This window comes from Mus caroli, unplaced genomic scaffold, assembly GCF_978045245.1.
Source record: "Mus caroli unplaced genomic scaffold, Mus_caroli_1 scaffold_7, whole genome shotgun sequence".
NCBI lineage: Eukaryota > Metazoa > Chordata > Mammalia > Rodentia > Muridae > Mus > Mus caroli.
In genome coordinates this window covers 24,061,969-24,202,092 of record NW_028227262.1, presented here as the reverse complement: position 1 = coordinate 24,202,092, position 140,124 = coordinate 24,061,969, and the positions used below count along the sequence as shown (strand labels likewise).

The window sequence follows — 140,124 nt, the reverse complement described above, 5'->3', positions numbered from 1 at the left end:
GAGATTTACAACTCATCAGGCTACCCTAACGGAGTGGGTCAATAGTGGGCTGGACCACACCCACTTAAGTTCTCCACTTAAACCTTGATCTCACTCTAGGATCTCAAAGATGAACTGGGGACACTGGGGACAGGGATGGCCACTGGATCTTTGTCCCTCTTCCCAAAGTGGCTGCTCTTTTCTAGTATTTAGCTCAAGTTTGAGGAGCACAGCTGCAGAGCCTGGCTTGCCCGGGCAGAGATTGGGCTGCTAAGTCCAATGGCAGTAGTAGAAGCACAGAGTAACCTGCCCCCCTCCCCCCCAGCGCCTCTGTTGTACTGTGCCCTGCCTCAACCTTGGGTGCCCGGGCACAGCTGGCATGCTGCTCAGGGTAGCCAGAATGAAGTCCATAAGGGTGGTCCTCAAGCCGTGTTTTCCTTTGCCAGACCGGGGAAAAATAGTGGGGGCTGGGACAAATGCTGTGGGTTCCTGTGTCCTGTGTACCTGGGTGCCACTGGCATATTGCTGAGAGTGGGGAACAGAGATCCAGGGTCCATGCTTCCTCTCAGGGCTTCCGCGCGCCTGGCAAGGAGGAGAAGGTAGAGCCCAGGCCAGGAATAACCGGTCTGATTCAAAGTGAGTGCCAAGAGTTAGAAGGGGCTGAAGAGAGAAGGTGTTTATCGGCAGTTTAGGTGGAGCTCTTGAAGATGAAGACCTTCCCCAAGGCGATCCTTAATGAAGAGATGATCCTTGCTCATACTGTTTTATTTGATGGTGGATGTGAATGCGTACACTTTATTCGGGGTGAACCAGGAATTTAAATATCTTTTGTGAGGAATGTCCAGGAAAGGAAGCCCATTGGCTGAGGGCTCTGGGCTAGACACTTCATTAGCATGGAGAAGAACTCCAGGTGTTTAGGCTACAAGCCCCAGTGCCCATGGTCCTCAGTGGGTGTCGCAGTAACTTGTTCCAGAGCAGGTCGAGGCAGGCAGGTATTGGCTCCTCTCCTGTCAGCACCCTGGTGCTCAGGAATCTCGATTCTGAGATTCCTAGGGTTTTAGCTCATTCAGTCTTACCAGTTCTCATGCCCGTCTGATAATGCTGGCCCCCATACCCTACACTCCCCCTTTAAAGATTTATTTTTATGTCTATGAGCATTTTGCCTGTGTGTATGTCTGTACTCCATGTGCATGCGATGCCCACAGTGTTAGAAGAGGACATCAGAGCCTCTGGAACTAGAGTTTCAGGTGACTGTTGAATGAAAAAAAGAAATAAAAAGGAAAGGACCTGACTGTTCCTGGATATGGAGGAGAAGGGTTATTACAGATACGTGGGAGAGCATAGCCAGAGGCAGGCATCTGGAAGAGTCCAGAGTAACCATGACAGAACCATGTAGGGAGAAGCAGACGGAAAGGGAGAGAGGGGAACCAGGTACAGCAGCCAGGAGGCCAAAGGTACAAAAGGGGGCGGGTAACCAAAATGTCTGGATTTTACAGGGAAGAGCCTCTTGGGGAAGGGCAGCCCAGTCCCTGTGCTAGAGAGTTCAGGGTAGGGGGTGGTGTATGACACCCATGTCCTGTAACAGCTAGGAACTGAGGGATGCTGGGAGAATATGGATGTCAGGTCTGCTTTGATCTCTTAAAATAGGCATCTCAGCCACTTGTCCTGGGTTTAAAAGTTAACAGTTGTTAGCTGCTGTGTGGATGCTGGGAGCCAAACCTGGGTCCTCTGCAAAAGCAGGAAGTGTTTATAACCAAGTCTCTCCAGTCCCAGAAAATAGATTCAGGTAAAAAGGGGAAAGGCCACCTGTGGTGGTTTGAATACACTTGGCCCAGGGAGTGGCACTATTTGGAGGCGTGGCCTTGTTGGAGCAAGTGTGCTTGTGGGAGTAGGTGTGGCCTTGTTGGAGGAAGTGTGTCACTGTGGGGTGCACAATGAGACCCTCCTCCTAACCTTGTGGGAGCCAGTCTGCTCCTAGAGATGTAGATGTAGAACTCTCAGCAACTCCTGCACCATGCCTGTATAGATACTGCCATGTTCCCACCTTGATAATGGACTGAACCTCTGAACCTGTAAGCCAGCCCCAAGTAAGTGTTGTCCTTTAGAAGAGCCGCTTAGTCATGGAGTCTGCTCACAGCAGTAAAACCCTGAGACAGAAGACAATCAACCCATATTCCATTTCCCAGAATGCTTAATACAGAACACGTTCTTTACAATTTTGGGCTTTTCAGTCACTATGCTGTCACCTACTGTGGTGGTTTGGTCTGTTGCTCTGTATTGTAATGCTAAATTCTGTACCTGAAGGTCAGGGCCTAAGAGTGAAGTCTAGTTTGCAGGCTTTTGTTGTGCAAACCTTGCTCCTTAATTTAAAACTACTGGTTAAATAACATTGGCAGTACCAATTACTGGAGGGATTAGAGGTGGGTGGGTTTTTGAGTTAGCTAGTTGGAGGTGAAACCAGAAGTGGGGAGAGAGGATGACAAGGGAGAGAGGGAAGGGAAGGCACTATGAAGGGAGATGAACCATGGGCATGTGGCCACCAAAGGTTTGGGGCACACTGGGAGGCGGCCAGGCCAGGGTTAGAAAGTAGACTAGGGGTGACCCCCCCAATAATTGTCAAAGCCAAATAAAACAGCCATGGTCTGAGTGTCACTTATTGGTAAGCCAGTCAGCGATAATCTATGTTTCTACTACACCAACTTTCAGATTAAAGAGAGAGAGAGCTGGGCGATGGTGGCGCATGCCTTTAATCCCAGCACTTGGGAGGCAGAGGCAGGCGGATTTATGAGTTCGAGGCCAGCCTGGTCTACAGAGTGAGTTTCAGGACAGCCAGGCTACACAGAGAAACCCTGTCTCAAAATAAAAAATAAAAAAAAAAAAAAAAAGAGAGAGAGAGAGAAAGGACTGGACAGGGCTGTCCATCCATCTCTGGAGGAACACTAGAGGGCTGCAGGTTAACCCTTCTGTGAGCAGGGACTCACCCTGCTGCCCCTCCCAGGATGGCCCATTTCCTCCTCCTCTGCTCTCTCCTATTGCAGTCTCCCCTTTGCTTAAAAGCCATATCCTTTGTTGGGTTTTGTTTTGTTTTTTTGACCTCAGGCAAGATGTGGCTTCCTGGGCAACCATTTTTTTTAGCTCTTTCACATAGGCCTTCTTATAACCTTACACACTTAGCACCAGTGGAAGACAAGTCCTGTCTTGCTCACTTTTCACACTCAGTCACCTTGGCTCACCCCAGATGGTGGCCCAGCCTTTCCCTCTTCTCCAGAGCCCTGCAGTTATAAGCCTTCAGTTCCAGGTTATCATTAGTCTGGGCAAAAGTGCTTCCTTCTCAGGACTCCACAGCTTAGACCTGAAAGCCACCGAGGGTGGAAAACACACTCTAGAGATTCTAGCATGTTTAGTGTGTGTATGTGCACAAGTGAGTACCATGTGCATGTGAGTGTACCGAAGTCATAGGACTCTTTTTTTTTTTTTTTAATTAGAGACAGGGTTTCTCTGTGTAGTTCCAGCTGTCCTGGAACCTGCCTCTGCCTTCCCAGTGCTGGAATTAAAAGGTGTGCACTACCACCATTTGGATTACGTAGGAACTTGGTTGCTGGTGGTCCATAGAAATACCGCCTCCAGTTAGCACTTTTCATCGTGGCTGCCTATGCTTCCTGCTTTCTCCTACCCTCCTGAAAAGAGATTGGGTGGCCCAGTGGTGGAAATGATGGGCTATACTGAATGTGGCTTCACCTTGCTGGTGTCATCTTTCTGTTCTTGCTATGAAGGTGGGGACTATATTAGTGGACACTAACCCTTGGCCAGTGACCTGGTAGGCTCCTCAGTCCAGTCGCCCATGAAGTGATTCCTGATGACCAGCACTGAGTCTAGAAGCCAAGGCTGTGGGCCACACTTGAGCCTCAAGAGAACCATGACCTTACCAAACACCTTTTCTTTTACGGTACTGGAGATCAAACCCAGATCAGGCATCTATTCCACTGAGTTACACTCAAGCCTGCTGGCTCACAACTCAATTGCAGCCTTGTGAGAAACACTGAAGTGAGAAGTCTTACCATACAACCAGCGACAATATGCCGAGGAATTCTGTTTTGAGACAAGGGGTTGCTACGCAGACCTGGGTAGCCTGGTACCATGTAGCCCAGGCTAGCCTCAAACTTGTAGCAATTCTGCCTCAGCATCTAAATGCAGGGATTGCAGGCACACAGCACCATGCCTACTGAAAATGCTGCCGTAAGCTTCTTACAGTTCAGGCTGGTCTCCCCCACAGGGTGACAGAGTGCTTCATGTCACCGTACACTCCACTCTACCAACCTGTTAGACTACTCACCCAAGTGGAGAAAAATCTCCCTCCCACTTAGGAGTTTGTTGCCTTTTAATGTATGGATTTCATTGGATTTTCTTGAGTTGTTATTGTGGACAAGTGTGCGTCTCTGTTCAAGTAAATGCAGGTGCCAATCTTTAAACCCTCATGGAGTTGAAGTTACAGGCAGTTGTAAGCCATGTATGGTGGGAGTTGGGACTCCACCTTGGGTCCTTTGCAAGAGTAGTATGCACTCTTAAACACTGAGCCAGGTCTCCCATCTCTGGAATTTCTGATCTCTAACAGAATTTTATAAATACCACATAGGAAGTTCCAGGTCAGTTTCTGCTATATGGCAAGATCCTGTTTCAAAAGACAAAAGGAAAAATTCTATAAAACACCAACTGTAGGTATGTACGGTGGCGACCCACGCCTATATAGGTCCCAGCACTTGGAGACAGAAGACAGTCCGGAAATTCTTCTCTAACCAAAGCAAACTAAACAGACTGAGCAGAGGATGGGTGGGGAGCAATTTCCATCATACAGTGAAACCAAAAACCCAGATAAAAAACCTATGGAAACCCAGTACTTTGTAAGGTAATTTCTTTTTTTTTTTGGTTTTTCGAGACAGGGTTTCTCTGTGTAGCCTTGGCTGTCCTGGCACTCACCTTGTAGACCAGGCTGACCTCGAACTCAGAAATCCGCCTGCCTCTGCCTCCGGAGTGCTGGGATTAAAGGTGTGCGCCACTACGCCCGGCTTGTGTAAGGTAATTTCTATTTTTAAAATTTCAAGGTTTTCTAGGGAGGCTCTGGAGAGTCTGCAGTTAGGAGCACTTCCTGCTCTTGCAGAGAACCCAAGTTCTGTCCCTGGCACCCACTTGGTGGCTCAGAACTCTGTAACTCCAGGTCCTAGTATCTGAGGCTCTTTTGGCCTCTGCTGGCACCACTCTGGCACACATATGTTGCACAGATACAAGCAAGCAAACACACACATTAAATTAAAACTTTAGGGCTGGAGAGATGGCTCAGTTAAAAGTGCCAACTGCTCTTCTGAAGGTCATGACTTCAAACCCCAGCGACCACACGGTGGCTCACAACCACCCATAACGAGCTCTGATGCCCTCTTGTGCTGTGTCTGAAGACAGCTGCAGTGTGCTTACATGTAAATAAAGATTTTTTTTTTTTTTTTTTAGCCAGACATGGTAGCTCACACCTTTAATCCCAGGACCAGGGAGGCAGAGGCAGGCAGATCTCTATGAGTTCGAGGCCAGCCTGGTCTACAGAGCAAGTTCCAGAACAGCCAGGGCTACACAGAGAAACCCTGTCTTGAAAAACCAAAACCAAAACAGAAACAAAAACCAACTCTGCACTCACTTCTTCCCCAGCAATCATCCTCCCTTCCCCTATGTCCCGGAAGCAGGAGGCCTCCTGGAGCATAAAACCCACACTGCACTCTGTTGTGAGGGATAGGTATCAACAGTCCCCCTCTTCCTTAGGAATAAAGCCAGGCAGTTCAAACCCAGCGTGGATTTTAGAGCTGTTAACTGTAGGCTGGTCTGGAACCAACCTACAAGAAAAGGAGATTAACTAGATTAAAAGGGATCTGAGGAGTAGCTCCAAACATCAGAAACTGGCATCTCCTACACACAGGAGCGTCGATTTCAGCGGCAAGAGAATCAACTAGTTCATTTCAGAAAGCTAAGAACCAAGTTTGGCGGTGCACACCTGTGATCCCAGTGCCCTGCTGGAGGTGAGATGGTATCCTGAATCCAAGGCCATCCTGAAATACAAGACTGTCTCAGAACTACAGGAACCCCAAACACACACACCAAACCACCACCAGGACTTTGCCCCTACTTTCTGGTCCAATGACAGCAAGCTTTGGAAGCAGTTAAGCGTAATTTGTCTCTAACCAGGCATGGTGGTTACAGGTCTTTAATCCTAGCACTCTCGAGCAGAGGTAGGTAAATCTCTTGAGTTGAGCCAGTCTGGTCTACAGAGTGCATTTCAAGAGAGCCAGGGCTATAGAAAGACCATGTCTTGAAGGAAGGAAGGAAGGAAGGAAGGAAGGAAGGAAGGAAGGAAGGAAGGAAGGAAGGAAGGAAGGAAGGAAAGTAGAAAGGAATTTGTCCTGAATCCCCAGCTAGAGAACAGCCCAGGCCCAGTCAACACTAGACCCACTATGCTCTCAGACAGCACTTCACACTTGAGTGAGGGTTCAATTGCGCTTCAAGTTAGAACTTCCCGCCTCTAGGGGCAAGCAGCACTCTAGGCCAATCTCCTGGCATACATACTTCTTGGAAACTCTTTTAATTTGGACAAAAGGGACAGAGACCAACAAATCTAATCGTTTTATGTGCTTTCAATGTTAAAAGTCAAGTTCACTACCAACACCTCCCTTGTGATTCTCTGAGGTGACAGGAAGCAGACTACACTGCAGGTCCTTGGGCAGGACAGTCAGTGATGGTGTCTGCATCTCCATTGTTAGGACATGGCGGTGTTCAGCAGGTGCCCGTGACTGCTGACCATGGGCTGAGGGATGGAGCAATCTGTCCAGGGTCTAGGCCTCCTAGCTGCTAGGCCCAGAGTCTGCAAAGTATCTGGTTCTTTTCACTTGGCACTTGGCTTTACAGTGGACTGGGGATTAATCTTCTCCCTGTTGACAAACATCAAAGACAGAAGAGGCCCAGTTCCTGGCATTTTTGTACATAGATTTCTCATAGATTTATTTCTGTGTCATGTGTCAATATATATAGACCTATTCATATATATTTTTTATTTTTAATATACAATCTATATTTCCTTCCCCACCAGAACCACAGGAGGAGATATAAATCCTTCCAGGATTTCCATTGGGCTTCCTAAGATGATGAGCTAACAAAGAACCATTTCTTAACATCTCAAAAATAGCTGTTCTCAGGCTCTGGGGTCACTGAAGCAGCAGTATCCCCAGGCCCAAGGAGATGAGAGAGAACAAGAAACAATTGTAGTGTGATGGGGTTCTGGGAGGAAAATGTCCAGCGACTCCCAGGGTAGCAGACTGGCTCCAGAACTCTAAGGCTGGGATGAAGGTGGAGACCCCCTTCCCCATGGCTTTTCAGATGCAGCCCACTAGGCAAGGGGAGGAGGAGGAGGAACTGCAGATTAGGCATGCAGGGGTAGGTGTGGGTGGTGAAGAGCCAGCACCCTCCATAGGACTGTCAACCTGCTCAATGACAGGGATAATGGGCAGACACAGTGCGGAAGAACGATGAGAGCAAGCGTGCCAGGGAAGAGCATGGAACACATAAGAGATACCAACAGAACATGACCTGCACTGGCCTCCTCCCTACAGAGTGTGTGGCTTATGCTTGGGGGTGGAGGAGATGAAAAGTAATGAGCTAGCATTATCAGCTGGCCAGGGGCACAGGAAGGCTCTGAGGACTCCTAAGGGGTAGGCAGGTAGGCAGCTGGGACCCCACATTCCCAGGGAAGAAACAAGTCCTTTCAGTTCGACTTGGACCAAATCTTGGCGCTCCCTCGGAGTCTGGCAAGGGGAAGAGAGAGAGAGGGGATGCAAGGGGTCCCCTAATTCCTAGAGGACACCCCCACTCCCGACCCCATGCAAATGACTAAAGCAGTGGAGCAGCCAGGTCCCTAAGGTAAAAGTGGGGTACCCAGAGACAAGTGGCTCCCGCATGGGCTCACCCCTTGCCCTTGGAGGCTTTCTTGCTGGGCTGGCGCTGGTTGGTGCCAGAAGCTGGTTCTCTCAGCTCTGTCAGGTGTTGCTCAGGATCCTGGGAGGTGGCTGCAGCAGCGGCTGCTGTCGTAACTTTAATGGTTTTCTTAAGGTTGGCAACCTATCAGGATGAAAGAAATGAGGGATAGCCAAAGGAGGTTCTGGAACCAGACGGGCCCCGATGATTTTATCAGTTGGCCTCAGCCCCATCGAAGCTCGAGTACCCAGGCTGGGGAGCTGCAGTCCATCCCGTCTGCTCACCTCACTCTCGATCTGCTGCTTCAGGCCCAGCTGCTGCTCCTTGTGCTGGTTGGCACGGCTGACCTGCTCTTCGATGCCCGACAGCACAACCTCACAGCCCACGCACCTGTGGGAAGCAGGGCAGATGAGAAGTCAGCAGGAGGTGGCAGTCATCACAGCCTCATAAAAACAAAACAAACAAAAGCAAAAGTCTTAAAAGCTAGCCCCAGGCTGGACTGGAAACCCTCGCCTGAGTTGGCAACTCTCGGCAGGGCACCTGGGAACCAGCTACAACAGGATTCTTTTTTTTGTTTGTTTTGTTTTTGAGACAGGGTTTCTCTGTATAGCCCTGGCTGTCCTGGAACTCACTTTGTAGACCAGGCTGACCTCGAACTCAGAAATCTGTCTGCCTCTGTCTCCCGAGTGCTGGGATTAAAGGCATGCGCCACCACGCCCGGCTAAGACCCCCGAGTTTGATCCCAGCTTCCACATCAGGTGGCTCAGAACCAGCAGCTGCAGGGATCTGCCCCCTCTGGCCCTGTGAGCAGCTGCACTCACACTTACCTGCAACCCCTCTACCTCTCTATCACACACACATAACTAAAAATAAATCAAAATAACAAGATGAAAGCAGGAACCAGAAAACAAAACGGGAGTCAGGCATGGTGGGTACAGCAGCACACACCTGTAAGCTTAGAACCAGGAAGCAGAGGCAAGATTTCCAATTCAAGGCCAGCTTGGGGTACAGAGTGAGATCACAATGAAGTTACACAGGGATACAAAGAAGAGACCCATCGAGGCCCCTGGTGTTATGTGCAGTTGTCCTAAACTCAGCGTATGACAATGACAAGCCTTCTGCTAGTCAAAAGCACAACTCCCATTCCTTTGCCCAGTTCCTGCCCAACAACCCTGACTCTGCACCCAGGGCCCCCTTAGAGCCTCTGTTCCCTCAGAAACCCTGGGGAGAAAGCACTCTCCTAGGCTCGCCCTCCCCAGCCGGTCCCTGCTCTCCTGCTTGTATAAGGGAGGGTCAAGGCCTGACAAGTAAGTTCTCACCACTCTTGCAGGGTCTGGGCGATGGCACTGAGGTCCTGGCGCTGGATGTCCCGCCCAATGCTGTAATCAACCTCTAGCCGCTGATTGCGCTGGTCCAGAGAGCCACGAAGGACATCAGCATACACAGCCTCAATCACAAGGTCTTCCAGCTGGCGAACGTTTCGAAGGGCAAGGGCCTCCAGCAACACTGCATATGGGATACACTGGGTCCAGAGGTTAGACCAGAATTTATGGGGTTCAAAAGCAGAGGAGGATTTCCCAGAATCCTCTTCCAGTTTTTCCCCAATGTCCAGGCCCACATCCCTCCACTCCTATGTGTAAACCATTTTCTGGAAAATGTTGGTTCTAAAGCAAAACCCTACTACGGCCTCAGAAACATCATCAGAAAAGAATAATCTTTCCTTCCTTTTCTTTCATGGTGTTCTGACATAGGGTCTCACTCTATAGCCCAGGCTGGCTTGGAACTCATTATGTAGTCCAGGCTAGACTTGACTTCACATTAATCCTTTTGCTTCAGACTCCCAAGCGCTGGGCTGACATGAGACACGGCACCAGACTCAAAAAGGACAATCCAAAAACATGTGATAGATGCTCTCCTATGCCCACCTCCCACTATGTAGTGAAAGAACGAGTGTGACATCTTCCTGGTGCCCTTTCTTTGGCTGTAGCTAAGGAAACTGTTTTTGATCAGCTTGACATCAGAGGGTAGATAGGAGGGGTCTGGAGTTTCTGTTTAACATGTTGACTTAGCCATGTTACAAACTGGAATGACCTTAGGGAAGAATCTACAACGACAAGCCTAATTCCAGCAAAAATCACCAGGACTCAATTCTAGTTAACAACTGGGAGAATGTGATATAAAAAGACTGTGCTCACAGGGGCACACAGGTACTGTAGGTCACACACATCTTACTACAGCAAGTAGAGAAGGACCCCAGTTCTAGCTCTGATGCTCTGTTGGCCTGGAACTCCATCTGATGAAAGAGACGGCCAGCCTTCTAGTGGCTATTTTTACCCCAATCACAAAAGACGATGACTTAGAACTTTAGTTCAAACTGGGAGACTCCTAAGTGACTGCAGAAATGGAGTTTCAGTTCAGACCCAGACAGGGAAGGCCAATGGCTCTCCTTAGACTCCCTGGACTCACAACAGGTCGTCTCTGGCTTTGGACTGGCAGCTGGCAAGGCTGTCACTTACCTTGACTTTGGCAGCCAGAGTGACAACTGACAGATGTCGAAGCTTATTCTTCTGTGCGTCAGTCAGTGGGGGGAGATTCCTGGCTTCAGCTAGAGACAGGGACAGAAGCCCGGGAATCTTGTTTTTAGCAGTTTCCTACAAGTTTTCTGCACCAATTATGGTCTAACACTGCAGAGGTTCACTTATGGCATCGTAGTAGGGATTTCTTCCAAGTCTCTCCAGAACCACCCTTCTCCTGTCTCCACAGCTCTGGCCCCTATTTACCTAAGTAGTCCGCATAGGTCCCATAGGCAAACACTGTGAGCAGCCGGAAGGTGGAGGCAAAGTCGCTTTCTGCCAGCTGCAAAAATGTGAGGGAGGAAGTGACAAGAAGACCCTGATCTCACCCCATCCTTCCCAACAGTACCTATCCTGGTCCTGGTCCCTCAGCTGCTCATCTCTACCTCTGCACTAAGCAGCTAATTCCTACTCTCAGAGCTTAAAACTTTTAGTGTTTAGACTATTACAGGTGCACATGCATACGCCAGACATTGTAAACTGTGTGGCCCCCAGAGGGTATAGTTCCTGGCTACTGCTTCGGAATATCCTCATAGTGAGGGCTTACTTCATCCACAGCATCTCCCTTCCTGTCACCCCCACTTATCCTGGCATGCCATCATTGTAGGTTCTCACCTAACAATCTTTTAACTTGTTAAAAGGCATTAGACCCAGCAGAGCTGCAGCCCTCACAGTAAATAACTGATAAATGGCTGACTTGCTGATATATATTTTCATCTACTTATCTGATCTCTTTCACTGGCATCTACTTCATCCTAAGGATATACTTCAGTTTACTGTAGATAAAATCAGCAACAAAAGCCAGTGTTTTGTGATATAGCAGTCAAAGTAACATTCTATCCGGATTCAACCAAACGTCTTCCAATGCTTGGCTCAGTTTAGCCACACACTTCGGTCAGCCTCTTGTGACAGGCTGGTGTCGCAAGAGTGGCAATCCACCTGCTTTTGGCTTTCTAAGTTCTTGACGCAGCCATTTGTGTGAGTGGTTCTCATTACTGTGTTCATAGCGGTTTGCTACTGTCTTAGGGCAGAAGACAGCATCTTCATTTTCTACCTTAAATGAATCAGAATGTGTGACACTTTGGGCGTGGGGTGGGGCACCATGGCATAATTCAATATGCTCATTCTTTCTGGTTTCAGGGGACTTTAGACTTCCCCACAATGTTACTTCTGTAACTGTGAGGGGAACTGTGTGCTTTTTTAGGCTTTTCCTCATTGCAGTTCTGAGAACTGAACCTATACTGAGTCTTGCAAACTACAGACAAGGGCTCTTTCACTGAGAAGACCCCTACTCCTCTTTGAGATGGAGTCTAAGTTGCCCAGGCTGGTCTAAAAGTTGTGGTCCCCTATCTCAGCATCCCAAGTTCTGAAATGGAAGCCAAGGCCTCACAAACGCTAGGCAACTACTCTATCAGCAGTTAGATTCTCTCCACCATTTTAAAGAGAAAACTGAGGGTTTTCTGATCCAGGTGACACGACTTATTTTGTTTTTAAGACAGGGTTTCTCTGTGTAGCCCTGGCTGTCCTGGAACTCAATCTGTTGACCAGGCTGGCCTCGAACTCAGAGATCCACCTGTTTCTACCTCCCAAGTGTTAGTGACAGGATTAAGAGTTATCACTAGGCAGGCATGGTAGCACAAGTCTTTAATCCCAGCACTCGAGAGGAAGAGGCAGAGGATCCCCGAGTTGAAGGCCAGCCTGGTCTACAGAGAGTTCCAGAACACAGGATTATAGTACAGAGAGAAACCGTGTCCTGAAAAAAAAAAAAAAAAAACAACAACACAAAAAGATATCATACTGGTGGACAAGCTGGAGTTTATGAATGGTATTCTTAATGACTTGTTCTTTTGCTTCAAAATTAAAAATTTGTGCTTGCTTCAGCAACACATATACTAAAACTGGAACGATCCCGAGAAGATTAGCATGGCCCCTGAGCAAAGACGACACTCCAATTTGTAAAGCGTTCCATATTTTTAAATAACAACAAAAAAAAAAAATTAAAAAAAACCAAAAACGTATGTATGAGGCATAGGCAGGGATTTCCCACACAATCGAGGCCACCCCAGACCACAGTTACTAGTTTAGGGCAGCCAGGACTACACAGTGAAATCCTGACTCAAAGTGTGGGTACAGAGGGAGGGAGCACTAAGTTTACAGACCCCTTAGCTGTAAGATAATGAAGACCTTTATTTGATTGCTTATTTTTCCATGTTGAGAGCTAATTATCGGTACCCCGATCACCTGAGTGGTTACTGGGTACAAAAAACGAGCCCAGCACTCTCAGTTAACTTTGGTCCCAACGTTCTTTGGGGACTACCCAGGCAAGCAACACACCTCTCTAACATTTGGCATATCCAGCAGTTCCCCAAACACGTAGACACCAGGGGCCTCCAGCACCTGGTGGATGAGTGTGGCCAGTGCCGCCCCCTTAGCCGACTTGGCAAGGAGCAGAAACTGCTCTTGGTTCTGCCCTGTCACCTTCACCTCCGCACTCATGGCTGCGCCGAGGTGCGGGGCTCTGGCCTCAAGATTTCTGGAGCTGCAAGGAAAGAGGAACGTGAAACTAAAGGTTCCTGGACCCTGCGAGGGTGGTCAGCTCGAAGGGACGGGAGCTGAACGCTCAAGAGGGACCCCCGCCACTTCTGCAGTGAGCAAGCGGGGTCCTGAGGTCTAAAAGGCAACTTGAGGACTTCTCCAAGCCAGCCCCATCCTGGCTGCCACGCCCACCCGCTCCGCCATCCCCGGCCCAGTCCCAAGCCCCACCACGTGCACCCCATTGAGTTCCTAGACTGATGAACCAGAGAGGGGAGAGATAGCACATGGTGTCTACCCGACGACGACGAATCCCCACTTCGGGACGCGAGTCGTGCACGTGGCCGCCCCCACGTGACCTCACCTCCTCGCGCCTCACTCGCGGCTCCACCCCCTCCCTTAAAGAGGCAGCCCCCGGGCCCGCGGGGGTCTGCGCCCAAGGCCAGGTCGTACCCCCGGACCGACTGCGACCGACGGCTACCTGGAAGCCTCGTCTCCCAGCGCACGGGGCGGGGCGGCCGCTCCGTCACCTCCGGCAGCGGCTCCCAAGCCTTTCCTGCCACCTCCCCGCAAGGCCACTCTAGCCGCTCGCTTCTATGGCCAGCTTCCGGCCGTACTTCCGCTCTCGGGAGGCGGGTTCCGGGCGGCTCCGGCCTGCTTCCGTTTCCGGACCGCGGGAGGCGCGAGAGCGGCGCCCATCTTCCGCTCTGTCCGTTCAGCTTTTGTGGGTGCGAGAGCGGTAGATGCAGGGTGCGGAGAGGACCTCGGCTCTGCGGAGGTCCGGGGAAGACGACCCTCCCGGGAGCTGCAGGACAGAGCAGGAGGGCGGCCCCGAGTTCCTGCGGCGACGTGAGCGTTAGCAGAAGGCGAGAATTCGCAGAAAGAAAAAATAAGGGAGAAAGAAGAGAAACGTGGCTATAATATAAGTAGTTCAACCACTTATCCACTCATGTTTTTAAAGAGCAGAAGAAAAGTTTAAAGGGTAAGGGGGCAGGAAGTGGTAACACATGCCTCCCGCCCGGCGTATTGGAGGTAGAGGTAGGGGAGGGTCAGGAGTTCAAAACCAGCCTCAGCTCCATCGCAGATTCCAAGCCAGTCTGGGCTTGGTCAGCCAGAACCGGTCTCAATAAGAAAGAAAACAAACCACCGAGTGATTAAGGGGGAAAGGGAAGTGTATTGGTTAGGCTTTTGAGGTTTTCTTCCCGTAGAAATTTCAGATCACATGACCAGACTTTTGACCATGGTTACTACAAATAAATATTGAGTTATTTTTTAAGTCCTTGGATCTCAAATTAACAAGGAGAAAAGTGTAAGTGGAACCAAGGCAGATGAGGAAATTTAAAAGTTAAAGGATTCAGCCGGGCACTTGTAATCCCAGCATCCAGGAGGCTGAGGCAGGAGGATTGCTATATTGTTGGGAGGTTATCCTGGACTACAGTGTGAGAGACCCTATCTCAGAAATATCATGATGGTACACACTTTTAATTAGGTGGATTTCTGAGTTGGATCATCCGCCCATCCGCCACTAAATAGTGAGACCAGGTCTCAAAATGAAACAAAACAAAAATCCTTACAGAAACCATATAAGGGGGAAATTAAGGTAAAGCCAGGTTTACTGTTAGATGATCTGTAATCCTATCACTCAGTAGGCTGAGGCAGGAGAATTGGACCTTCAAGAGCTGAGTTCTGGAACTAATCTGTGGGACAAAGGAATATAGATAGGGTCCAAATGTCTGATTCCATCTCTTCCTTCGAGGGATGGTGGTGCATGCTGTGGTCTAGCACTTGGGAGGCTAAGTCAGGAGTATCTTAGGCCCAAAGGCCATGTGAGCGGCATAGTTCCAGGCTGAGAGTGGGAGAGAGAGAGAAGAGTTAGAAAAGAAGGCAACGGGCTGGAGAGATGGCTCAGCAGTTAAGAACACTGGATGCTCTTTCAGAGGTCCTGAGTTCAAATCCCAGCACCTACATGGTGGCTCACAATCATCTCTAATGAGATCTGGTGTCCCCTGCAGGCATGCATATAGGCAGAACACTACACATAATAAATAAATCATTTGCTTTCTGTCGCCATGTGAAAACACTGGCCAAAGCCAAGGCTTTCACGTCCTGATCACAGTTCATCCTGGTGGGAAGTCAGGGCAGGAACTGGGCAGAGCATGAGAGATGCGATGACTGACTTGCTCTCTAGGGCTCACACTAAACACCTTACACCTCCAGGACTACTTGCCTGGCAGTGGTATCACCCACAATGCGCTGAGCCTCCCACACCAATCATTAATCAAGAAAATAACTACAGGGCTGCGGAGGTGACTCAGCATTTAAGAACATTTGTTGCTCTTGCAAAGGACCTGGTTCGATTCCCAGCTCCCACAGTAATCTATAGCTCTAGTTTCAGGTCATTGAATGAGTTATTAGGCACCAGCGATGCACGTGGTGCAGTGCGTACATGCAGGCAAAACACTCAAAAACACAAATAGTATTTAGAAAAGAAAATAAGTCCATAGATTTACCTACAAGCAATATAATGGGCTCATTTTCTCAACTGAAGTTCCCCCTTTGAGACGATTCTAGCCTTTGTCAACTTGACCAGACATTTTTTTTCTTTTTTTTTTTTTTTTGAGATGGGATCTCACTATATAGCTATATATCTTGGACTGTCCTGGAACTCACCAAAGTCCGCCTACCTCAGCCTTCCAGGTGTTGGGATTAAAGTTGTGCAACACCACACCTGAGTATAAACAAGATTTTTAAACACTATTGATAGCTCACAGAGAGAAGCAGTAAGATCAACCAGAGACTATTACAAGTGTTCAGGTGAGCAATGAAGTTGACTTGGACCAAGCAGAAACAGTGGAAATGAGTTGTCGGACTTGAGTGAACATTATTTGCAAGTGGATTAGATGCAAGGCATGAAAGGAAGAGTTTTAAGAGTGACATCATAGGGGTTGGAGAGATGGTTCAGTGGCTACAAGCACTGGCTGTTCTTACAGAGGTCCTGGCTTCTGTTGCCAACACCCACAAAATGGCTCAACTGTCAAACTCCAATTCCAGAGGGTTCTGATGCCCTCTTCTGGCCTCCACGGGCACTGCATGTGATGTACACATACCTGAAAAGAAAAAAATATATATATACACTTTATTAGTTTGTTTTTTATTACAGGGTTTCTCAACTGTTTTAAGACAGGTTTCCAGGTGGCTGTCCCTGAATTCAATCTGTAGACCAGGCTGGCCTGGAACGGACATAGATAAGCCTGTTTCTGCCTCTTGTGCTGAGACTAAATCTGTGTACTACCACACCCAACTTAAAGTCTTAAAAAGAAAATGACGGGGCTGGTGAGATGGCTCAGTGGGTAAGAGCACCCGATTGCTCTTCCGAAGGTCAGGAGTTCAAATCCCAGCAACCACATGGTGGCTCACAACCATCTGTAACGAGATCTGGCGCCCTCTTCTGGAGTGTCTGAGGACAGCTACAGTGTACTTACATATAATAAATAAATAAATCTTAAAAAAAAAAAAAAAAAGAAAATGACAAGCTGTGTATGGTGGCACATGCATTTAATCCCAGTATCAAGGGAGGCAGAGGCAGGAGGATCTCTGTGAGTTCAGTGCCAACCGAGTCTACAGAGTGAGTTACAGGACAGTGAGAGCTACACAGAAACCATCTGTTGGGGGGGCGGGGTGGGGGAAAGGAAGGAAGGAGGAAAGAAAATGATATTACAGCCAGGAGTGGTAGCATATGAGGGTCACATGTTTAAGGCTAGCCTGGGCTACATAAGAAGATCCTTCCTTGGGAAAAAAATTGAGCAAACAAAAATAACTTGAAGTTGTACAAAGCTCTTAAAGTGTACATCACAGGCTGGAAAGGTGGCTCAGCCATTAAAGGCTAGTCTGGTAACTAAAAAGGCAGAGTGCCAGTCATTTCAATTTCACATACATTTCCAGAAAGTTCGAAAAGAAAGAATGTTTATGAGGCCAGAACTGTTTTTTGATAAAATCAGTCAAAGACAAAATGAGATTGGAAACTATAGGTCAGCATCACAAACTGACACTGAAATCATCAGCAAAATATTTGCAAACCAAATCCCAAAGTGTGGGAAACTGACTATATCAGGACTCTCTTGAAGTCAGACATGATGGCTCAGGTCTGTCATGTCAACATTTAAGATGTCAGAGCAGGATGATGGTTCTAAGTGCAAGCCCAGGGTAGGTTACAGCATGAGATGCAGTCTCAAACCCAAAGAAACAGAGAAGGCCAGATGTGTGGTTACACTCCCGTTTATATGTGTGTGGGCACATAGGTACTGCAATGCATGTGTACAGGTTAGATGACAACTTCAGTAGTTGGTTCTCTCCTTCCACCGTTTATGTCCTGGGTACTAGACTCATGTCATCAGGCCTTTACCCACTGAGCCTTCTCACTGATTCCCAAGATGTTCCCAAAGAGGACCAAGATGTGAACAGTAGCTTTATCAGATACCAAGACATGCACTGTGACTCACACAAGACCATAGATACAGCTCTGTGCTATAGACCACATGCTTAACATAGGTCAGACCCTAGATTCAGTCTCCAGTACAGTAAGAAGGCATAGTATTGATATGCATATAGACAGATGGGCCACTAGACCATAATAGCCCAGAAACAGACTCACACACATAAACAACTTGATTTGTGACTGCACCTTGGAGCAGGAAAGAAAGCATATACATTTCGCTGACTCTGAGATCTGGATATATATGAAGAAGGGGATAAAACTGATTCTTTACTGCTGGCCCTGGGGTCTGAGTGCCGAACGAATGGGGTGGTCTACAATCTGGTGCTGCAGACAACCTTATTTCAGATTCAGTATATTTATATACATGAATGTAATGAAGCAATTATCCAGGAAAAGTTGTTTGAGTTCAGAAAAACATGGTCAGACAAACATGTAAATAAACACCAGTGAGCACACGCAAAATATTAACAGCACAGCCCTTTCCCAGAGCTTTCTCAGGACAGACCAACTTAAACACAATTGCCAGTCACATACTATAGACGATGTCTGGGAAAGCATGAAAGTGAGGCAGGGGGCCATGTCCAGATGCAGGGAACACTAAGAACTCACTCGGCAAGTCTTCACCAGACTGAGTGCTGCAGCTGTACTCTAAAGTGAATCTGAGGTACAAGATAGTTGGCCTTTTCCCCTGGTGCCTCTTCTCACAGCTCCCCAAGGTGTGGTTCAGCATGGTCATTCCTGTGACTGCTCTGATATCAGAACTACAGAGTAAACGGACAAGGCTCGGGAGCAGATTACCTAGAAGAATATACCCACGAATTCAAGACCACGGAGACATTATTTATTTCTGGTTTGAGGCAAGTCATCTCTACAGTCCTACCTTACCTCTCTCGATCTCTTCCTCTGTGTTTGGGTTTTAGTCCGGGATATAAACTAGGGGAGAAGTACTTAATACTCATTCTAACTGTAAGATGAAAAAAATTGATACATTTGGCCACAGTTGTTCTTCAAAAGCCAGGCCACCAGAAAGGGATATGGGTCAGTTGTAAGAGTGCTTGCCTAATAGTTACCAAGCCCAGCAGCACCTAAACCCAGTCTGATGGTACATGCTATAAACCCGGCACTCAGACTAAGTGGGTCGTAGGAGACTAAGGTAAAAGTCCCCAGATACAAAGGTCTGAGTGTCACCTGGATGTCTAGTGTGTGAGGCCAGCTGGGCTATATTCGAGCCTATCTAAGAAAGACCACCAATGTGAAAAATCGGGGGCTAGGGAGATGCTGGCCCCGAGGGTAAAGTGCTTTCCATACAAACATGAAGACCTCTACTGACTGTGTCAATTCCATGTAAACCAACGCTGGGCACAGTAGCATATAAAGGAATCCCAGCTCTAGAGATCTGGAGGGAGACAGGAGGATCCCTGGAGCACACCAGCCAGTTAGGGATAGTAGAACTGGCAGGCCTCAAGCCGATGAGAGAGCCCATCTCAAATCAAAGTGGTAGCCCCTGAGGGATGGCACCTAGTGTTGTTTTCTGGCAGCCATAGATGCTTACGAGAGAGAGAGAGAGAGAGAGAGAGAGAGAGAGAGAGAGAGAGAGAGAGAGGTGGGAACACACGTGGGTAACAAATTATGTGGCCAGGGTGTGAGAGGCCCTAGGTCAAATCCCCAGTATAACTAACACACACACACACACACACAGAGAGAGAGAGAGAGAGAGGTGGGAACACACGTGGGTAACAAATTATGTGGCCAGGGTGTGAGAGGCCCTAGGTCAAATCCCCAGTATAACTAACACACACACACACACACAGAGAGAGAGAGAGAGAGAGAGAGAATGCTTCAATATAAATATGCTTATTTAAAAGATGTGTCCAAGATGCATAGAGAACTACACAGATAAAAGAAAAAGCTAGGCCGGGCGTGGTGGCGCACGCCTTTAATCCCAGCACTTGGGAGGCAGAGGCAGGCGGATTTCTGAGTTCGAGGCCAGCCTGGTCTACAGAGTGAGTTCCAGGACAGCCAGGACTACACAGAGAAACCCTGTCTCGAAAAACCAAAAAAAAAAAAAGAAAAAAAAAAAAAAAAAGAAAAAGCTATAAACCTTGACAAAGTTATGAATGTGAACTAAAGGTTTGAACCAGCACTTCACAAAAGAAACCTGCAAGGTCAACAAACAGAAGGAAGCTGCCCCAGCTTCATTAGTAGTGATGGAAATGCAACTTAGAGGCACAGTGAGCATCACTGTCCATCACTGAGCTGCTAAATTAAAGCCCATACTACCAGATGCTGATAGAGGTGCAGACAAAGAAACTCTCCTGCACAGACAGTGGAGAGTGCTACAGATTAAACATTGTGTTGTTATGTACACTGGTCTTAGTTCCATAGCCCAGATTGGCCTCAAACTTAGCTGTTTCCTCAGAGAATTGGAATACAGGAGTATACCACCATGTCTGGGTACTTAAGCCACTTTGGAAAAAACAGTTTAGCATTATCTAATAAAGTGGGATAATTTAACTCCCCAGATACAGAAAATACATATATTTTTACGTATATTATCTTCAAAATTAAACTATATTGTTAAGGAATACATATCCATTCATAGAAAATATTTTAAAAAAATAAGGGGGCTGGGCAGGGGTGATGCAGGCCTTTATTCAAAGCACTCAAGAGGCAGAGGCAATAGGATCTCTGTAAGTTCAGGGCCAGCCTGGTCTACAGATTGGGTTCCAGGACAGCCAGGGCTAAACAGAGAAACCCTTTCTTAAAAAAACCAAAAAAGATAGCCGGGCATGGTGGCGCACACCTTTAATCCCAACACTCAGGAGGCAGAGGCAGGAGGATTTCTGAGTTCGAGGCCAGCCTGGTCTACGAAGTGAGTGCCAGGACAGCCAGGGCTACACAGAGAAACCCTGTCTCGAAAAACAAAAACAAACAAACAAAAAAACCCAAAACAAAAACAAAAAGAGGAGGAAGAGGAAGAAGAAGAAGAAGGGGAGAGGGAAGGAGAAGGGAGGGAGAGGGGGAGGATATAGTTCATTAGAGTAAGTGCCTAAAATTACGTGTTTGAGGCACGGCATGGTGTAAACTGAACATTAAAAGATTGATTGATTGATTTTATGTTTATGAGCACACTGTCGCTTTCTTCAGACACACCAGAGGGCATCACAAGATCCCATTACAGATGGTTGTAAGTCACCATGTGGTTGCTGGGAATTGAACTCAGGACCACCATAAGTAATTTTTATAAAAACCATTACACTACCTCTCACTAGTGAGCAATGAGTAGCATATAATTGGGCAGGGACACACTGTCTTTTGAACTACATGAAAAGCTATTTTATATGGTGATTACACAATGCAGATGCCGTTACTCAGCTTATAACTATTCCCTCGGTAAGTACTCATTACATTTTATGTTTTGGTACCTTTACATTTATGTTTATTACATTTCAAGATAAGAAAGGCTTTAAATGGCATTTAATTCAGGGCTGGAAAGGCACCTCAGCTGTTAAGAACCCTGATTGCTCTTCAGGAGGACCAGAGTTTGGTTTCAGGCACCTACGTCAGTGGGCTCACAACAGCCAGCCCCAAGGGATCCAGTACCCTCTTCCGACTTTTGCAGGCACCTGTACACACACTGCAAACATAAACTCATGCAGGCACACACATACACCCTAAATAAAAAATAAATATATGCTGGGAGTGGTGGTGCATGCCTTTAATCCCAGCACTCGGGAGGCAGAGGCAGGCAGATTTCTGAGTTCGAGGCCAGCCTGGTCTACACAGTGAGTTCCAGGACAACCAGGACTGTACAGAGAAACCCTGTCTCAAAAAACCAAAAATCAATCAATCAATCAATAAATAGATAAACAAAAATCTTTGAAAAGGAGGAAGAGATAAGACTTGAAAACAAAAGCAGTCTCTCCTCTCTCTCTCTCTCTCTCTCTCTCTCTCTCTCTCTCTCTAAGATTTATTTATTTAATTTATATGAGTACACTGTAGCTGTCTTCAGACACACCAGAAGAGGGCATGGGATCCCATTACAGATGGTTGTGAGCCACCATGTGGTTGCTGGGAATTGAACTCAGAATCTCTGGAAGAGCTGTCAGTGTTCTTAACTGCTGAGCCATCTCTCCAGCTCTAGAGTCGTTCTTAATTTGTAGAAGCTATATTTATTTGTTCATTTGATTTTTTTTTTTTTTTCTGAGATAGGGTTTCGTGTGGTCTGGCCTAGCCTTGAGCGTTTAATGCACTGATGATGACCTAGAGTCCTTCATCCTCCTGCTTCTCCCTTCCAAGTCTGAGATCATAGACATTTGCCACTGGGCCTGCCTGGCCTATGTAAACGGTATTTTTGTTGCAGGGTATTTGATCACACTGTGAAACCCGAGATTGTGTTATTTACTGGACAAACCTGGTTTTAGTTGTGGTGTGGCTCAGTCTTAGCACACCTTTAATCCAAGAGCTTTCTGCTTGAATATTGTAAACAGGATTAAATAAAGTCAGTCTTAGATCAAGAGGTGGAGCAAGCAACCAGTAGACAGGAAGTGAACATAGGATTATTAAGGAAAAAAAAAAGAAACCATAGAGAGTAAGAGGAAGTCAGGAGGATGGATAGAGAGTTACACAGGAAGTAGGGAGGGACACTCAGTTTGGAGGAGGTTTTGGAGATGGCATGAGAGAGGGCCATTCCTTTTGGAATGACAGCAGAGGAGGAAGGTCAGCTGAGTGTTTTCTCTGCTTCTCTGAGATAGCCGGCTTTCACCCCAGCATCTGGCTCCCCAGTCTTCATTGATAAAACCAAATGAGATTTTTGTTTAAAAAAATAATGTTTTGTTTAACAGGATTTCACTAGATAGCCTTGGCTGGTTTGCGGCCAGTCACAGCACTGCACATCTTTAACCCCAGCACTCAGGAGGCAGAGGCAGGAGGATCTCTACCTCTGAGTTTGAGGTCAACCCGGTGTAAATAGTAAGTTCCATGCCAACCAGGGGTGTTTAGTGAGGATATGTCTTCTTAAAAGAAAAGATGGCTTATTCCTTTATTTTCGTGGTGCTGGGGATTGAATCCGGTGCATCCTGCTACAAATACCATTTCCACTCAGAACATTTTCGAAGTAGTTTCTCTAAAAACAGGGCGAACAAGCAGCTTGTCCCCACTGCTATTCAATGTTGTACTAAAGATCCTGGCCCACACAGTTAAAGGAAACTGAAGGACATAGCATTGGAAAGGAAAACGCAAACTACTGTCTTTTGTTGATGGCATGAATTCTTTTGTGGAAAATGCAAAAAAAGAAAATGTATAGAAAGGGGCTGGAGAGATGGCTCGGTGGTGGTTAAGAGCACTGACTGCTGTTCCAAAGGTCCTGAGTTCAAATCCCAGCAACCACATGGTGGCTCACAACCATCTGTAATGAGATCTGATGCCCTCTTGTGGTGCGTCTGAAGACAGTTCCAGTGTTCTTAGATACAATAATAAATCTTTTAAAAAATGTATAGAAAAATTATTAGACAGAGTTTGTCAGGGTTGTTGGCTCTAAACTCTTATTGCAAAGCAACTGTATTGGCAAAACCAACCAAACAAAACCATTGAAAATGCAATCTGGAAAAAAAATCACAACACAATCAAAATAGGACTCAATGGTAAATAAAGCAGAAGATGTACCCTATCCATATGAAAAAACATACTTCTCCGAAAGACACCTAAGGAGACGCTAAAAAGCGACGGGAGAGAGGCATGGCTCGGCCTGTAAGAGTGCTTCCTGCCCTTGCACAGTTTGGTTCCCAGCATCCACATAGAGTGGCTCACAGCTACCTGTAACTATGGCTCCAGGGGCTTTGATGCCCCTTTCTAGACTCCACAGCCACTCCCAAATGTGTGGGCACACAGGAGCATAAATGTCAATAAATAAATGGTAACAAAACTAAGAAGGCCTGAATAAAAGGGGAGGTAGTCCAAGTCCTTATGAGGAAATTTCAGTACTGAAAGGAAGTTGTTAGGGGACTGGGAACATGGCTCAGTTAGGAGAGTGCTGACTCAGCATACATGCGGCCCTGGGTTTATCCCCAGCATTGAACAGAACCGAGCACATTGCCCAATGCTGTAATCCCAGCTCTCAGTGATCCCAGCAGGAAGATCAGAGGCTTGGGGTCATCCTCAGCTGCAGAGTGAACTCTTGGAGTATTTGAGACCCTGTGTCAAGAAGCAAGCAAAAAGAGACTGGGCAAATGGCTCAACTAGGTTAGCAAAGTGTTTGCCATGCAACTGTGAGGGCCTGAGCTGGGTTGTTCATCACCCAGGTGAAGTAGCCTAGTAAGGAGGTGCACACCTTGTGCTGCCTTGCTGGAGAGGCAGAGACAGTATGCCTGGGATTCGCTGGCCAGCTACTGATCCCAATCAGTGAGCTCCTCATCTTCACAAACTAAGATGGCAGCTTAGCGGTGGTGGTGCACTCCTTTGATCCCAGTGCTTGGGAGGCAGAGGCAGGTGGATCTCTGCGAGTTTGAGGCCAGCCTGGTCTACAGAGTGAGTTCCAGAACAGTCAAGGCTACACAAGAAACCATGCCTCAAAGAACCAACACACACACACACACACACACTCACACACACACCTAAAGTGGCTGGGCATGGTGGTGGATGGTGGTAGACATGTTTAATCCTAGTACCTGGGAGACAGAGACTAGATGGTCTCTGAGTTCAAGGCTAGCTTGGTCTACCTAGTGAGAACTCCAGTTTCATGAAATAACATGGGTGGATCCTGAAAATGATATATTAAGTGAAAACAAACCAGCTGGAAGACCACATGAGCTGTTTTATTTACAGACCTCACGTACCAATAAGTAAAAACAGACAACGTATTTACACTTGTATCCTTTTGCAGAAAGGTGTGAGCTGAGTATGGTAGTGCCTGCTTATGTTCCTGGTACTTGGGAGGTGGGGGAAAGAGGATCAGGTGTTGAAGTAGCAAGTTAGAGACCAGCCTGGGCTACATAAGATCCCATCTCAACTAGAAAACAAGACCTATTTATACCTAACATATATAATTGCATCTTGTATATTGACATTATGTGTGTGTTGAAACAGGGTCTCTCTATGTAACCCTGGCTGTCCTGGAGCTCTCTGTATAGACCAGGGTGGCGTTGAACTCAAAGAGATCTTTCTGCCTCTACTTTCTGAGTACTGGGGTGAAATGCATGGGCCAACAGCTGTGTAGTGACTTTTATACATATGTAATTTCAAGTATATATGGTGAGCAGGGCATGGTGGAGCATGCCTTGGAAAGCAGTGGCAGGTAGATCTCTGTGAATTGGAGACCAGCCTGGTCTACTGGACTCTAGAGGACAATGGCACTCACTTTTGCACATACACACATACCCCTTCCTACACACGTATATACATAATTAAAAACACACACACATACATCTTAGACTGGTAAATATCATAGGGCCAGATGGTGGGATGGTAGTTGGACTGGAAATGAAGTCATGGTTTAATGGGCTCAGGGTTTCAGTTTTACAAAATGAAGTTAAGCTGTACATTTATAATGCTAACACTCAAGAAATTGAGTCAGAGGAGTTACAGAGACAAAGTTTGGAGCTGAGACAAAAGGATGGACCATCTACAGACTGCCATATCCAGGGATCCATCCCATAATTAGCCTCCAAACAATGACATCATTGCATACACTAGCAAGCGTTTGCTGAAAGGACCCTGATATAGCTGTCTCTTGTGAGACTATGCTGGGGTCTAGCAAACACATAAGTGGATGCTCACAGTCAGCTATTGGATGGATCACAGGGCCCCCAATGGAGGAGCTAGAGAAAGTATCCAAGGAGCTAAAGAGATCTGCAACCCTGAAGGTGCAACAACATTATGAACTAACCAGTACTCCGGAGCTCTTGACTCTAGCTACATATGTATCAAAAGATGGCCTAGTAGGCCATCACTGGAAAGAGAGGCCCATTGGACATGCAAACTTTATATGCCCCAGTTCAGGGGAATGCCAGGGCCAAAAAGTGGGAATGGGTGGGTAGGGGAGTGGGGGGGAGGGTATGGGGGACTTTTGGGATAGCATTGGAAATGTAATTGAGGAAAATACGTAATAAAAAAATATTAAAAAAAAAAAAAAGGAGAGTACCCACTGCCAAAAAAAAAAAAAAAAAAAAAAAAAAGAAAAAAGAAAAAGAAAAGAAAAGAAATTGAGTCAAAAGATTAAGACTTCAAGGCTGGGGCTGAAGAGTTGGCTTGGCAGTTTAGAGAGAGTACTTGCTGCTATGGCAGAGCATCTAGGTTTGGTTCCCAATAACCGACATAGTGACTCCCCACCTTCTATAACCCCCATCCCAGAGGATTTGGTACCCACTGCCTACTGCAGGTATCAAACATGCATGATGCTTATATAGACATGCAGGCAAAACTCATTAAATGCATATTTTTAAAAAAGAATTTAAGGCCAAATTGGGTATTTATTATTTATTTGAGCTGTATGAGTGTTTTGTCTGCATGTATGTCTGTGTACCATGTGTGTGCCTGATGCCTAAGTAGGCCAGAAGTGTTACGCCCTGGGACTGGAGTTATGTAAGCTGCCATGTGTATGTTGGGAAGTCATCTTTAGTCCTCTGAAAGAGTAAGGAGTAATCCCTGTTTTAGTTTTCTGAAACAGGGTTTCTTTGTGTCGAAACAGGGTTTCTTGGCTGTCTTGAAACTCTCTCTGTAGACCAGGCTGACCTCAAACTCAGAGCTCTGACTGGTTCTGCCTCCCAAGTGCTGGGCTTCCCCCAAAGTAACTAGTAATCTTCATCACTGACCTTATTTTCTAGCTTTTATTTATTTGTTTTTGTTTTTGTGTTTGTTTTTTGAGACAGGGTTTCTCTGTGTAGCCCTGGCTGTCCTGGAACTCACTCTGTAGACCAGGCTGGCCTTGAATTCAGAAATCCACCTGCCTCTGCCTCCCAAGTGCTGGGATTAAAGGCTCGTGACACCACTGCTTGGCCATTTTCTAGCTTCTTTATATTTCTTTTTTTTTTTTTAAAGATTTATTTATTTATTTATTTATTATATGTAAGTACACCGTAGCTGTCTTCAGACACTCCAGAAGAGGGAGCCAGATCTCATTACAGATGGTTGTGAGCCACCATGTGGTTACTGGGATTTGAACTCCAGACCTTTGGAAGAGCAGTCGAGTGCTCTTACCCACTGAGCCATCTCACCAGCCCTTTCTTTTTTTTTAATATAATGATTAAATTTATTTTTGTAAAAAAACAATAGAGACAACTTACACCATAAGACTTATTTCTCAAGTTGGGTATGGTACAGAATTTCTTCCATGGATTGTCAAGATTAATATACTAACAATGGCCATCTTGCTGAAAGCAATATACAGATCCAATGCAATCCCCATCAAAATTTCAAATCAATTCTTCATAGCGTTAGAAAGTGCAATTCTCAAATTCATCTGGAATAACCAAAAACCCAGGATAGCAAAAACTATTCTCAACAATAAAAGAACTTCTAGGGGAATCAGCATCCCAAATTTCAAGCTGTACTACAGAGCTATAGTGATAAAAACTGCATGGTACTGGTACAGTGACAGACAGCTAGATCAAAGGAATAGAATTGAAGACCCAGAAATGAATCCAAACACCTACAGTCACTTGATCTTTGACAAAGGAGCTAAAACCATCCAGTGGTAAAAGGACAGCATTTTCAACAAATGGTGCTGGTTCAACTGGCGGTCAAGATGTGGAAGAATACAAGTTGATCCATTCTTATCTCCCCGTACAAAGCTCATGTCCAAGTGGATCAAGGACCTCCACATAAATCCAGATACAAGATAAAGTATTGACAAATGGGACCTCATAAAATTGCAAAGCTTCTGTAAGGCAAAGGATACTGTCAATAGAACAAAACAGCAACCAACAGATTGGGAAAAGATCTTTACCAATCTTACATCTGATAGAGGGGTAATAACCAATATAAACAGAATCTCAAGAAGTTAGACTGAAAAAAAAAAAAAAAAGCCAGGCATGGTGGTGCAGGCCTTTAATCCCAGCACTCCGGAGGCAGAGGCAGGAGGACTTCTGAGTTCGAGGCCAGCCTGGTCTACAGAGTGAGTTCCAGGACAGCCAGGGCTATACAGAGAAATCCTGTCTCAAAACCAAAAAAAAAAAAAAAAGAAGAAGAAGAAGAAGAAGAAGAAGAAGAAGAAGAAGAAGAAGAAGTTAGACTGCAGAGTACCAAATAATCCTATTTTAAAAATGGGGAATAGAGCTAAACAGAGAATTCTCAACTGAGGAAATTCAAAGGGCTCAGAAATACCTAAAGAAATTTTCAAATACTTAGTCAGCAGGGAAATGCAAATCAAAATGACCCTGACATTCCACCTCACACCAGTCAGAATGGCTAAGATGAAAAACCTAGGAGGCTGGAGAGATGGCTCAGCAGTTAGGATCACTGACTGCTCTTACAGAGGTCCTGAGTTCAATTCCCAGCAACCACATGGTGGACCACAACCAACTGTAATGGGAAAAATACCCAGAGTGTACTCATATAAATATAATCTTACAAAAAAAATAAAAAAAGAGCAGGGCAGTGGTGGTTCACTCCTTTAATCTGAGCACTTGGGATGCAGAGGCAGGCAGATTTCTGAGTTCTAGGCCAACCTGTTCTACAGAGTGAGTTCCAGGACAGCCAGGGCTACACAGAGAAGCCCTGTCTAGGAAAACCAAAAAAACAACCAAACAAAAAAAAAAAAAACAAAAAAGAAAAATAAAAACTCATGTTACAGTGTATGTTAGAGAGGATGTGGAGAAAGAGGAACAAACTCTTCCATTGCTTTTGGGATTGCAATCTGGTAAAAACACTCCGGAAATCAATCTCGTGTATCCTCAGAAAATTGGGCATAGTATTACCTGAGGACCCAGCTATACTATATACCCAGAAGATGCTCCAACATGTAATAAGGACACATCCTCCACTATGCTCATAGCAGCCATATTTATAATAGCCAGAAGCTGGAAGCAACCCAGATGTCCCTCAACAGAGGGATGGATACATAGTATGTGGTATATTTACACAATGGAGTACTACTCAGTCATTAAAAACAATGAATTCATGAAATTTTCAGGCAAGTGGATGGAACTTGAGAATATCTTCCTGAGTGAGGTGACTCAGTCACAAAGGCACAAACATGGTATGTACTCACTGATAAGTGGATAATAGCCGAAAAGTTCAGAATATCAAGATTCAATTCACAGACCATATGAAGCCTAAGAAGAAGGAAGACCAAACTGTGGATGCTTCAGTGCTTTTTAAAAGGCTGAACAAAGATGATGGATGGTGGCGGTGGTGGCAGCGGGCTCCTAGAGAAAGCTAACCCCCTCATCTATGAGCGTTCCGGGGAGTGGCCAGTGATGGTGGGTGAGAAAGATGAGGAAGTGCCTGACAGCATCGACGCCCGGGAGATCTTCCATCTTATCCGCTCCATTAATGACCCTGATCATCCACTGACACTACTAGAGGTTGTTGATCAGTGTCTGTCGGCCCGCTCGTGAGCCTGGCATTGGACCCCCAGCCTGCACTCTGGTTGTCCTGGCCTCAGCTCCACCAAGGGCTCGTGGCTTTGTTTTCTTGAATCACTGACAAGGAGAAAAGGAGGAAATATGGAGAGGAAATCTTTATATTTCATTTTAATTATTTTTTGAGACAGGGTCTGTCTTAGTCAGGGTTTCTATTCCTGCACAAACATCATGACCAAGAAGCAAGTTGGGGAGGAAAGGGTTTATTCGGCTTACACTTCCATACTGCTGTTCATCACCAAAGGAAGTCAGGACTGGAACTCAAGCAGGTCAGAAAGCAGGAGCTGATGCAGAGGCCATGGAGGGATGTTCTTTACTGGCTTGCCTCCCCTGGCTTGCTCAGCCTACTCTCTTATAGAACCCAAGACTACCAGCCCAGGGATGGTCCCACCCACAAGGGGCCTTTCCCCCTTGATCACTAATTGAGAAAATGCCTTACAGTTGTATATCATGGAGGCATTTCCTCAACTGAAGCTCCTTTCTCTGTGATAACTCCAGCTGTGTCAAGTTGACACAAAAATAGCCAGTACAATTGACCCCTTGTCAACTTGACACACAAACACATCACTAGTAAGCCTCAACCCTTACATTCTTATTCATCCCCAAGATCTAAATAACTTTAAAAGTCCCACAGTCTTTACATATTCTTAAAATTTGAATCTCTTTAAAATATCCATCTCTTTTAAAATCCAAAGTCTTTTTACAATTAAAAGTCTCTTAACTGTGGGCTCCACTAAAACAGTTTCTTCCTTCAAGAGGGAAAATATCAGGGCACAGTCACAATCAAAGCAAAAATCAATCTCCAACCGTCCAACGTCTGGGATCCAACTCACGATCTTCTGGGCTCCTCCAAGGGCTTGGGTCACTTCTCCAGCCATACCCTTTGTAGCACACACATCATCCTCTGGGCTCCAGATGCCTGTACTCCACTGCTGCTGCTGCTCTTGGTGGTCATCTCATGGTACTGGCATCTCCAAAACACTGCATGACCCCTTCAGTCCTGGGCCTTCAATTACAACTGAGGCTGCACCTTCACCAATGGCCTTCCATGGCCTCTCACAGTGCTTAGCCTCAGCTGCTCTGCATGTCCCCTTCATGCCTTCAAAACCAGTACCACCTGGGTGACCCTTACACATTACCAAGTCCCACTGCAGAAGGAGTACAACCTTGCCTATCTCTGGAACACAGCCTCTTTGTGCTTTCAGAAAACACTTCCCAGAAGATGTCACCTCAACGATGCTGGTCTCTTCTTAATCACCGCTAATTTCTTAGCTCCAGCTAACCAGCATCAATAGTCCCAGTAATGCAAAGTTTTTGCTTTAGTAGTTCTGGTATCTTGTTAATCACAGCTGATTCTTCAGCCCCAGCTAACCAGAACTACAAAATCTTCACAATAAAAACAGCAATGGCCCTGAAGAGAGTCTTTAATTTTCCCTCTGAAATTTCACAAACCAGGCCTCCATCTTCTGCACTGTTCTCAGCATTATCTTCCAAGCTCCTACACAACATCTGACAGAGCTCTTAACAACAAATGGGTCTTCAAGCCCAAAGTTCCAAAGTCCTTCCACAGTCCTCCCAAAACATGGTCAGGTTGTCACAGGAATACCCCACTCTGCTGGTACCAATTTGTCTTAGTCAGGGTTTCTATTCCTGCACAAACATCATGACCAAGAAGCAAGTTGGGGAGGAAAGGGTTTATTCGGCTTACACTTCCATACTGCTGTTCATCACCAAAGGAAGTCAGGACTGGAACTCAAGCAGGTCAGAAAGCAGGAGCTGATGCAGAGGCCATGGAGGGATGTTCTTTACTGGCTTGCCTCCCCTGGCTTGCTCAGCCTACTCTCTTATAGAACCCAAGACTACCAGCCCAGGGATGGTCCCACCCACAAGGGGCCTTTCCCCCTTGATCACTAATTGAGAAAATGCCTTACAGTTGTATCTCATGGAGGCATTTCCTCAACTGAAGCTCCTTTCTCTGTGATAACTCCAGCTGTGTCAAGTTGACACAAAAATAGCCAGTACAGGGTCTTGCCTTGTAGCTGAGGGTGGCCTTGAACTCTTGGCAATCTTGCCTCAGACTCCTGAGTGCTCAGAACCACACTTGGCTCCAGCAGTTCTGTATACTGAGGCCCTGTACTAGAAACAAACGAGCAAGCGAAGAGTTATGGAGATGACAGAGAGGGATGGCATTCCATCAGGAATGCATTTCTCACTGTTCATTTTGGGATCTCACGTATCCAAGAACGGCCTTGAAAAAAAATTTTTTTTTAAACTTCTGTTTTTTTCTTTTTTTTTTTTTTTTTTTTTTTTAAAGATTTATTTATTTATTATATGTAAGTACACTGTAGCTGTCTTCAGTCACTCCAGAAGAGGGAGTCAGATCTTGTTACGGATGGTTGTGAGCCACCATGTGGTTGCTGGGATTTGAACTCCTGACCTTCTGAAGAGCAGTCGGGTGCTCTTACCCACTGAGCCATCTCACCAGCCCGAAAAATTTTTTCTCTGTGTGTACGTTCTTGTTTGCATGCATATATGGGTAGACATGTTCATGTTTGTATGTGCACATGGAGTCCAGAGGTCAATGTGGGTGACTTCCTCAATTGCTCTCTATCTTGTTTCTTGAGACAGAGTTTCTCATGGAACCTGGAGCAGGATCCAGAGATTCCCCCAGTCTCTGCCTCTGCAACTGGCTTTCTATGTCATTGCTGGGAACTGAACTCGACCCTCGTGCATCTACCGGAAACCTTGTACTACCTCTAGTCCTGGCCTTGAACCTCTGATTCTCCTGCCTCCATCTCCTGAATACCAAGAGTAGAGGTGTGTGCTGCTAAGCCCAATTTATGAGGTGCTGGAGATTGAATTCAGGGTCTCATACACTCCAAGAGCTCTACCAACTGAACTATATCCCTAACCCATGAATGTATTTAATACCACGGAACTGTAGACTTAAATCAGATGGTAAATTTTATGTCCTGTGAATTTTGTTGCATAAAACTTTTCCGATGTATGCATAAGATAAGGTTAAAGAAAAAAAACATGAGGCAGCTATAGAAACGCTAAATATTAAAAATAATGACTTCAACTATTTTGTCCTTGTCTTAGGGTTAGGGTGAGTTTGTGGAGGCCATTCCTATTCAAACCACCACAGTCCTGTTTAACTAGAAATAAGTGTGGAGATGCTCTGCCCCATCCCCTTTTTTGAGACAAGGTTTCTCTGTGTATCCTGGCTGTCCTAGAACTTGCTCTGTAAACCAGGCTGGCCTTGAACTCACAAAGGTCCTCCTGCCTCTGCCTCCCAAGTGCTGGGATTAAAGAGATTTGATACGACTACCAGCTCCAGGCATACAATTTAAAATAATAAACACAAATATTTTTTAAGAAAAGAATGTTTAAAAAGGGACAAGTAGCTAGTCAGAAATAGTAGCCGAAGCCAAACAACAGAGATGGAAATAATACTGGAAAGCGATGAGGAAAAAAATTGTATTTAGAACCTAGAAACTAAATGACTTCCTGGGGGAATGAGCGCTGACACAGATAGAGACATCTGATGGGAGACAGGGACCGGCAATGAGACCTCAGAGGATGGGGTGCAAGCAACCAGAGAGGCAGAATGTCAAACACACCCTCATCTGGTAAAAAGCTGATATGGTGGCTTAATCCCTGCACGTGGCAGGCAGAAGCAGGCAGATCTGTGAGTTCAAGGCCAGCCTGGTCTACAAAGAAAGTTCCAGGAAATCCTGTCTTGAAAAACCAAAAGCGCTCTTCCGTTGCTGGTGGGATTGCAAGCTGGTACAACTACTCTGGAAATCAGTTTGGCGGTTCTTCAGAAAATTGCACATAGTACTACCTGAGGACCCAGCAATACTACTCCTGGGCATATACCCAGAAGATGCTCCAACATGTAATAAGGACACATGCTCCACTATGTTCATAGCAGCCTTACTTAAAATAGCCAGAAGCTGGAAAGAACCCAGATGTCCTTCAACAGAGGAATGGATACAGAAAATGTGGTACATTTACACAATGGAGTACTACTCAGCTATTAAAAATGATGAATTCAGACGGATTTCTGAGTTTGAGGCCAGCCTGGTCTACAAAGTGAGTTTCAGGATAGCCAGGGCTATACAGAAAAACCCTGTCTCGAAAAAACAAAACAAACAAAACAAAAAATAAAAATAAAAATGATGAATTCATGAAGTTCTTAGGTAAATGGACGGAACTAGAAAATATCCTGAGTGAGGTAACCCAGTCACAAAAGAACACACATGATATGCACTCTCACTGATAAGTGGATATTAGCCCAGAAACTTAGAATGCCCAAGATACAATTCACAAGCCACATGAAACTCAAGAAGGAAGACCAAAGTGTGGAAGCTTCAGTCCTTCTTAGAATTTAACAAACTACTCACAGGAGAAAATATGGAGATAAAGTGTAGAGCAGAGACTGAAGGAAAGGCCATCCAGAGACTGTCTCACGTGGGGATTCATCCCATATACAGTTATCAAACCTAGACACTATTGTGGATGCCAAGAAGTGCATCTGACAGGAGCCTGATATGGCTGTCTCCTGAGAGGCTCTGCCAGAGCCTTACAAATACAGAGGCAGATGCTCACAGTCAACCACTGGACTGAGCACAGGGTCCCTAATAGAGAGGAGTTAGAGAAAGGACTGAAGGAGTTTAAGGGGTTTGCAACCCCATAGGAAGAATAACAATATCAACCAACCAGATCCCCCAGAACTCTCAGGGACTAAACTACCAACCAAAGAGTACACATGGAGGGACTCATGGCTCCATCTGCATATGTAGCAGAGGATGGCCTTATCATGCATCAATGGGAGGAGAGGTCCTTGGCCCTATGAAGGCTCAATAGATGCCCCAGTGTAGGGGAATCAAGGGCGGGGAGGTGGGAGTGGGTGGGTGGGTGGAGGAACACCCTCATAGAAGCAGGGAGAGGGAGGATGGGATAGGCGGTTCCTGGGAGGGGGGAAACCAGGAAAGGGGATAACATTTGAAATACAAGTAAAGAATATATCCAATAAAAAAATAAAAAATAAATAAAAAGACACACAGAGAGAGAAAGGGATAGAGGGAGGGAGGGAGAGAGAGAAAGAGAAAGGAAGGAAGGAAGGAAGGAAGGAAGGAAGGAAGGAAGGAAGGAAGAAAGAAAGAAAGAAAGAAAGAAAGAAAGAAAGAAAGAAAGAAAGAAAGAAAGAAAGAAAGAAAAGAAAGAAAGGAAGAAAGGAAGGGAGGAAGGAAGGAAGGAAGGAAGGAAGGAAGGAAGGAAAGAAGGAAGGAAGGAAGTTGGTCCAAAACCATGAGCTGGAGAGATGGTTCTGGGGTTAGGAGCACTGGATGCTCTTCCAGAGGTCCTGAGTTCTAATGCCAGGAACCACATGGTGGCTCACAACCATCTGTAAGGAGATCTGGTGCTTTCTTCTGACCTGCAGGCATACATGCAGCAGAATACTCATACACTAAGTAAATAATAAAAAATAAATAAAAGAAACCAAACCAACACCACCACCAACAAGTCAGGTAAAGAAATCACCCTGCTGACTGACCTTTAGGTATGGAAACATAGGGATATTAGGCAGTGTTCACACAGAAGATTTCAGGCAGTGATTTAGGGTAGAAGCCTCACTGAGAATGGATTCAAGAGATATTAAGAGGGCATGCATGCATCAGAATTCTATGCCTGTGTAAAAAGACCAGTGATTTCTGTTCATCAATATAGGAAGATCTCAAAGACCCACAGCAAAGTAAAAAAGGAGCAATAAAGGCTGGAGCGAAGGATGGCTCAGGTGTAAGATTACTGGCTTCTCTTCCCCTGGGCCTAGATCCATTCCCAGAACCCGTGTAGTAGCTCAAAACTGTAACAGTTCTTATAACTGAAGTTACAAATGGTTCTGTGCCACCACATGAGCACTGGGAAGCAAACCCAGGTCCTCTGCAAAAGTACTGGGTGTTCTTTACCACTGAGCCATCTCTCCAGCCCCTGGGAGGGGTGGGGATTTTAGAGCGCTAGTGCTATTGCTTTATATACTGAGAACCTTTGAAGGAATACACTGAGGTCAGGGATAGCAGTCGAAGGACATTGGACAGAATGAAAATGAGAACCTCTGGATTTGCTTTGGGCATGTGCTGTGTTACCAATTCGAAAGAGTCAATTAGCCGGGCGTGGTGGCGCACGCCTTTAATCCCAGCACTCGGGAGGCAGAGGCAGGCGGATTTCTGAGTTCGAGGCCAGCCTGGTCTACAAAGTGAGCTCCAGGACAGCCAGAGCTATAAAGAGAAACCCTGTCTCGAAAAACCAAAAAAAAAAAAAAAAAAAAAAAAAAGAGTCAATTACAAAAGGTAAAAAAAAAACCAAACAAACAAACAAAAAAACCTTTCTAAGAGAAACTTTAAGACATCGGAAAGGAAATTGAGGAGGACACTGGACAATGAAAACTTCCACGCTCCTGGATTGGCAGGTTAGCAATACTACCCAAGGCAGCCTACAGATTTAATGCCATCCTCATCACAATTCCAGAGACAGTCTTCACAGAATTTGAAACAAACAAACAAACAAAACAAAACAAAAACCCTATGATTCTCATGGAAATTCAAAAGACTATGGCTAGCCAAAGCAATTCTAAGTAGAACAGTCAGAGGTATTACCTTACCTGACTTCAAACTACAGCACAGCCATAGTGACAAAGACAGCATGGTACGGGAAAGAAGTAAACACATAGGACAGTGGGACACCTGTAAACCTGTACAGCTATGGAAACCCAATTCTTTTTTTTTTTTAAATATCTATCTATCTATCTATCTATCTATCTATCTATCTATCTATTTATGTGAGTACACTGTAGCTGTACAGATGGTCGTGAGCCTTCATGTGGGTGTTGGGAATTGAATTTTTTAGGACCTCTGCTTGCCCCTGTCAATCCTGCTTGCCAGTCAGCCCCGCTTGCTCAGTTCCTGCTTGCTCTGGCCCAAAAGATTCATTTATTATTATACATAAGTACACTGTAGCTGGCTTCAGACACACCAGAAAAGGGCCTTAGTTATTATTGTGGGTGGTTGTGAGCCACAATGTGATTGCTGGGATTTAAACTCAGCACCTTTGGAAGAACAGTCAGTGCTTTTACCCACTGAGCCATCTTGCCAGCCCGGCCTAATTCTTTTTTTTTTTTTTTTTTTTTTAGATTTATTTATTATATGTAAGTACACTGTAGCTGTCTTCAGACACACCAGAAGAGGGCGTCAGATCTCGTTACGGATGGTTGTGAGCCACCATGTGGTTGCTGGGATTTGAACCAGGGACCTTTGGAATAGCAGTCAGTGCTCTTAATCACTGAGCCATCTCTCCAGTCCCCTAATTCTTTTTAAGACAGGGTTTATTTGTGTAATCTTAGCTGTCCTGGAACTTTCTCTGTAGACCAGGTTGTCCTGGAACACAGAGATGCCACTGCCTCGGCTTCCTAAATGCTAGAATTAAAAGTGTGTGCCACTGCCCATTCCCCGCCCCCCTTTCCCTTTTTTTTTTTTGTTTTTTTTTTTTTTTTTTTTGTTTTTTGAGACAGGGTTTCTCTTTATAGCTCTGGCTGTCCTGGAGCTCACTTTGTAGACCAGGCTGGCCTTGAACTCAGAAATCCGCTTGCCTCTGCCTCCCGAGTGCTGGGATTAAAGGCGTGCACCACCACGCCCGGCCCCCCCTTTCCCTTTTTACAAAAGTTTTGAAAATATACACTGGCTGGGGTTGGAGAGACCCACATGGTGGTTCACAGCCATCTGTAATGGGATCCAATTCCCTCTTCTGGTGTGTCTAACAGCTGAAGTGTACATATACATAAAATAAATAAATCTTTTTCTAGACATTATTTTTTAAAGATTTATTTATGTATTTATTTTTATGTGAGTACACTGTAGCTGTCTTCTCTTTCTTTCTTTGTTTCTTTGTTTCTTTGTTTCTTTGTTTCTTTGTTTCTTTGTTTCTTTCTTTCTTTGTTTCTTTCTTTCTTTCTTTCTTTCTTCCCTTCTTTCTTAGTACACTGTAGCTGTTTTCAAACACACCAGAAGAGGCATCAGGTCCCATTACATATGGTCTCCTGGAAGAGCAGTCAGTGCTCTTAACCACTGAGCCATCTCTCCAGCCCTGGGTTCTTGCCTCTTACTATGAGGCACAAAATGAACTCAAACCGTATCGGTGACCTTAATCTGAACCTGAAGCACTGACACCACTAGGAAAGCACCGGACAAACACTTCAGGACACAGACAGGCACAGGCAGGCACAGACAGGCACAGGCAGGCACAGGCAGGCACAGGCAGGCACGGACAGGCATAGGCAGGCAGGGACAGGCACAGGCAGGCACGGACAGGCACAGGCAGGCACGGACAGGCATAGGCAGGCAGGGACAGGCACAGGCAGGCACGGACAGGCACGGACAGGCACCGGCAGGCACAGGCAGGCACAGGCAGGCACAGACAGGCACAGGCAGGCACAGGCAGGCACAGACAGGCACAGGCAGGAGATTGTCAAGTAGGATCCTAGTGACACAGGAAATAGCCCCAGGAACTAAGAAATGAGATTCCATAAAACTTAAAGGCTTCTGTACAGCAAAACAAATTATTAACAAATAAGTAGTCAATAGCATCAGAGAAAAATCTTTGTCAGCTCTATCTTAAACGAGGCCTCTAGAATATTTAAATAACTGTAAATATTAAGCGCACACAAACAAACCTGCCCTCCTCAGTGGGTCAATGAACTGACTAGAAGCTTGTCACAGAAGGACAAGGGGAGGCCTGAGAGATGGCTCTTGCACTTGTTCTTCCAGAGGGCCCAGGTTGGATTCCCAGAACTCTAATAGTGGCTCACAACCAACTGCAACTCCAGTTCCAGAGGATTCGAGTCCTCTTCTGGCCTCTGCAGGCACCAGAATACACAGACATACATGCAGGCAAATCGCCCACTAGAAGAAATGAGTTTTTTAAAAATGTATTCCTCTTTCACACAATACATCCCGATTCCAGTTTCCCTTCCTTCCACTCTTCCCACTTCCCCTCTCCCCCAGATCTACCCCTCTTTCATTTCCCTTCAGAAAAGAGCAGCCCTCTTGGGGAGAGCAATTGAACATGGTACAAGATGCAATAAGACAAGGCACAAACCCTCATATGAAGGCTGGGTGAGGTAACCCAGCAGGAGGAAAGGGTCCAAAGAGCAGGCAACAGAGTCAGAGACACCCATTACTCCCACTGTTAGGAGTTCCACAAAACCACCAAGCTAACAACCATAGCATACATGTACAGTCTTAACATAGACCCATGCAAGGCTCCAAGACTGCCGTTTGCTTCAGCCTTTGTGAGCTCTTATGAGCCCCCACTTAGTTGATTCTGTGGGCTGTGTTCTTATGATGTCCTTGTCCCCTCTGGACTTTACAGTTATCCCTCTGACTCCTCTTCAGGGATCCCCGAGCTCCAAGGGAAGGATCCAATGGAGACCTTCGATTTGGGCTCTCTCTCCACCTCATGTTTGCCTGTGGGTCTCTGTGTCTGTCCCATCAGCTGCCGGGGGGAGCCTCTGTTATGAAGGCTGGGCTAGGCACTGATCTACAGGTAGACCAGAATATCATTAGCAACCATTTTATTGATTTTGAGAAAAACGTTTTTTTAAATAAAAAAAGATGTCTACTTGGCCGATAAATATCTTTAAGGTATCCAAGGGTCTGAGGAGATGGCTCAGTGGCTAAGAGTGCTTGTTCTGAAACTGCGAGGACCTAAAATACAGTCCCCAGCATCCGCATAGAAAGTTAGGCATGACTGTGTATGCTTGCAAGTCTGGGCACCGGTTGGGGCAGGGAGAGAGAAGCAGAACTTGCTGCTTAGCCAGCCTAGCTGAAGTGGCAAGCTGTCTCAATGAGGCGAGCATGGACAGAGGAAGCCATCAAATCACAGGCTTTGGCCTTCACATGTGTGTGTGTCGGCACCTGCAGATGCATGTACATATACGGTACAAGCATACAGCGGTGACATAGCTCAGTGGCTAAAGGTGCTCGCTGCCAAGCCTGAATGAAGAGCTGAACTCAATCCCTGTCTCCCATGAGATCCCATCTCCTGTCAAAATGGCTTCTATCTAGAAAGCCAAGAGCACAAATGTTGGCATTAACATGTGGCAAAAGGAAGTCTTATCCACTGCGGGTAGGAACATAAACTAGAGTGGTCACCGTATGAATCAACGTGGAGGCTTCTCAAAACAATACACCTGGAACTACTACATGGTCCAGCCACAATATCCTGGGCACATATATACTCAGAGGGTTCTGCATCCTGCCACAGAGACGCATGCTCACTCATGTCTGTTACTGCTCTCTTCATGATATCAAGAAAGCGGAGTCAGCCTAGATGTCTATTAACAGACGAGTGGGCTGGGAAATGTTGCCCATAGAAACAATGCAACTTCATTGTGCCGCAAAGGAAGACGAAGTATGAAGTCTGCAGGGTAATCACTGGAAGTTGAAAATATTATATTAATTAAGATAACCGTGGCTCAGAAAGCTAGACACTGCGTGTTCTCTCTCTCTCAGATGGGGATCCTAGCTGCTAATTGTTAAATAAACGCATGCCGTGGGAGTGAATGTGGGTAAATGCTAGGAAACCAGAAACGGTTCATAAAACAGGGAAAAAAAAGAGGCCTTAATCGAGGAGTGGGGGGAGAACAACAGAACACATGAGGTAGGAAAGCAGGAGGGGGCAGAATGGTAGAGAGGGGCAAGAAGGGGTGGGCAGATGGGAGCAGAATGCACCATAATGAAGTACATGTGAAGATACACAAAGGAACCTGCTGTTCTGTGAACTGATTTTCACAGAGAATATGAATTACAGAATGGAGGTGGGGGCTCTTGCCTGCAATGCCAGAGTTTGTAAGACAGAGGCAGGAATATCAGTGCAAACTAGAGGCCAGTCTCATCTCCATGAGGAGTTCCAGGACAGCCTAGGGCTCTATAGTGAGAGAGACTATCTTAAAAACAACAGATAGTGAAGTACAAATGGAAACCCTTTAGATTTGCATTTGTAGAAGAGAAGGAGAAGGGGGGAGGGGAACAGCGGAGGAGATGAGTGGAGGTCTTCTTTGAAGAAAGTGGGAAGTAGAGAGAGGCAGCCAAGGAGAATTGCAATTAAGAAAGTTCAACAAGCTTGCACACAGCTAGAGTCAACCAAGCAGAGAGAGGGACAGGAAGGCTTCCGGACAGGAGGGGACAGTGTCTGTAGTGACAACTTTGGGGTCCACCAGAAGATGGTGCAGGAAGATGGGGGTGGTAAGAACTCTCTGCCTGCTCCTGTTTTATTAATAGAGCAGCACAACCATCAGTTGAGACAGACAGACAGACAGGGCATTTGAGGAAAGGAAGAAGCCTAGAAATATGGAGCCAGCTGGGTGGTACAGTGAGTATCGCACTTGCTACCAAGTCTGATGGCCTGAGTTCAATCCCTGGGAGCCACATGATAGAGAGACACTGCTTCAGTAAGCTGTCCTCTGACCTCCAAACATGCACTGGGGTACAAGGACTGACACACACACACATACACACACATAGACACACACAGACACACACAGACATTTAAAGGAAAACATAGAAATCTGCCAGACCTATAGGAGGACTGCAAATTCAAAGCCAGCCTGGGCTACAAACAGACAGAGATTCACCCAGACACATACCGGGAGCACTCTCTGAGTACAGCAATAGTAATAAAGATCCCAGAGCCTTGCACATGCTAAGCACGTGCTCCACCAGTGACTCACGCCTCGAGCGTATCACCACATGATGGCTCACTGTCTCCCTTACTAAACTGTAAGTCACGAGGATTGCGGTGACTTTGTTTTTGTTCTTCACTGTATGCCCTGGTCCAGCGCCCTACCCAGCTTGTAGTTAATGTTCGAAAACTATTTGCTGAGGTCTGGGTGTGGTGCTGCATTGCCGTAATCTCCAACACTTAAGGAAATAAAGACAGGAGGTCAGGGGTTCAAGGTTACCCTCAGCTACATAGTGAATTCAAGGCCAGGCCAGACCTTATGAGACTCTGTCTCACATAAATAAACATTTGGTGAAAGGAATAAAGAACAGTAAAAATAATTGATCATGATGCAAAGCTTCACATTCAAGGCACTGTTTTTCATTTGATCAATGCGGTCCTCGCGAGGTTACAATGAGTCCACTGGAGCTTATCCAGGCTCCCTGGGAGCCTAGGCAGTGGTGGGAGTTGTCCAAGCTTCCCTGCAATGCCGGACAGCTGTGCTTTCCTATGAAATGCACTGTCTTTCTCCTGCCACTGGGAGACACTGGGAGGGAGGGCATCTCACTGACTTGGAGTGAAAGGCTGTCAGGGACAGGCAAGAAGGAGAGTAGCTTAGCTAGCGGCTGCCCGGCCGCTGGAGAGCCGGGAGTCATGAGGATGCTAAGGGGCAGGAGGAGGAAGATGGATGGCCAGGAGGGTTGTGTCTGAGGGCAGAGTGAAGAGATGAGGGAATGCAAGAATGCAAGCAGAGAGGGAAAGCAGGGGACACAAGGGAGAGAATGAACGGCGTCCAGAGTGGGCGGGGGACAGATCCCAGACCTTGTTCACCAAGCAATGAGGATGGAGTTTTTACCATGTGACAGAGCTGTAGTCAGGATGTCGGGCGAAGACAGCATGCGAGATGTTTTCTCTCAGTGTTTGGAGGAAGACGATAAATAGCAAACAGATACAAAACCATGCCAGAGGGCGATAGTGGAGAAAAGACAAGGAAACACGGATGAAATGGAGACCCCTTTAGATTTTGGTCAGAGAGCAGAAGGTCAAGAAAGAGCCAGCCAGGTAAAAACAGAGAAGCATGGGACGGAGAGGGATCTGAGAGTGGCTGTGGATGCTCTGGGATGACAGGGAGTCTGCTTTGGCAGAAGCACTGTTATGAAGGGGGCACACACTGGTATCTTTTCCATTGTACTTATTTAGGGTGTGCACGTGCATGTGCTCTCATATGGCGGTCAGAGGACAACGTTGTAGGAAGGAGTTGGTTCTCTCCCCGCACCCTGCGGGTCTTAAGTATCCAAGGTAGCTTGTCACGTTTGATGGCCTGCTGAGCTATCTCACTGACCCTTGAATATTTTGAAAGGGGAGAGCATGCTATGGTTTAGCTTTCAAAATGTTACCGGTAATTGTAAAGAGTATTTTGTAAAAGATGAGGACCGAAATGAAGGAGCTCCTAAGAGGATACTGCAATTCCAGATACAGGATGACTGCGTGGATCCGGCCTCGAACAATAAAGGTGAAGGGGGTAGAATCTGCGCATGCTCTGAAAGTGTGGGCTTTAGCACCTGCTGGAGATGCAGGTATAGGGAAGGAACCGGAAATCAAAACACCTTTAGCCTGAACAACAAGGAGTTGTCATGTCCTAGGATGAAGAGCTCGGGACACAAGAGGGTTGGGGGTGGGATGGTTCAAGCCATCTGCTTGAGTCACGTTAGGTTTGCCTGGCTATTAGACATCGGACGGAGTGGATATGTCAAGTGGGCGGTTGGACAAATGAGTCTGGCACTCATTTGTAAATTTAGGACTCACTGACATTTACAGAGTGTTTAAGCCCTGGGACTGGATGAGATCACTGGACAAAGAACGTGGAAAGAAAAGAAGGCCAAGGACTAAGCCCTAGGAGCGCCAACATGTCGAGGTCAGAACTGAGGAAGACAGTAAAGAACAGCCAGGGGGGTTGGAGGGAAAACAGGAAAGTGTGGTTTCCTAGAAGTTTGGGGCGCAGGGTTGGGGGGGGGTCATGCAGGGAGAAGGGTTAGGTATGAATGGGTAGGGTCAAAGGAATTTTTAAAAAGATTTATTTATTTATTATATGTAAGTACACTGTAGCTGTCTTTAGACACTCCAGAAGAGGGTATCAGATCTCATTACTGATGGTTGTGAGCCACCATGTGGGTGCTGGGATTTGAACTCAGGACCTTTGGAAGAGTAGTCAGTGCTGTTAACCGCTAAGCCATCTCACCAGCCCCAGAATTCTTTTTATTACATCTATTTAGTGTATGTGTCACACCACTTGTTCAGGGGTCTGGTGACAACTTTCCTTCCACCATGTGGGTCCTGGGGATAGAACCCAGGTAGTCAGGCTTGGTGGCAAGCACCTTTGTCCCCTGAGCCATCTCCACGGCCCAGGTCAAGGGAGTTTTAAGAGATTAGAAAAGGGCTCTCAGAAGCCTGAATCTAAGTAAGCCCGTGTAGACCATTTGGGAACAGACAAGGAGAAACTTCTAGAGGGAACAGCAGGGTGCAAAGCCCGGAGGCAGGCTTCTAGGGCCTCTGGTCTAGGAACATTCCCCAACTGCACTAGGGCTGTGCCTGTGCCGAGGAAATCCTTAGGAAAGAAAGCTGGAGATACCCAGAGGCGGGAATCTACGGGGCCTCCTTGTGAGCCATAGTGAGTGTTGGATATTCTGAGTCTCGGGAAAAGCTAAGTATAGCAAACGAGTCTTGAACCATTTAAGGACTGTTTGGGTTGCTTCAGGGAGAATGAATTATAAGAAGGATCTTAGTGAAATGAGGGATTAATCTGCTGGGGGCACTCCAATTTGCGTATGCAGTCTTCTCTCCCACCCCTCTTTGGTCCTCTCACCCACGGTCTTGAGCTGCCTTTCCACCTTTGCCAGAGTTGGGGACTCAAATGTATGGATGACTCAGAATCTCAGACTGCTTGGGGGTTAAAAAATCATGAGGTCTATGAAGCTGCGTTTAGGTAGAGAGGAAGCTTACCATCACAACCCAAAGGAGGTTGCGTCCCCCCCAACCCCCTCCATCCCTGCTCCTCTTCCCAACCTTGCACCTGGGACAAAAGCTGAGCTCGCAGCGTGGCAAACGAAGGGTTAAGTCGTGCGTGGCCTACAGACGTGAGAAGGAGAGGCGGAGACCAAGTGGTCCAAGTCGCCCGCCGAACCCAGCCGAGCCCGGCCGAGCCCAGCCGAGCCCAGCCGAAGCGAGCGTCTCCCGCCGCCGCCGCCGCCGCCGCCGCCGCCCCGCGCCCCGGGCGCCCGCCCCCCTCCGGCTCCAGCTCCTCGCTGCCAGCCAAACCTGCCGACCATGCCCGGCGCCCCACCCGTTTCTGCGACCCCCCAGCCCCGCGCAGCTCCGAGCGCCTGCAGTCGTCGCGCCGCCACACCAAGCATGCAGGTGAGCGAGGGGGACCCAAAGCCCCTACCCGTAGGGAGCAGGCTCTGCTCTCCTCAGTGCCAGCTCCGCGCCCTTCGCCCCCCTCCCCTCCTGGCGCGGTCTCCAGCCGTCTCCAGTCTCCCAGAGCTCCTTTCCACAGTGCCCTCCATCCCTCCGCTGTCCTGACTCCATCCTACCCTCTTGGTGCAGCAGTCAACGTCTCCGCGTCTGCCTCCATCCCGCCTTTAGCTCATCCTGCAGCTTCGGGCATCCTCCTGCCTCAGGTCCCCTTTCCGCTCTGGGTGCTCCCTCCAAATCCCTTGGCCGATCGTTTCCTCATTTTTCCCGGTTCGCACCGCTTTCCAACCCTATCCAGGGAGCGCAGGCCTGTGGGATTGGCGGGATTGGGGGGCTCTGCTAGAGATGGGGCCCGGTTCCCCCACCCCACCCCCAGTTCGTCTTCTGCGCACAACAGGTCGGTGAGGAGCGCGAAGGGGGTGGGGTGGCGCACCAGCTTGGGGACTGCGGACTTCCTGGAGGGGGTGACAAAGGGGTACGGGGTGTGTGAAGGGGCTGGAGTTGACATTGGTGGTGGTGGGTTGTAGCCGACGAAGGGGCAGGTATGCCCTGGAGTAGCGGGCCACTGGTGTCGCTGAGTCCTTATCCGCTCCACTGGTTCGGCTACCATTTCTTTCCTCCCGTTTCTAACCTCCTCCCACTGAGCCCCCGGTCTCTTTCCTTTCCCTTCTCTTTCACCTGGCCTCCAGCTCTGTCTCCATATCTCTTTCAATTTCAAGAAACAATTCCTAACTCCTCCATCTTTGCTGTTCTGTCCACCCCCCCCCCCCCACCTCTGGTCCCCGTCCCTTCCTTTTTTGATTTTGCCTTCAACACCGTGTTCCAATCTGTCTCAATGACTCTCTCCCCGTCTCTGATCTCCACCTTCCTTTTCTCTTCCACTCTCTTTGCTTCTGCCCTGACCAGACCCCTCCATCCTCCTGCCTGATGCCTGTTCTCTTTTCCCTCCCTGCCGTCTTCTCTCTTCAGCATCCTTGGCCAACCTCCTGTAGCCCCTCTTCCCTCCCCATCTCCTCCCTTTCCAGTTGCTGTCTGTCCGTCTTCTCACTCTTGACCAACCTTTTCCCTCGCAGCCTTTCACCTCTCGCACCCCCTCCCCTCCCTAGCTTATTCCCTGGGGTATTCAACATGCAGACGGAGACTAGGAATCCAGAAGACACAGGGTGTCACATGTTTCTTCTCTCTGAAGATCCCAGCCCCTCAGGCCTCACCACCCTCAGTTTGGAGACTGCACTTCCTTTCAGAACCAACCATCTAGATTCTCCTAGGACTTTTCCCCCGGAGCAGCCACAGTTGAGGGGGTGGCTTCCTTTGAGCTCCACCCTCTTTCAGAATGCACCTATGCATTTGGGTGGTTAAGCATCAAGAGCAAACCCCAAAGCCTGTCCTGTAGCTTTCCTCCCACCGACTGTTTTCTCCCGTTTGTCTGAAAAGGCAGCTAGGCAGCTAGCTTCCAGGCTCCATCATAAAAGAAGTGCCTGGCGCTTCAAGAGGTGACCGAGCTTCTAGCATCCCCCCCAACACTCACTAAGATTGACTTCCCTTCCCTCCCCCACTCAAAAACTCCCTCCCTAGCGGTAGGTGCTCAGGGAATCACAAGGTTCTTGGCTCTAAATTAAGATCCAAGAAGCCTGGAGCTGTGGGCAGAGGAAGTGAGAACGAAGGAAGCCAAAGAGGCAAGGGTAGACAGACACTGGGGCCAGGAGGGAATGGGCCCCATCTGGGATGTTGGAGGTGGGGCAGGGGGCTAGTTTAGGGAGTTTTCCCCTAAAAGTATGCCGGGAAACACTGGCTTCTGGGAAGCAGAAGCATGGTGGGTAACTGTGCAGCCCGGGTGGGGCAGGAAGGAGCAGGACTGGTGGATGGATGAGATGGGGGAGTTCACAGGCCAGATTAGGGTGTGACACCCTCATTTTTCCCTCCAGTAAAGGCCAAAAATCTGGGTCACAGCTGAGGAAGATCTCAGATCCAGAGTGCAGAATGTGGTAAGTTTGGCCCAGCAGAGGGAGCTTGGAGACCACTTTCCCTGGGGGATTAGGCTCTTTCCTGCCTAGGCCAACTTGGGGCCTATTAAGGACTGGCCCCTTGGGAAGAGACAAAATGGGGCCAGGGTCTTCCTAACACACCTGCTCAAGCAGAGAAACCTGGAGGGAGGTACCCAAGACTCCTGGTGCAAACCTACCCTTTTCTACATGAGCCCATCGCCTGGGTCTCACTTGTTTTTTCTCCCTTCCTATAGGTCTGCTCAACTGCTGTCCCAACTCCTCCCTCTCTGGCCACTGCTGTTGCTATCCATTTTACCACCTGCTCAGGGCTCCTCCCATCGATCCCCACCAGCCCCAGCCCGCCCCCCCTGCGTCCGCGGTGGGCCCTCAGCCCCTCGCCATGTGTGTGTTTGGGAGCGGGCGCCTCCACCAAGCCGATCCCCACGGGTCCCAAGATCACGTCGGCAGGTTGTGCCAGGCACTGCCCCACCTGCTACCCCATCAGGCTTTGAAGAGGGGCCTCCCTCATCTCAGTACCCTTGGGCTATAGTGTGGGGTCCCACAGTATCTCGGGAGGATGGAGGGGACCCCAACTCGGTCAATCCTGGATTTCTGCCCCTGGACTATGGTTTTGCAGCCCCACATGGGCTGGCTACTCCGCACCCTAACTCAGACTCCATGCGGGATGACGGAGACGGGCTCATCCTTGGGGAAACACCTGCTACCTTGAGGCCCTTCCTGTTTGGAGGGCGTGGAGAAGGTGAGTGAGCAAGGCTGGTAGGGATGTGAGGGATTGGGGGGGGGGGGCTTGAAGACTATGATCTGCCGAAATTATCTGTGTCTCCAGCAAATGTGCCAGGTTTGGCACAGGCTGGCAAAGGATGTAGAGGTGGAGCTGCTGTGTGCACTCTGAAGGGGTTCAGGTCCACTGCTGAAAACAGATGTTGAGACACTTGGGGATGAGTCAACATTAATAAACACCCTAAAAGAAGCGAGAGCAGCATGTGTTTAGGAATGTAGAGAAGTGAGAGACTGTTTTACCCTGGGGATCAGGGCAGATCCAACAATTGACGTGTGAGCTAGATCTTAAAAAACAGAATGGGGGCTGGTGAGATGGCTCAGTGGTTAAGAGCACTGACTGCTCTTCCTGAGTTCAAATCCCAGCAACCACATGGTGGCTCACAACCATCTGTAACGAGATCTGATGCCCTCTTCTGGAGTATCTGAAGACAGCTACAGTGTACTTACATATAATAAAATAAATAAATCTTTAAAACACAAAAACAAAAACAAAAAACCCAGAATGGGTATTCCAGGCAGGGGGAAGCCATGGAGGAAGGTCACTCACTACCAGGGAATGTGTTAGCACATATTGTGCTGGACACTAGCGGAGGGAAGGTAATCTGATACCTCTACCCCATTTCTATACAGGAAGATAGTTCTGTCTGACCTTGGAGCCTCATCCTCACCACATGTATGTGTAAGATTTGGTACATGTAATGTTCGGGAAAGTAGAGGAGCTGACAGCTCAGGATAAAGCTGATTATAGGAGAGGAGGGAGAGCCCAGAGGAGACAGGCAGTGTGGAGTCCAACGGCAACACTCAGCCACACCCACTTTGAACCTGCCCCAGGCCTCCCAACAACCTTCTTCCCTCTCCATCAGGTGTGGACCCTCAGCTTTACGTCACGATCACCATATCCATCATCATCGTTCTTGTGGCTACCGGCATCATCTTCAAGTTCTGGTAAGCTGGGAGATGCCTGATGGCGTGGAAGGCTAGGCACAGGGCAAGACCAAGGACAAGTTTCTCAGGAGTAGGAAATGATGAAGGGGAGAGCTTGAGGAAAGCTAACTGGAGTGGAGGAAGACTCGGGGAAATCAGTTCACGTTCTTCCAGAAAACATACAAGGGCAGTGGGAGGGAAGGGAGGACTTCATCTAAACTGAGGACTCTGGTGGGCAGCTCTCTACAACACAGGAAACTGAACCTGCTGCAGCACCTTTTCTCGGGGCTTCTGTCCAGGAGGAAGAAAACTGGGAGCTTTCTTTGAACACATGTAATAGTGGGTCACACAGTCCTTCACACTTTACTGAGAGAATCGTTAGATTCAGGTGCCCAAGTCATTAACGGACTTTGAACTTGAACTAACTCTGCCCGGTCCCTGCAGAGGAGAGCAAGGCTCCTCTGGACATCAGCGTGGCAGGGGCAGTTTTAAGGGGCTTTGTATTGGTGGGGAGGAGTCATTAAGCTTGTGGCTCTCCAAAAATGATCTAGAGGAAAGGAGAAGGAATAGTCTGACGGTCTCAGAAGCCAGTTTCCTTGCTGTGGAGAAGTTGGGGGTGTTTGGGGAAGGAGAAGCTGGGTTAACCAGGGATGCTGAACCGAGAGAGTACTCGAGTTTGTGAGAAGACTCTTTCCTTATGATGCACAAGCTGGGACCGTAGCCAGAAGCGGCGCAGGCCCTCAGGGCAGCAAGGTGCCCTGAGGCAGGAGGAGAGCCAGCAGCCACTGACAGACCTGTCTCCTGCTGGAGTCACTGTGCTGGGGGCTTTTGGGGACTCGCCTACCCCCACCCCCGACCATGAGGAACCCCGAGGGGGACCCCGGCCTGGGATGCCCCAGCCTAAGGGGGCTCCAGCCTTCCAGTTGAACCGGTGAGGGCAATGGGATGGGAGGGGCTGATGGGATGGGAGGGTGAGGAGGGAATCTCTAGACCTTCAGTTATCTTTCCTGGGTGGGTGGTCTTCCCTAATGCAGTACATGACACCCTTCCTGATCTAGTTCCTGGGCCTCCCAAGGGGGCTGGTCAGATCCTCTCAAGGGGAATGGGGCGCCCTGCACTCCTAGGTTCTCTGTTCTATCCTCCTACCACCCTTAATTCCAGCTCTGCCCTCTTAACCCTGACTTCTCCTGCAGCTTCAGCCTACTCCTTGGTTCCTGACTATGCATTTTCCCTCTTCCTCTCAGGATTCCCCTGGTGAATCTGTGATGCCCCCCATGTTGGGGTGCTGCCAAGCAGGAGGCCAAGTGGCCAGCATAGCCACCATCCACTGAGGGTGGGGCAACCATGGGGAATTGGGGCCATGGTGGGGGGCTCCTAGCTCCTGTCCTTGCACACAACCTGGGACACTCACTAATCCCATGGGCAAGCCCAAGCGTTTGTCCTCCAGTGACTGGGGTCTCCCATTCCCACCCTTGCACATTCACATGAAAGCCTTGCACACTCACCCACACCCTCACAGGCCATAGCACAGTCACGCTCTCCACGCTGCTCCTCTGCCGTGTCCCCATTCACGTCTGCTCAGCTGGCTCCTAGCTCTCTCCCTCATGTTGCCTATGTCCTGCCCCCTTTACATTCCCTGTGCCCATCTCAGACTGGGCACGAGCATTTCTGGCTCCAATATATGGCATTGTGTGCCCACTCTGCCTCATCAGCACCCACTGGTCTAGCTTCTGTGGCCCTTGCATGCTGCCCTAGAGGTGGGTGGGAGGTGAGCTAGGGGCTCCTTGTACCATTTGTCATGGCCTCATTCACATCTGTGTCTTTCCATCCCATTCCAAGGATGCTGGTATTACTGAGGGCTCCCCCACAGGAATGGGGGTAGTGAGGCCCAGTTGTTAAACTCTGTCATCAGAAGTCTGGGTTTGGGGAGTCTCCTGCTGCACTACATGAGAAGGGACTCCCATGTCCTCCCTTCCCTCCCAAGTCCCTTGTTTTGTCGGTCCTGGCTGTCTGTGTGTATGTGTCTGTATGGAATTCGGAGCCCCCTCAACAGGTCCTCCATCTCCCACCCTCCCCTAAGGCCTCCCTTAATGTACCTAGGCTGCCAGGAACTGAAGCCAGCTGGTTCAAGGCCATTGGGAGCTCTGCCTCCATATCCACCCTTCTCTCCCTGAGTCCCCTCACATCCCCTCCTCCCCTCTTCCTTTTCCGTTCTTCAGATTCTTCCCTGTTTCTCGCTCATCTCTCCAGCTCCCTTCTCCCTCTTACCTGGCTCCTATGCTGTGATATATATTTTTGTATTATCTCTTTCTTCTTGTGGTGATAATCTTGTGGGATGTAAGTTTCAAAATTTTCAAATAAAGCCTTTGCAAGATAATTTAGTTGCCTGTTTTATCTTATAATTCCCAACCCCTGGCACCCTCCCCCCAGCCCCATACACAGAAGAGGATGGACAGGAAGGAGAATGGGAGAGAAAGGGGAGATGAAAAACTTCTTCAGACTAGATTGTCACCTGGCCTACTCTACCTGAAGCTGGAGACTAATGGATACCTTAACTTAGGACAGGATGAAGGAAGGAACCGGAGAGGCTCCAGAGGAGAAAGAGCCTTGAGGGGGGAGAACCTGCATCTGATGTGTTTGTAAGGCTTGCTTGTTCCTTACTAGTGAGGGTCAAGAGAGACCAAAGACAAAGAAAAGGGGGACATTTCTTAGGACGAGCAATGGAACAAGCCGGAAAGGCAATGGATTGATTTGACAGAGTCTCTCACCCTGTTTCCAGGCTGGCCCATACTAGATTCGCCCACTTTGGCCTCCTGAATGCTGGCATTACGGGCATGAGTCACCACACCGCACTGGGCAAGACAGCTAAGGCAGAGGATAAAGGGTCAAAGGGAGAGGATGCTCTACCCGCTCTATTTTCATCCTTGCTCCTTACCATGGCCCTGCCCACGACTGCCCGCCAAAAAGCTATGCTGCACCAGGAGCCTGTGTGCAGCTCAGTGTGGTTTTCCCACTTGCTAAGGTGTGGGGGTGGAATCAAGGGGTGTGTCTGGGGAGGGAACACAGGCTGCCCAGCTGGGATCAGTCACCTCTAAGGTCCCAATTCTAGGTTTGGCTCTTTAACAGCCCTAGTAAAGCCCACACATCAGTTTTCTCAGCTGTTGCTAGGCTCTGTTGCTCTGGTAACCACCTAGGTCTTGTGTCCTGTTCCTCCCCACCCTACCCCCCCATCTGTGCCTCACCTGCTCTCTAGAAATGGGTAGCCCCACGGAAGTAGGAGACAATATAGTATCCAAGAGAGCCGTGTGGGCTGCCCGGAATGTACCTGCCTCCATGTGTTTTATCTTTGAGGCTATAAATAGGAGTGTGTGTCACACACACACACACACACACACACACACACACACACACTGATAGGTATGTTTTAGATGCTGACGAGCTGTACTGTATATTGAAAGACGTGTAGTTGAGCCCCTAAAGCACACGGTCGGTGACGAGTGTCTGTCTTAGGACAAGGGCAGTGTTAGGACAGGCTGCTCCAGAGGAGAGCAGAGACCGGAGTCATGAACTAAGGACCACCCTGCAGAGGTAGGAGCAAACAAGCCTTCTGAGGAGGACTGTCAGCACAGTGCACAGGAGATTTCAGAGGGAATGGAAAGGGAGGGGGCCAGGAGGAAACTGAAGGGCCTGGGGGAGGTAGGTGGGTAGGGAAGGAAGGGCTACATGGAAGGTGAGGGAAGAAGCCTCCTTAACCTTTCCAGCGTTCCCCACAGGGCTGGAGGCCTTTCCAAGGCGAGGGGGAATGAAAGAGCACTTGGAGTAGAAGGGCAAGAGGCTCGTGCTCGAAGGGCTCCCTGGGCTCTCACCTTCCACAACTCTCCCTTTAGAGGGACACTGTGACCCTGTGGCTCATCCATATGCAAAAGGCACACATGAAGTCCCCTAATGAACAAGGAATTAATTGCCATCTGATTAGACTGCAGTCCTCCTAAATTTAAATAAATTAAACATACCAGTGAGGCACTGGGAGTCTCACCTGTTCCCTTTCCCCAGATGCCCTCTCCACTGTGGAAGGGCAGATGGACAGAAAGATGGGAGACTATCTGGATCGCCTAGAGGAATTATGCCAGCTTGGGTCAGTGTCTTGCTATGACAACGCATGGGCCCTGGGGAGCACACCTTTAATTTTTCTCTTTCTTAAAACTCCAACAGTTACTCGGGGCTTCAGGTCTTCAGAAGGCTTCAGGCGATAGAGTTATAGAGGAGAAAAAGAACAAGGACCAAGCGGCTCTTCTGAGAACTGGAAGTTTCTAGGAGGCCACAAGTCACAAGCCCAGTTTGAGGGAGGCATCTCCCATCACCAAGCCCTCTCTGTTGAGTACATCAAATGACTCAGCCAAGGTTCTCCTAGGCACGATTCTGGAATGCTTACCATTGCAACAGACCAAAGCAGGGGATGGGGAAGCCCCCAGGAGGAGGGATCTCCTAGCAGGGCTCAGGGTGTGGAAATGATTCAAGATGGAAATTGTGCCAGCTGGAGAACCCCAGGCTAAAATTAACAGCCCTCCTCCCCACCCCACTGTGTCCCACATTTACTGCTCTAAAGCTTTGTTCCAGGGACTTAAAAGTGGCTTCTTAGAGCAAAAGGCAGGAGGAGGGCTGTTAGAGGCGCGGGGCTCAGAGAGTGCTTGAAGAATGTACAGAGGCGGCAGAGCTGGAGAACCAGGACTTTTGGGAATTACTGTTTTGCTTCCATATTTCTTTTCTCTCCCTCCCTTCTTCCTGCTTTTTCTTTTACCTTCTCTTCCTTCTCTTTTGAAGGCAGAGTCTCTGTATATAACTGAGGCTGCCCTGCCCATAACTTAGAATACTGCCCCAGCCTCTTGAATGCTGGTATTACAGTTACATGATGGCTTATCCTGCTGAAGTCCTTACACTGAAGTCCTTATCCTGTTAATTTGCCACTGAAATCAGCACAGACTGAGTGCTGCGCTCGAAACTGTAATAAGAAGGAAGAGATACTTGGCATGGTAGCTTATGCCTGTAATTCCCGTGTCTGGGTGACAGAGACAGGAGGATGAGGAATTCCAGGCCATCTTAGCTATGTGCTAAGTCTGGGTCAGTCTGGGCTCAAAATATGAAAACAAAACAGTGCTGGGAGACGGGGGGAGCTTGTAAAATGCTCTCCATGAAAGTGTGAGGATCTGGGCCTGGTTCCCAGCACCCACATACAAATACTGGTCATGATGGTTCGCACCTGTTAATTCCAGCCTTGGGGAGGCAGGAAGGATCTCGGGGCTTGATGGCTAGATTATGTGGTTGAATTGGTGAGCTTTATGTTCAGTTTGAGACCCCCATCTCAACAGAAAAAAAAATGGTCACAGGAATTAAGGAAGACATTTAATAATGGCTTAGACACACACACACACACACACACAAATAAAAGGTATGGTGATTTATGTTTGTAATCCAGCACCGAGGAAAGCCACTGAGGCAGCAGCATTAGAAATTCAAAGTTATCCTAGCAAGTTTATGACCAGGCTGGGCTACAAGAGTAGACAATGCTATCTGGTCAAGTTGATCTACATAGTGAGTTCCAGGTTAGCCAGAGCTACATAGTGAGACCCTATCCTAAAGAAACAAATATATAAAGGTAACTTTTGCGATCCCTGGCTGTGACTTTGCGGGGAGAAGTCACTTAAACTGATAGTCCCACTTTAATTATCTGTAGAATAAGATCACAGCTCTTGGTTAGAGTAATTTTGCTTTCTCTCTATGGGAACCCATTTGCATGAGCTGAGACAGACCTGTGGCTACATATACTTACTAAATAAGTACATAAATAAACAAACATTATTTTAAATACTAAAGATTCTTTCCAGATTTGGTACCGAGATGGATTTCTGGTAACCATGTCTTTTAATCACTGGCTACTTGAAGCAGAGAAAGCTGGCACATGAGTGCCACCAGGAACCTGCAGAACAAGGGAAAGTACTAACAGTCACAGTCTTGAGAGAGGTAGGGGTCTCAGAGCCTAGCAGATCAGTGAAGGCAGTAGCAGATAGGATGTAAAGAAGACCTTTTTGAGCTGGGCCGTGGTGGCGCATGCCTTTAATACCAGCACTTGGGAGGCAGATTTCTGAGTTCGAGGCCAGCCTGGTCTACAGAGTGAGTTCCAGGACAACCAGGGCTACACAGAGAAACTCTGTCTTGAAAAACCAAAATCAATCAATCAATCAATAATAAAAATTTTAAAAATTAAAAAAAAGAGAAGGCATTTATGAAGTTAGTCCCATTGCCCTATCCTACCTTGGGGCTGTTACATGCTAGCAGTTTAGCAGCTTAGGGAAGGCCCGAGATAGAAGGAAGCTGAGCTCTACATGGTAAGCAACTGTGACTTTACATATATATTATTTCAGTATGTGAAAAATTTAAAAACCCTTTGGGTTGCAGCAATCAGGGAGTTTCCTGCAATAGTTTATAATGTTCACTTACGTATCAAACGTTTACTGGAATGCTTAACAAATTCTTGGATCTGTTGATACCATCAGGAGCAATTCAAAGTTCTTGCCCTTATGGAGCTGGGCAACAACACCAGGTGAGCTGTAAACAACAGCAGGTACGCTGAATGTTGTGCTTAGAAGTAAAACCCGGTAAGAAGATAAGAGATGTGGGTGTTGGCAAAAAGAAAAGACCAAAGCGAAAAGAGTAACGGTGTGGTCAGAGGAAGACCGATTGAAATTTTATAGCACTGATCCCAAAACCTCAAACAACTATGGGCCTTCTTACCTTTCTTGAATATTCAAAGAAATGAGTTTCCCCCACTCTAGCTCAGCAAAAAGACATTCGGGAAGATCCAAGAGAAAAGGGTAACTCCCTACAACTGTGACTCCTGTCTTTTAAGATTCCGCATGGTCGGACTGGAGAGATGGCTTAGTGGTTAAGAGCACCGACTGCTCTGCCAGAGGTCCAGAGTTCAATTCCTAGCGATCATGGCTCACAACCATGTGTAATGGAATCCAATGCCTTCTAGTGTGTGTCTGAAGACAGCTGCAGTGTACTCATATAAATAAAAAATAAATCTTTGCTGGGCGTGGTGGCGCACGCCTTTAACCCCAGGCAGGGGCAGGTGGATTTCTACAAAGTGAGTTCCAAGCCAGCCAGGGCTATACAGAGAAACCCTGTCTCGAAAAACAAACCAAAAAGGATTCCGCATGGTCTCTTTTGGGGTGAAGAGTTGGCTCAGTTGTAAAGGAGTGCTGGCCGCTCCTCCGGAGGACCGGAGGTTCGGTTCCCAGATCGCACACAGGGAAGCTGGAAGCAGGCGGTAACTCCTGCACACACACGGCATACATGGGCACAGATAAACGCATATAAAAGTAAGGCAAATCTAGAAAAAGAGGGGCAATCTAAACTGTCTTTAGTGTCTTGGTGCATAATTCATGAACCTATCTAGCTTCCATCCTCCCACTTCCCCAGAAGTCTCTTCCGGAAGCCCGGGAGCGCTCTCCTGATGCTCAGCTTCAGCCCTTTAACAGACGCTGCCTTCACGTCCGGTTTCACGTCGACCGAGCGCTCCACCGGTCCCCGGGTAGGAGCTACTTCCGCCCTTACGTGTCGTAACTTCTGCCCTTAAGATGTCCGAGCCCTAACAGCACCGGATGTGTTCGAGCGGCTCTCGGAAGTGACTCGGACTCTGACCTGTCCCCCCCCCTTTCCTTTCCTACTGCCGCCCTTCCCCCGCTACTTTCCTCCCCCCCCCCCGTTTTCGTTTCCGGCTCTCCCGCCTTCTCCGCGAAACGACTGCACATTGAAGCTTTGGGGGGGGGGTGGGTGGGCGTGGAGGACTCGGGGTTCCCGGGAGCACGAGCCGCAGCACCACTTCCGGGTGAGTGTCCAGGAGGGCGGGGGCCCCCCCACACCTCGCCTCGCGCCCCCGCCCTGCGGGTGTCTCGCGCGCCGCCCGGCCGAGCGTCGGGGTCCGTCTGGCGCCTGCGGTGCATGCCGGCGCGCCCCGCCTCGCGGTTCCGAGCCCGCGCCCCGCGGGTCCTCCTGCTCCCTCGGCTCCTTCCTTCCCGGGTGACCGCCGCCCCTCCTGCGCGCTGGCTCTGGCGCTGGCGCCGGCGTCGCCGCCGCCGCCGCCTGGTGAGTGTCGCGCCGCTGCAGTCGGTGCGCGCCGCTGCCCCTCGCTCCTCCCCCCTCCCCCTTTTCCTCGGGCGATTGGGGAGGGGGGGGTCCACGATGGGACTGTGAGTGCGACTGTCCCGGAACCGGAAGTGGCGGCGGTGGAGGAGCGGGCGCTGAGGAGGAATGGGGGGGGTTTAGGGGGCGGGTGCCTGTCTAGTGGGTGGCAGAGTTCAGCTCCCTGGAGGGGTGAAGGAGGGACGTCCCAGAGACCGGTCTTTGAGGAAGGAGTGGGACTTGACATCGGGAGGAAGGACGGGGTTCGGTGTCTCGGGGGAGCAAAGGTTTTAGGGGGACAGCTGGGAGCCTCCAGTATATAGACCACTGAAGGTTGAAGGAAGTACTTCTTGGCACAAGGCCTTGGGTAGGAAGGGGGCGAAGTCCTAGCTGAAGTGTGTGTGTTGGGGGGTTGGGGGGGCGAGGCTAGAGGAAGTGGCTGGGCCCGAACTTGGCACTGTGCCTGACACAGGGCTAGGGCATCCCCCCTACCCTCAGCTTTGCTTTCTAAAGCCACATCCCAGGAGCAGGGACCCTCCTTCACCTCTGACTCCTGGCTCCCTGTAGCCCTGGGGGGGAATGAAGAATTAAGTGTCTGAGCCCAGGAGTGGAACCCAAATGCTGCTAATAGAATTCATCTTAGTTTTGGGGAACTGGCTTTATTTCCCTTATGTACACTTAGTGGGTGTCACTCAACGCCTGTGACTCTCGCCCTTCCATCCTTGGGTTGTTGGTTGGGGAAGCTGTCTGCTTTCCAAATTGCTGACAGTCAACTTGTGAGGCTCTCCACAGTTCTCTGGTGGCCTTTACATACTGGCCTCTGTAACCTAGACAATTTTGTTTCCAGAAAGTTCAGGAGCCCTGGAAAGGAGAAGGAATAAGACGACAGGAGGAAGAGAGAGAGAGGGTAAGACAATCTTGGTTTAATGATTTGGGGAGAGATGGGGTCATCTCAAATGGGTTTTCTTTTTCTTTTTTTTTCCTTTACAGTGTGATAGAATTATTGAAGTTACCAACACCAGCGCTTGCAGTGAGAGAGATAAAAGCCTTTTCTTATTGTTTCCCATAGTACCCAGGAGGTTTTTGTGTAAGAAATTGGTAGTTTCTTTGTTACCTTTTCATGGCCACTGGTACTCCACAGGAATAAAACGTGAAATACTCAGGTGAAGCCACTAAATGGGCTTCCATTTTGTCAAGAGATGTATTCTGCTGTGGAGACACAGTGACTCTGATTACAGTATAGTCTTTATGGTGTCACCTAGAGAAACAACAGAGGCAAGTTTGGAGTTTCCCATTCTTGGTGTTCAGTGGAGTGTTTGAGTAGCTCTGTTGAGTGATGTAGACTCTAACATGAGACAATTTGAGTTTGATGTGTCAGGTAATATTTTTCAGGGAATACTGCTTCTTGGATAGTTTGAAATAAAAGAGATAAAATTATATGCTGTCTGCTCTAGTAAATCTGGGAGAAATCAAAGTGATACCTGATGCTAATATTGAAACCTTTCTATTTTTTTCGGGGGAGGGAAACAAAAATTTTTGTTATGAAGCCCAAGCTAGTGTGGAACTCACTAAGTAAACCAGTTTGGCCTCGCACTTGAGGCCATCACTTCTCCCTGTGCAACCTAAGTGTTTGGACTACAGGCATATGCCACTATGAATGGCAATGAGAAAGGTTCTTTAGTTGAAAAAATAGCAGTTAAACACAACAGTTAGGAGCACTGGTTGCTCTTCCAGAGGTCCTGAGTTCAAGCTCAGCACCCCCCATGGCAGCTCACAACTGTCTGTAACTGTAGTCCCATGGGATCGATGCCCTCCTCTGTTAAATAGATTTAACATGCTTAAATCCATAAATAAACAAATCTTTAAAAACAGCAGCACTGGAGGGCAGGAGAGACAGTCGGGTTGGTAAAGTACTTGTCATGTGAACATGAAGACCCAGGCTTGCTGCCCAGAGTCCAGACAGGAAAGCAGGGCGCAGTGGACCCAGCGCTGGGAAGGCAGAGACAGGTAGATGGATCCCTGGTGCTTACGAGCTAGCTAGCCAGCTTACCAAAATTGGGGAGGCCTAGGTTAGCAAAAGACCCAGTGTGTAAAAATAAACCGGATAGCACCTGAGGAATGACTCCTGAGGTTGTCTTCTGACTTCTATGTTCACTTTCTAAACACAAAAGACAAGATAGCAGGTAATATAAACTGAGCCTCCCCGAATTCTCAGGCCGTGACCTCTCACCTTTGAGTGGTGGGAAACACCTTAAGTGGCAGCGTAGGACAGAGGAGTGCAGGAGTGCTCACCCTACTGTCAGCATCTCCTCGCTGCCAGTAACTCCCCTGGAAAACAAATCTTTGTACTTTTAAAATTTGGTTTTTATTTAATTTGTTTATGTTTGGGGAGGTGGTCAGAGGACAAGTTTGAGGGAGTTGTAGATTCTGAGGCCCAAGCTCAAGTCATTCGGCCTGGTGGCAAGTGGCTTTTTCTGCTGAGCCAGCTAGGCAGCTGTCTTTTTTTACTTTACTTTTTAAGATAGGACAGCATGTTGCCACAGATGACCTTGAACTTGTGATCCTCCTGCCTCCGTCCGAATGCTGGAGTTAGCAGCTTTACCTCACCCAGGTTAAGTGGTGGTGGGAATCAATCCCAGAGGTTTATGCATGCCAGGCAAGTGCTCTACCAGCTGAGCCGTATCACCAGCCGGAGCCCGGGGACTGGGAAGAAAAGTGATCATTTCATTATGATTTACTCTTCTCCGTTCTGTGGCGCTAGCCTTCCCTTCTTACTAAGTAGTCGAGGCCTGATGGGGGAGCAAAGTTGAAGCTCATTTTGAATCTGAACTCTTTCCTCTTACTCCTTCTCTGGAGCTATAAGAGAAGTCTTCTACTTGTTCCCAAGTCCGAGAGCAGAGCCGGTTCTCTGGTTCTTTTCCTTTCTTTCTTTATTTTGTTTGTTTGTCGTGTAGCCCAGGTTGGTTTTTGCATATGGAAGGTGTGGCAGTGAAAAGAAGAAATATGTGTGTGGGTGCTTCTGCCATGGTACAAGGACAGTGGTCAGATGTCAGCTGCTGGAAGTCGGTTCTACCCTGTGGGTTCTGAGCATCAAAGTTAGGTCATTGTGTCTGGTGACAATCACTTTTGTCTGCTGAGCCATATTGACAGCTCTAGATGGGTCTTGATCTGGAGGTCATAATCTTCCTGCCCCAGCTTCCTAAGTGCTGGGGTTGGAAGCATGTGCCCCCACACCTGGCCCGTTTTATTTTTGTAGTATGTGTGGTTGTTTGTCAGCATGTATACCTGTGTACCACTGGCATGCCTAGCGGCTATGGAGGACAGAAGAGAGCATTGACTTTCCTGAACCTGAAGTTACAGGTGGTTGTGAGCTGCTGTGTGGATGCTGGGAATTGAACCCTGGAGAGAGTGGCAGGTGCGGTGAGTGCTTGTCACACTGAGCCTCTTTCAGGCCATCGCTCCTGCTTCTTGTTTATGTCTTTATTTTTGAGAGGAGGTCTCGCTACATAGACCAGGCTAGTCTCAGACTCACCGGGACCCTCCTGTTTCTGTCTCCTGAATGCTGGGATTAAAGGCTGCACCAGCCACCACAGTGAGCTCTTTGTTGTTGAATGTGCCCGCATAATTAAATAAAACTGGGAAAGATGTTTTGTGGAGAGATGGTGTCCCCTGTAATATCAGTAGCCGTCTTGAAATTGTGAGAACGTTAGGGAGAGAGAGTGGGAAGATGGGAATGGGAATCTGAGAGGTGGGAACCTGAGAGGTAGGCATCTGGGGGCACCATTTGCATTGCAGTTTAGCCATGGCCTTCATTCTTGGCTGTCTAGTCAATCTCATACCAAGGAATATATGGATTTTGGATAACTTATCAGTAGAAAGGTAGTTATAGCCTTTTGGTTTTTTGTTTGTTTGTTTTGGTTTTTTGAGACAGGGTTTCTCTGTATAGCCCTGGCTGGCCTGGAACTCACTTTGTAGACCAGGCTAGCCTTGAACTCAGAAATCCGCCTGCCTCTGCCTCCCGAGTGCAGGGATTAAAGGTGTGCGCCACCACGGCCGGCATTTTTTTTTTTTTTTTTTTTACATTTACTTTAGTGTGTGCTTGCACAAATATGAGACATAGCACACATGTTGTAGTGAGGACAAGTTGGAGGAGTTGGTTCTTTCCCTCTACCATGCACACTCTGGTGATGGAGCTCAGGTTGTTAGACTCGGAAGCAAGCAATCTCACCTGCTAACACTGTTGTCATGTCTGTCGTTTTTGAGGTAGGGTCACACTTGGTATCCAAATTGGCCTGGAACCATGTAGGGCCGACTAATCACAGTAGTCCTCCTGTCTGAGTCTCTCAAGTGCCTCAGTCCTAGGCAAGAGCTCCTGTGCCCTACAGATTACAGCACTTTCCTCACGTGTCATTTTACAGCTACATATGTATGCTTCCTTCCTGAGCACTAATTGTTATGTGCTTGGTTTGGGCTGACCTGTTAATGAGAAGTGCCTCTTTATTTTATTTTATTTTATTTTGAGACAATCTTATTATGAATCCTTGGCTGGAACTATGGAGACCAAGCTGGCCTTGAACTTACCAAGTCCCTTTTGCCTCTGCGTTCCTCATTGCTGCTGATATTTAAACCATGTGCCATTATGACTGGCAGGTTGAGGTTTTATTTTATTTTAAAATTTGTATTACATTTTTCATATGGGTGCACCACAGATCACATGTGTACTTATATTTTTGTCCCAGTTATTCTCTATATTGTGTGAGTCCTGCAGAGTAAACTCAGGTTGTTAGGCATGGCAGGAAGTGCCATTACCATCTGACTCTTGGTTACTTTAAAAAGTATGTTAACGTGTGTAGGAACATTTTGCTTACATGTTTGTATTTGTACCATGTATGTGCCTGCTGTGTCAAGATTAGGGAATGGATGGTTGCAAGACACTATGTGCTAGGAACTGGTCCTGCGTCTTCTGTAAGAATAAGGACTTTGAATTTCTGAGGCATCTCTTCAACCCTGGCTTAGAGTTCAACCCTGTTTAAAACTATTCATTTATTTTTTTGAGATAGGGTTTCCTGTATCCTAGACTGGCTTCAAGCATCCTGGCTGTAGCCTAGGATGGTCTTGAGGTCCTTTTTTAAAAATTATGTGTATGTGTGGTTATGTCTATGTAAGTACTCATGCCCTCAGAGCAGAGGATTCGGATCCCTCTGGAGCTGGACTTGAGGCAGTTGTGACCCATCTGATGTGGGTGCTAGGAACCAAATTTGGGTCTGCTACAAAAGCAACATACACTTTTAACCCCTAAGTTTGCTCTCTTGCCCCAACCCTTACTTCTTTTCTTGCTTCCACCTTCTCATTAGCCTCCTAATGAACTGTGTCTTTAATAGGCCATTCCACCATTCAGTCAGATCAGCTGCATCAGGATGGTGGGGAATATAGTAGGATCATGGAGTCCATGAACGTGGGCCCGCTGTCACAGTTTGTGTCTGGGAAGTCAGTTCCTTGGTCAGAAGCAGTTTGGTGTGGAATCCCATGATAGTGGATAACGGGTGGAAACAAAACAAAACAAAACAGATTTTCTTTTTTTTAATTATTATTTCTTTTTTTTTTTTTAAGATTTATTTATTTATTATATATAAGTACACTGTAGCTGTCTTCAGACACTCCAGAAGAGGGTGCCAGATCTCGTTACGGATGGTTGTGAGCCACCATGTGGTTGCTGGGATTTGAACTCTGGACCTTCGGAAGAGCAGTCGGGTGCTCTTACCCACTGAGCCATCTCGCCAGCCCCCAAAACTGATTTTTGAAGTTACCTTTTGATGGGCGTTTACATGGGACACTGGTATTTTGGCATCTTTCCCTTATTTGGAGAGATCTGTCCACATTCTTTTTTTTTTCTTTAAGATTTATTTATTTATTATATGTAAGTACACTGTAGCTGTCCTCAGATACTCTAGAAGAGGGTATCAGATCTCGTTACTGATGGTTGTGAGCCACCATGTGGTTGCTGGGATTTGAACTCCGGACCTTCAGAAGAGCAGTAGGTGCTCTTAGCCACTGAGCCATCTCACCAGCCCATCTGTCCACATTCTTATTCCCCAGGTGTCTCTCACCAATTTTCTTTTCTTTTTTTTTTTTAAGATTTATTTATTTTTTTATTATATGTAAGTACACTGTAGCTGTCTTCAGACACTCCAGAAGAGGGAGTCAGATCTCATTACAGATGGTTGTGAGCCACCATGTGGTTGCTGGGATTTGAACTTCGGACCTTCGGAAGAGCAGTCGGGTGCTCTTACCCTCTGAGCCATCTCACCAGCCCCCTCTCACCAATTTTCTAATCATGCCCTTTCTAAGTCCCTGACTTACAGCCAGTCTTTTGGCTACAACCCTGTCGTCTCAGTTAGGGTTTAACATCTGTGAACAGACACGATGACCAAGGAAACTCTTATAAGGACATTTAATTGGGGCTGGCTCACAGGTTCAGAGGTTCAGTCCATTATCATCAAGGTGGGAACATGGCAGCATCCAGCAGGCATGGTGCAGGAGGAGCTGAGAGTTCTGCATCTTCATCTGACAGCTGCTAGCAGGATACTGGCTTCCAGGCAGCTAGGATGAGGGTCTTAAAGCCCACACCCACAGTGACACACCTACTCCAACAGGGCCACACCTTCTAATTGTGCTACTCCCTGGGCCGAGCATATTCAAACCATCACATTCCACTCCCTGGCCCCCATAGGCTTGTTCAAACATATAAGTCTGTGGGGGGCCATACCTAAACATAGTATAATAAAAATACATTTAGTCCAGATTCAAAAGTTCCCATAGTCTATAGCAGTCTTTATAATGTTAAAAGTCCAAAGTCTCTTCTGAGATTCCTCCAATCCCTCAACTGTAATCCTCAGAACAAGACAGGAAACCAGTTGGGCAATTCTGCATCTCCATGTCTGATGTCAAAACGGTCTTCAGATCTCCAAATCCTTTTTCATCTTCGTTAACTGCACCAAACTTTCTCCTGGGCTGTTTCTAACTTCCCGTTAGCAGTTTTTTCCTCAGCAGGTAGCCCATGGCTCTGGCATCTCGAACATCTTGGGGTGGCCAAGGCAACTTCAAGATTACAGCTTCTTGATACAATATCTGGGATTCACACATGAACTTCTGGGCTCCTCCAAAGCGCTGGCTGGAATCACTTCTCCTGCTCTGTCCTCTGTAGCACTCTAGGCTCTGGCTGACTCCACTCCACTGCTACTGCTGGCGGTGGTGATATCCCATGGTACTGGCATCTCCAATACCCTGGGGTCTTCTCCTGCAACTAGGCTTCACCAACAGCCTCTCATAGCTCTCTTTATGTTGCCAAGCCTCAATTCCTTTGCATGACCCCTTCAGTGTGGGTTGTCAACTACAACTGAGGCTGAACCTTCACCAATGGCCTTCCATGGCCTCTCATAGTGACAAGCCTCACCTGTTCTTCATGACTCCTTCATACCTTCAAAAGCAGTAACACCTGGGTGACTCTTACACATAACCAAGTCCAGCTGCAGCACAAGGTACAACCTTGGCTATCTCTGGAACACAGCCTCTTTGTGCTCTCAGAAAACACTTCCCAGAAGATTTCACCTCAGTGATGCTGGTCTTTTCTTAATCACCACTATTTCTTAACTCCAGCTAACGAGCATCAATTGTCCCAGTAGTCCCTTCTATTATTTTTCACTCTAAAGCCAGAGCCACGTGGCTGAAGCTGCCATGTTCTGCTTGCTGAGGCTGGAACATGCCCCCCCCCCCCCCCTTTATTCTGTTACCAGCTTTCTGTTTTCCAGCTCCCTCACTGCCTAAGCTTGGCTGTCCTGGTTCTTGCTCTGTAGATTGACCTTGACCTGTCTCCCGGGATTAAAGGTGTGTGCCACCATGACTGGATTTAGGCTTTACTTCACCTTTCAACTTCTTTTTTTTTTTTTTTTTTTTGGTTTTTCGAGACAGGGTTTCTCTGTATAGCCCTGGCTGTCCTGGAACTTACTTTGTAGACCAGGCTGGCCTCAAACTCAGAAATCCGCCTGCCTCTGCCTCCCGAGTGCTGGGATTAAAGGTGTGCGCCACCACGCCCGGCTGTACCTTTCAACTTCTAAGGCTTCAACTTTCTCTGTCTGAGGCTGACCTGCCTTGAACTCAGAGATCTGTTTCGCTTTATCTCTGGGGATGGGGGATGGAGGTGCACAACTACCACTCCTGGATCTAAACTTAGTTGGGTAGGATCTTGCCCCAAAGTCCTACTCCATTAATCTGCTATCTCCTAGAACATAGAATTCAGTTCCATTTCACTTCCTGATACCCCTTTAATACTGGAACCATATTTTATATTTTTGTTTTCTCAGCTTGCTATGCTTGTTTAAAATGCTTTTTATGAGTGAGACTTAACCAGAGAACAAAGTCTATCATGGGCATTTCTGAGACTTCCTTTTTCAATGCAGTTAATCTGAGTCTCTTCACCTTAACCTTAGGCAGACATTTCAGACAAGAGCAAAAAGTAGCCATATTCTTAGCCAAAATACCACAAAAACAGTCTCTAGGCCACATATTGAAATTATCTGGGCTGGAGAGATGGCTCAGTGGTTAAGAGCAGGGGTCCTGAGTTCAATAAAAAAAAGTTGACAAAAGGAGCCTGTGTTATAGCCTTAAAAAAAAAAAAATAGAAAAGAAAGAAGAAATTCTCCTGTGAAACCTCTTGGGCCAGGTCCACACAATTGAAATCACTCTCAGCAACAAAGTCTTCCATAGTCCTGCTAGGACAGCCCATTGAGCCCCAGTTAAAGCACTCTACTGCTTTCCAAATCCAAAGGCCACAAAATCCACAGTCTTCCAAACAAAAGCATGGTCAGGCCTATCACAGCAGTCCCTGGTACCACTTCTGTCTTTGGGTTTTACTGCTGTGAACAGACACCATGACCAAGGCAACTCTTATAAGGACAACATTTCATTGGAGCTAGCTAGCTTATAGGTTCAGAGGTTCAGTCCATTATCATCAAGGCAACAACATGACAGCATCCAGGCAGACATGGTGCAGGAGGAGCTAAATCTTCATCTGAAGGCTGCTAGCAGAATACTGGCTTCCAGGCAGCTAGGAGTAGGCCATGCCCACAGTGACACACCTACTCCAATAGGGCCACACCTAATAGTGCCACTCCCTGGGCCTAGCATAATACAAACCATCACACCCATTAATCAGTAAATAATTGCACATCTGACCATTTCTCATTTCCAGTAAAATATACATCCATGTGTTCTATCCATAGTGAATATTTCCCTTCATCTTTCAGGGTTATCCCAGAAAGGTGTTGTAATGCTGCAGCTGTCTACTTTTTGGTTTTCCCTGCATAGAATATAGAACCATCAGTAAGCCAGGCCCATTCTTTTTTCTACCTCAGAAAGCTGATCATAGGACACACCCATGAGGCTATAGACACAGGCTTGGATGCACACAACACTGTAACAGAAGTAGAAACCATAGGTATTTGGGGAACTTCTTCATGATGTAACTTGCTTGTGCCATCTATGATGGGATTACAGGCTGTTGTGGATTTGCTTTGTTTTGTCTGTTTATTTTTATGTAGATGAGTGCACTGTAGCTGTTTTCAGACATACCAGAAGAGGGCATCAGATCCCATTACAGATGGTTGTGAGCCACAACATGGTTCCTGGGATTTGAACTCAGGACCTCTGGAAGAGCAATCAATGCTCTTAACCACTGAGCTATCTCTCCAGCCCTGTCTGTTTTAAAACTTAATACTTTTATATGTGTGGGGGCTTGGGTGTGCCACTGTGCATATACATAGGTCAGAACACAACTTGTAGTTGTCAGTTCTCTCCTATTACAACATAGGATCCAGGGATTACATCAGACTCAAGTTGTCAGGCATAGCAGCAAGTGCCCTTACCTACTGAGCTATCTTGCAAGCCCCTGGCTGTTTGTTTTTTTGAGACTGGGGTCTTGTGTGTCTCAGATTGGCCTTGAATACTCTTAAGTTTCAATGGGGAAAGGTGGCCTTGAACTCCTGATCCTCCTCTTTCTGCCTTCTACAGGTATGTGTCATCATTGGCTGTTTGATTCATTCATACTCCATTCCAAAATGAATTGAATTGGTACCTAAGTGAAGTTTTGTGAGAATATGATGTTGAATGGCATACCATTTTGCAGTTTTCAGAAACTTCATCTACTGTGGTTGCTCATGCTTTTAATCCAAGCACTCAGGAGGCAGAAGCAGGTGGTTCTTTGTGAGTTCAAGGCCAACCAGCGCTACATAGACCCTGTTTGAAAAATATAAAGCAGTCTTTAATTGAGGGACTGGAGAGAAGGCTCAGCAGTTAAGAGCACTTGCTGCTCTTGCAGAAGACCTGGGTTAAATTCCCAGCATCCACGTGGTAATTCACAGTGGTCTGTGCCTCTAGCTCCAGGGTCTTCAACAGGGATATGAAGTATGTACATGGTACATACACATACATGCAGACATACACATAATATAAATTTTATAACCCCAAATTTCAGTTTGGGAGTTGAGAGCATAGCTTAGTGGGAGAGCACATTTAGCTAACAGTGGGGAGGTTCCATATTCAGTTCAGTCGCCAGTGTTACTCAAATAAATTTGAAAACATGGTTGAGAGCTACCTGAGAAATAGCTCATTCGTAGGAAAGGTCTAGGTGTTTATGCAAGTGTGTGGGCAAGGGAGGCAGAGGACGGCTCAGGTATCGTTCCTCTGGGCCTTCTGTCATGTCAGATGTGGCTCTCGTCAGCCCTAGGGGTCTATCTGTTTGCCTTCTTGGGTTTGCACACTTGCTAACGTGTGTGTGTGTGTGTGTGTGTGTGTGTGTGTACATGTGGAGGGGGAGGGTAGTGGGTAACCAGTGGGAGTCTCTGTTTTGTCCTTCCACTTTGTGAGTTTTGGGAATTGAACTTAGATCTTTAGGCTTATGTGTCAAGAACTTTGACAACTGAGCTATCTCCCCTTCTCCCAAATTTTTAAATTTCCGTTCCTAGATCAAGCCACACCCTCAGTGTGTTACTCCATTTGTACGGTCTTTGTTTCTGTAAGAATCCCTCCTTTCTTTTTGAGAGATTGTTTCAGTGTATAGTCCTGATTAGCCCTGAATTCTAGAGTGCTGAGGTTACAGGCCTGCTTACCATGTTTGGCTCTGTGTGTGTGTGTTCAAGATTTATGTGTATTGGTGTCTTACCTGTATGTGTGTGTGTGAACCTTCCTTTTCTTTGGTGTTGGGATTAAAAGCCCCAGCACTGTCCAGCTTCGTCCTTATTCTTTAGGGAAAAATTAGAAATTAGATTTCCCACTTGGATGGTTGGTTGGCTTGCTTTAGGTTTTTTTGAGACAGGGTTTTTTTTGGTTTTGGTTTTTGTTTCTTTTCCTTTTCTCTGTGTAACCCTGGCTGTCCTGGAACTCACTTTGTAGACCAGGCTGGCCTCAAACTCAGAAATCCGCCTGCCTCTGCCTCCCAAGTGCTGGGATTAAAGGCGTGCGCCACCACTGCCTGGCTTGAGACAGGGTTTTTTTTCTGTGTAACTTTGGCTATCCTGGAGACTCATTCTGTAGACCAGGCTGGCCTCAAACTCAGAGATTCTTGTCTAGGGACATGTCTTCTATTTTATTTCTATTCAGTAAAAGAGGAGAAAGACAGAGGTTATACTTGACATTTGAGCTCCTAGTTTTTTCAAAATTTATACATATAGAGAGACCACTAGTATTCAAATCATTAAGTACAAAATAACGTTGGAGTGATATCAAGGTTAGTGGGAAGATATCAATGTAGAATATGTCATTACCGCCCCCCAAAAGTTGAGCCAGATTGGATCCCCTTAAACTGTAGTCAGATTGTTTCTATTGCCTTAGGAGGTCCAGGATCAGCTAGGTTAGCATCTTTAAAGAATTACACAGCCGGGGCTGGAGAGATGGCTCAGCGGTTAAGAGCACTGACTGGCTCTTCCGAAGGTCCAGAGTTCAAATCCTAGCAACCACATGGTGGCTCACAACCATCTATAATGAGATCTGATGCCCTCTTCTGGAGTGTCTGAAGACAGCTACAGTGTACTTACATATAATAAATAAATCTTTAAAAAAAAAAAAAAAGAATTACACAGCCTCATGTTCAGCTACCCCTAGCTGTAGATATACTAAGAAACAGTTACATATTAACAATAATGTGCTCTCTGTGGATGTGCTTGAGATGGTAGTCTCTCCGAAGAAGAAAGAACTGACTCCCTTAAGACATCCTCTGACTCCCATACATATGCCATAAATGCACATGTACATTCATACCAACATCAATGAAAATTTTTAAAAAATATATAAAGACTTGAACATGTACTTTTGATATTCCTTGGGAAGGAGTCTTAGAACCATTCTCCTAGGAATACCTAGGGTGACTTTTTTATTTAACACAGGACCAGGAGTTGCTTGGCATTGCTCAGTCATTTAGTATTGATCCTTGTGTAAAACTGCCAAAGCCACAGATTTGGTACATTTTTCTCTTTGGCTGAAATAAATTTAATTCCCTTTGTAGACTTTAAGAAAATTCAAGGGTTAGTAAGATAGCTTAGTGGGCAAAAGCCCTTGCTAACCAAACCTGATGACTTGAGTATGATTGGTCAGTGAGAAACAAGAAATTACCAGTCTTTGAAAAAAACTGTAAAGAGTTCCTGTGTGTGGATGTGTGGATGTAGGTGCCCTTGGAACCCATATGGTAGGAGAGACCTGTTACAAGTTGTCTCTGACCTCCATGTGGATACTGTGACTTGTGTATGCCTGTACTCACATAATGTAAGCACACGGACATAAATAAGATGGAAAGTCTAGTGATGCTAGGACAGGGGGGTTGCTGTGTGTTCCATGCCAGCCTGAACTACTACATCAGACCCTGTCTTAAGTTATTTAATTAAGAGTTTAAAAGAGCTGGGCAGTGGTGCACGCCTTCAATCCTAGCACTTGGGAGGCAGAGGCAGGCAGATCTCGGTGTTCTACAGAGTGAGTTCCAGGACAGCCAGGGCTATACAGAGAAACTCTGTCTCAAAAAAGAACAAACAAGCAAAAAAGGTTAAAAGAGGAGTCACCCTTCAGGAGGCAGAAGCTAGCGCATCTCTAGTTCTAGGCATACAGCCAGTAAAGCCTTTCCAGGAGAGGTGACCAGATTTTGAAAATTAGTGATGGGCAAGACCTAGATTCTAAACTGATTTGTGACAGGTTTTAATGCTTTTTCTACTTAAAATTGTGTGTGTTTAGGTGCCCATCAAGGCAAGAAAGTGGCATTGGATCTCTTGGAGATGGAGTTAACAGTCCTTTGTGAGCTTCCTGATACAGGTGCTAGGATCCAAACTCCAATTCTCATGATTGAGCAGGGGGCACTCATGACCACTGAGCCATTGCTCCAGCCCCTTTTACTACACTCTGTGTGTGTGCCTGCATGCATGGAGGCCTGATGAGTTGGAGTGTGTTCCTTGATCACTTTCCTCCATATAAATTGAGGCAGGGTCTCTTGCTAAACCTAGATTTAACTCCTTTTGATAGTCTAGCAACCCATGCCATCCCCGACTCCAGGTCATGAGTCAAGATTATGGGTGAGCCACCCACCGGGAATCGATGTGGGTTTAGAGGTACCGACTCAGCTTCTCATGCTTGCTGACCATCTATCTACCCAGCCCTCTTCACTTTTCTTTCCCATCTTTCCTTTTTTCTTCTTTCTTTTTCTTCCTTTCCTTTCTTTTCTTTCTTTTTTTTTTTTTTTTAAAGATTTATTTACTTTATGTATATGAGTACACACTTTAGTTGTACCGATGGTTGTGAGCCTTCATGTGATTGTTGGGAATTGAACTTAGGACCTCTGCTTGCTCTGGCCAACCCCACTTGCTCCGGCCAAAGATTTATTTATTAGTATAAGTTCACTTTAGCTGTCTTCAAACGCACCAGAAGAGGGTATTAGATCTCATTATGGGTGGTTGTGAACCACCATGAGGTTGCTGGGATTTGAACTCAGTACCTTTGGAATAGCAGTAGGTGCTCTTACCCACTGAACCATCTCACCAGCCCTCTTTTTTTCTTTTCTTGTCTTTCTTTTTGCTATTTGTTATTATTTTGGTCAGTTTTTTGATGCAGGGTTTTTGTGTATCCCTGGCTGTGTTGGAACTCACTCTGTATACCAGGTTGACCTTGAACTGAGAGGTCTGGCTGCCTCTGTCTCCTGAGTGCTGGGATTAAAGGCGTGTGCCACCATGCCTGGCTCATTTTATCCTTTATATATGTGTATGCATGTTTTTGTGTATTTGTATGCATATTTGCATGCAGGTCCTCTATGTAAGAAGGGGGTTTTGCATTGCCCAGAGGTGGAGCAATAAGGGCTCTTAACCCTTCACTGCTGAGCCATCTGTTCAGACTCTAAGCCTCCCTGTAATCTTGATTCCTGAGTGCTGGGATTAAAGGCATGCATTACCATACCTGGCCAGAATTCTTTTTAAAAACTGGTATCTGTGTTTGAAGAGTGCTTTCTTTTCTTCCAGATGTTCCAAGTTATTGAGTGTCTCACAACCACCTATAACTCCAGCTCCAGGGGATTTGATCCTCTCTTCTGCCTACATCCACACATCCACACACAGGAACTCTTTACAGTTTTTTTCAAAGACTGGTAATTTCTTGTTTCTCACTGACCAGCCCACCGTTTATTATTCAGTGAGCTATCATGAATGTTCTTCAATCTTAGATTTATGTGGGATTGTCCCAGGCCTCATTTAATACCCAAATATTGATTCTAGGCTGGGTGTGGTAGCATGCCTGTGAGCCTGGGTAGAAAAGAGATGGAAGATGGAGGATCACAGTGCCAGCCTGAGGCTAGGGCTCTGTCCACATAGCTCAGCTTCCTGCCGGCTTAAAATCTAGCCGAAAAGTTTCTGAAGTGGTGTAGAATTGCAGTTTCATAGATGTGTTGATTGGAAATCTAGAAAAAAAATTTTTTTCCCAAGGAAAATGGATTTAAGGAATAAGGGAAAGGGAAAATGCTGAAGGGTAGCATGGCTGTTCTCAGGCATGGATGATCCTTGGACACACCTCTTTTCTAAAACTCCTTTTCTTTTTCTTTTTCTTTTTTTTTTTTTGAAACTTGATAAACATTCTGCAATTCAATGAGATGCACATAAATTTTGTCATAAACATTTAAAAGTATGTTTTGGGGTGAGCCATACTGCTCAGTGGTTGTTTCTGTTCTATTATTTTTAGAGACTTTGAATAAGTAGTTCATACTGGCCTCAGACTCTAGCTTCTTGAGTGCTAAGATTATAGCACCGTGTCACTTTGTCTTGTCTAGACATTGAGGTCATGATTGTTAATTCTCAAACTATGTGGTCAGGTGCTGGACACCAGAATTTCATCAACTACTCTTGAGCCATTACTACCATTCAGTAGTTACTCATAGGTGTGATCTGTGGTCTGTCTCTTTTCAGGTAGAATGGAAGAGTCTCACTTCAATTCTAACCCATACTTCTGGCCTTCTATCCCCACAGTCTCAGGGCAGGTGAGTGATACTTGCTTCTCCCCGGTATTTATTTCAGCTCTGAGTAGTAAGTTCGTCATGCTGTTGTTTCTGCCATGTGGGAGCTGAAGCAGAGTAAACGCGTGTTTCACTGAGTCCGCTGTCACTGAGGGTTGCAGGGTGTGGGTCTGGCTCCTGTCCAGAAACACAGATATCAACTCCTTGTGCCTTGATCTTAAGGAAGACAGGGAGAAGTCCTTAGGGAACAGACAGAATCAGGTTTGCTCTTTCTGAAGAGGGCACTCCTCTTCCTTTTCTTTTAGATTGAAAACACTATGTTCATCAACAAGATGAAGGATCAGCTGTTGCCAGAGAAGGGCTGTGGCCTGGCGCCACCTCACTATCCCACTTTGCTAACTGTCCCTGCCTCAGTGTCCCTGTCCTCTGGCATCAGCATGGACACAGAGTCCAAGTCAGAACAGCTGACCCCACACAGTCAGGCATCTGTTACCCAGAATATCACAGTGGTTCCTGTGCCCTCTACAGGACTCATGACTGCGGGTAAGCACCCCTGCTCCCCTCCAATCTGAGGTGTTGATCTCCCATGATCAGTACCCCAGTCTGGAGGGCTCTGAGGACATGGGGAGTGGGGTATGTGTTTAATCCCTCAATGAGATTTTTATTAAGTGCCTACTGTGTACCTAGCAATGTGCTAGGCATTGTGGGGGATACAAAGAAGTAGAAGATGCGGTCCCTGCCTTTGAGGAGGTGACATTCTTTCCTTCTCTGAATCAAGGAGTCTCCTGTTCTCAGAGGTGGAGAAGAGAAGGGAGTCAATCAAGGGGTAAATCTCACTGTTACCGTGGGTACTGGGGACAGGGGTTAGGAAACCATTATTTTTGTACAGGGTTGGGGATTTCCTATAGACGGGGCTGGAGGGTGGTGGTGAGGGGTTACTTAGACAGTGGTCTGGGGAAATGAGATAAATGACTGTCAGATGAACAGTGTGACCCCATCTCCCTTTTCTCCCAACCCCAGGTCCTGGTTTGGTAATCACATCCCCGTCAGGCTCTCTTGTGACCACAGCCTCCGCAGCTCAGACTTTCCCTATTTCGGCTCCCATGATTGTCTCAGCTCTTCCCCCGGGCTCCCAAGCCCTACAGGTGGTCCCTGACCTCTCCAAGAAGGTAGCATCAACCCTAACTGAGGACGGAGGCGGAGGTGGTGGTGGAGGTGGCACTGTGGCTCCTCCTAAGCCTCCTCGGGGCCGCAAGAAGAAGCGAATGCTGGAATCAGGGCTTCCTGAGATGAATGACCCTTACGTCCTTGCCCCTGGGGATGACGAGGACCATCAGAAAGATGGCAAGACCTACAGGTAGGAGCCAAAGCCAGGGGCAGGATGGGTTGAGGGTTGCTATTTGAAGTCTCCCCTATCTGTTTTGGGTCCTTCCCCGAGGCAGGCTCTGTGCTCTAAGCAGCTTTCTGCTTGAGAGCCATTTGCATGTCCAGGTGTCCTGTATTGTGATAGGAAGGTGGAGCCACTGGCACCTGTAGTTTCCTCCACTCCTCTTTAAAATATAGGCTTGTCATAATTCAGGACTAATTTTTCAATGACAAGAGAGTCTCTCTCTTGTAGTAAGGCTTCAGACTGGGTTCCAGACAATGTCTGCAGCTTTTTGTACTTTGTGTTTACTCTTTTCCAAGAGATCCTCTGGTAAGCACCTTACCTAATCTGTGTGCCATCCACCAGCTCTCGGGCTGTGTGGAGCACTGAACCCATCAGCCCTTGCATGGTTGGGATGGGAGGAGTAGGACACCTATAAAATGACTGTTTGGTCACTTTCTAATTCATGCAAGTCATTTTGATCCTCCACTTTTCTCTTACGTTGTCCATTCTAAAAAAGCACATGCATAATTGCATGTGGTACTGTGTACAAAGAAATTCCTTACTTTTTGAAAGTTGAAATATCTTAACCTCCTTGAGAGCTGTCAGGGTCCCTAGTGGGTTCTGGGCACTTGGTCCCAATGTAAGAAATGGGTTAACTTTTACACAGCTTTAATATAGACAGGGGCAGATTTGCATGGCTGGGAGACTGGTTCTGTCCTTAGTGTACCGAGATGGGCAATGTTGTTCCCATTTTAGGAGCGAAGGGAACTGCGGCACAGGAAATGGACAGAGCCTTGGGCTCATGGATTCAGTTCCCGGCTCCACCACGAACTTGCTGTGTGACCCTGGGCAAGTCCTTTTTCCCCTCTCTGCGCCTCAGTTTCCTCATCTGCAAAATGGGGAGAATTCTTTGTATGCCTCCCATTTGTTGGGAGTATAGATGAGATAATCTTTAAAATGTTGGGAAGTTGAGAAAGATGAGAGCTAATCATTATTTAGCATTATTTACTTGAATTGTATAGTTTTTCTATGGAGACGGTCCACAACTACACTTTTAAATACCTCTTTATACATGAAAAAGAGGGCGGTGTTGCTATGCAGAATATATTGAGCACTGCAGAATTCCAGCTGTAATCCAGAAGTTCATTGTAGCTTTATTATTACAGGTGTACCCCACTTTATACAATAAGTGTTCCTGGAAAATGTTTACATCATACCATATTATAAAGGTACCTGACAAGTTTGATTCATTTAAAGGCATTCTTTTATTATATCAGTAAATGAAAATCCCTTTAAACTTGGTTGTGTAGATACCTGGATTTTTTATGTATTTGCTTAAAGTGAGGCCATGTGACATGAGATGCATTTGATAACATGTTGAACGTGGAGGCAGACCTTCTGGTTGACCAGGGTCTTCAATTGTGCCAAGTTATTTTTTTTCTCCATACTAAAATTACTGTGGCTTTCCCAGCTGTGTATGAATATATACATGGATATGTCTATAGAGAACTGTGAACACACAGTTGGCAGGAAGCCTTCTGGGACCTTCTACTCCCAGTGTTTTGGAATTCTTAAAAGCCCCATACTTGGATGATTAAATGGAAGGAACCCTGGAACAGAAATGACTATATATAGTTGAAAAAAATTACTTCAGAAACTTAAAAGTCTAAAGTCCAAAGGGATCTTGTAACTCACAAAGAATCCTGGCTGGCTGTCTTCTCTGTCGTGCATTTGAACTAAAACAGAAAGAATCCCGGGTTTGGTGCATATGTACGTCAATCTGCCCATCGCAGTTGTCAGTAGCACGGCTGGGTAATGGAGAATCAGGTACTGCTACTGTGGGCAAATCAACTTAACTCCAAGTCTTTGTTCCCATCTGTGAAGTAAACGGGGAGGTCAGTCAGACAGTCCAGTGTGTGAAAGTATTTTGAGGGAAAATCAGAACATTTGAAATTGTTTTCAGCATTTTAGAAAAACCTGGGATAATAATTCAAAGTGATCATTGAATCCAAGGCCGCTAAATTGCATATCATTCTTAATGTATCTGATATGCATGGTGTCCATTGACGTAAAGAACTGAATGGTGCAGGGTGCTAGCTTTCCTTCCCCCCCCCACCCCCCCACCCCCGCCAGAGCTGTCCTGAGTGACAGTCTTAATAGCTAGGACCTTACAGTAAAGGACTCATTTGGTTTCCTAGAACTCCAGTGTTTTAAAATACAGGTTGAATATTCCCTGTTCAAAAGTGGTTAAGACTGGCTATTTTCTTTTTTTCTTTTTCTTTCTTTTTTTTTTTTTTTTAAGTGGCTATTTTCAAATTTTGGAATGTTTGCACATGTGCAATGAAATGCCCGTGGGAATGGGGCCAAATCTGAACATGAAGTTTATTTGTTAAGCTGGATGTAGTACCTTGCACACACTAGCAGTCTCCAGAAGCTGACACAGGAGGATCAGGAGTTCAGTGCCAGCCTGGTCTCTCTGCTTCTCAAAGCCAAAATAGAGTCGGCTGCTGTGGAGCTTCTGTGAGGCTGTTGGGTTTGCCAACCGGTCTCAGTCCTGGCTCAGAAAGGCATAGCTAGTCCCTCTACTCCTCCCCAACACCCCATCCCCTTCTCCCTCTCCAAGCAGTGGCTCAAGCCTAGGAGCACTCTCCCTAACACTTTGGATCTCCTCCCTCTTTCTCTAAAGTTTCTCCAACCCATGGAACTGCTGGGATGTCTTGGGGCTGCCTGCTTGCTTCATGCCTAACTCAAAAAGGCACAACTTTCTTCTTTTTCATCTGCCAAGATTTACAGCCTGCCTCCCCTGTTTTTTCTTTTAGATTTTAGTAAAACTGTGTTCAGGCTTTAAGTAAGGGAAGATAATTCATTTATTTCAAATATACCTTGTTTAAATAGCCTAGAGATAGTTTTCTGCAGTATTTCTAGTGAACCGTGTTTGATTTCTGTCTGCCCCATGTAGAGTTCTCCACTTAGGAGGTGGTCTCAGTGCTTAGTTTTGGATATTGGAACATTTCCGGTTTTAGATTAAAGAGGCACAGCCTGTGCATTAATGGTCATCAAAGGTCAGTGCCTTTACCTGGCAGATGGATGTTCAGCCTCTGCTTGAATACTTCAGTGCCAAGACTATGGTGCTAGGTTAGCATTGTGGCAGCATTATAGCAAACAGCTTGCCCCCCTGGCAAATTGCTTATTTTCGGAGCTTTTGGGTTCGTTTTTATAGAATTAGAATACCTTCGAGATTATGTTGAGTAGAAACAAAAGGTGCTTAATTAAAAGCACCCACCTACCCTATCCCTGGCAATAGCAGCAGCAGTTGTGGTTGTCATGACAACCATCTGACCATCGTCATGTCATTGTACCCTTTGAGACTGTTGCCAGATTTTTGTTTTCTGTTTTGAGACAGGCTCTCAGGCATCCCAGGCTGGCTTGAACTCCTGCTTGCCCTGTCCCCTACTTCTTGGGTACTGGGACTATAGGCATGTGCCACTGTACCTAGCTTGCCAGTCTGTTTTCAGTTAAGTTTTTCATATTCTTCTCTAATTAAAGCTCTGTTGAAGATTTCTTTCTGGTTTCTTAACACCAGGTCTCTCACTGTAGTGCAAGCTGGAATACAAGCCCATCATAGTCCTCAGTCTAGGATTACTTTCTTCTTATAATTAACTTTCGTTCTCAGGGTGGTAGGATTTAAATTAAAATGTATGTCGGAGCTGAGGATACAGTTCAGTAGTAGAGCACTTTCCTGGTATGTGGCAAGGCCTAGGTTTGAGCCCCAGCAATGTAAAAACATCTCTTTATAAACAATGAACATGTTCTACCTGGACTGAGAAATTAGTTATCAAAGGAACTTCACAACATCAATTCGGTGTCATACAAGTAGCATTGTGTCCAGTTTCTGACCTCAGTCTTTGTAAAATACTTGTATCATTATTGGCTCACCTATCATCGATACTGAGGCTGCTAGCAATAATGCTGTTTTATTAATAAAAAATATTTAGTTTACCTTTTGATGGTCATGGGTGCTTGCTGGCTCTCCTAGAAGCAAAAGTTAATGTCATTTTAAAGATGAGACGATTGAGGTCTAGGCTATAGTGGGTAGCCTATAACTGAATTCCATTGGACTAGAGCTCAGATATCTAGACCCCCATTGACTGATCTCTGCTGTGGTGTTTGGATGTCTCAATCACTGATAAACTAACCGGAGACAAGAGTTTGCTTCAGAGTTACAGAGTGAGTAAGAATGAAGACTGTTTATCACGTTACTAGGATTTTAGTGAACGCATCAATGTAGAGGCCACAGCAAATGATACTATTTTCTCAGAGGGAACTTGTTCTTTCTAGTCTTGATCTAGAGCTCTTTTCAAAAATTATGAAATGAAAAGAACACAGGAATCATCCCATACCCTTTGATGCCCAATTTACAAAGATGGCTTAATTTGGAGAGAGGCCTCCTTATTTCATGGTGTTGGATAGTATGAGGGCAGGAAGGATCCACTGGTTCAGGTGACCCGCAGAAGTGTACTCAGCTGCTGTGGGGTCATCCAGCAGATCCAGCATTGGCCTCGTGTGTTAACAAAAGGAAAGGTTTAGCATAGCACAACATTGCTTTTCAGTTCTTTTTTCTTGTTAAGACTTAAGGATTATAATCCACTCCTAACAGTTACCTTGGCCTGTTTCAAAAGTGGTTCTTACTTGATTGGCTTGAGGCAAGGGCAAATGATGAATGGAACATCAGGTACATAGAGGCTGAGAAGGGCTGGGAAAGCTTCCCCACCCCCACCCCCACCACAAGTAATTCTGGTACTTCCCATCTCCATCTCAAAGCAGGGGAAATCCCTGAAGACAGTTATCTGAGATGGACGCTCTCATCTAGTCAGCTTTCCTTCAGTAGTGAGTGCACGGGCGACTTGAAGACTAAGGGGGAAATAGACTTGGAGAAGGAATAGGAATTAATTGTAAAAGTTTGGAAACTTAACTGGCCTAATAAAATCTTTATCAGAGGTTCTCAAACTGTGAGTCACTTCCCCCTTGGAGGTCAAACTACCCTTTCACAGGGGTCACTGAGACCATCGGAAAACACAGATAGTTACATTATGATTCATTACCGTAGCAAAGTTAAGGTTATGAAGGAGCAAAGAAATAATTTTGTGGTTGGGGGGTCACCACAACATGAGGGAGCGTATAAAGGGTCAGAGCATTGGGAAGGTTGATCTGCAGTCACTCTGCTCATGATCTTTTTCTGCTTCATTTTGTATACTTAGGGTATCTAGTCATTTACCAAACATTTATTGGGTATCTCTGAGTCCTGGGCACTGTGTCTGTCAGCTTAGGCAATAAAGAGAAATAAGAAGCTGGGCTTGGTGGCACATAGCTATTAGAATCGCAGCATTTGGGAGGTAAGAAACAAGAGTATCATGAGTTCAAGGCCAGCTTGAGCTACATGAGAACCTTTCTTTAAATAGAAAGTTTCTAGAGCTTCCCCATGTAGTTGGAGCTGGAGATGAGCTCAGCTAGGTGGGCTTCTCTGGGCAGGGCTGAGAGGCTCAGCAGCGCCTCCTGCTGGGCAGGCTCTAATGTTGGCAGGGCTGAGAAGCTCAGCAGCGCCTCCTGCTGGGCAGGCTCTAACGTTGCGCTTGCTTGGCCAGGTGCCGGATGTGCTCCCTGACCTTCTACTCCAAGTCGGAGATGCAGATCCACTCCAAGTCACACACCGAGACCAAGCCCCACAAGTGCCCGCACTGCTCCAAGACCTTCGCCAACAGCTCCTACCTGGCCCAGCACATCCGGATCCACTCAGGGGCCAAGCCCTATAGTTGTAACTTCTGTGAGAAATCCTTCCGCCAGCTCTCACATCTGCAGCAGCACACCCGGTAAGGCTGCCTTACCCCTATCTAGGTACAAAACCTCCAAGGCCGTGCGGCCTGTGCCAACCGTTCTCTCCTTTGCCTTTTGAAATCTTACTTTTGTTATTGTCTGAAAATTAAACTCTGTATCCTAGCAGTGTGTATGGTGGGGGGCCTTGAAAATTGTGATTTCCAATCCCCAGTTCTGGAACGATTTTTGTGGTTTCTTTCTGTGTCTGTTTGGAAATCTTCTACAGAGCAGACCCTGCTTTTACTATATGCTTCAGTTCAGAGCCATGGTGTGCATTCAACTTCAGGTCCATGGGGAACAGGCGGTATTGGCCTATGTTCAAATTGCTATTTGGAAACAGGGTAACTGTGGTGAGTGTGTAACCTTAGGAAAAGGCCGAGGGTTGACAAGACAGTGTTGTAAGGTTACCAAGAGCCATGGGTTACAGTCTTCATCATCTCACTGCCATTCTAGCACCGACTTGCAGTCAGCAGCAACCTAGACATGGGTGTCCTCTTCATTAGCCTCTGCAGCCGGAGCTTTATTGGGAGGAGGGAGGGGGTGCTCTCATCCGTCAAGCAACATCATTTCACCCAGCAGAGAGCTGAGCCCATGGTGTCGAACTGCTTCCTCCTCCCCCCTTCCCTCCTCTCCTCTCCGGCAGGATTCACTCCAAGATGCACACGGAGACCATCAAGCCCCACAAGTGCCCGCACTGCTCCAAGACCTTCGCCAACACCTCCTACCTGGCTCAGCACCTCCGTATCCACTCAGGGGCCAAGCCCTACAACTGTTCCTACTGCCAGAAGGCCTTCCGCCAGCTCTCCCACCTCCAGCAGCACACACGGTAAGGGAGAGGGGCGGGCTGTTGATCCCGCCCCGCTGGCATGCCCTCCCCACCCCCGCCCCGGAGACACACAACCACCCGCATGCGGGGGGGCGGGGGAGAGACCTGGCTGGAGGTGAGACCTGGCTGGAGGAGGCTATAACTGGCAACAGAGAGAAAAGAAGTGGATGCCAAGAGAGTCTTTCTGGAGCACACAGTGTATTGAAAAGACACAGTGATTGTGTGATACTTTCCTGATTGATTAAAGACAGAGACAAACTTGGAACAAAGATGACTGTTTCCTTCGTTTTCCTTTCTGAAGATACCAAGCACACTTCTTACCAGATTTCTTCTCTGGTGCCCCAGGGCACCAGTTATAAATGGAAGATATAATCAGATGTAAGCTGGCACCAGCTTGGATACACTCAACTACAGCAAGCAAGATTCCACGGGATGCCAAGAGAAGAGCACAAAAGGAAACCTAACCTGAACATTCACACAGAGAACTGGGGACAAATGAAAAAGCTCCTACTTCATAAGTAGGATGCTTGCATTTACTCTGTCAATGTGGAGTTACTAGGGAGAAGGGAGTCTGACAACTGGAAGAGCTGATGGTTCCTTTGGTGATGTCTCAAGATGAAGTCCAGACTCCTAGCAATCGGCTGTCTCACCTTGTTTCTTGTGGATGTGATGGTCTCACCTGAACGTGGTCAGACTTGGAGTTTGCTGTCTTCATGTATTTGAGTCATTGATCACAGAAATGACTGTGAAAAGGAGCAGGTGTCGGTGCACCCTCATGTCTTGGGCTCATCTTAGTAGACAGAGTGCCCTATGGTGTTGGGGAAGAGGTTCAGTTGGTTCCAATCTCAGGATTTCCTGTCACTCAGGGCTTAGATTGGGATATCCCTAGGAATTTCCATGAGTTTCCACTAAGTCACTGTTTCTTTCAACAATCACTGTATCGTATTCTTTGATCACAGAACTACCTCTGGATATGATGGATGGCTCAAGGTTGAGGGACAGTTTCTGCCTGCAGGGTGGAAGCGAGGACGAAGTGTTTAGTTTTCTTTTTCCTTGTCATTGTGTTTTCCTGTTGTTTGTAAATGTTGAATGGTTGCTATAGGAGCAAGTTTGTATGTCAGATCATGCCCTGCCTGTGACCTGGCTGCTGAGCCCTCAGTCCCTCTTCTCCCAGCAGAATGAGAATCTCTGAGCTGAGTGCTGTAGGCAGTGAGCAGAGATCAGGCACACAAACCACTCCGGGGCAAAGAGGAGCTGCCTAGAACTAGCCCCCTGGGCACATGCATCTGAGCAGCTTTCTTGGAAGGCAGCCTGAAGAACCTGAGTTCTTGTATGGAGCTAGTCTCTTAAGTGACCTTGCTCATGTCCGTACTCTGCCTCTTCTCGTCCTCTGTAGAATCCACACTGGTGATAGACCATACAAATGTGCACACCCGGGCTGTGAGAAGGCTTTCACACAACTCTCCAATCTGCAGGTAAGTGTCTGGGTTCCACATGAGACCTTGAGTCTGACACTTGGGAGTGCTATTTAGCTCTTACTGGGATTCTCAGAGTTTTTCCAGAGAAATAAATTCTCTTAAAATTACTGAGGTGAAGCTGGGCCTGTTAGGCGTTAGTCCCAGCTGCTTGGAAGGCTGAGGCAAAGGATCCAAAGTTTAAGGCCTGCCTATGCTACAAAATGAGTTCATGTCAGCCTGAGCAACATAATGATAACAGTGTCTCAGAATTTAAAAATAAAATTGTTGTAGAGTTAGCTCAGACAATAAAGTGCTTGCCACAAACATGAAGGCTTGAAATTGATCCCTCAGATCTTCTTTTTAAAAACAAAAGTAACATCAGTATGTATTTGTGGTTGCAGTGCTGAGAAGGTGGGCACAGGCACCCCCGGAACTCACTGGCCAGCCAGCCTAAACAGATTGGCTAGCCCTAGGCCACTAAGAGAGAGTGTCTGAGAAAACAAGGTGGGCGGCTCCTGGGAAATGACACCAAAGTTGTCACTGGCCTCTGAATTTATGTGCATCTGGACATACACCCAGAAAGGATAAGATGGCCCAGTGCTGAAACATACTTGCCATACAAGCCTGACTATCTTGAGTTCAACCCCTGCAGCCAATGCTGACTAGGAGAGAACCCACTCGGAAAAGTTGTCCATTTTATCCATGTGCCATGGCAGGTACGCACACCCACACATAATACATTCATGTGTATACACACACACACTAATAAAGGAGAAGAAAAGACTGGTTCTGTAGCTCACTGATAGTGCTTGTCTAGCATGTACCAGGCCGTAGGTTCAGTCCCTGGTACGTACAAAATGAGAACAAACAAACCAGAAAGCCAAAACCCTCAGGTAATGGGAACAGTGCTGTGTGCCTGGAACCAGCCTCCCCTGGACGCCATAGTAAGCAAGAAGAAACAAAGAAACAGCATCTGGAGAGGTAGCACTTAGGAGCATTGGCTGGTTTTGCAGAGGTCCTGGCTTTATGTTCCAGTACCCGTGCCAGGTGGCTACAGCTCCCTACCTCTAACTCTACTCCAGGGAATCCAGTGCCACTCTGGCCCCCAAGGCACCTGCAGAAATACGCTTTTTTGAGTCTTTGTTTTTTGTTGTTGTTTTGGGGATTTTGGTGTTTTGTTTTGTATTTTGAGATAGATAGCACTGCTGTCCTGCAACCTGCCATGTAGACCAGACTGGCCTCAAATTCAGAGATCTGCCTACACAAATATTAAAAAAAAAAAAAAAAGCCAGGCAGTGGTGGCACAAGCCTTTAATCCCAGCCCTTGGAAGGCAGAGGCAGATTTCTGAGTTTGAGACCGCCTGGTCTACAGAGTGAGTTCAAGGCAGCCAGGGCTACACAGAGAAATCCTGTCTCGGAAAAAAAAAAAACCAAAAAGCAAAAAACACACAACCTAGGCTATATGAAACTCCATTTCATAAAAACAAAACAAAATTATAATATATATAAACTAATCCCATGGTAGCATTAATAGAACGTTAATATTCCCAAATCTCACTAAAGGAACTTAATGGGAGAATGATATTTCATATTTTACAAGGTTTTGTTTTTCATAGCCGACTCTACACAAGCACTCACCACTGAACTACACACCCAGCCCTTGTGATTTTGTTACTCTTAAAATGGTATGCCGTGTAGCTCAGGCTGGCCTTGAACCTGCCATCCTAGCTCCTCAGCCTTCTAAGTGCTGGGATTACAGGCATGTGCTGCTGTGCCCAGGATTTTTGCAAGGTCTGTGGCTTAGGTGAATGTGAACCTACTCCTCTCATGGGATACAGTCCATCTATATTGTGAGAGAGCGAGCGTGCAGAGGCACACACTTGGCTCGTTGTGTGTGTGGGCGTCTGCTTCTGGAGCCCCGCCTGATTTGTGAGACAGGGTTTTTACGCATGTAGAGCTCACTATTTTGTGACTAGAGCAGTAAGCCTCAGGGATCCTCCTGTCTTCACAAGGCCTCACCTACTCTTATGTGGATTCTTCCTGCACAGCAAACACTCCACCCACTCAGTCATCTCTTCAGCCCTTAGCTCATCGTGAAGAGTTGATTCTGTGAGCCCTTGGAAAGGACCATGTGACCATTGGAAGCCATTGTAACTTTAAGGACCCAGGGTTGTGCCTTTTGAGACACATTCCCCTCCCAGTCATTAGTCCTAACGCTCTATTCAAAGCAGGCTCTACTGCCTTCCTGTCGAAAGGGAAGCTAGGATGGCCTGTGCTCACGGTGAGGCTCTATCTCTCTAAAGGCCAAGGAAGAGCCGGGACTGACTTTGGTTTCTCTCACTGTTTGCAGTCTCACAGACGGCAGCACAACAAAGATAAACCCTTCAAGTGCCACAACTGTCACCGAGCATATACAGACGCAGCCTCTCTAGAGGCTCACTTATCTACACACACAGTGAAACACGCCAAGGTTTATACCTGCACAATCTGTAGTCGGGCATATACATCAGTAAGTATTTTGTGTCGTCGTCCTCCTCCCACCCCCCATGTCTCTTAGGACAGCAGTCCACTGTGTGTGTGTTTACTTGATAGTCTGAGGGTGACCGGCTCGGCGTCTGCTTCCCTCTCTCAGTTACCAGAGTAGCATTCAGAGAGAATCAGTGCCATAAGCAGCGACTCTTCATTCTAGATTTAAGGCATTTTCTACGAGATTCTAGAACAAGGTTGTAATGGCTTCACTCAGAGGTCTTTGAGAAAGATAGGTTTCTGTCTGCCAACTCAGTGTCCGCAGTGACTTCTAAAGGTTCTGTTTCTTTTTGCCCCACTCCAGAACATCTCTTCGTAGACAGACACTACAGAGTAAGAGCCCAGGTTGAGACTTGCAGGTTGTCTTTTCCCTTTCTTTTGTCTTAACTTCTTTTCATACCCATCTCCCTCAGGAAACATACCTTATGAAACATATGCGCAAACACAACCCTCCTGATCTTCAACAACAAGTGCAAGCAGCAGCAGCAGCAGCAGCGGTGGCTCAGGCCCAGGCCCAGGCTCAGGCTCAGGCTCAAGCCCAGGCCCAGGCTCAGGCTCAGGCCCAGGCCCAGGCCCAGGCCCAAGCTTCACAGGCGTCGCAGCAGCAGCAGCAGCAGCCACCTCCACAACCACCACACTTCCAGTCCCCTGGGGCAGCTCCCCAAGGAGGGGGTGGTGGGGACAGCAACCCGAACCCTCCACCCCAGTGTTCCTTTGACCTGACCCCCTATAAGCCGGCAGAGCATCATAAAGACATCTGCCTCACTGTCACCACCAGCACCATCCAGGTGGAGCACCTGGCCAGCTCTTAGAGATCCGTACTGCCATCCATCGGAAAGGGGAGAAGTCCTGGTCCCTCCTTTGTCAACTCTTCTTGGTGGGAAAGTTCTCTTCTTCAAGTCCTGTCTCCAGCTCCTTGGGTCTCAGGCATGGCTTTTCTTCACAAGATAACCATCCTTAATCTCAGCTGCTCCTGATTGGCCAAGGAATCCTGAGCTGATAGTGTTATCCAACAGCCCCCATCCAGGCAGAGCTTTTAAAACTGGGGCTTGGTGCTTGAGAGAAGGATCCGCTGTGAGCTCACATCTTATCCAGTGTGGGGGCGCTTACCTTTCTCTCTCTTCATCCTCAAAGTTGAGGTTGATGGAAGACTAGTGGCTGGCCCTACCAGATAACAGAGAAGGAAGCTCTAAATGCCACCAGCCTTCCGTTCTATGCTTACCTGTAAAAGAACAGATTTTGCACGTGGCCTGACCCCTGTGAGCCATTTTTTTCCCCTTACATGGTCTCACTTTATATTGGGTGATGACTATATCTTTTTATTTGTAAGGGGGCAATAGCTGATTCATGGTTGCCAAGGTGCCAGAGATTCCCCGGTGACCAAGGGTGGCTTAAGAGTATGAGTTATTTTTCCTTAACAGCCTCCTTCCTTCTCTGCCAACCAAGGGCCTATATACTCAGTCTCGCTATCCCAGTCCGAGGAGCTCTGGGAGCTGTGGTAGCTGTGTTCTCTGCAATACCATCTGGGCTTTTGCAGAGAAGGGAGAATTCAGGGCACACACAGGACTGGACTTAGCCTCCCTAGGTGCCACGGTCAGATGCCGGACATGGATTTATATATAAATATATATATATAAATATATATATATATATATACCTGCTCATCACGGCCATCTTTGTTGTAACCATTTCTGTGTTTATAAATGCATTATCTCTGAGAATTTTCATATTGATGTTTTATTTTTGTCTTATTTTTTTCTCCACCTTGTCCTCTGGCCATGGCATTTTAATTTTCTTTTGCCTTTTAATTTTTTTTTAATCATGGGAGATTTCAGATAAAATAATCAGGAATTATACAGTTGTTATAAAGCAATTTAAAAATGAAAAACTTATGTACAAACTAAGGGGTGTTTTTAGACCATTGTATAGAAATAAATTCATGTTTAAGGATGAGAGGCAGTGAGCTACTGTGTAAGCTAGCGTGGGGAAGGCTATCTGGGGAGCTCTCCAGGCCAGCAGGAAGAATTTAGACTGGAGAGTGTGAAGAACAGATGCTAGGCTCCTAAGTCACCGTATGTGTTATTCCGAAGCCATTGCCAGTTTAGGAACAGTTGTATACATGTCCTGTCATGGGACTGCCTACATATGTGAGACAAGGTTGTGTTTAACAAAACAGCTATATTCTTTACCCTTTGCCACCCGCCCCCCCCCCCCCAAAAAAAAAAAAAAGCCAAGCCATTGTGGTGCACAACTTTACTCAGGAGACAGAGGTGGTTGGATCTCTAAGAGGCCAGTCTGGTCCGTGTTTCAAGTTCTAAGACAGCCAGGACTACACAGAGATCTTTTGTCTCTTGCAGGTGTGGTAGGGGCACAGACATGTATGGCCTCTTGAAAGGAAACCCCGCCCCCCCATTTTATCCAAATTCTACTGGGCACCGTGTACGTATACATAGTGTCTCATTAGACTGCAGTGATGGAAACTATAACCAAAGATCAAAGGTTTCCAGTGATGGAAACTATAACCAGCTACTGGGTTTAAGATGAAAGAAAATGCCAAATGCAGTGAGCTTCCCATGATAATAATGGTTATCATGTTCACCTAAAATGGAAGACCATTGTGCTGGACAGAGCAGAACAAGAAACTTAAGACTTCTCACAGTCTACCATGAAAGGATTCGGCTAATTTCCCAAGACTGCTTCATGAAGATTAAATCCTTCATACAGTACTGAAAAGATTGGCAAATGTTCTCATACCCGAGACCTGACCAGCTGTCATTACTTGGTGATTTGGATAAAGAAGTCTCATTTAATTTGGGACTGGGCATCCAGGACAGTAGTACCTCAGTATTGTTGGTTAGCTGCCTGGTGCATTTTTCACTCACCAACTATGGAGAGTTTGACAAACCTGTTCTCATCACAAGGATTGCAATCAGCACCTCCTTTGTGAGTGAACATCCATTTCCACTTTTGCTCAATGATAATGTCTGTTACTCTCATTGTATAGGAAAAAGCCGGCCAAGTCAGTTATCCAACAGCATGCTCTTAGATTAGAATGGAGCCCACATCCTGCTGTCTTGCTTTAGCATCTGCTCAGCAGGAAACTTGGGCTTTTATCGTGCCCTTTACATATTTTGGGCTAAAAGAGCTAAAATTTTAAAAGTATGGGGTCTAACTACTGTGAAAGGTATATCAACTTGAGGTGACACCTATTTGCAAGAATCTACCACCAATACTAAGAGGTTTGAGTTCTGTTTCCCTAAGATAGCAGCAACCTGACAGGCTTTTGCCCAAGGGGTGATACTTTTGACTAGGGTGAAGGCTGATATCTCGCATATACTTTGATGAGCCAGACTTTTCAGTACATAAGTTCATTACAAAACACAAACATGGATCTCCATATCGCACGCCTTTAATCCCAGCATTAGTGAGGCAGAGGCAGGTAGGTCTCTTGAGTTCGAGAACAGCGAGGGCTACACAAAGAAACTTGTAAGTGATGATGAGAGATGCAAAGGGTTAAATTTGCAGAGCCTGACAACTTCTGAAGAAAGGCATCTGCCTCCGAGACTAGTCTGCTTAAGCTGGGACGTTGGCGGCCAGATTCATAATTAGTAAAGCAAAACAGCTCGATTCCTTACGTGTTGAAAGCGATTATTTACAGAATATAAATACACATAACAGATTCCCCCATTTACCAAACATTCCTGGTTTTGGAGGGAAAAAAAGTTTGCTAGAGAATGCAAAATGGCGACTTCGCGTGACGTCAGGCCTGTCGCAGACACATACTGCCGCCTTATTAAGGGCGGAAGCCAGGCTAACGCAGCCTCGCTACAGACGACCGTGAATAGGCGCGCAAAAAAAAAAAAAAAAAAAAAAAAAAAAAAAAACGCTCAGTTTCCGGCGGATTTATCCGAGGCCTATAGTTTAGTGAGGGCGGAAGTTCAGGCATGGAAAAGGTGTAATCCAAGAATGGTTACAGCGCCTGTCGTGTTTCAGTCACTTCCGGGGAAGATCGGAAGTTGCTTTGTTTTGCTTCAAGATGGCTGCTGGGATGTATTTGGAACATTATCTGGACAGTAAGAGCCAACTGGAGAAGGGGGTCATGGGCCATAAAGTGGTGTAGAGGGTCCAGGTTGACAGACTTAATGGCCCTGAGGTTCTGGTAGCCTGAAGATCACAGGAAAAGGGTTCCGTGGGAAGATTTATTCGAGGGGGAAGAGGGAGGGGGCGGGGCAGTGAGCTTAGAGGCCTCGCTCAAGATCTGGACGAGGGAATGGCTGCCCCTTGGGATCAGGGCTGGGCTTTAAAAAGGGTTAGGGGTAGCAGGGAAAGTAGTTGTTGACTCAGTTCTTGAGGGTAGATTTTTTTTCCCCCCAGAGTTGTGCAGCGTCGTTATTTACGCACTGCCATTTGGAGCAGCAGCAGATACTCGGCCTAATTCCTTTAGTCATTTATATCTCAAAAGTGGCTCCTCATTAAGCTTGCTGGGTGGAACAGAGCGACCACTGAGTTGATCGCTGAAATGCTTCACTTTATGAGCAAAATCCAGTTCTCAAAAAATGAGGAATATGTCTGTCTGTCTGTCTCCTCGCCTCCCTGGTCTTCCCCCTCCCCCGTCGTGTGTGTGTGTGTGTGTGTGTGTGTGTGTGTGTGTGTATAGAGAGACTGGGAAGTGAGAAATCGGCTGGGGATATATTAGACAGACTTTTAGGCAACTCTTAACCTGGGCATCTTAAAATAGAGCATTGATTTTAATAAAAGAAAGTAACTGATCAAATAATGGTAGCAGTACAAATCAGAAGTGCAGACCTGGTCTTAGAGAATGACAGAAAGTTTTTAGATATTAAACATGGCACGCCTTTAATCCCAGAACTTGGGAGGCAGAGGCTGTCGGATTTCTAAATTCGTGGCCAGCCTGGTCGACAGAGTGAGTTCCAGGACAGCCAGGGCTACACAGAGAAACCCTGGGGGGGGGGGGGGGGGGCGCGGATGTCGGTGCCGGCATTACCAGAAGGCCTCTGACCTAGTATTGACTGCTAGGAGGAAGTAAGTTACTTGAGCGAGAAGGTGGTGCCGACTGCCTCAGAGGAAAGATGAGTCATCCGATTTGGTAATCTGTTGTGCCTAGTAATCCTAGTGAACTGCTGTTACAGACTTAAGAAGCCCCCTCTTGTCTTGTCTTTTCAGACAGTGTGTGATTTAGCCCAGGTTGACCTTGAACTCCATAAATAGCTGACAGTGATCTTGAACTCCTATCTCCCCAGTGCTATTGATTATAAGCACCAAGCCATATTCAGTACAAACATTTTTTTTTTTTACATTTGAGTTCGATTTACAGAAACACAAGTTTGGGTAGCACATACCTTTAATCCCAGCACTTGGAAAGATCTCTATGAGTTTGAGACCAGCCTGGTATTATAAAGTGAGATCTCGGCCCGCCAGGGCTACATAATGAGAGCCTGTCTTTATGTTTATATAGGAGATGACATTAGAGCACTTGCCTAACAAGGGGCAGCCCCTGGGATTGAAGTCCAGTTTCCCCACCACAGGGGGGCGGGGGGGAGTGAGGTTAAGCTCTGTAGAGAAAACTTGCTTTTGTGGAGAAGCTTAAGTAATAATACGTTTATTCAATTATTTATTTGACACTTTCTAAACATGAGGGGAATTTAAAATTGATCCAGGCATGTTTCTCCTGGAAGTTTAGGGAGACATACCCAAAGTAACTATTAATTATTTAGTTATGGTTGGATAAATACTAAAAATACTAGCTAGACTATATCTTTTTTTTTTTTTTTTATTTTGGTTTTTCGAGACAAGGTTTCTCTGTATAGCACTGGCTGTCCTGGAACTCACTCTGTAGACCAGGCTGGCCTCAAACTCAGAAATCCGCCTGCCTCTGCCTCCCGAGTGCTGGGATTAAAGGCGTGCGCCACCACACCCGGCTCTAGCTAGACTATCTTGACAGCCTGTCTATGTAAGGCATTTGTCCAAGTCTGGGAAAGTCTGGTTCTGAATCTGCACTTTGAAGAATGAGAAGAAGTGGAGTGGGGGAAGCAGGTACGGTGTGGGTGGGGTGAGGAAGCCAGGATTCCTGGGAAGTTGCTGGCCAGTGTGAGGCGCTTAGAAGACCAGTGTGTCATCAGAGAGAGCAAGAAGATGGCAAGGCTGAGTGAACTAAGCCAGATAGGAAGTGTGGAACACAGCCTTAAGTTACTGGACGGTTACAGAACACATGATGAGTGCTAAAGTTGAGAGCAAAGAAGATGGAGGTTGAAGCTAAAAGAGAGAAAGCTAGTTTATAGAATAAGGCCACCAAATAAGAAGAGGTTGGAAGGCTTGCAAAGACAGGAGGCTAGCTGAAAAAGAGGTTTCCCCTTTTGAGAAAGGGCAAATGAATCCTGTCACAAATAAATCCCTCATTTCAGGGCTGGGCATGGAGCTTAGTTGGTAGAATGACTGCCTGGCATGCAAGGGCCCTGAGGTTTGATCCCCAACACTGTATACAGCTGGCATAGGACTGTTAACACAGGACTATTAGAAGCCAACACATGACAAGAATCAGAAATTTACTGTTGGTCATCCTTGGCTACGAAGCAAGTTTGAGGCCAGCCTGGCCTACAGAGACCCTGTCCAAAAAAAAAAAAAAAACTTAAAAAAAACAAAACAAACAAACAAAAGCAAGAAAAAACTCCAGTTTCAAATGAGGGGAAAACTGAATCATACTCCATTTTTTTAAATACTGAATTGCACTTTAGAAAAGTATTTTAGTTAATTTTTTTTATTAGCTACCCATCAATCATGGGAATGGTGTCTGTGTGTGTGTATGCATGAATGCTGTCCCCTTGTAACTCAGAAACATTGTACCCCCAGAGCTGGAGCTATAGGGACTTGGAAGCCACTCAGGATGGGTGCAGGGAACCACACTCTGGACTCTGGAAGAGCAGCCAGTGCTCCTGTCTGCCGAGCATCTCTGTAGCCCCTAAACTTTACTTTTGTCTCTTTTCCTGTTCTTTGTTTTGTCTTTTAAAACAATTACCTTATGTAACCAGGTGGCTCCAGGTTCCCTATGTGGCCAGACTGACTTGAGTTCATCATTCCCCTGCCTCTTCCTTTTGTTTCCAGCCTGAACTTCATTTTCAAAGGAGCCGTCGGTCGGCTAGGGATGTAGATCAGGGGCAGCACGCTTGCCTAGCGTACGCAAAGCCCTGGGTTCTATCCGCAGCATCGCAGAAACAGTAAACAAAAGGTTAAATAGAAGCCGGGCGTGGTGGCGCACGCCTTTAATCCCAGCACTCGGGAGGCAGAGGCAGGCGGATTTCTGAGTTCGAGGCCAGCCTGGTCTACAAAGTGAGTTCCAGGACAGCCAGAGCTATACAGAGATACAGAGAAACCCTGTCTTGAAAAACCAAAAAAAAAAAAAAAAAAAAGGTTAAATAGAAAGATAGCTGCAGCAAGCTGAGGTCTAGCTTAGTGGTAGAGCCCTTGCCACGACTTAGGTGTACCGCAATAACTATTTCTGTCTCTTCCCAGGTATTGAAAACCTCCCGTTTGAATTACAGAGAAACTTTCAGCTCATGAGGGACCTAGACCAAAGGACAGAGGGTACGTACAAAATAATAGGCTTTTCTTGATCACCGTGTGGTTTCCTGCTTTCTGCTACCGTACCATCTGGTGAACTGTGACTTACTCGGGGGGAGGGAGGTGTGTATGCACGTATGTATGTATGTATGTATGTATGAATGTTCTGCCCATATGTATATCTGTGTATCATGTGTGTGCCTGGTACACAGAGACCAGAAGACAGTATCAGATCGCCTGGAACTGGAGCTATAAAGATGGTTGTGAGCCACCCTGTGGGTACTGGGCTCCAAACCCAGGTCCTCTGCAAGAAAACAGCCAGTGCTCTTAACCACTGAGCCATCTCTCCAGCCTGACTTTCATGGACTCCTTAAAAGAAGATAGTGGCTATCCTTTTCTACTTTTCCATATCAAATGAAGGACTGAGAGAATACCTCAAGAATTCAGTGATACTGAGCTGGCGAAACAGTTCAGTGGGTAAAGGTGTTTGCTACCAGGCCTGATGTCCTGAGTTTGATCCCCAGAACCCACACAGTAGGAGGAGAGAACCTCCCAGAAGTTGGTCCTGTGACCACAATCTGTGGGCCATTGTACACGTTCATCCACACACGTACAAACTCTGCACAAAATAAATAAGGTGCAGGGGTGTTACGGTTTTCATACTTCTTTCCTCAAGACTAGAAGATACCAAGCCTAGACATTGCTCCTGGTTTTGTTTGTTGCTTTTGCATGAACACAAGGTATACTTCATTGCAGTGTTTGCTATCACCAAATACACAGCACTTGAGACTACATACGCCTGCATGGTTGGCTGCTGGCAACTTTGCTGAGAAGCTATTACAAAGAAAGGGCAGGGCATGGTAGCATAGGCAGGTATATCTTGGTGAGTTCGAGGCCAGCCTGGTCTACATATTGAGTTTCAGGCCAGCAAGGCTATATGGTGGGACCCTGTCGTGGGGGAAAAAAAAAAATCTGAGGTCATCCTTGTACATCTGGCACATACCCAGAGTTTGGGGTCTGCCTTGACTACATGAGACCTTTTCCCCCAAAAGCCAAAGAAATAAAAGTAACCAATAACAACAAAAGGGAAAGGAAAAAGACAAAAGGCATCAGGTAACATCAGAAGTGCTCTACTGTATTCCTCAACTCATAGACACATTGGATGTCATAACTCATAGACGGTAGAATCAGCTGGATTTCTCAGGCCTTGTACTCGGGGCTGAGTTGGCCCTCCTGAGGTGCCTGCCCTCTGGTGCCTGAGGAATGCTTCACTGCAGTGCTCAGGCTGCTCTGCTCCAGAGGTAAGGTTCCTTTTGAAGGTGTCCTCATACCCACTGAAGGATTGATATGTCTTACGTTCCATCCTATGTAGCCATGGTCAAAGATCTAGCAAGCTAGGCCGTGAAGCCATGTCTTACGTTGCTCTGGCTAAGTGTCTTCATGGGTATCATCACCTAAGACTCTGGACATCTGCCTCTGACAGCTGTCTGCGAGACAGTTAGACTCGGCTGGATTTCTTTTCAATGTCGTTCTAACTCTTGATTCTGTGTACAGAGAGCAGCTGGAAATTACAGAATTGCATGCTTTTCTCACTACTTCTACAGGCCTGGAGTGCAGTGAGGTGTGGGCATAGCATGTTCCCAGACGTGCCCACTGCTGGTGCTGCACTGGGTTAGTCATTCATCTCCTTCCATTGCCATTTTTATGAGCTAATATAGGGCTAAGGGGTAGAGATCTTCTAGTCAGTATTCCAGGTCTTCACCAGCCCTCTAGTATTAAGGTGTTTTGAGCGATATCTAAGATGAACAAACAAAAAAAAAAAATGACAAGAATGGTAAGCAAGTTACAAGTGATGAGCAAGCTGGATGTGGTGGCACACACATGGAATCTCAGCATTCAGGGGGCTGAGGCAGGAGGATTGGCTTCTGTTTGAGGTCAGCCTGGACTATAAGTAAGTTCTAAGACATCTTGAGCTACAGAGACTGGTACTCGGAAAACGGAAAGAGAAAAGTAGGGTGGATGGGAAGGATGCGGACCCTGCTTTCCTTGAAGTAATTAAGACCTAATGTTAAAATGTCAGACCCCGCACTCTGGCTGCGTAGGCGGGAGCATCATAAGTTCAAGGCCAACCTGGGCAAGACTCAGAGAGAGAAAGACCTGGAGCCAGAGCACCAGTGAGTGACAGCCTGGTTTGCAGGAGGTAGGGCAGGGCCGTTTGGAGATGCTGCTCAGAAAGAAGATGGTCTTTGGAACCCCACTCACGAGGCAAGCAGCAAGCAAGCCCTGCAGAGAAGCATCCTGAAATGTCATCAGGAATATACTTCATGATAACCTGCTTTGCAGAGAACCCCACCATGCCTCTGTGGTAGTCTCAACTCCCAACTGTGGCAGCCATGTTTTCTGTACCTTGAAGGTACTTTAAGACAGTCTCAGCCAGGCCCACGCTTATAATCCCAGTGTTAGGAAATCTAAGACAGGAGGATATCCCAAGTTCAAGACCAGGCTAAGCTACATACTGACACTGTCTCAAAACAAACCAAAAAAAAGCCCAAATAAGTATTTGCATCTCCTGAATACAGGGCGTAGTAGCGGTCAGTGTTCAGTACAGTTCACTTGGAAGGTTTGGATGGCCAATGGAAAAGGTCCAAGGAACAAGAGGAAGAAGTATGTTTCATCTAGCCACCAGGGGCCGCTGTGACCCAGGCCTGTCTCTGTTGTAGACCTGAAGGCTGAAATTGACAAGTTGGCCACTGAATATATGAGTAGCGCCCGCAGCCTGAGCTCCGAGGAGAAGCTGGCCCTTCTCAGACAGATCCAGGAGGCCTATGGCAAGTGCAAGGAATTTGGTGACGACAAGGTGCAGCTGGCCATGCAGACCTATGAGATGGTATGGCCCTGTTCATGGCTTCCCACCTAGCTCTCATCTAATTCTCAGGGTCTTAGACCCCTCCTTCAGCTGTGTTGGGATCTGTGTTGGGTCTTAGCTGTTTTCTTTGATGGGAGCCAGGCTTGGACCTCTTCCCTTCCTTCCCCCACAGGTAGACAAACACATTCGGCGGCTGGACACAGACCTGGCCCGTTTTGAGGCTGATCTGAAGGAGAAACAGATCGAGTCGAGTGACTATGACAGCTCTTCTAGCAAAGGCAAAAAGAGTGAGGAGGGGCGGGGCTGTGAGATGCGGGCAAGGAGTCAGAGGGAGAAGAGGCCAACTCCAGATAAGAGGAAGCGGCACTGCCTGGACCAGGAGCAAAGAGAACTTAACCCATCTTTTTGTCTCTGCCTCCCGGCTTACCCTTTCTTCCTAGAAGGCCGGACCCAAAAGGAGAAAAAAGCTGCCAGAGCCCGTTCCAAAGGGAAAAACTCAGATGAAGAAGCCCCCAAGGCTGCCCAGAAGAAGTTAAAACTTGTGCGCACGTGAGTATACCAGAGGACGCCCGCCTCCCAGCCAGCCTCGTGCCACTTTCCCTGTCTTCTGTGCCAGTAACTCTGTCACTGTGGTGTCTGCTGGACGGAGAAGAAGCCACACATCATTTGCCTCACCACGATCTTCTACCACCTCAGAGCGCAGGTTGTAGCTTCCCTTCCTGCAGATGACATTTGTCTTCCTCTTGGCATACAGAAGTCCTGAGTATGGGATGCCCTCAGTGACCTTTGGCAGTGTCCACCCCTCTGATGTGTTGGATATGCCTGTGGATCCCAACGAACCCACATATTGCCTTTGTCACCAGGTCTCCTATGGAGAGATGATTGGCTGTGACAACCCGGATGTGAGAACCGTTTCCTCGGGGTTGGGGGAGGAGCTCTGAGGGGCATGAGTAAGAGGAGGAGGTGACTCGGGTCAAGAGAAGGATGCAGAATGGCATGGTGGTTGGCCTGGGTTGCTGGGACTTGAAGTTTCTAAACTGGAGTAGAGGGCCCCTACCTCTCAGGAGCCGCTGGTGGCCCTCCCTCCACCCTGCTCCAGTCGCTCCCTGATGTCTGTGATCCATCTGCCTTCTCCAGTGTTCCATCGAGTGGTTCCACTTCGCCTGTGTGGGGCTGACAACCAAGCCTCGAGGGAAATGGTGAGTGACAGCTGAGGTGTGGCAGGAGCTGGCAGGCCATCCCATGTCCCAACGCCCAGTGTGAGAGAGCACACAGGCTTCTCTCACTTTCGGCTCACCTCACTCTTCTCTCCTCCATGTTGGGTTTTAGGTTTTGCCCACGCTGCTCCCAAGAACGGAAGAAGAAATAGGTTTCCCTGGATTCCATTACAGACTTCTGCATCCCCCTGACCTGGGCTAGTGGACAGAGTGGAAGGCCTGTGCTGGGGACGGGGGGCCCAGGGAGATGTGGACAGTGCGGTACCGTCATCCCTCTCCCTCCTCCCCACTCGGTGCTGAGGCTGCATCCAAACCCCAGTAGGGAGGGTGCCGCAGCCAGTGACGGTATGTGCTCTCCTCCCACCTCTCCCAGAGGGAAGTAATCCCACTCACTGTCCTTTTGCCTCCGTGGTGAGGTTGGTGCTGTATTTCAGAGGGAGGGTCCTCTTCATTCCCCTTGCTTTGACTTAAGGACTGGGGCAGTGGAGTGGGGCACTCTCCCAGTCCCCTCACTCCTCCTTCCCCCATTGGGAGCTAGGCAGGACAGACTGCCTTCTCTGCACTCTTCCTGTTCTCTATGGGGAGGGGTCTTCTAGGTCATTTGGGCTGTGGCCTAGTTAAGTGGTTACCCCAACCTCTATGGCCCGGGGATTTATGCTGACTTTGAATGGGAGAGGGGCAAGGTGGACCGCAGGTTACTCACATGTAAAAGGAGTTGGGGTAGGTAAATAAAAGCTATCCATGCTAGCCTGCTGTGTTTATTGTAGAGACTGTTTAAGTATATGTGGTAAGCATTCTTTTTGCATCCTCTGGATTGGATGAGAGGCAGGAAGATGGCTTGCCAGAAATAGGACAAGACATAAAACCCAAAATGGTCCTGTCCTGTGGTGTCCACAGCTTCTCCACCTGGAGGAGTGCCTTGCATCGGGGGACTCAGAATTTTGTAATTACGAATCTCCTCCCGGTGAAACACCTTTAACCCAATTCCAATAAATCATGTATTTGCTTTATATGTGTGTGTGGTGATAGTATTAGATACAAAACAGGTATTTTCTCCCCACCTCCCAGTGAGTTGTGTTGGTCCCCTCCCTCTTGAAACAGTATCCCTTGGGCCACTGAACCATCCTTCCATGTGTGCTCGCCTTGGTCAGCCCTGCTTCATTTTAACTTTGGGCCTTTTTCCTACCTAAGAGGTGTCCTCCCTAGTTCTTCCCCTCCCTGCCTTCCTTTCAGACATCCAGCTCTGCTGCCCACAGTGCAGCCTATACTCAACAGCCAGGTCTCCACAAAACCGCGGACGTTGCTTCGCGAAACCCGCCATCTTTATCTGAAGAAGGGGTGACAGTACACACCTCCTGGGTCTAGGGGTTAAGTGGCAGGAAGTAGCGCGCAGACCCGGGGTTACAGCTAGGAGAAATTAGGAGCAGGATTTTAGGTTCATTTCCCGGCAACACAAAAATAAATTCGAAGAAAGTGGTACCGAGCAATAGAGGTCCTACGCTGTTGAAGACCGACTGGAAGGGCTGCTGTATGTAGCCTGTGGCTTCTGACTTGGTCCGCTTGTCCGTGGCCCGCTACTGGTGCAGCTCAGAGGAGTTCACCTCGTGGCCTGGCCCCGCCCTCACCTTCTATGACGTAGCAGCCGCGCCTCCTGCCGCCTTCGTGCTAGCAGCCCGAGACCCACGCTCTCCGAGGCTCGGCCCGTTAGAGGTCGCTTTGTTGTGAAAACGCGGGTGGACCTTCCCAGGCCATGATGAATCTAGCTGCTGGCTTCCTTCTGATGCTTCTGGAAGGTGAGAGGCTACGCTTGGCCCGTTTGGAAGCTGCTGTGGATCTTCCCTGGGGCTCCCTTATGCTCCTGAAGGGCCCTGAGCGCCCCCACCCCCCTTTTTTTAATGGGTTTTGAGACAGCTGTCTCCAGGTGGTTGAGCTGTACCTGATCCGAGCTTGGCTGGTCTTTTCTCTCTTGTCCCTTGAAGCCTTCCACTGTAGTCATCAGGCATCATCCAAGACACACACACACACACACTTCAGTTCTTAGTTCATTGACGGGGAGGGGAGGGTCTACTTCTAGCCTGGGTCTGGCCACTGGACCCCGAGTGCATTGTGGGTTAAGGTCCATTCTTGTCTGTCCCCCTACCCTGCAGTGCTGCTCCTGCCTGAAACACCTCTTTCCGCTGAGGAATCACCAGCTTCCACTCCAGGCAGCCCTCTCTCATCCACTGAGTATGAACGCTTCTTCGCCCTGCTGACCCCAACCTGGAAGGCAGAGACTACCTGCCGCCTCCGTGCCACCCATGGCTGCCGGAACCCCACTCTCGTTCAGTTGGATCAATATGAAAACCACGGATTGGTACCAGATGGTGAGGGCCAGGCTGGTGGGAAAACCTAGGCATCCCGAGGTCACCTAGGCTCCAGCCAAAAGCTTCGTGCTCATATGAGAGTCAGGAGGAGATAGCTGGCAGCTCACCCTAGAACCTGTTCTCATTCTTGGAGACCTTGACCCAGCCCTGGCCTTCCTGTAACCAGCCTCTCCATGGGTGCTCTCCTTCCTCAGGTGCAGTCTGCTCCGATCTCCCATATGCTTCCTGGTTTGAGTCCTTCTGCCAGTTTGCTCAGTATCGTTGCTCCAACCATGTCTACTATGCTAAGGTGAAAAAGGTGGCATCTGGTGATCCAGGGCCAGGGGAGCTCGGTGGGGCTGGGAAGTTGAGGAAGGACTCTGGGAAGGTCTTCACTGTAGCGCAGGCTCAGTGTCAGTTTGCCATGGTAGGCATAGTCTCACCACGGAAGTTAAGGCTGGCTGAACCACCCTCATTACTGTGAGTGACGGGAGAGAAGAGATACAGGAAAAGGCAGAGTCATTATGCCCTTCCCTCGCTTCCAAAGGGTCCTTGCTGGGGTAGGAGTGGCTGCTCATGGGGAAAGGCGTTCCAATTCCCTTCTTTCCTTGCAGAGGGTCCGGTGCTCCCAGCCCGTCTCCATCCTATCCCCCAACACTCTCAAGGAGGTGGAGTCCTCAGCAGAAGTTCCTCCCACTTCCATGACCACCCCCATTGTGTCCCATGCCACAGGTGAGACTTCCCAGAGTGGGGACCGCAGTTCCCAGCCCTAGCTTGGCAGCTTGCAACAGTCTGTAACTCCAGTCCTGGGAGATTCAATGCCCCCTTTTGGCCTCCACAGGCACTGCATGAATTCAGGCAAAACACCTATACACATAAAATAAAAATAAAAGCCCTCTAGGCCTTTTGTAAATTGATATCTTCATTTTGGAGAGTATTTGGACCGGGAGTACAGCTAAATGGTAGGATGTATACTTTTTTTTTTGGGGGGGGGGGGTTTGGTTTTTTCGAGACAGGGTTTCTCTGTATACCCCTGGCTGTCCTGGAACTCACTCTGTAGATCAGGCAGGCTGGCCTCAGAAATCCGCCTGCCTCTGCCTCCCGCGTGCTAGGATTAAAGGTGTGCGCCACCACACCCGGCTGAAAGTATACTTTTGTTCTATCCATGCATTCTATGCGAGAGGCCCTGGGTTTGATTCCTAGGCTCCCCTCATTCTAATAGAGGGTTGCTAGTTCTTTAGAATACATAGTGTTCTCTACATGAGATGGGTAAAAGGTAACATTTGCTCTAGGAGTTAGGGAATAGGTACCCTTGAAAGAAGCTGACACATACCACCAGCATCTGTTATGGTCATGTCCTTGTTTATACATAATGTGTTCAGTGTGTGTGTGTGTGTATGTGCACGTGCATGCATGTATGTGGAGATCAAAGGTCAACACTGGGTGTTTTCCTCAGTTACCAGATTTGTTTGAGACAGGATATGACTATGAAGTTCTAGCTGGCCTGTAACTCACTATCTAGGACTTACAAAGATCTGCCTCTTTCTCTGGAGTGCTGGCATTAAAGGCATATACTCCTATGCTTAGCTTAGACCACCTTTTTTTTTTTTTAAGAGTGGATCTTTCAATAAACTTGGAGCTGAACCGGAGAGAGGGCTCAGTGGTTAAAAGCACTGACTGCTCTTCCAGAGGACAGGAGTTCAATTCCCAGCAACCACATGACAGCTCACAGCTGTCTATGACTCCAGTTCCAGGCGATTTAACACCCTCACACACACACATATATGCAGGCAAAAACAGCAATGCACATAAAATAAAGATAAACATATCAAAAAGAAAGAAAGGAAGGAAGAAAAGATAGACACGGGGCTAGAGATATAGGTCTCAGCAGTTAAGAAAACTGACTGCTCTTCCAGAGGTCCTGAGTTTAGTTCCCAGCAGCCACATGGTGGCTCTCAGTCATCTGTAATTCAATCTGAGGTTCTGAGTCCCTTCTCTGTTGTGTCTGAAGATAACAACAGTGTACTCACATACAAGGAAAAAAAAAGGAAAAGACACATAAAAAAGAAACTCAAAGCTGCTGAACTTGATGGCACAGGCCATTCATCCTAGCACCCAGGGAGCAGGGGGAACTCTGCATTCCAGAGTAGCTACGACTACACAGTGAGACCTTGTATAGTAATAATAATAATAATAATAAAAAGAAAGCTGGAGCTCACTGGCAAGCCAGTAAGTCCTCAGCAGCAGCATCCTTCCTCCTCCTCCCAAGACTGAGATTATAAACACAGGTTACCATACCCAGCTTTTATGTAGATCTTTTTTTTTTTTTTTTTCGAGACAGGGTTTCTCTGTGTAGCCCTGGCTGTCCTGGAACTCACTCTGTAGACCAGCCTGGCCTCGAACTCAGTGATCCACCTGCCTCTGCCTCCCGAGTGCTGGGATTAAAGGTGTACCACCATGCCCGGCTATGTAGATTTTTAAGGGCTGAACTCACATCTCCACACTTGCAAGTACTTTACCAACTGAAGCTGCCTCCCCAGCCCCAATTTATTGATCCAAAACAAACAAAACAAACAGGCCAAAATCTTGTGTTAACATTGCTTCAAGATAGGATCTCTTGTAGTTCCAGCCTCGGGCTCTATATGTAGCTGAGCTGGTTGGACTTGAAGTCCTGATCCTCCTGTCTCTACCTCCCAGCTACTGAGTTTACAGGCCTGTTCCTTCACCGCTGCATGGATAAATGGGCTTTCTCCAGGAGATGGAAGTCTGATCCCTCCTTTCTCTTCTCTCTCCTGGTCCCGCCTAAACCTTGCTGTAGCCACAGAACACCAGTCCTTCCAGCCTTGGCCTGAGCGGCTCAACAACAATGTGGAGGAGCTGCTGCAGTCATCCTTGTCCCTGGGAGGCAAGGACCAACAGAGCAGTCGGAGACCAGGCCAGGAGCAGCACAAGCAGGAGCAGATCCAAGAACATAAGATAGAAGAAGCACAGGAGCAAGAAGAGCAGGAAGAAGAGGAAGAGGAGGAGGAAGCCAAGCAGGAAGAGGGGCAGGGGACAGAGGCAGGTCTGGAGTCAGTGTCCAGGCTGCAGTCAGACTCAGAGCCCAAGTTTCAATCCCAGTCACTGTCTTCCAACCCGTCCTTCTTTACTCCCCGGGTCCGAGAGGTGGAGTCTGCTCCACTGATGATGAAGAATATCCAGGAGCTCATTCGGTCTGCCCAGGAAATGGATGAAATGAATGAACTGTACGATGACTCCTGGAGAAGTCAAAGCACTGGCAGGTACAGGAAATTGTGACTTCTTCATGGGCCCTGCCATCCATCCCTGCGGCCTTCCTTGGAAATGCGAAGCCCACTTCCCAGCTGTGGTCTCCAGACCCACTCAGACCTGCTTAGGCTTCAAGCACGGCTAGCAATGGCGGGCCCCTCCTGTTCTGTGCCCATCTTTGTTTTAAGCCTCACCCTGGGTTCTGATCTTCTCTCTGGCCTTGATTAGCACTAAAGCCTTCAGAAAGTTATTTCTCCATCTTGTTGTCGTTGTTCTTTGATATTTACTTAATTTTACTTAGGCATATGTGTGTGTGTGTGTGTGTGTGTGTGTGTGTGTGTGTGTGTGTGTAGGTACATGTGTGCAAGTGTCTGAGGGGGGCCCAAGAGGGCGTCAGATCCCCTTGGTCTACAAGAAATGAGTAGTTGTGAGCTGCAAGAGTGGGTGAGGGGACCAAACATGGGTCTTCTGGAAGAGCAACAGGTGCTCTTAACCACTGAGCCATCTCTCCAGCCACTGTTTCTCCATTTTTGACTTCAGTTCCTCTTGTAAAAGTAGGAATTGGTCCAGGGTCCTCTCAGGCTCCAGGATGGAGACCCTCTGCTAAGCATGCTGCCTAGTGCACATGACCAAGACCAAGTGCTCAGCGGAAGGGCAGAGTGGCTGTGGTTTTCCGCCCCAGCCCTCTGGCCCATCCCCACCAGCCTGTATGTCTTCTTGCAGCCTCCAGCAGCTGCCCCACACGGAGACCCTGATGGTGCTATGCTATTCCATTATGGAGAATGCCTGCACCATGACTCCCACAGCCAAGGCCTGGAGCTACATGGAGGAGGAGATCCTTGGCTTCGGGGATTCGGTATGTCCACCATGCTAGTTAATGGACATCCCATGGGCCTGACACTGTGTGAGCCATGGGTGAGGGGGCTGGGCGAAGAAAGCAGGAGACCTAGTTGAGGTTCGTTGGAAGGACATCTTTCGTAGAGGAAGGCTCAAGACCTAAGTCTGGAAGCCAGTCTGGTCTGGAATGCATCCTTCAGCTCTTCAGATTGTTAGGCTGTGAGCCATCCCTGAAATCCTCTTCAGCACCTTCAGTACCTAGCTGTGCCTTAGATTCAGCTCTGTTTCTTTACAAAAGGTTCCTAGAACCCATTCCTGTTGAGTCTGGTGATGTGAGCTGTAGCCCCAGATCCTTGGGAGGCTGTTACAAAGGAGTCACAAGTTCACTCTGGAATGGGCAGCAGAATGAGGGTCGACTTAGGGAAACCCAGATGCAAAAAAAAAAAAAAAAAAAGTCAATAGAAGGTTGAGGATGAGGCTCAGTGGTAGAGCACTTGCCTAGCACACAGAAGACCCTGTGTTCAATCCCCAGTACCAAAAAGCAATATATAACGGAAGCCACTTATATTAGGATTTTCCTAGAAAAACAGAACTGATAGAATTGCTTACACGATGCAGTCTATACGGCCCAACGATGGCTAAAGAGGCTGACAGTCTGGTAGTTGCTTAATCTGTGAGGCTGGATGCCCCAGCAGTCCCAATCCTGCACGGAAAACCTGAGGATTCCTGGAGAGCTGCTGTTCTTCAGTCTACACTGGATGTCAAGAGAAGTCAGTTCTCCTATCCGTGAAAGAACGTTGTACCAACATGACAGACCGACTTGCCAGCAAGCGTGAAGGAGGCAAAGCTCCCTTCTTGCACCTCTCTCCCTTAGATCTGGGCTCCTACTGAAAGACGCTGCCCACATATAGGATCGGTCTCCCTTCAAATGATCTGGTCAAGAAAAATCCCTCGAAGGAGTTCCTGGGGGGCTTGTTTCTAGTCGGTTTCAAATCCAGTCAAGTTGACAACAATCAGACATTCGCCCCTTGTCAGGTGACATCCAATCATAGCTCTTTATGTTGTGCTTCATTTCCAGATGAAAATGGAAGGGGCAAGATTATAATTCTGCCTACACATGATACAACTGCCCCACATATAACTAAACACTAAGTAGGTGGCAAAATCCCTTGAGGAATGCTTAGTCCTTCTGTGTCCCATAATTTACATATGATAATATATACCTACAACCCTTGAAATGCTGATAGTATCTCAGTGGATGTTACATGATAAAGAAATAGAGGAAAGAAAACACAGATATCTGCTTAATACATGTGTGCCTGCACAAACATGTTCTTAACGAACTAGGCCAGGAGCCCTGGCTGGAGTCGGGCACGACCCTCACTGCCGTGACTGGACACTACGCCTTTGCTGGTTGTACTACTGTTCCTCATCCTGTATCTCCTCCCATCAGGAAGCACTGGGGAAGGCCTTGGCTCTCTGCACAAAGGAGTAATTCAGTCCTGTATCACTGAAGGGGCTGGGCCCTTGGTCACCTAGCTTCCCATTGACCTTCATCACAAGTCATGGTAACACTGAGAGATGCCCTAAAGCCGTGGTTCTCAATGTGTGGGTTGTGACCCCTCTGAGGGTTGCATATTATATCCTGCATATCAGATATTTACATTACGATTCATAATAGTAGCAAAATTATCATTATGAAGTAGCAATGAAAATAATCTTATGGTTGAGGGTCACCACAACATGAGGAACTGTGTTAAAGGGTCACGACCTTAGGAAGGTTGGGAACTACTGCCCTAGAGGATCTCTGCCAGCCAGACAATCTTTTTTTTTTTTAAGATTTATTTATTTATTATATGTAAGTACACTGTAGCTGTCCTCAGATACTCCAGAAGAGGGCCATCAGATTTCATGATGGATGGTTGTGAGCCACCATGTAGTTGCTGGGATTTGAACTCGGAACCTTCGGAAGAGCAATCGGCGCTCTTAACCACTGAGCCATCTCGCCAGCCCTCCCCCGCCCCGTCCAGACAATCTTATCTCCATTGGGAGGTTTTCCCTTGGTAGTCCAACCAGTCACCCTCCTAACAATTATCCCTTTCTTAGCCCAATGACTTGTATCATGAGCCCAAAGTGGCTAAGGAGAGGCCTTAGCTTCCAATTGAGTGGAATGTTTCATGTGACTCCTGGCAGAAGTGCTCACCCACGTGGAAGCAGAACTTCTAGGCTAGCTGAGCAAAAAGTCCAAGGATGAAGAAACTGTCCCTAGGGTGTCACAGAGGTGACAGTGAAGGGCTCCACTGTCCTGAACCATGAATCCTGGCGATAGAAAAAAAAAAACAACTGTATATTGGAGGTTGGTTCAGAACATATAGAGTCTTCTGGAAAGCACGACCCCAGCCCTCTCCATTGCTCCCATCTAATTGATACTGTTACTGTCTTTAAAAAACCAAAACCAGCCGGGCGTGGTGGCGCACAGCTTTAATCCCAGCACTCGGGAGGCAGAGGCAGGCAGATTTCTAAGTTCGAGGCTAGCCTGGTCTACAGAGTGAGTTCCAGGACAGCCAGGGCTACACAGAGAAACCCTGTTTTGAAAAAAACAAACAAAAACAAAACCACCACCACCAACAACAACAACAAAAAACAGGGGCTGGACTGATGGCTCAGAGGTTAAGAGTGCTGGCTCCCCTTCCAAAGGGTTTAGGTTTTTGTTTTGGTTTGGTTTTTTACAATTTTGTTTGTTTTTAAAGATTTATTTATTTATTATATATAAGTACACTGTAGCTGTCTTCAGACACACCAGAAGAAGGCATCAGATCCCATTACAGATGGCTGTGAGACACCATGTGGTTGCCTGGAATCGACTCTTAACCACTGAGCCATCTCTCCAGCCCAGGACCCAGGTTTAATTCTAAACACCCATATAGTGGTTCATAACCACCTGCAACTCTAGTTCCACTACTTGAGGAGCCTGAGGAAATCCTACACCCTCTTCTGGCCTCTAAGAGCATCAGGCACCCAAGTGGTAGATGGAGAGACACACATGCACACAGAACACTCATACACACAAAACAAAATCTAAAAGGTAAAATATCCATTTCACCATTTGATCAAGCGAGCAGCTTGCAAGTGGTGGGGACATCGTAAGTCCAGTGGGTTCCAGACACCTGCTGGACTGAGAAGTTCCTTGATTAGCCGCAAAGCTAATGGAGTACCGAGATGTCAGATAAGGCATCCTGTAAGTCCGTGGATGATAATCCCACCAGGAGCATTATGTGACAGTCAGGAAAATCCAGAAGTAAGGAAAGCACACTGTACTTTCCCAGTGTCACCTGCCATGAGATCGACAGCTGTCATCCGGGAGACTGGTGCCATCCATCATCTGTACCAGGGTCCTCTGGATGAACGGACCCGAGAGTGAAGGTTTATTAGATTGGGTAACATGATCCAGTCTGGATAGTCCAGCCACGGTAGTCGTTCAGTCCAGGAGACGGGCTGTCTCACATGTCCCAGCTGGGTACTGGAACATGGGGGGTTCCTAGGGAGCAGCTGGTCTTCAGTCTGTGTTGGGAGCCCAGCGAAGTGGGTTCTAATCTCAGTGAGGGAATGCAGATTGTCAGCAGCGGAATGGACAGACTTGCCTGCAAGCAGGCAAAGAAACACAGCTTCCTTTTTCCATCTGCCTTTTATCTGTGCTACCATTTAGGGGCGGGTCTTCCCGCTTGAAATAAGCTGGTCAAGGAAATCCCTCACGGGAACGCCCTGTGGCTTTCCTTTTAGTTGATTCTAGAGGCTGTCTAGCTGACAATCAAGACAACCGTCACAGCACTTCAAAGGATCTGTAAAAAGATTCCAGTTCCAACATCTCTCCCATACTTAGCAAGTTTATTCCCAGAAAGACTTTGGGTTTTTTTGTTTGTTTGTTTGTTTTTTGTTTTTGTTTTGAGACAGTTTCCTTGTATATAGCCTTGGCCAACTGGAACACTGTACACCAGGCTGGCCTCGAACTCTGCCTGTTTCTGCCTCCTGGGTGCTGGGATTAAAGTGGTTACCACAATCACCGGCTGACTACAAGAAAATATTTTTAAGTGTCTGAGCCAAGGCCTCTGCTGTGCTGCACAGGCTGATTTGGAGCTCCTGGGCGCACGTGATCCTCTCGCAGTGTTGGTACTAATTAGCAGTTGAGTGTGCAGTATATACACTGCCACATACAGTTCCCTGATTTTGAAACAGTATAGTTTAGCAAACGACCACTGAATGCCAATCTACCATGCATTCACCTGCTTCTCTGACAAACACTGATAGGGCCCCAGCTATCTGCTAGACGCTTGGGATGCTAACAGTAGATGCCATGCTTGCTCCCGTGGAAACTAGTCAGGGAGAAAGAAGGAAAAACAAGGCTGGGGTGTATGCTTTGGGAGAGTGTGCAAGACCAGGTAGTGCACCCTGGGAGAGTGTGCAAGGCCGGGGTGTGCACCCTGGGAGAGTGTGCAAGGCCGGGGTGTGCTCTGCGGGAGAGTGCTTGCATATCCGAGGTACTTGGCTTTGATCCCCAGTGGGTGCTACAACCAGCAGACCTGGCCTTGTGAGGAGATCAGCACTGTGGAGGGGAGAAGGAGAGTTCCAAGAAAGCAACCAGTGTAGTGAACAGGCCTTTCTCCATGATTGCAATGACCAGAGAATGCCCTTAGGGGAACTGGAGTTTAAACTGAGACGGGAAGGGAGTTAACAAGGCAAAAGAAGGGGCCCAGTGGGAGGTTCTTGGTAGAGAGTATAGCGTGCACAAAGGCTCTGGAGCAAGCAAGAACTGAATGCTCATGGCAAGCTTAGAATGAATGTATTTTCTGCCTGGAAGGGGCTTGAGCCTGGTACAGGAGGCGAATGAGGAGTCAGCAACATGATAAAAGGGTGTGGTAGAGTTTTTTAGACACATGTAAGTTCAGAGGTCATAGAGACTCAGGGTGGTATGGCTGGACAAGGGAACAGAGTCCACTTTTACTGAGCAGGTAGTAGCAGAAGACAGAGGCAAAAAAGATAGGGCACTAACGGGGAAAGCCTGAATCTCCATTTACTGTTGCAGGGAGAGGAAGGTCGGTAAAGGGTTGGGATCGGGTTGTGTTGTTGTCTTCCTTACCTGCTGCTGCGGGGTCAGCATGGGTTGCAAAGGATCCCGTGCCTTGTTTCAGGCTGCACCTTGGGTGACGGTGGGCTCCCCCGATGACGCGTTTGGCCAGATCTTTCTGGTTGTGCTGAGGAGGGCCCACCACTCAGCTAGGAGATGGCTGTAACTCCACTCTGCAAGAGCTTACAGGAACTGCGGGTTCAGAGCTAGCCATTTGACGGAGGATGTCTTTGAGAGATAGAAAGACCTGGACCCATGTCCAACTTAGAGCAATGTTCTTTATGAGGACACTGTCACACTTTTCAGACACACACCGGAAGAGGGCAGCAGATGCCATTACAGGCGGTTGTGAGCCACCATGTGGTTGCTGGGAATTGAACTCAGGACCTCGGGAAGAGCAGTCTGTACTCTTAACCGCTGAGCCATCTCTTCAGCCTTGAGCAATGTTCTTTTTTTTTTTTTTTTTTTTTGGTTTTTCGAGACAGGGTTTCTCTGTGTAGCCCTGGCTGATCCTGGAACTCACTCTGTAGACCAGGCTGGCCTCAAACTCAGAAATCCACCTGCCTCTGCCTCCCGAGTGCTGGGATTAAAGGCGTGCGCCACCACACCCGGCCTTTTTTTTTTTTTTTAAAGGTAAAGATTTAATTGAAGATTCTTTTTTTTTTTAAAGATTTATTTATTGATTATATGTAAGTACACTGTAGCTGTCTTCAGACACTCCAGAAGAGGGAGTCAGATCTTGGATGGTTGTGAGCCACCATGTGGTTGCTGGGATTTGAACTCCGGACCTTCGGAAGAGCAGTCGGGTGCTCTTACCCATTGAGCAACCTCTCCAGCCTTGAGCAATGTTCTTAATTAACTAACCACATGGAACCTCACTCTCCTGCGTAAGCGCCAATATTATTTGATAGTATTTTGGGGACTAACGATGTTTGTTTGCTGTTTCTGACTTTGACACAGTGTGTCACCAAGTAGACCAGGCTGGCCTAGAGCTCCAAGATCCACTTGCCTGTGCCTCCAGGGTTCAGGGACTGAAGACATGAGCCATCATGCCTGGCTGGGGTTTTGTTTGTTTTCTAAAGAAAGGATCTCTGTAGGCCTAGCTGGCCCGGAACTTGAGGATTCTGAGTTCCCCGATCCTCCTGCTCCAACAGGGTAAGCCCCTGACTTATCTCCACTTCTCTTTCTTAGGCAGTGTCTGGCCAAGTAGCTCAGGCAGGTCTCAATTTTATGATGCTCTGGACTGCTGGTCAGCACTGTCAACTCTGCAAATATTAGCACAGTCATTAACAAAATCAAGAGGCGAGTTAATCCCTTGTGGATTGCTTAAGCAAGGACGATTGCTGTCCCCCATGTTAGATGCCTGTGAGTTACTTGGTGAGGAGAATTTGGACCATGGGAGAGAAATCAGAGCTGGTAATAAGGATGTGGGTGCCACCTGTAGATGGAAATTGCCTAGGAGCTGAATAACCATCCAGAAAGAGCTGAGAGGAGGTCCAGGAGAAATTCTTAGGAGGAGGAGAGGGGAGGGAAGCCGAGCAAAAGGCCTTAGGGCGAAAACATCAACCGTCCTTACAGTATGCTCTGGAGGTCTGATGCAAGGAAAAGGGTAGCCTGCCAGGACTCAGCCTCTTGCTCAAACTCCTGTCCCAGGTGTGTGACAATCTCGGAAGGCGACACACAGCTGCCTGTCCCCTCTGTGCATTCTGCTCCCTGAAGCTGGAGCAGTGCCACAGTGAAGCCAGCGTGCTGCGCCAGGAGTGTGACGCTTCCCACAAGATACCCTTCATCAGCCCCTTGCTCTCAGCCCAGAGCATATCCACGGGCAACCAGGTACCTCTCAGCCGCTGAAGGGGCTGTGGGAAGGGAGGAGGCTTGGGGGCGGAGAGACCTGTGCCTCTCACGTGTCTCCGTTCCATAGGCGAGGATCCCAGATAAAGGACGCTTTGCTGGGCTAGAAATGTACGGAGGACTCAGCTCAGAGTTCTGGTGCAACCGGCTTGCTATGAAGGGCTGTGAAGATGACCGAGTCTCCAACTGGCTCAAGGCCGAGTTCCTTAGCTTCCAGGAGGGGGATTTCCCCACCAAGGTCAGACCCTCTTCTTCAATCTTAGCCCCCGCAGGTACCCCAGTTCTTTCTAGGTACTTGTTCTAAATAGTCTGGGGCTTGGGATCCTGGCGCTGAGACCCAGCCAGCCCTTGGTGGTCTCCTGCCATTCTTCAACAGAGTAGGTCACACCCTCCCTCCCACCCCCACCCCCCCCCCCCAGAGCAGGGTCACATTCAACACAGCAGTAGGAATGCAGTGAGAAGACTCCAGCCCTGGGGGGCAAGAGATGGAGACAGAGGCTCTAGCTGCAGCCTTGCCAGTCATTTGCTGGTTGGCTTTGCTCAAATCACTGCCCACTCCAACTCACTGCTCACCGACAACAAATACTCACTGAATGCAAGCGATCCTGCCCAGCTCTGTGAACCAGCCTCCCTAGCCCAGCCCAAAGCCTTGCTTCCCCTGACCAATAATATCAGCACGTTTCCCCTCACCCCACACTGCCTCCTCTATCTACTGTTGCTGAGAGCTAGTCCCGAAGCCCACTCCACAGTAGTCTGACAGTAGGCAGGGGCCACAAGGGAGTGATTGTCTACCGTCACACATCAGAGAGCCTCCTGCCCCTCCCTCTCCCCCTCACTTATCACCAACAGGCTTCCTGATGATTGGACCACTAGTTGGGTCACCTTCCTATGGCCTATACTCTGTTCCTCTCTGACACACCTCTGTGTGTGTGTCTGTATACGTGTTTCTGTGCATGTCTGTGTGTTATCTGTGTGTGAGTATATATATATATATATATATATATATATATATATATATATATATGTGTGTGTGTGTGTGTGTGTGTATGTGTGTTTCTGTGCATGTCTGTGTGTTATCTGTGTGTGAGTAATATATATGTGTGTGTGTGTGTTTCTGTGCATGTCTGTGTGTTATCTGTGTGTGAGTATATATATATATATATATATATATATATATATATGTGTGTGTGTGTGTGTGTGTGTGTGTGTGTGTGTGTGTGTGTTTCTGTGCATGTCTGTGTGTTATCTGTGTGTGAATATATATATATATATATATATATATGTGTGTGTGTGTGTGTTTCTGTGTATGTCTGTGTGTATCTCTGTGTGTGTGTGTGTGTCTGTGTCTATATGTGTTGGTATCTGTGTGCATTTGTGTGTATGTCTGTGTGTGTCTGTGTCTATGTCTGTCTGTCTGTCTGTCTGTCTGTGTGTCTGTGTGTTGCTAGGGATGTCACCAAGCGCCTATGTGTGCTAAGCAAGCCCTTGGCCATTCCTGTACCGGACCCTTAAGTACCTTCCTCTGCATCCCAGTGCTGACCAATAGGACAGGGTCTCCTGGTTCCCTTACCTCCCAACTGCTTCCCAGGGATCCATGATGGAGGGCAGAAGGAGGTAAAAGGAAGCGTGGCGGGGTGCCCTCAGCTATGCCCTGTCCCACCCAGGGCAGGCTGCCATTACCCTTAAGCTGGACACTAGTGTCCTGTCAGGATTTTGATGCTCTCCTTTCCCTGGCTTTCCTGGTGTAGATTTGTGACACAAACTATATCCAGTACCCAAACTACTGTTCCTTCAAAAGCCAGCAGTGCCTGTTGAGAAACCAGAACAGAAAGGTGAGCTGCTGACCCTGTCCACACCGCCCTTAGTGCCCCTGGAAGGACCTGTGCCAAGCCCTTCTATTCTAGAAACTAGGCTTGTGGAAACAGTTCCCAGTCAGCTTTTCTGAGGCAGAGGCTCCTCACGGTGCCTTCTCTTCCTAGCCTTGGGGTGAGCCAGGCCCTCTCAGGCAGGAGTGAGCAGGGGCAGCTGGGACAGATAAGAGGGGTGGGCCCTGAGGAGCCAGAAGGAGAGCCTCAGTTGGCCTGAAAACTGGATAGTGAGTTCCTGTCCGGGCTCCCAGCCTTATGCATTAGGTAGTCTAGGCTAAGGGGCTTTCTCTCTGAGTGTACGTCTCTATCTGTACTCCTTCCTGCCCTCTCCCACTTGCCCCTTGTCCTGGCACCTCCTCACCTCGTGCTCCCATATATGCCACCCCTTTGTAGATGTCCCGCATGAGGTGTATGCTGAATGAGAAGTACAACGTGCTAAGCCTGGCTAAGAGTGAGGAGGTGATCCTTCGATGGAGCCAAGAGTTTAGCACTTTGGCTATAGGCCAGTTTGGATGAGCTGAGGTCTGTGTCCTCCCACCCCAGCTCTACCTTGCTCCATCGCTCTCAGACTACATCTGTCAGTTGGCTTCCAGGTGCCCCTCACGGGGCCTCCTACCTGGCCCCTACTTGCATTTTCTTTGGGTTGTGAGAACAGTTCCAGAGAGGTGCATGATGGGAGCTCCGAGTGCCTTGAAGAATACCTTCAAATAAAACGTTTATCTGCAGCCCACATGCTCTGCTTAGTGTGGCCCCCACCCTCAGCACCGCCCCCTCCCTCCCTAGGGATCTCCTTCCAGACACTGGTGTGAGGTCTGCACATCAGTGAGAGAACTTCCTGGGAATCACAGCACTGAGGGAGGCATTGCCACAGGAGGCCTAAGCAGTCAAGGAGCTGCACATCCGAGGGGTTAGGAGGGCCATGAGGGTGTTCAGATCTTCATCTCTGAAGCTCTGGGCTCCATGTGTTCTCATGTGAATGGGGGATTTTCAAGGCCAAGGCCAACCCCAGAAAAGTATGACATAGCCTGCCATTTCCCTCTGTTAGGAGAGAGGAACTACATCCCGGAGCTCGGAAGTCCTTGACGATGACCGGTTTGCCAGATGGTCGCAATGATGAAGCACTTTGAAGTGTTGCCTTGGCACTGCTCTTGGATAATTTGCACACTCAGTGTAACCCTAGAAAATGGCAGAGTCTCTTCTCTAGGCCAACAGTCATTGTCTCAGTTAGGGGTTCATTGCTGGGAAGGGGCACCAAGACTAAGGCAATGCTTAGAAAGGACAACATTTAATTGGGGCTGGCTTACAGGTTCAGAGGTTTAGTCCATCATCCTCATGGGGGGTAGCATGGCAGTGTGCAGGCAGACATGGCGCAGGAGGAGCTGAGAGTTCTATATCTTGATTCAAAGGCAGCCAGGAGGAGACTGATTCCACACTGGACGGAACTTGAGCATAGGAGAGCTCAAAGTCCACCCCCCACAGTGACACACTTCCTCCAACAAGGCCACACCTCCTAATAGTGCCACCCCTGTGGGCCAACCATTCAAACACAGGAGTCTATGTGGCCAAACCTGTTCAAACCACTGCAGTCATTAACAAAGTTTTAACTCAAACAAAACAGTACTTGGGGTCGGGGAGGTGTGGCTCTGGCTCACTAGATGTTGTGCTTTCCCAGCCTGGACAAGACTCTAGATTCCCTCAGGCATGGGGTAGGTGGTGCAAGCCTTTAACCCCAGCCCCTGGGAAGTAGAGGTTAAAAGATAAGAAATTCAAGGTCGCCGGGCGTGGTGGCGCACGCCTTTAATCCCAGCACTCGGGAGGCAGAGGCAGGTGGATTTCTGAGTTCGAGGCCAGCCTGGTCTACAAAGTGAGTTCCAGGACAGCCAGAGCTACACAGAGAAACCCTGTCTCGAAAAAAAAACCAAAAAAAAAAAAAAAGAAATTCAAGGTCATCCCTAGTCACATGGATTAAGGTCAACTTGGGTTTCCATGAGACCCTTCCTCTAAAAGGGGGGGGGGGGCAATTGTGGGGAGCTAAAGAGATTGCTTAGCAAATAAAATTATGTACTGAGAAGGACTGGTGTCTTAAGTCAAAAGCCCAGAAACCATGCAACGGGTGGGGTGGGGTGGGGGAAGGTGAGAACAGACACCATAGTGTTGACACAGGTAAATGGCATGATTGCACCTTGCACACACACATACACACACACACATACACACATGCAAACACACATACACATGTTCATAAAATTCTGTGTGATGGCATATGCCTGGGATCCCAACACTTGAGAGGTACAGAGAAGACATCCTGGGCTACATGAGACCCCTGTCTTTGATTTTTGGGGTTTTGTGGGTTTTGTTTGTTTGTTTGTTTTGTTTTTGGTTTTGTTTTTGTTTTTGAGACAGGGTTTCTCTGTGTAGCCCTGGCTGTAGTGGAACTCACTCTGTAGACCAGGCTGGCTTCAGACTCACAGAGATCTGAGTGCCTCTGCCTTCCAAGTACTGAGATTAAAGGCATGTACCACTATCACGGGGCTTGAGACCCTGTCTTTTTTTTTTTAATAAATAAATAAATAAATAAATAAATAAAATGAGTCCAAGTGTGGTGATGCCTTTAACCCCAGCTCTGGGGAGGCAGAGGCAGATCTCTGTGAGTTCCAGCTCAGGCAGGTCAATGGAGCAGGTTCCAGGTCTGCTAGAGCTATGTAATAGACCATGTCTCAAAAAAAAAAACTAAAGAAACAATTGTATGGACAGAGAGAAGGGTCAGAGGTTAGGGACAGTTTCTGCTCTTGCAGGAGACCTGGGTTTGGTTCCTGGCACTCATGTCTGGTGACTTACAACCATCTGTAACTTCAGTTCCTGAAGATTGAGTGCCATCTTCTGGCCGTCACAAGCACTGGCACCACGCACCTTGCACACAGACACACACACACAAATATTTTCAATTTCTATTTATTTTAATTAAAATATAATAAGTTAATTTCTCCCCTTCCTCCTGTCTGTCTCTCTGATTTCTCCCATGTCTCCTCCTTACTCCCTCTTAAATGAATGAATTGGCCTTTTTCTTTGACTGTTATTGTTTTACACACACACACACACACACACACACTACAACCTGCTGAGTCCATTCAGCATTGCTTGTGTGCATACAGTGTCAAGGGTTTTGGCAGTGGTTAGGCAATTACGGGCCTCATCCCTGGGACAGCAGTTCTTTATCTAGAGGTGGGAACCCTGGTGATCCATCCACCTACTGGCCGTGATACTATTCAGGTCTTATTTAGGCAGCCATGTCTGCCGAGGTACAATGTGTGACAGGGAAACATCCTGTCATTTCTACTTCCTGTTTCTCAGGTTCTTACAGTCTTTCTGCCCCTCTTTGGAGATGTTCCCCGAACCTGCAGGAGGTATATTGTAGGGTACACCAGCAACAGTTGATCTTTGCATTGTGATTAATTGTGGTTTTCTGTAGCATAAAATTCCTTTTAAACCAGGTGGCAGTGATGGTACATGCCTTTAATTGCAGCACTCGGGAGTCAGAGGCAGGAGGATGTCTTTAAGTTTGAGGCCAGCCTTATCTACATAGTGAGTTCAAAGCTAGAGATACATAAAGAGAGATGTTGAAACTTGCTCTAAACAGTAGACCCAGGGTGTACGACTGGGTGCCAGAGCATTTGCTTAGTGTACACATGAGATCTTAAATTCAGTCATCACAAAGGGAAAAAACCACAGCTAGTATAACGCACCCTCCAGCCTTCAGGAGTGATCAACCCACGGCTTCTCACTCAGCAGAATATTCACGTTGATTTTATCCAGGGTTGGTCAAACTCATTTAACCACGATACCTTTGTCAGCTATCTCCAAAAGATCCGTCTTTGCCTACTAATATGTATTGAAGGGCTATGCTCAGCCCAAAGAGCAGACAGAGACCACCACAAGCCCCCTACCTCCAGGAGCTCCCAGCCTGAGGGAGACAGAGGGAGAGAAGGAAGCACCCAGTCAGGCAACTGGCCTGATGGAGGAACTGGGTGTGTGCTGGTAGGCAGGCAAGGAGGGAGAACCCTTGGCTGACCAACAGGCTCCAGGCAGGGGAAGCTACAACCACGAGCCACTTTTGCTAAACTACCTAGCTGACCCAAGAGAGGAAGAGAGACAGGCAGGGAGGAGACAGGTGAGAACATCATGATGTGTGTGTGTGTGTGTGTGTGTGTGTGTGTATATTAGTCATCAGGTATCAGTGGGTGGGTGTGCCACAGAGAGTTCCCGGAAACTGCACATCTGGGAGCCATAGTTGCAGAGTTAGGTGACTGGGGTTAAGGCTGGGTTTTCACCAGCTTTTAGAGCTTGCTTCTCTGACCTGTTTGTGAAGGTATCTGTGGTCAAAGCTTTTCTCCTCTTTGACTCTGTGGGGCTGGGTGAGTACAGGAACTGGGGCGGACGTTCTGAGATCTTTAAGGTGGGTGTGTCGGGCCTGCCCAGGAGCAGGTCCTACCAGGGAAGCTCAGCCCAGCCCAGCCCAGAGTGTCAGCGGAAGCAGGCTTGGGGCAGCAGCGGCAGAGGAAGAACAACCGATGATCACAGGTATGGGGAGGTGACAAGTGGGGCTGGACCACCAGAAGTGGGGGACATTGGTGAGGATGGAGAATGTAGGTGGGCCTTAGGCTCTGGGAAATCCTTTTAGATACAGTGAAAAGGCAAACGGGGCTGCCCCATGTGGACAGATCTGTCCATAGGAGCCTGAAGAGGCAGCCAACATGCCCGAGACACCTGATGGGCTGAAGCCCCACTGTGGGCCACCTTAGGGTCTTGCCCTAAATCTTTAGACTCCTGTTTTCATGCTGACCCTGAGGTCTGCTCCCCTCAAGCCCACTCATCCTGCAGGGCCAGGTCCTGTTCTGGAAGACACGGAGCTGCTCTGACTAAAACTGGCTAAAGAGTTTACTTGTAAAGACATCTTACTCAGGCTACCAAGGTATGTTTTATTTGGTTACTTGGTGCTGGAAATGAACTGCCCTATATGCTAATAAGCACTTGCCCTACCACTGAGTTTCCTCCCCTTTTTGAGATGTAGCCCAGGTTGGCCTCAAAATCTGTACATAGCCAAGGAGGACCTTGAACTCCTGAACCCTCTCGCTGGAGCCCTGGGGTTACAGGCATCAGGTTTATGCAAGTGCTAGAGGTTAAACCTAGGTCGTGCTAGGCAAGCACTCTACCTGCTGAGCTCAATCCCCAGTTTCCCCAACCCTTTTGGATGAGTGAGGTCTCGTTATGCTTTCTAGCATGATCTTCAACTCCTAACCTCCACGGACACCCCGGCCCTGTCAGCTTTCCTGCTAGTTAAAACTATACGTGTGAGCCACGATGAAACTATAGTGTGAGCTCAGATCTATTTAATCTATTTTGGGCTGTGCTAGAGATTAAACCCTTGTGAATGCTATTCTACCACTGAGCTACCCCGGCCCTTCCAGGTATATTTTAATGGGTCTTGAGGAAGCGCTGCCCTGCCCCAACCTGAAATGCTCATATGTAACAGAAAGGTGTCAGGCTGCATGGTCTCTCTGTCCCCATGGCTTTGACAGAATGGCTCATGAGCACCTAGGAGAGGAAATGAGCCATCGTGCATATTTGGGAATCCAGGGAAGGCTGTCTGGGACTTTTGCCATACCGGTGCAGGCCACTGCCTGCCTACTACCTATGGTTATGGGTGTTCAGTGATAAGAAAGGGACACATAGACTTCTGTTTCCAGAACTCTTCACTTATTAAGGTAAACTGAAGTCATCGCCCTGGGGGGCTGGGAAGTGAGGAACTGTGACAGTGACCCCCTCACTTCCCAAACAGCAAGAGACACTAGCAGTCAGCTCAATCTGTGCTCTGTCTGTTGCCGTTAGTTCTTCCTACCCTGCTGTTCTCAGTGCGTATCCCACTGACACAGAGACCTTTTTTTGTCCAGAAGCATAAACAACAAGAACAAGAACAACAACAACAATAATAATAATATAACAACCAAGGAGGAGGCAGCAAAAAAAGAGGGAACTGTTGGGAATATTTATGTAGCTGAGAGGCCAAGCATTTGATTTGCCTGATGTGCACAAGGCTCTGGGTTCATCCCCAGCATAAAAATACAAGGGTGTGGACCTCTGAGGCCTGTGCTATGGTGGAAGTTCAGAGTAAGGTCACCCAGCCTAAAAGGCTCCAGGAGATTATTCGAAGTGGGCAGGACCTGTTAAGCCTGAAGCAAGGGTAAGACACACACAGGGCACGGCTCACAGCTCAGCACTCAGCTGGACCTATGGCAGTGACTGTGTTGTTGGTTTTTTTTTTTTTTTTTTTTTGGGTCGGAACTTTGTTTCCTGTTTTTCCAGCTTTGGAAGGTAGGGTGGAGAGAGAGGTGGGTAAGCTGTCAGCTACACATCAGGGGAGCTAACCACTGAGCTCTGGGACACTTTCCCACACCAGCATTTGGAAGGATGAGCATATGCCCAACACGCCTGGAGCCTGAGGCAGGAGACTGGTCACGAATTCCAAGTCAGCAAGAGATCTGTGAAACCCTATCTCAGGGAGCAAGAGAGAAGTGGGCGAGGAGAGGGAAGGCTCACTGGGGGAGAGCTGGCCAGACGCAGAGAAGGGAATCACTGTGCATGTGCAAGAGCGAGACAGGGAGGTGAGGGTGATGTTGGAAGTTGGGGCGAGAAAGGCTCTGGTGCAGAGAGGCTGAAATCAGAATTTTGGTCAGAGAGCAGGGCAGCCCTGGTTAGGACGGTGACCCCATGACTAAACAGCGATACCTGGGCCAGAAACCACAGGATGGCTATCTTTGCCACCTGGGGCATACATGGGAAGCCTCTAGTCTCTTTCCGGTGACCCCAGAGACTCTAGCTTCCTCTAGGCTGGGCAACCTCACTCTGGATTCCCCAGAGCACAGATCTTCCATCTTTCCTCGGCCCTCAGTCTCAGGGGAAGCTGACTGGCAAGAGAGGTCCAGAGCACACCTTTTGTTTAGAAAGTCTTACCGTGTCGTGTAATTAATCTGCTGCCCTGAACTCACTATGTAGAAAAATGTGCACCACCACCCTGGGCATGCATGTATTTATTTATTTTTAATTTATTTATTCATACATAGATTTCTTGCATGGTCTGAACTTGGCTGTGCAGACCAGGCCTGGAACTTATGATCTTCCAGCTTTCTGCCTCCCAAGTGCTGGCATTAGAGGTGTATACCAGCTCCTCTGAGGCTGGGACAAAGCTGACAAGTCTAAGGCCTGGTTCTCATCCCCGGGCCCTGGAGGGAGCTTAGCGGATGGGTATGATGCCATTCTTATACCTGAGCCTGTCCCAAAAGGTGGACCCACTTAGCATCCCTCCAACAGAAACAGAGGAAGAGTCCAACTAGCCACTTAGGCACTTAAAAAGTGTTTCTTGTGTTTGGGCTAAGAAAAGACCTGAGGCTATCCCAGAGGTAATTGTGGGCACAAAGACCTGAATTTTGGCCCTGTGGAGAAGGCAGGAGGGACACAGAGACTGTGGTGGGCAGATGGACTCTTCAAGTCTTCAGTATTGTGAGTCCTTTGCAGCAATCGTCTGCCTTATTGGCTGCGTGCTGGGGAGGGCGGCTCCTCTGAGCCGAGCATGGGGAACAGTGTGCAGGACAGATCATGAGTTAGCCTCCTGCCTGCTTTACATTGGGTTCTTACTTCCTGCCTGTGGTAAAAAGGAGCCCTGCCCCGCTCGCTCCCTTATCTCAGTTTAGAGCAGCACCCAGCCCAGCTCAGAGGGCAACGGGACAGATTCCAGAGGTCCCAAGAAGGTAAGGAACACAGCCCCCAGATGTGCACATGGGAACCCAAAGACAGAGACACCTTGATCGATCGATTGGTCCAGCGTGGGGTGTGTGTGTGTGCACGCGCGCGCGCGCGCGCGCGCGCACGCAAAGCTTCTTGCTTCTGGTTCCTCTATGGTGTCTGTGGTTCCTTTGGCTTTCTGCGCCTGTGGCCTGAGATATTCTTGCATATCTCTGGATGAGCGTGTGCTGATGAAAGACCTGGTTCTATGTACATCTGTGTGTAAGATTTTTCCCTAAGGCAGGGGCCCGGGTTACTCTTTCTGCGCTGGCCCATGTGGCTCTGCACATGTGCATGTACCCAGGTGCTGAGTTCTATGCTAATGTATGCATGCCTTTGTGTGTCTGTGCATGAAGCTGTGTGCCGCGGTGCGCGTATGTGAAATCGTTGTCCGTGTTACTAGGCCTATGTGGAGCCCCATGGCCCTCCTCCTAGCTGGTGAAGTGAAACTCCAGTGTTTCTTCTTTTTGGAGGCAGCAGCTACTTGATTTTTTTTTTCCCCATCTTCCCCAAAACCTGGCCTCTTCTTCAAGGCAGAACTGGGGAGAGGGTCCGTGGTACCTCTCTTCCATACCTAGACCCCTCCTTTCATTTGCTGTTTGCCTCCTCTCTGGCAGTTTTTCCCGTCCTTGCCATCTGGCCTGGCACTGGGCCCACACAGCTCCAGAGCCAGAAGCCTAGAGCTCAGGGAAGGAGGGGAACCGGTAAGGGGCCAGGAGGGAGGAGGGGGCAGGAGGGAGGAGAGAGCAGGAGGGAGGAGGGGGGAGGAGGGAGGGGCCTGGCCTTTCTCTTAGTTGGAAAGAGGTTGATTTTTCACAAACCTGCTCCACCATGAAGAAACCCCAAAACTTCTCTTTGGAATAGGGTAATAAGACTATCACCAGCCGGGCGTGGTGGCACACGCCTTTAATCCCAGCACTCGGGAGGCAGAGGCAGGCGGATTTCTGAGTTCGAGGCCAGCCTGGTCTACAAAGTGAGTTCCAGGACAGCCAGGGATACACAGAGAAACCCTGTCTCGAAAAACCAAAAAAAAAAAAAAAAAAGACTATCACCATTTTCTTTGCAAGGGGATCCCAAGATTCACCTTTAAGTAGCCGCTCAAAGAGTCCATTTTTGTCTGCTTAAACCTCGTGACATGTATTTTTTTTTTTTTTTAAACAGAAAGGCTTGACCTTCTTGGAAAAGAATGCACTCCTGCACTCACTCAGTGTCTAGAATGCCCTTCCTAATTGCAAGGAGTTATTGATTTTACAAGGAAGGGCTAAAAAGATAAGGTCTTGCTGTTTTGCTTATAAACTGTTTTCAAAAATAAATTTTGGAAGTCCGGCAGTGGTGGCATATGCTTTTAAGCCCAGCACTTGGGAGGCAGAAGCAGGAGGATTTCTGAGTTCGAGGCCAGCCTGGTCTACAGAGTGAGTGCCAGGACAGCCAGGGCTACACAGAGAAACCCTGTCTTCGGTGGTGGGGGGGAGACTATCTAGGGCTGGAGCGATGGCTCAGTGGTTAAGAGCACTAACTGCTCTTCCAAAGGTCCTGAGTTCAAATCCCAGCAACCACATGGTGGCTCACAACCATCTGTAATGAGATCTTGACGCCCTCTTCTGGGGTAGCTACAGTGATCTAAAGGCAGCTACAGTATACTTAGATATTATAATAATAAATAAAATTTAAAAAAGACTCTAAAAAATAAATTTTGGAAAAAATGTTTTTATTTATTATTTTATATGCATTGATGTTTTGCCGGCATGCATGTCTGTGGGAAGGTGTCGGATCCCTTGGAACTGGGGTTATAGACAACTGTGAGCTTCCATGTGGGTGCTGGGAATTGAACCTTGATCTCTTGGAAGAGCAGTCCACTGCTGAGAACAGCTGAGCCATCTCTCCAGTCCCATTAATTTTTTAAAAAAATAATGCTATGCATGTGTCTTTCTGTCTGTGGGTCTGTTCAGGTGCCCAAGGGGACTGGAGAGAGGTGTTGGAGTCCCTGGAGCTGGGATTCCAGGTTGTGGCCACCTAATGTGGGTGCCTGAGTGCCGGGAAGTGAACTCCAGGCCTCTGCAGGGGCAGTGCTAGCCCTTTCCTGCCATCTCTCCAGCCCCCTTCCTGAAGCTGTAGTGCGAGTGTTTTTCATATGGCGTGTTCAGACACCTGCTGTCCGATGAGTCTGTAATAAAGCAGAGGCAGAGGTGTGGTAAACGGTTAGGTAGCTCCGGGAAGACAAAGAGTGGGCTAATCATTTGTTGGATAGAAACCATTTTCCTTCCAAGGGACCAAAGAGATTCCCTCGGGGGACCTAAGTGCAGGGGCTGGTGTGTGTCTAAGACTGTGATCTTCACCCTAGGGCTTTACCATCTAGTTAAGAGAAAGGGTAAATACACAAAACAGCTAATGGGTTAAAAAGCATTTAAATGCACCAAGCTAAAAGACCTTTCCCTTTTGGCTCAGGCTGGCCCTCCCTGCTGGGCTCCTCCTATCTCAGACTCCAGAGTCACTGGGACTTCAGGAATGCACTACAGCTCCTTGCTTAAGTGCTTCAGTACTGAGAGGGAGCACTGTGAGGAGGCATGTGTGTGTGTGTGTGTGTGTGTGTGTGTGTGTGTGTGTGTGTGTGTGTGTGTGTGTGTGTGTTCGCGCGCGCGCATGCGCAAGAGCGTGTGTGAAAGAAAGGCAGGTGTTTGCTGTTCTGAAGGGATTTAAAAGGAAGTGGGTGATGGTAATGTAGGTCAATAGGACAAATGAGGAAGTGAACCAAGCTGCCCATGGGCATAGATTTCATAGGGGCAATTCTAAAAGAGCAGGTGCCCCTACACAGGTGCGGCACCCACCTACAAGCCCTCCTATTCATTTTTGTTGGGAGCAGCAATGTACCCTGTGGACTTTGGAGCTAGGCAGTCCTAGATTTGGGTTCTGCCTTCATCCCCCGGGGTAGCAGCTTTCCTGCTTTGCTTTGCTTTGCTTTCCTATAACAATGGCAATAAACACCTGCCTCAAAGCACTGTGGGAAGAAGGATTAGAGACCACACGCATAGCATAGCATGGCTGGGGTAGGGTGATGGATAGCTGTCACTTCACACTCCACAAGGGCACTGGTGCAGATGCTGAGGTCACAAAGATGAATGAGCCACCTTCTGAAGCTAACCCCTTCCAGGGCTCACAGTCGTCTAATGAGAGGGGCTAAGAAGGAGCTGTCACCACAGGAACAGCTGAGATACCTGTGTACCCCAAACCCTGGTAGCAGAAAGAAAGGGGCTAGACTACCCGTACCCTTCTGAGGAAGACACAACCAGGGAAGGGGTCACAAGCCTCGTGGAAAATGACTAGGTTTGCCAGGTGAGGAATGGCAGAAAGAACATTCCAGGTTGAAGAAATGCCAGCCGCAAAGAGGCCTGAAAGCACAAGGCTTGTGGAGAACCTGGTGGCTTGTTGTAAGTCGGGCAGAGGGACTTGAGGTGAGGGGTGACATCTTTGCTTTCAGCATGCATACATCTTATTTGGTACTAGTGTCTCCCGTATCTGTGCTGAATTGGTTCCCAGACCCCTTCAGATGCCAAAATCCCTGGAGTCAATAAATCCTACATATATTGTCCTATATGTCTTAAGGCTTTGAGCCCAAGCCAGGTTCTACCTACCGGTAATCCCAGTACATGGGAGATGGAGGCTGGAGGAGCAGGGCTCAAGGCTATCCTTGGCTGCTTCGTTTTAGGGTAGTTTAGTAGGTCACCTGAGACCCTGTGCCATCCTTGTCTCCACCCTAAATATCTATCTCTAAGTTGCTTATAACCTCTATAATACAATGTAAACAGATTTTTGTTGTTCTTTATTCCATTTTCTCTGTGTGTGTGTGTATTCATGTTGGTGTGCACTGAGCTATCCTACCATGTTTGTGTTTTGAAGAAGGGTTTCACTATAGAAGTCCAGTCTAATGTCCTGCCTCATTCAACCTCTGGAATTACAAGCCTGTGTCCCCCCCCTTTTTTTTTTTAAAGATTCAGTTTTATTTTATGTGTAGGGGTGTTTTGCCTGTTTTGCCTGCATGTATGACTGCACCATATGTGTGCAATGCCCATGGAAGACAGAAAGGGCACTGGATACCTTGGAACTAGAGTCACAGACAGTTGTGACCTGCCATATAGGTGCTGGGAATTGAACCCAGGTCCTCTTGAAAAGCATGGAGTACTTTTTTTTTTTTTAAAGGATTTTATTTATTTATTTTATACATACATGTGTTCTATTTGTATATATATCTGCATGCCAGAAGATCCCATTACAGATGGTTATAAGCCACCCTGTGGTTGCTGGGAATTGAACTCAGGGCCTTGAGAAGAGCAGTGTTCTTAACCACTGAGCCCATAAGTACCTTTTTAAAAAGGGTTTTGTTTGTTGTTTTCGTTGTTGTTTTGTTTTAGACAGGGTCTCTATATGTGGCCCTACTGTCCTGGAATTTGCTGTGTAGACCAGCCTGGCCTTGAATTAACCAATATAGTGTCTTCCTCCTTGGCTCAGACTGAACTTGAGTTTGGGATTTTTGTGCCTCAGTTTCCCGAGTTCTGCCAGACCTTGTAAATAAAGCATCTATATGTGTATCCAAGACAGATGCTCTTTTTTCTCTTGAGAATGGGGTACTGCTGTGCTTCTCAGGCTGTCTTTAGCACGCTGAGTTCAAGGATAATCCTACATCAGCGCCCTGCAAGCTGGGTGGATTCTATCTGTCTGTCTGTCTGGCTGGCTGGTGTTGTTTTGAGACTGAACTCCAGGCATCTTCCTTCCTAAGTGCTGGGATTGCAGGTGTGAAGCATCACAGCTGGCCTTTTCTTGAGACAGGGTCCCATGTAGCCCAGGCTGGCCTCTGCCCTTCAACTGCTGTGATTACAGGCAGGGTCATTATGTCTAGCTCAGATGCAACATTCTCTCTCTCTCTGTCCCCCCCCCCGCCCCCGTCTCTCTGTCTCTCTGTTTCTGTCTCTCTCTCCAGATCCTCACACTCTGTAGCACAAGCTGGCTTCAATTTCCTTCTGCTTTAGCTTCTTTTTTTTTTTTTTTTTTCTTAAAGATTTATTTATTTATTATATGTAAGTACACTGTAGCTGTCTTCAGACACTCCAGAAGAGGGCGCCAGATCTCGTTACGGATGGTTGTTAGCCACCATGTGGTTGCTGGGATTTGAACTCTGGACCTTTGGAAGAGCAGTCGGGTGCTCTTACCCACTGAGCCATCTCACCAGCCCCTGCTTTAGCTTCTAAAACCAATTTTAGATTTATTCCTTAATTTTTATGTGTTTTGCTTGCATATACGTACGTGTACCATGTGTGGAGTGGGTATCCATGGACCTCTGAAGAGGGACTGGATTCCCTGAATCTGGAGTTCTAATCCCATTATGTGGGTGCTGGAACCTATATCCTTTGCAAGAGCAGCAAGTGCTCTCAACCACAAAGACATTGCTCCAGTCCCTGCTTTTTAGCCTTTCAGTGCTGGGACTACAAACATCTACTACTAAGACTGACTTAGGATCCATTTTTTTTTTTTTTTTTTTTTGAGACAGGTCTAACTATATAGCTTTGGCTTGTCTGGAACTTGCTATGTAGATGAGGCTGGATTCAAACTCACAGAGATCCTGCATCTGCCTACCAAGTGTGCCACCGTGCCTGGCCAGATGCAAATTTAAAAAAAAATTTGTTTTGATTGAGGTTGGTTGGACAAATATCGAACACAAGGAACCCACACATGGAGGGCTGACTGTAGTTCCATTATCTAAATTGGTATTTTACGGAGTAAATATTTATTCCATTTTAACGGTTTTACTATCCTTGCTATAAATCCTGAGAAGCTGGTTGCTAGAGGAAGAACAAAAAAGCCCCATAAATTTGATACAGTCAAGCTTGCCACTTAGTTCCATGAGCTAATTTATTTATTGAAATGCTGGAAATAAAACCCAGGGCTTTGCCGGGCGTGGTGGCGCACGCCTTTAATCCCAGCACTCGGGAGGCAGAGGCAGGGGGATTTCTGAGTTCGAGGCCAGCCTGGTCTACAAAGTGAGTTCCAGGACAGCCAAGGCTACACAGAGAAACCCTGTCTCGAAAAACAAAAAACAAAAAACCCAGGGCTTTGACTACATAGGCAAGAAGTTTATCATTAGTGCAAGAATTTTAATAGTGCCTTTATTTATTTATTTTCTTTTTTTAAAAAGATTTATTTATTTTATATGAGTACACTGTAGCTGTCTTCAGACACACCAGAAGAAGGCATTGGATCCCATCTCAGATGGTTGTGAGCCACCCTGTGGTTGCTGGAAATTGAACTCAGGACCTCTGGGAGAGCAGTCAGTGCTCTTAAACACTGAGCCATCTCTCCAGCCCATTATTTATTTATTTTCAAGACAGGGTTTCTTGCTGGGCAGTGGTGGTGCATGCCTTTTAATTCCAGCACTTGGGAGGCAGAGGCAGGCAAATTTCTGAGTTCAAGGCCAGCCTGGTCTACAGAGTGAGTTCCAGGACAACAAGGAAGGGCTACACACAAAAAAAACCCTGTCTGGAAAAACCAAGGGGGAAAAAACAAAAGACAGGGTTTCTCTGTATAGCTGTGTCTGCCCTGGTACTGGCTCTGTAGACCAGGCTGGCCTGGAACTCACAGAGATTCTTCTGCCTCTGCTTCCTGAGTGCTGGAATTAAAGGTGTCTTTTAATAGATAACTTTATTTTATGTATGTATATAGACATGCATGTGTCACTGGACATGAGTAGGTCAGATGACAACTCTCAAGAGTTGGTTCTCTCCTGCCACTTTATGCGATCCTAGAATTCCACTCAGGTGGTCAGGTGGACAGGTTCTTCTACCCACTGAGCCGTCTCTTTTTTTTTTTTTTTTTTTTTTTTTTTTTTTGGTTTTTTCGAGACAGGGTTTCTCTGTATAGCCCTGGCTGTCCTGGAACTCACTCTGTAGACCAGGCTGGCCTCGAACTCAGAAATCCACCTGCCTCTGCCTCCCGAGTGCTGGGATTAAAGGCGTGCGCCACCAACGCCCGGCCTCATCAGCCCTTTTGAAAGAATTAGTTCTTTGCTTATGCATGTTTAGTGTTTTGTCTGTATGTTTATCTGTACACCAGACAGCAGGGATCCCATGGGACTATAGATAGATAGATAGATAGATAGATAGATAGATAGATAGATAGATAGATAGATAGGACTATAGATAGATGGAACTATAGATAGATAGATAGATAGATAGATAGATGGGATTATAGATAGATAGATAGATAGATAGATAGATAGATAGATAGATAGATAGATGGGATTATAGATAGATAGATAGATAGATAGATAGATAGATAGATAGATAGATAGATAGATAGATAGATGGGACGATAGATAGATAGATAGATGGGACGATAGATAGATAGATAGATAGATAGATAGATAGATAGATAGATAGATAGATAGACAGATAGAGATGTATATATTTATACAGTTACATGGTTACATAGTTATATGAGCTGCCATGTGGGTGCTGGGAATTGAACTGAAGAAGAGCAGCCAGTGCTCCTAACTTCTGATCCATCAATCCAGTCCTAGATTAGTATTTTGGAGAGAATGACTCAAAATCGGGGGCAGCAGCCCCTTTCCCTAAGATGCCATGTGGATACCTATGCCCACAGCAGTATTATTCAGCGGTCAAACAGAAATAAATAGCCCATGTCTACTCAGAGGTGAGTGCTGAGCAAAGTGTCGTGTACCTGTTCTGTCGCACAGGCTGGGTTTGTAGCTGGTGGGAGAAAGCAAGCTTAGCATTAGCCTGTCTGTTTGAGACAGGATCTCATGTAGTTCAGACTGGCCTCGAACTTCTATGTAGGTGAAGATGACCATGAATTCCTGTTCCTCCTGCCTCAGCTTCCAAATGCTAGATTGCAGATGTGCACCATCACATAGGAACGTACTTAGGCTCTGGGTTCCACCCCTTACCAGCACTGAAAAAAAAATTTTACACATTACAATATGAGTGGATGAGTGGAAGGATGGATGGAAGGAAGAGTGGGTCTTGTAAACAGGCTGCTGAGGGAAATAAGGCAGACACTGGACAAACACTATCACTCCATCGCTCTGAGGCATCTAGAACAGACATCAGAGACAGAAAGTAGAAAAGAGGTTACCAGAGGCTGGGGAAGGGGTGCCACAGGCAGTACTGCTTCATGAGTATAGCACTGTTTGACATAATGAAAAAATTCTGTTTCTGGACACGACTTGTGGTAAGAATTATGTATTCATGATATGGAGTTATTAGACTCTTTAAAAATTATCTAAGGGGCTAGAGGGATGGCTCAGCAGCTAAGAGCATTTGCTGCTCTTTCAGAGAACGCAGGTTTTCCCCAGCCTCTGTGTCTGGTGTGTCAGTAACTCCAGCTCCAGGGCTCCTGGATTCTGGCCTCAGACACTGTACTCATGCCACAAACCCACACCCAGATACACAAATATACATAATGAAAACAATAATAATGAAGTCCGGGGAAAGCTGTTTAGTCCTAGCACTTATGGTGCAGAGGCAGGAGGATGGCTTTGAGTTTGAGACCAGCCTGGTCTTCATACTCAGTTCCAGACCAGAGAGGAGAGATTCTCTAAGAGATTCTGTTTCAGGATAGACAGGTCTACACAGAGAACACTGTACTGAAAGACCAGAGAGGACAACTCTGAGAGATTCTGTTTCAGGATAGCCAGGTCTACACAGAGAAACACTGTACTGAAAACACCAAACAAGCAAAACAACAACAGCAGCAACAAAAGAGACGGATCAGAGTTAAGAGCGCTTGTTGCTCTTGCAGAGGACCTGGGTTCAGTTGCTAGCACCCACGTGGCTGCTCTCATGCTCTGTGATTCCAGTTCCAAGTCATTTGATGTCCTCTTCTGGCCTCCAAAGGCACCAGGTACACACATGATGCATATCCATACATTCATGCAAAATACTCATAAACATAAAATTAAAAAAATAAGTATTTTAAAACAAACTATCTCTTAAAATTAAAATAAGTAAAAAATGATGTTAGAGATTATGGAGACACCTGCATCTCCGCATCCCCAGCTGAGACAAAGAGATCACAGCAACTCTGGAAATCGGCCCAGTCAGCCTGGGCAGCATGGTTAGATTGTGTCTCTAGAAGAAAAAAGTAAAATAAAATTTAAAAAGGAAAGACAGAGCTGAGGACGTAATCCTAGCACTTGGGAGATTTGGGGCAGGAGGCTCAGGAGTTCAAGGCCAACCTCAACTACATAGAAAGTTTCATACCAACCTAGGTCATATGAGACTATGTCTAAAAAAAAGGGCAAAGGCTAAGTTATATTCACTCTAACAGATATACAAATTGTGCACGTGAGGTGGGGCTAGAGGTGGCCCCTGTGTGGTTTCCTGCACGCCGTGGGTTGTCTACCTCTTAGTTGTTCTCAGATGCCAACTGATTTCTCGTAGTGAGTGCCCCACGGTTTAGTAAGGAAGGTTTATAGGAGACACTGGGAGAAGCCCTGCCAAGGTAGTGGTTCTCAACCTGTGAGTTGAGACCCCCATTGCATCTCAGATGTCCTGCACCGCAGATATTTACATTATGATTCATAACAGTAGCAAAATTACAGTTATAAAGTAGCAATTAAATTTTATGGTGGTGGGGTCACCACAACTGTATGAAAGAGTCACAGCATTAGAAAAGCTGAGAATCACTGCCTTGAGGCCTCCCGGCACCTTTCTAACAGGAAAGCTAAAGTGTTTTTAACGTGCCTCCGGCCAAGGCTGATGGTAGGTGACTTGGAATCACACCGGTGGTACATTCTCCTTTTATCGGTGAGGAGATGGAGGGTTAGGTCACTCAAGCTGAATGTAGCTGGGCCTCTATTAGCAAACGGAGCCCACAAGGGAGAAGGTAAATGGGATGAACCGGACTGGATGATATTGTCCTGGACTTGAGCTCTGAACTTTATTCCTTAGATAAGGCCGCAGACCCACCCCAGGCAGAGAGAGGAAGTGCTCTACCGCCTTCCCCAGTCAGACCTATTTGCGGTGTATGTTGTTAATTTTCCTCTAATGGAATGTGAAGCCGGTGGGTGGGACAAGGCCTTTGTTTTGATCCTGACTGTGGACAGGCTAGAACCTTCTAAGGAGTCAGTAAACATTTATGGGAAGGCAGGCAGGCAGGCGGGTTGTAAGAACAGCAATTGAAGCATCTTCATCGTAATGTCCAAACAACGTCTTGAAATAGATGCGAACTCAAACGCCTTCACACACACCTCGATAAGGAAAATGAAATTCAGAGCAAATCTTCTGAGGCCACAAAGGTAGGCAAGTGGCAAAGCCAAGACTCATGCATATAGCCTGCGGGGGACCCTTGACTGCAGGACCTGGACATGACAATGTAGGATAGAGAGGAACTATAAAATGCCTGCTTGTTATGGATGGGGGAAAATGGCCTGAAGAGCCTTTGAGGCCAAGAAAGGACTCAAGTGGCCAGTGGTCAGCCAAGTGTTTAGGCTATGGTTCTGTTTCTCATAGCTTTACTTTTGGCTTGCCTTCCCACTCCAGGTCTCCACCGCTGAAGAAGTTGCAGCACCAAGGGCTTCCAGCCTTGGCCAGTCATCTGCCCCTGAGGTCACAGCCCACGCGCCCATGTCTTGCCTCTGCTTGCCTGGGGACAGAGTCTGTATTGCCACCAGGCTACCACCCTGGAGGTGAAAGCCATGCCCTGACCTTGGTGTTCCCTAGGATGCCTCAGACTAGTTTCTCTTCCCACCTGGACATGATGTTTGCCAATTCTTCAGCCAACACGACTTCTACCAACAGCTCTGTGCTCCAGTGCCCTGACTATCGAGATACACATCGTTTGCATATGGTGGTCTACAGCCTGGTGTTGGCGGCTGGTCTCCCTCTCAACGCTCTGGCTCTCTGGGTCTTCCTGCGTGTACTGCGCGTACACTCAGTGGTGAGTGTGTACATGTGCAACCTGGCAGCCAGCGACTTGCTCTTCACTCTGTCACTTCCCCTGCGCCTCTCCTACTATGCACAGCACCACTGGCCTTTTCCAGGCTTCCTGTGCCAGACGTCGGGCGCCATCTTCCAGATGAACATGTACGGCAGCTGTCTGTTTCTGATGCTCATTAACGTGGACCGCTATGCGGCCATCGTGCACCCGCTGAGACTGCGCCACCTACGGCGGCCCCGGGTGGCACGGCGGCTCTGCCTGGGCGTGTGGGCTCTCATCCTGCTATTCGCCGTGCCCGCCGCCCGCGTGCACAGCCCGTCCCCCTGCATGTACAAGAACATCACTGTGCGCCTGTGCTTCGAGAGCTTCAGCGATGAACTGTGGAAGGGCAGGCTGCTGCCGCTCCTGCTGCTGGCCGAGATACTAGGCTTTCTGCTGCCCCTGGCGGCTGTCGTCTATTCGTCTGGCAGAGTCTTCTGGACACTGGCGAAGCCCGACGCCACTCAGAGCCAACGGCGACGGAAGACCGTGCGCCTCCTGCTGGCCAACCTCATCATCTTCCTGCTGTGCTTCGTGCCCTACAACTCCACGCTGGCGGTATATGGGTTGCTACGGGCCAACTTGGTGGAGAACAGCTTTCAGGACCGTGATCAGGTGCGCGGGGTGCTGATGATAATGGTGCTGCTGGCCGGCGCCAACTGCGTGCTGGATCCGCTGGTTTACTACTTCAGTGCCGAGGGTTTCCGTAACACCCTTCGCAACCTGGGCGCCCCGCTCAATACCAGGCCTTTGGCTACCAATGGGGCTGCAGGCGTGCTCACCGAACTACCCTCAGAAAGCACCCAAAACACTGGGCAGGATGCCACAAGTCAGGTTCTACTCCAGCCTGCCACTCTGGGTACACCCCCGGACAACTGCCCCCAGGATTCGGCTCTCTGAGAGGACGCAGTCTAAGTGAAGGTAGACTTGTGCCTCCCTCAAAGGCTTAGGGTGTACATTTGAGGGAGGTGGGCTGGGTACTTGGACTTTGAAACAACTCCAGCTCTAGTGTGCAGAAGGGAACAAGTGTGTAAGCAAGGAAAAGAAGAATGCCACTGCTGACAGCTTTGGCCTCTGATTATCACCCAGAGAAACCCTGCTCCAGTATGTAGAAAGCCAAGCAGTGAGCATGCACATGGCTAAGAGCTGGTACATGGAGCAGAAGAGAGATCTCCTAGATTTAGGTCGTCAGTCTGAGAGCTAAAGATCTGGTGACCTTGGTGAATCAACTACACAGACGCTCATCTGTCATCTTCAAAAATAAAACTCTGGGCTGGTGGTGGAACCGAGAACCCACAGCCCGCACATGCTGGGCCAGTACATTCCCACTGTATTGTATCCCAGCCTTACCTGCTGGCTTCTGTGCTTACTCAAGGGCGATGGCCATTGTGCCACCAGCCCTGGCTTCCCTGCTCAGGTGGGAGGTATAACACAAAGGTTTATTTGCTATGGACCAAATAGTTCTGACCCATTTCCCAACTTGTAACAATTTCGACTTGACACCTGGCATGCGGTGGCTGGGGTAGGGCAGAGCCATGCTTGGAGTCCCTCTCACTTGCTAGCTCTTGGTTCCTTTTCTAGGTCATCCTTATCCCTTCTGCAGCTCTCGGGGCCTCTTCCCTCCTGGATCTTTAATATTCAGTCTCACTTCCCTCTCTTTCCCACCCCCTTCCTTCCTCTCCCCACCCCCTTATATAGTACACAGCAGAGTCTGGCCTTGAACTTTTTGTTTTGTTCTGTTTTCAAGGCAAGAGTCCCGCTATGTAGTTCTTGATGTCCTGGAACTGATTCTGTACACTAGGCTGGCCTTGAACTCACAGAGATCTGCTGGCCTCTGCCTCCTAAATGCCGGGATTAAAGCTGTCTGCCACTAAGACAGACTTTGGTCTTTTTGTTTTGTTTTGTTTTTGTTTTTTTTAAGACAGGGTTGGGGTTTGTCTGTGTAACAACCCTGGTTATCCAGGAACTCACTGGTGTAGACCAGGCTGGCCTCAAACTCACAGAGATCCACCTGCCTCTGCCTCTGCCTCTGCCTCTGCCTCTGCCTCTGCCTCTGCCTCTGCCTCTGCCTCCGAGTGCTGAGAGTAAAGGCGCCCCCAGCATGCTGGTGAGCCTCCGGTTTCAGCATTTCATACATGCTGGGGTTACAAGCCCAGCTGCAGTCAGTATTTTATGAAATTTGTATCTTTTGAAAACCGCTCCCTCTCTCTCTACATGGCCACCACACTTTGCTTCTCTGTCTCTTAAGTCATTCTCTCCATCCCTCATCCTGGGCCTCCTCCCTCTCCCTCCCTTCTCTCGATGTGCAAGGAACGAGGGAGCCGACAGAGCTTTTGTTCTTCTGTTTTTCTTATGATGCTCACCATGTTATTAATTAAAGCTGACATGTTTCTGAGACATGGAAATGCAGAAGCACACATTCCATTTATCTGTGAGAGTAGGAATGTCATCACATTCCATGAAACCCCTGGAAGCTTCCCTCTACACCCGGGAGAGGATGAACTCGGACGGACACGGGGCATGCTAGCATTTAATATAGTCTTGACCTCAGAATTCCTCAAAGAGCCAGTCTCTGGATCACACTTTGAGATTGTTTATTCTAAAGTATTAGAGTGCACATCTAACTTCCTCTAGGATGGGCACTGATCACCCTGCTCATTGTGGTCCTTAAGGTTCTCTGGAGGACACAAATACTCAGGGCCAGGTGGAATGTTTCTGGAGAACCGTGTTGTCCAGGAGAGAAGAGTGCACAAGGAAGGAAGGGGGAGATGGAAGGACGGGAGGAGGAGCCTGTCTTAGTAAGCAGGGTAGCAAAAAGGTTTTCTTCCCTATTTATCCAAGTAGGACTGGGTTGTGGGTGGGGCTGCAGTTGGTGCTGTGACATTTTTAGATCCTGACATTGAGAACTGATGTCATGTATATGTCCTACACGCACTATGCCCCTGTGCCTCACAGTACAGAGAGATTTCCCAAATCCTTCTGTTTTAGTTAAGATTTGGGCCTCGCTGGGCGTGGTGGCACACGCCTTTAATCTCAGCACTCGGGAGGCCGAGGCAGGCGGATTTCTGAGTTTGAGGCCAGCCTGGTCTACAGAGTGAGTTCCAGGACAGCCAGGGATACACAGAGAAACCTTGTCTCGAAACACCAAAAAATAAATTGGGCCTCTTGTATCGGTTGGTGATTTGCAGGAGTAACATGACCCCTGGTGGCCAAACTAGGGAAGTAACTTCCATTCCTCAGTGATGGGCCACAGTCCAGATGCATAGAAGTCAGACCCTTACCACCAGATGCTTTAAAGCTGCTCTTAGCATCCATCCCGAGCGCCTCTCTTCCTCAGCACTCACAGTCTGTGCTCTTCCTGGCTGGAGCGTATGAGCACCTGAGGCAGGATGTCAGAACAGGCACTACAGGAACAGAGTTCAACAGAATTTTCAAAAGGTGTGTGTGTGTGTGTGTGTGTGTGTGTGTGTGTGGTTGTGGCTCAGTTGGTGGAGTGTTTGCCTTGCATGCATAAAGCCCTGGGTTTGATCCCAAACCTGGCCTGGTATTGTATCATTCCAGCACCCAAGAAGTGGTACAGCCTATTAATCCCAGCACTGTGATGGTGGAGGTAAGAAGTTATCCGTCAGTTTCAAAGGTGAGGCCAGCCTCATCTACACAGAGAGTTTCAGACAGCCATGGCGATATAGAGAGACTGTCAGGGAGAGAGAGAGAGAGAGAGAGAGAGAGAGAGAGAGAGAGAGAGAGAAGGGAAAGAGTCATAGACAGGAAGAACAGAAGTTCTACGTTATCTTTAGCTATATATTTATATATTGAGTTCTGGAATACATAAGACCGTCTCAAAAAAAAGTTCCCAGATGGGGTTGGAGAAGAGATGGTTCAGTGGTTAAGAGCACTGACTGCTCTTCCAAAGGTCCTGAGTTCAATTTGCAGCAACCACATGGTCATTCCCAGCTCTGGTGGCCCATTCCTCTAATCCCAGTGCTTAGCAGGCAGAGGCAGGCAGATCTTTTTCGAGTTCAAGGCCAGAGTAGTTTACATAGCCAGGCTAGCCACACCACATGATGAGACCCTCTTCTCAAAAGAGAGACAAAAACAACTTGAGGGATCTGAGTCTGGTGTGCATGCCTGTAATCCCAGCTCTGTAGACACTGAGGCTGGAGAACCACGCCTCAGAGGCCAGCCTTTGCAAGTGCCTAGGTATGATCTTTAGCACAACAAAACTAGATAAACAAATACATTGGAAAAAAAAAAGGTTGAACTATGAGGTGGTGGCTCACACCTTTAATCCCAGCATTGGGAGGCAGAGGCAGGTGGATCTCTGTGAGTTGGGGGCTTGCCTGAGCTACATGGAGGAACCCTGTCTTGATTTCCCTTGTATACCCCCCTCCAAAAAAGGAAAGAAAATTGAGCTCTTTTAGGTACAGGTATTGAGTGAATTCCAGAACAATTAAAACAGCATGTATCACCTAACAGACCATATAACTTATTTATTCTAATTTTTGTATGTACTTTTGTCTTCCTCCACCTCCCTAGGTAGAACACAAGCCCCATGGGGGAGGGGATGCAAAGATTTTTGTTTGGTTGGTTCATTGATGTATTTACTGGCGTCTAGAACCAGGCTTGCAGACTTAGTACTCAATAAAGACTCGCTGACTAAACAGTCAGATATTGTGAAGTCCTTAGGATCCAGTGGCAACCACAGCACAGGTGAACAATGTCCACACCTGAAGACCTGATGGTACCTGATGGTAAGGGAAAGCAGAAGGTGGTGCTGGCAGTTAACCAAGCCCCTGAAATTCGCCCAGCGAGGCTTGCAGACATGCTTGAAAGATAGAACTATGGGGGATCAGGCAGGGAGAGTCAAGAAGGGAAAGTGGTGTGGGGGTGACCAGACTAGGGAGAAATGTGGTCAGGCCCTGGGGAGACACAGATGGAGGCAGGTGCAGCTAGCCTGAAATGTGGCATCAGAGCTCAGAGTGGTTTCCACACATTTCATCACCTCGAGAACGGCCTTGAAGGCGGCGGAGGAAACGAATAGCACCCGACGAACAACAGGCTGTGCAGGTCTAAAGAGTCTGCCATTTTCACAAAGTGCCCCTCAAAGAAGGGGCAGAAGGGAGAAACTCAGAGTCCCGCCCCCTAAACTCACATGCTCTGGACCTGCCCCATTTAAGAAAGGATCTTAGGGGCTGGTGAGATGGCTCAGTGGGTAAGAGCACCCGACTGCTCTTCCGAAGGTCCGAAGTTCAAATCCCAGCAACCACATGGTGGCTCACAACCATCCGTAACAAGATCTGGCGCCCTCTTCTGGAGTGTCTGAAGACAGCTACAGTGTACTTACATATAATAATAAAAAAAAAAAAAAAGAAAGGATCTTAGGTGAAAATAAGAGCATTGGGCAACTCAGGAGGATCTTTTCTTCAAGGTCAGCCTGGGCAAGTGAGCAAGACTCTGTCTCAAAATAAACAGAGGGCTGAGGACAGTCCTTGCCAACCATGTTTGCCGATTTGGGTTCAATCTCCACTATGAAAAAAAGCATTATGGAGTTAAAACAATATATCCCTGCTGCCACCCCCACAAGATGGCTGAAGTATTGTGACAGACACCTGTAGTCTCAAACTACTCTGGGGTCTACAGCAGGAGGACTTAGAATTCAAGGGCAGCCTGAACAATAAAGAAAATCCCAAGCCAGACGGTGGTGGTGCACACATTTAACCCAGCGACGTGGAGTTGGGGCAAGGCCAGACCGGGGCCACACGGAGAAATCTTGTTTCAAGAAAAAGAATGGGGCTGGTGAGATGGCTCAGTGGGTAAGAGCACCCGACTGCTCTTCCGAAGGTCCAGAGTTCAAATCCCAGCAACCACATGGTGGCTCACAACCATCCGCAACGAGATCTGGCGCCCTCTTCTGGAGTGTCTGAAGACAGCTACAGTGTACTTACATATAATAAATAAATAAATCTTAAAAAAAAAAAAAAGAAAAAGAATGAACAGGAAGAAAGAAGAAAACATATGTCTCAATAAATACATATGCAAATAAAATTTCTGCACACCAGTATTTCAAAATAATGTCTGTAATTTTTTTTGCTCTGCCTCCCAGCCTATCTTTGAGCTTTCAATCCTCCTGCCTCAGCTTCTGAAGTGTTAAGATCACATGTGCGCATGTTTTTTCTAGGGAGCCTCATTTTATTTAGTTAGTATACGGGCCTCTGATTAGCTTCATTTCACTGAGGAAACACTGGAGACTGTCAGGTCTAAAGGTCACACCACCAGGAAGTGGCTCAGTTGGCTTCCTAAACTCTTTATTTTCAGTCTTAACAAACTAGCCACCCACTTCCGGTCATCCAGCCAGTGCCAACCTAGCTGCTTCTCCCTCAGGCCACCTATGGCCTTGCCAGCCCATAATAATCCTTACTAATACCTTGTTGTGTAAAGGTTTCCTCTGAAATTGAAACATTCCACCCAGTGGAGAATCAATCTCCTTAAACAGGAAGGTAAACACACAAAATAGTTTCAGGAAGTGCCTAAAACTGACCAAATTCATTAGGCCTATCCCTTGTGAGAGTTAACAATCAAGGTTGAGAGGGACTACGGTGAAGCCCAGCTCTAAAGAAGATTAGGAGACCACATCAGCTGCCCGGTAGAAGTAGAAACCAGCCAAGTTGCGTAGAAGTTTAGAGCAACTGAGACACCTGGAAAAGACATTCTCCAACCTGCTGAGCCATCTGCAGGCTGTGGGGTGTCTCCAGGTTCCCAGCTTTTGTGAGCTGTCACCCATGCTGGGTTGGGCTTTGGTGATAACAGCTGTCTTTGAGTCCTTTCTGTTCCTGTAAGTAACCCCTCACCCATATTCCTATAAGTAACCGCAATAAAACTTATCGGTTCACCGACTAGGACTTCTGTGCATTTTGGTCTGTCCTGAGTTCCTTACCTAGGATGAGTAGACCTAGCTCTTGTGTTGCCGTACCTTGAATCTGCCTCATTATTTCTGTTCTTCTCAAATCTTCCTCCTCTGCATCCTAATCCACTCATGGCTCCCCTGAACCCCTTACTTTACGCTCGCCTTGGACACAGTGTGGCTGAATGGGGGCTGAAAATTGGACTCATGTCTCCAATCTCATTGTTCCCCAGACACACCACCAAGGAACTGTCAGCAGCAGCTTGTCTTTGTCGGTAGCACACAAAATGGCTTAGACTTCCTGCAAGATGGTCATGACCCTCTCCAGTCCTCTGTCCTTCCAGAATTCTCATACCGGGTTTAGAGAAAACCAAAGGCTTCCAGGACTTTGGAATCAAACAAACCTGGCTAGTAATGTCAGCTGTCACTTCTTAGCAATGTAACTTTGACCAGTTAACCTCTGTGAGCCTCTGTTTCCTTCCACCCCTGGGAAATGGGGCTCGTAGTATCTACTTACTGGGTGACTGAGGACAATGAAATGTGAAAGGCACTTTAGAAATCCCATAAATGGGAGCTCCTTCCATCACGGTCTTATGTGGAGTCTGGGATTGCTGGAGCTACTCTTGTGAAAGACAGCAAGGACTCCAGGTGAATCGTCCAGATGAGCAGAACTAGAGTCAGGGGAACTAGCACTAGGCAGGCTGGGCACGTTTCCATGGTGCTAGGTCAAGCAGCAGCCCCGGGGCAGTGACTGGCCCATTGCCCTCTGGGGGCACTCTCTCCCCATGAGGCTGATGTCCAATCCCAGGGACTAATATGGAGGTGGAGAAGTGCATGAAAGGCAGAGGAGGGAGACAGAATGAAGAACCAATGGTGGAGAAAGGGCCAGGGAGAAGGCTGGAGGGGAAGTGAGGGCCAGGCAGGCACAGGGTGGGGCTGGGAGAGGGGCCCGTGGTCCTGAGGGCAGCGCCAGCCCTGGAGGGAAAGCTCCGACCCAGGGAGGGAGGAGGGACAGGGAGAGAGACCAGCGCGCTGACACAGCCTCGATGTGTGGAACGGGCTGGGGTTTGGCCCACAGGTCAGGCGTCTGGCAGTATTATGGGATGGAGAGGCCTTAGGAGACAGGGAGAGTATTATGGGCTGGAACAGCCTTAGGAGACTGGGGAATATTATGGGCTGGTGAGGCCCGGCTCCAACTGGAGGCGGGAGGAAGGGGTGCGGGGCGGGAAGGGGGGGTGGTGGTGGAAGGGAGTATTATGGGCTGGAGGCCTCCTGCGACCAGAGGCAAGAGTATTATGGGCTGGCAAGGCCTTCGGTGGCCAGAGGGGGGAGCAGCGGGGGATGGCACCGGCTGCATGTGACTGAGGGGGGGGCAAGTTGGGGGTGATGAGTGGGGGTGGGGGAGCTTATTATGGGATAGCTCTTTGTACCTACTGCGGGGACTGCTTCTCCAGAAGATATTATGGGATGTCGTGTGTGGGAGGGGGAGGGGGGCTGGGGGGATTATTATGGGATGGTGGTGCAGAATTGGGAGGGCCTGAGAGCTCTTCTCCAACCCCCCCACCCCCCCAGTTCACCCCTTCCTCTCTCATCATTCTAAGGTCAGCCTCCCTTCAAGAGTCCAATGGGAACACCTGAAATCCATCTCCCTACACACTTCACCCACACACATCAACAGCCACTCCCCCGCTCCATACTGGGCACCTCAGGCCATCCTAGGCATCGCCCCTGTCTAGCAGCCACCTCCGGACTGTGGAGGGGAAAAATGTAACTCCTGGATAATGAAGAAGAGAAAGCCTCAAAGCACGGTTGTGGTGGCCAGTGGTTCCCACCTGCACGTCACCTTTGACCCCCAAATTCTTATGCCACTCTCCTTTCTTTCCTCCCTCGGGTCCACAAAGTGGGGGCCCTTGATTCTCCCCTCCCCCGCCCCTCCATTTCCTCTCCACCTCCCTCCACAGCCGTAACCAGTAAAACAGGCGGCCGGCTATTATGGGATGGCTGCTCCCAGCAGCTCTGCAGGGAGGGGGCGGTCACCGCGGAATGTCTCTTGTGGGTGGCTATTATGGGATGGCCGCCTCTCTTCTGGGAGGGGTGGGGGCTAGGGAGGAGAATTATTATGGGATGGACCCAGCACAGCTGGGTGGGGCTGTCTTGGGTAGGTAAAGCTCTGGGGAGGGCAGGGAGGGGGGGAGGAAAGGAAGGAAGAGGGAGGGAAGGAGCTGGGGAGGGTGGGGTGAGCCCTGGAGCCAGACCTGAGGCCTGGCAGGAGTAACTGGCTGGAGAGGTTTCTTTGGTGACAGCTGCTGGAAGAGGCCCCAGGGGCAGGCGCCATCGAGCCAAAGCCTAGGACACCTGGGTCCTATTCATTTCTTGGGGGTTGCAGAGTTCAGGGTATTCGAGGTAGCCCTGCAAGAGCTCTCTGGCTAGGAGGTTCCAGTACTGCCTTCCACCTGTACCTCCTTTGGCTTGAGGGCTATCTCCTGTAGGGGGTTGAACACCGAAAGGTGAACATGGAAAAAGTAGAGACTGGGTGGATTCCTAAGGAACAAATGCCACACCCCAAGCCCCACGTGGACTGCATCCCATCTCTCTATCCAGTCTTCACAAATCCTCTTTGTGTCAGTGCAGAACACTAGCCCTTTGGGTTTCAGAGCAGTCTCTACATCCGCACAGAGGTGTGAGGAGAGGAACCATTGGTTGTATGCTAAAAACTGGGGATAACCTTCTCCCGGTGTTATTCTAGGTTCCTGGGTCCCATGCAGTGGAAACAGAACTCTACATAACTGGCTAGAGAGGCTGCCCCTGGGGTGCATTAATTAGGAGATTAGACTATCCTTAGTCTCCGTGGGCCAATCATGTCAGTAGTCTATTTATAATTAATCAAGGAGGTGAGCATAGGGCTGGGAAGGGAGTGGGAGGTACAGAAGCCGGAGCTCCACAAAAGCAGCACAAACACACTCCATCCCTTCCCTTCCGGGTACTCAGACACAGGAACAGGAAGTGGGCGGAGATATGGCTCAGCAGGTACGGAACTCACCTCCCAAGAAGGCCCAGGTTCAGTTCCCAGCACCCACAAGGTAGCTCACAACGGCCCATAATTCCAGTTCCAGGGGCTTTGATGCCCTCTTCTTGTTCTCTTCAACTGCTAGACATATACGTGCTGTGTGCATATACACACAGGCAAATACACGCATAAAATAAAAATAAATCTAAAAAAGAAAGATTAAATGAAAAGGAATTTGAACCTTCTTGTTGTGGGATGGGGAGAGGGTGAAAAGCAAGCACTAAGTGGGTAGAATCCGCAGGGACGCCGTGGGTGTGGCTGATGAAGAATACCGATATTTTAAATCCTAGGCAAGAGGCTGTGGCTGACTACTTGTAAACTGCCCCTGGTTTATATTCACTCGTCGCTGTGATAATGTGGTATGTATATGCCTGAGAGAGGAAAGCTGGAGCAGTTGGAGATATTTACACACTAGGATTTGAGACCCAGAGACATGCTACATCCAGGAGAACGGGGATCGAAGAGGATCTATCTAATAGGTATCCAGCAGCACTGTGTAAGAAACAGCTAGCCACATCCTAGCT

At 47.7% G+C, this 140,124-nt stretch overlaps 6 protein-coding genes and 1 non-coding gene across 23 annotated transcripts; 6 read left to right on the top strand and 1 right to left on the bottom strand.

Annotated features, from left to right (window-relative positions):
• Positions 1 to 6,632: 6,632 nt before the first annotated feature.
• On the bottom strand, positions 6,633 to 13,695 carry Cops7a (COP9 signalosome subunit 7A). 5 transcript variants are annotated; one of them, XM_021165270.3, is made up of 8 exons: positions 13,567 to 13,695; positions 12,888 to 13,092; positions 10,761 to 10,836; positions 10,497 to 10,585; positions 9,300 to 9,502; positions 8,265 to 8,370; positions 7,973 to 8,124; positions 6,633 to 6,941 (listed from the first exon to the last, which is right to left on the bottom strand). In XM_021165270.3, exons 2-8 carry the CDS (start codon positions 13,047 to 13,049, stop codon positions 6,896 to 6,898), a joined length of 834 nt encoding a protein of 277 aa, XP_021020929.1. In that variant the 5' UTR covers positions 13,050 to 13,092; positions 13,567 to 13,695; the 3' UTR covers positions 6,633 to 6,895. The 5 variants fall into 5 exon arrangements, with proteins under 5 accessions (XP_021020929.1, XP_021020931.1, XP_021020932.1 ...); XM_021165272.3 differs by having other exon boundaries at positions 13,539 to 13,686; XM_021165273.3 differs by having other exon boundaries at positions 13,450 to 13,583.
• LOC147003808 (U6 spliceosomal RNA) lies at positions 12,422 to 12,528 on the top strand. Its single transcript, XR_015047719.1, has one exon. It is a non-coding gene; the product is annotated as a U6 spliceosomal RNA (small nuclear RNA).
• Positions 13,696 to 44,207: 30,512 nt separating the features above from the next.
• Pianp (PILR alpha associated neural protein) lies at positions 44,208 to 50,472 on the top strand. The gene is made up of 6 exons (XM_021165124.3): positions 44,208 to 44,348; positions 46,331 to 46,390; positions 46,645 to 47,150; positions 48,055 to 48,136; positions 48,825 to 49,046; positions 49,360 to 50,472. The coding sequence occupies exons 2-6, from the start codon at positions 46,386 to 46,388 to the stop codon at positions 49,379 to 49,381; spliced, it is 837 nt and encodes a 278-aa protein (XP_021020783.1). The 5' UTR covers positions 44,208 to 44,348; positions 46,331 to 46,385; the 3' UTR covers positions 49,382 to 50,472.
• Positions 50,473 to 55,952: 5,480 nt separating this feature from the next.
• On the top strand, positions 55,953 to 86,049 carry Znf384 (zinc finger protein 384). Of its 11 annotated transcripts, none has more exons than XM_029478586.2 (12): positions 55,953 to 56,003; positions 57,144 to 57,203; positions 71,773 to 71,843; positions 72,125 to 72,362; positions 72,598 to 72,645; positions 72,840 to 73,176; positions 73,945 to 74,037; positions 78,831 to 79,055; positions 79,703 to 79,885; positions 81,282 to 81,360; positions 83,693 to 83,851; positions 84,282 to 86,047. In XM_029478586.2, the coding sequence occupies exons 3-12, from the start codon at positions 71,778 to 71,780 to the stop codon at positions 84,678 to 84,680; spliced, it is 1,827 nt and encodes a 608-aa protein (XP_029334446.2). In that variant the 5' UTR covers positions 55,953 to 56,003; positions 57,144 to 57,203; positions 71,773 to 71,777; the 3' UTR covers positions 84,681 to 86,047. The 11 variants fall into 11 exon arrangements, with proteins under 11 accessions (XP_029334446.2, XP_029334445.2, XP_021020891.2 ...); XM_029478585.2 differs by lacking the exon at positions 55,953 to 56,003 and adding an exon at positions 56,045 to 56,260; XM_021165232.3 differs by lacking the exon at positions 55,953 to 56,003 and adding an exon at positions 56,345 to 56,364.
• Positions 86,050 to 87,810: 1,761 nt separating this feature from the next.
• Positions 87,811 to 96,273, top strand: Ing4 (inhibitor of growth family member 4). 3 transcript variants are annotated; one of them, XM_021164567.3, is made up of 8 exons: positions 87,811 to 87,941; positions 91,396 to 91,467; positions 94,164 to 94,330; positions 94,482 to 94,587; positions 94,753 to 94,858; positions 95,064 to 95,211; positions 95,447 to 95,508; positions 95,639 to 96,273. In XM_021164567.3, exons 1-8 carry the CDS (start codon positions 87,905 to 87,907, stop codon positions 95,676 to 95,678), a joined length of 738 nt encoding a protein of 245 aa, XP_021020226.1. In that variant the 5' UTR covers positions 87,811 to 87,904; the 3' UTR covers positions 95,679 to 96,273. The 3 variants fall into 3 exon arrangements, with proteins under 3 accessions (XP_021020226.1, XP_021020225.1, XP_021020224.1); XM_021164566.3 differs by having other exon boundaries at positions 94,482 to 94,596; XM_021164565.3 differs by having other exon boundaries at positions 94,482 to 94,596; positions 94,750 to 94,858.
• A 507-nt stretch (positions 96,274 to 96,780) lies between these two features.
• On the top strand, positions 96,781 to 111,557 carry Acrbp (acrosin binding protein). The gene is made up of 10 exons (XM_085839912.1): positions 96,781 to 97,319; positions 97,674 to 97,889; positions 98,084 to 98,178; positions 98,483 to 98,600; positions 100,687 to 101,149; positions 101,859 to 101,991; positions 108,748 to 108,927; positions 109,016 to 109,183; positions 110,694 to 110,777; positions 111,207 to 111,557. Exons 1-10 carry the CDS (start codon positions 97,277 to 97,279, stop codon positions 111,327 to 111,329), a joined length of 1,623 nt encoding a protein of 540 aa, XP_085696038.1. The 5' UTR covers positions 96,781 to 97,276; the 3' UTR covers positions 111,330 to 111,557.
• A 6,946-nt stretch (positions 111,558 to 118,503) lies between these two features.
• Positions 118,504 to 131,478, top strand: Lpar5 (lysophosphatidic acid receptor 5). The gene is made up of 2 exons (XM_021165836.3): positions 118,504 to 118,615; positions 129,197 to 131,478. Exon 2 carries the CDS (start codon positions 129,378 to 129,380, stop codon positions 130,530 to 130,532), a length of 1,155 nt encoding a protein of 384 aa, XP_021021495.1. The 5' UTR covers positions 118,504 to 118,615; positions 129,197 to 129,377; the 3' UTR covers positions 130,533 to 131,478.
• The last annotated feature ends 8,646 nt before the right edge of the window (positions 131,479 to 140,124 follow it).

Coding starts and splice junctions, on each gene's coding strand:
- Cops7a (XM_021165270.3), bottom strand. CDS start 13,049: ATGAGTGCGGAGGTGAAGGTGACAGGGCAGAACCAAGAGCAGTTTCTG. Junction 8,371..9,299: donor GCCCAGACCCTGCAAGAGTG/GTGAGAACTTAC, acceptor TGCTTCCCACAG/GTGCGTGGGCTGTGAGGTTG. Junction 6,942..7,972: donor AAAGCCTCCAAGGGCAAGGG/GTGAGCCCATGC, acceptor GTTTGTCAACAG/GGAGAAGATTAATCCCCAGT.
- Pianp (XM_021165124.3), top strand. Junction 47,151..48,054: donor GTTTGGAGGGCGTGGAGAAG/GTGAGTGAGCAA, acceptor CCTCTCCATCAG/GTGTGGACCCTCAGCTTTAC. Junction 49,047..49,359: donor CCAGCCTTCCAGTTGAACCG/GTGAGGGCAATG, acceptor TCTTCCTCTCAG/GATTCCCCTGGTGAATCTGT.
- Znf384 (XM_029478586.2), top strand. CDS start 71,778: ATGGAAGAGTCTCACTTCAATTCTAACCCATACTTCTGGCCTTCTATC. Junction 72,363..72,597: donor TACAGGACTCATGACTGCGG/GTAAGCACCCCT, acceptor CTCTGAATCAAG/GAGTCTCCTGTTCTCAGAGG. Junction 79,056..79,702: donor CATCTGCAGCAGCACACCCG/GTAAGGCTGCCT, acceptor CCTCTCCGGCAG/GATTCACTCCAAGATGCACA.
- Ing4 (XM_021164565.3), top strand. CDS start 87,905: ATGGCTGCTGGGATGTATTTGGAACATTATCTGGACA. Junction 91,468..94,163: donor CCTAGACCAAAGGACAGAGG/GTACGTACAAAA, acceptor TCTCTGTTGTAG/ACCTGAAGGCTGAAATTGAC. Junction 94,331..94,481: donor CCATGCAGACCTATGAGATG/GTATGGCCCTGT, acceptor CTTCCCCCACAG/GTAGACAAACACATTCGGCG.
- Acrbp (XM_085839912.1), top strand. CDS start 97,277: ATGATGAATCTAGCTGCTGGCTTCCTTCTGATGCTTCTGGAAG. Junction 97,890..98,083: donor CCACGGATTGGTACCAGATG/GTGAGGGCCAGG, acceptor CTCCTTCCTCAG/GTGCAGTCTGCTCCGATCTC. Junction 98,601..100,686: donor CATTGTGTCCCATGCCACAG/GTGAGACTTCCC, acceptor ACCTTGCTGTAG/CCACAGAACACCAGTCCTTC.
- Lpar5 (XM_021165836.3), top strand. CDS start 129,378: ATGCCTCAGACTAGTTTCTCTTCCCACCTGGACATGATGTTTGCCAAT.